This window comes from Asterias rubens, chromosome 13 (genome assembly GCF_902459465.1).
Source record: "Asterias rubens chromosome 13, eAstRub1.3, whole genome shotgun sequence".
NCBI classification, from domain to species: Eukaryota; Metazoa; Echinodermata; class Asteroidea; order Forcipulatida; family Asteriidae; genus Asterias; species Asterias rubens.
Window position 1 is genome coordinate 13,032,319 of NC_047074.1, and position 144,179 is coordinate 13,176,497.

Consider the following 144,179-nt stretch of genomic DNA (forward strand, 5'->3'; position numbering starts at 1 on the left):
TGACAAAGGTGCCATATCACAGGTTTGTTTGAAAACAAATTGTTTTGTATGCAGTGGATCTCTCAGTGGCCAATGCCTTTCAGTTTCATCTTACGGTGAGATTGCCCATGTGATTTTATACATCATTTTCTTTGAGAAAATAGTTTTTGAGAAAGAAGTAATTTTCCACGAACTTGATTTCGAGACCTCAAATTTAGAACTTGAGGTCTCGAAATCAACCATTTAAACGCACGCAACTTCGTGTGACAAGGGTTTTTTTTTTTTTCATTATTATCTCGCAACTTCGATGACCGATTGAGCTCCAATTTTCGCAGGTTGGTTGTTGTATGCATATGTTGAGATACACCAACTGTGAAGGCTGGTCTTTGACAATTACCAATAGTGTCCAATGCCTTTAAGAATCGGAGTCATTTAAAATGTATAGGGCGCCCTCTGCTGGACTTGCTTACTTTGAAAACGCTCTTATACACGACCACATTTTGAAGTGTCTTTACAAAATAATAGTTATATAGATTTATCAAACGCATTAGATTGGGTAAAATGAAATTCGTTCACTCATTTTTAGAATCAGTAACCCACAATAAAATGAAATCAAACTCTTGCTGCAACTATTGTTAGAGCGGTGGCATTTGGATCTTGAAACAAGACTAAGAAGTTTGCACCGACAACGTGGACCAATCAAAACGCTCGGTGTGTGATTTACACTTTCAAGATGGCGGCCTCCATAGATGTGAGTAAAATAATTAAAATCATCGTTTGTCAGTCGAAATCACAATTTTATATTGTGACCAGGGCTAGTTTTATCATTTATGATGACTTGATTTTAATTTTAGAAGCGTAGGGTTCCTATGGAATTTCGAAGAATAAAAATCCGAAGTGAATTGAGGGTTAATTCAGCTTTCTGAACCGGGAAAATTGCCCTGCCTGTCGCAAAAAGTGTCTGACTGAGTCTCATAATATGTCGATGTCTGTGAGTGTGAGTGTGACTGTGTCAGTGTTGGTTGGAAATGATCACCGTCGGTATGGTAAAATCCATGGTGAAGTCGGGCACTCTTACTTTTTTAGTCTTGCCCTCCGACTCCGATTGAAAAAAAAAATTCCCTCATAATTTTTCAGACCCAGAGATTGTACAGTACAACAAACAAGACTTGGTTTTTGGTTGCTGTTGGTTGTGTTTTGGCATGTTTGGACCCAGTAACTGGGCGCTGTATCCCTTTTTCAAAATTTTGACATTATCTGTCATCAAAAGTTTGAAAAAGGAATACAGTGCGCTATTTTGGGAACAAGTTTTACCCTTTAAAGAGACCATTCATTGGATAACTTTCCGTATGGCGCCACCACTTTTTCACTCATTTTTACAAAAAGGGATATATCAATCAGGTAAATTAGATACTATATTATTTTATTTCAAATGAAAAAGTGGTGGCGCCATACGGAAACTTTTCCCATTCATTTTTTGCAGAGTAAACATCAAGTAGAAACAACCCGTAAATTATTTGTTTAAAAAAAAAATACTTAATTTTTATTCTGTGCTGTTGACTAGTCGATTGTGCACGGTCGTGTGATAAGTAAATAAAAAAGTAACCAAAGTAATAACAATGAAATAAATGTAATTAAAAGGGCTTGGAATAATTTACATTACAAAGAGTGACTGCCCGACACATTTTTAAAGTAAAGTATTTTCTTGATGAGACCGTTAAAATACATCCCTTTTTTCCATTTACAAAAAAAAATCATTAAAAAAAAGGAGGAGGCGGATCCGGGCGGGGACACTAAACATGTTTCTTTTTTTACTTGGGCTACTTTCTGCGATAAAGACTAAAGTACCAGGATGTTAAAAGCTAATTTGTTTTTATTATAGCCACCATGATTTGATATTAATATTGTTTTGTTTTTGTACAGGGTATGGCCATTTTCAAAGCCTGCTCAGCTCTGTTGCTAGTCTTGCTGCAGCCGTCGTGTATCACGGCCATCAAGTCTAAGCCCATTACAGTGTCACTACAGGCTAAATGGCCAGCCACACCGCTGGTGTCGGAGGCTAGTGAGTTTCTGGCAGAGAAAGGGGAGAACAGCTTCTGGTCGTTTGTTGACTCACTGTCCGAGCTTAAGGCAGCCGATGTTGGGGGTAAGAAGAACATGAACTTTGACATCAAGGTCATTCTGTGACAAGTCACAATTCAACATGCTTTTGGACCTGAAAGTCACAGACTGAAATAAAAATCGGTGTGCTGATTGGACTCCCTGACCTTGAGAAACCCCCTGATCACAAATTTTCTTTATTTGGGTTCATTATTTTTGAGTTGGTCAAAACCCGCCCATACTGGATGAAACAAAAATATAAAACAACTAAACTACACAGATAAAAAAACACATAGAACTTTTCACTTGTGGGTACATTAAGATTAATAATAATAATATCAAAGTCTTATATTGCGCATGTTTCAACCAAACGATCACTCAAGGCGCTAAGTACATGTATAAACAAACTTTCAGAGAGATAGGTTATTGAAGTAATGAATTCTGAGACCTAATTATTTAGCACCCTATAAGGGTTTAGAAGGTGCTACGGCGCATACAGCAGCCTTAGCCAGGAACACCGGAGCGAACCCCCTCTCTTTTCGATGAGTGTGCTGGGTTCGTTTACATGCGTTAAACAACACATTGTGGTGAACACTTTGATTATGAGAAAATAGAATTGGCTGTTAGAAATGTTTACGCCCCTATGTTTTGACATTTCTATGTTTCGACATCCCTGTATTTCCTAACCCTTAGAAGGAGACATTCTATGTCTCATTCAAGAACAAATCCCATGTGCATTTATCAAAAAGAGAAGGGGTTCACCCCGGTGTTCCGGGTCTGATTGGCAACATATTGCACCACAGCACCTTGTCAACCATTACATGGTGTCATTATTCAACCTAGTCCCCATACCTTGCAGGAAAATACTGAATGTTTAAGCAACTTGAGCATCACTGAGCGTTGGATATGCGCGCTATATAAGAAGTCACTATTGTGAGTATTCCTATTGTTGTTATCATTTTACAGAGACAGACGAGAGTAACTATGCCTTTGTGTTGAAGTTTGCCGGTCGTCTCCTGAGTGACACCGAGACGGACCTACTCAAGCTGACGTTGTCCATTCACTCGCATTCACCAAGGATAGAAATGTTCAATCAGGTACGACATGAAGTTTGCAGCAAAACGGATTTACTTTTGGAGTTGTAACCTTACGTTTATGCTGTATAATAATTCAAAATAAAGAAATTTAAAATGTCATAATCAAATTGACATTACGCCTACATGTACAGATATATTTTACACATTGTTTGTACATGAACTTGTTAATATGCCTCTGAAGAAGGTCCGATTTGGATCGAAAGCTAAGGCCATCTACTCTACTCATTATGTATTTTTTTTACAAAAGTGATATAAAAGTGAACTTTAAACAAACAGCTTTTGTTCCCCTGCCTATGGACGGACATACAACAAAGACAGACAGTTATGAGAAGACACTTGGACATAAACAGGTGTTCGACAGAAAACAAGGCTGTTATTATCCCAATTATGTGGATAAAACAAAATCACATCAGTATCTGTGCACAGCCAAAATCATGGGAACACTTTTTGTTACAAAGACACCGAACGAACTACATATAAATATTAAGTAAGTCTTTGCGGATCTTGTAATCGTTAATCTCAAGCAATTTTTGTTTCGTCATTGATATATAAAATAACATTGATATATTTGCTACATCCAAGGTAATTTTTGGAGCTAGATCAATTTTAGTGGTGGGCTCTCAATCCAATTTAGTCCACCAAGGGCGGAGCGATTTAACAAAATAATTCATGTTTAGATATGGGGCCATCATTGCTGAAGTGCAATCTGTTGGAAATCTGTACGGGGCAGAACAGGGTGTATTTTACGTAGAGTGCTGGGCGAAATTTGTTAGTTCTTGGCACCATCCACTGTGGCTACTACATTGCCGAAGGTTTTATTTTCCTGAGCAGGTGTAAATAATCTTACAAAAGATCGTTTTCTTTATCGCTTATTCAGATTGCTCAAGACCTGCCGCCACCACAAGGATGTGATACATTTGTTGATGTCCATGGTGATATAACCTGTTCATTGAAGGAATTGGATAAACTTATTAGTTCGGCAAACGATAGGTAAGAATATTAGATTGCAAGTACCATGGCTCCAAATGGACCGATCCGGCCTATCAATCAAACTGTGCGCGTTCACCCATTTGACCAATCACAGCAATGATTGTGGTCGGACAAACTCGGTCATGCGTGCACGTATATTTGGCACGCGCGGCAGAATCGTGTAGAATGTCATTGGGAGTGTTCATACAGGTGTCTTGCTCACGTGCGCGGTGGGCGGAGCTTAGTGGAAAGCCGGAATGGTCCATTAACACTGGACTGCAGGCCATAGGCTTGGATTTGAGCGCCAGGCCAGTGAAGTTTCAGCCAGACAAGTAATTGGCATTTGTGGCTGGACTTTTCTTGTCACTTTGCCTCAGCTAAGGCATGTATGGAAGAAACTGCCCACTCCTGTTGGGAAATTAGCTGGTCTTACCCTTGCTAAAATGACCGTAAAGACCCAGCTTTTCTCTGTTTGCATGTAATGTTTCTTCTTTCTTCTGGTTTTTGCGTTTTTTGTTCTCTTTTGCTTTGCATCATCTGCACTTGTTTATTTATATATTTTTTTCCCGTCAGACCCAAGCCAAATGTTTACAAAGTGGATCACAGCTATCCTGGATCTGAAAACAACCCAGTCGTGGTGATTCTGTACGGACATATCGGCAACCTGGATTCGCAGATGAAACACTTTCACAAACAACTTAAGAAATCGGCCAATGCTGGAACTGTGCAATATGTCCTGAGACATTATGTAAAGGTGAAAAACCAAGTTAGATTTCTTATGTTGTCTACTTTAAAGGCACTGGACACTATTGGTAATTACTCAAAGTAATTATCAGCATAATCCCTCACACGGTAACGAGTAATGGGGAGAGGTTGATAGTATAAAAATTAAAATATTGTGAGAAACGGCTCCCTCTGAAGTGACGTAGTTTTCGAGAAAGAAGTAATTTTCCATGAATTTGATTTCGAGACCTCAAGTTTAGAATTTGAGGTCTCGAAATCAAGCATATGAAAGCACACAACATCATGTGACAAGTGTGTTTGTTTCTTTTATATTTATCTCAAAACTCCGATGACCAATCAAGCTCAAATTTTTACAGGTTTGTTCGTTTATGCATATGTTGAGACACACCAAGTGAGAAGACTGGTCTTTGACAATAATTACCGATAGTGTCCAGTGTCTTTAAAGGCACTGGACATTATTTGTAATTACCCAACATAATTGTTATCATAAAAACATACTTGGTAAGGAGTAATGGAGAGGTGTTTATAGTATAAAACATTATGAGAATTGGCCCCCTCTGAAGTAACATAGTTTTTGAAAAAGAGGTAATTTTGTCACTCAAATAATAAAACACTTCAGGTCTTTTTGTTTTTAGCTACGTCACGCATCTGGAACTCTCTAATACTTAGTCCTATCTTGTCTCTGTACCACGAAATTTAAAACTCTTCTCAAAACTTATCTTATGTCCCAGGTTTTCAAGGACAAATGTTGTTGCGTCTGTTTCCTTTCGTTTAGATTTTGGTTTTACTGCGCCTTGAACACCCAGCAGGGTGAATTTGTTCGCATTACAAGTCTTTATTATTATTACTCAACTTCACGTCTTGCAAATGCAGGACAAGTCTAAAAGGCAAGTTCGCCTGTCGGGCTACGGTGTAGAGCTAGCCATAAAGAGCACCGAGTACAAAGCTGTAGATGACACGGAGGTCAAAGAGGGAGGGAGCCAATCACACGACGAGGATGACAATGCTCCAGATGAAGTACAGGGGTTCGTCTTCTCAAAACTCAAGTGAGTAACTTTAAAAAACTCAACTTTAAAGCCATTGGAGACTTTCGGTACAGACAAAAAAATAAAAGTTCACAGATTTACAAATAACTTACAGGGTTTACAGAAGGTAATGGTGAAAGACTTCTCTTGAAATATTATTCCATGAAATGCTTTACTTTATGAGAAAACATTAAATCAATTATAAATTCTCGCTAACAAGAATTATAGATTTATTTTAAACACATGTCATGACACGGCAAAACATGCAGAAACAAGGTATGGGTTTTCCCGTTGTTTTCTCCTGACTCCGATGACCGATTTAGCCTAAATTTTCACAGGTTTGTTATTTTATACAGAAGTTGTGATATACGAAGGTGTGGGCCTTGGACAAAACTGTTTACTGAAAGTGTCCAATGGCTTTAAGAAAAAAGGAGATCGATCCGCCATTTAGGTCACGACAAAGAAGTGAAAAAAGGATTGCACATTTTGCATGACCAATGACCACGGCGAAGCGCATGCATTAGTGTAAAAAGCGCTTGATAGGAACTAGCTGTTGTTATTGTTATTACTACGATTCAAGACAGTCTGTGGAGCTTTAACAAAAATCTCAAGTCAAAATTTGTAGTGCCTCACACCTTGAATTGAGCAGGGTCTTTTACTACAGGCCGATGAGATGGACACTGCTAGTTTTCAAACGACAAAACATGAGGTCGTTAAAATTTAAGCAATAATTAATTTTTTTTGTTAGCATAAGGGTTGCACAACCAGTTGACAAAAGAGAAATATTCTCCATGAAGCGTGTGGATATGCAAGATTACTCCACATTTGTGTGAAGATTAAATTTTGTAATTTTTGTGTCATTCTTGTGTTCAGGGAGTTACACCCAGACTTAATGGATAACCTTAACAGTTTCCGTACCTCACTCTTGGAGAGCACCAGGAAAATGGTTCCACTAAAAGCATGGCAGCTACAAAGTAAGAGAAGGGTATTTGCTTATAAATATGTATGAGGGATAGCCCCAACAAATAAATTTATAATTCTTTATTTTTGTTGTGAAAATATAATTAACTGTTGCAAACTGCTTACCAACCAAAGGGACCTACGGTAAAGTTTTTGTGTGCAAAAAATAGTTAATGGCCTAACGATTTGACCCTTAGATCGGCTAATTTATTTCTCAAAAACTTGACTGCTTATGGAGCTGAAACTTCTACAGGTAAATCATATTACGTACATGTACATCTTCATTCACGGTGAGTAGGGATTTATGTCATCGCCAAAAACTTGATCTACAAAAGATATCAAAACCCTTTAAATTTTAATATTATTTAACAATTATTGATTTACGTTTCATCTGTGTTTGTTTTCAGCCATTTCATTCCAAGCGGCTCAACGAGTGTTGTCCACTCCGGTCGGTAACGCCCTCGGGGTTCTCAGGGACATCAGTCAGAACTTCCCGATACTCGCCAGCTCACTGGTCAAGACACAGGTCAAAGACGAGGTCAAGAGAGAGATCACAGAAAACCAAAAGGTCAATAGCTGGAAATTATCGGGGATAAAGAAGAATATTTTGGGGGGGTTTTACCAATGTAAACCAGTGTGAGTTAGCAATGTTTACTCAGTAATTTCTCGAGCTTAGTAAAATACTTGTTTGGCCAGCATGCCTTTGTTAAAGCCATTGGACCCTTTCGGTAAGCAGTATTGTCCAAGGCCCACACTTCGTGTATCACAACTTCTATATTAAATAACAAACCTGTGAAAATTTGGGCTTAAACGGTCATCGGAGTCGGGAGAAAATAACGGAAAAACCAACCCTTGTATCCGCGCGTTTCGCCGTGTCATGACATGTGTTTAAAATAAATCCGTAATTCTCGTTAACGAGAATTGATATTGTTTTACTGTTTTCTCAAAAAGTACAGCATTTCATGGAATAATATTTCAAGTGAAGTATTTCACCACTACCTTCTGTAAACCCTGTAAGTTATTTGTAAATCTGTGGGTTTTTTTTTCTGTACCGAAAGGGTCCAATGGCTTTAAGTAAACTGCTGACAATATCAAAGTGAAAAAAGTATTATGGTATAAGCGGGAATGTTTTTTTTCTTTTTATGAAACAAAACTTAAAAGAAGAGTTGTAGTTAATATAATAACTATTTTGTTTTTAAATCTAAAGGTGTTTGAAGTGAATTATGGAACTGCACCAGGAGATACGGTTATGATGCTGAATGGTCTCATCATTGATACTGATGTCGCAGAACCCTTCTTGTAAGTGAATCTTTTCAAGTCTTCTGTAAACAATTAGAAGGGTTTGTGTACTTTCTGTACAAGAAAAGAAACAAACGTCAACAGACTTACACTAAACTTACACAGTTTGAAGATAGTGATGGTAGAAAGTTTCCCTCAAAATATTACAAATATTATAGTGTGACGAAAATTCTTTCAGCATGTAAAACGTAATAACCAGTTATGGTGTTATACAAAAACGGAGACGTAACTTATTTCTGTGACTTGTTTTACTAATTTCTCAAAAACTACAGCACCTCTTAAGGGAAGCTTTCAACCATCATTATCTCCAAACTGTGTAAGTTTAATGTCAATCTGTGGGTAACAAGAAGAAAAAAAATACCCAAACCATGTGAAGGAAGATGAAAGCCAGGACGACCCATGCTCAGATAGTTGGATCAAGTGAAGACTGTAACTGGCAAAACAAGACGTTTCACGGCGTTCCATCATGCCAACCACGAAGCATCAGTTTTGATGCCATCAACGAAGATGAATATAAGACATATCGATCACAAAATTAATATTCTTTATCCCCGATGCAAATTTAACATCTCTTAATTTTGTTGCGGTACCCGCTGCCAAAACATAGGATTCGAACTGCCTCTAGCTACCGGGCAACCTCGGTAGTCTAGTTGGTAAGACACTTCTCTAGATTTGCAAGGGTCGTGGGTTCGAATCCCACCCGATTAACATGCCTGTGATATTTGTTCACAGGACTCGAGGGAAAGTACTGAGTATACAGTGCTAACACACATCGGTGTGTGGGTAAAGAAAACAGTATATATATATATATATATATTCTTTATCCCCGATGCAAATTTAACATCTCTTAAAATCGATCACTGTTGAAGGTCAAACAAACTGGTCAACAATCGTGACAGTGCCTAGTTAATGTGGTATCAAGAATGTTAACTTAATTTCTTTGTTTGCCTACCAGGCTGCTTGAACTCCTTCGTTCAGAGAGCCGCATGCTGGGCGGACTTCATTCCCTCGGAGCTAGCGGTGAAGCTGCTACCCAGCTGATGATGGTACAGGTCGCTTCTCAAGATAGTACGTACGCAGTGGACATCAGGGACAACGGCATCTTGGTAAGTCCAGCGATGTGATTTCTACGTGTTTAACATTTTAGAGACCATAGCGGCCTCAGGCGGCTGGTACCAAATTGCCAAAAGCAACCACAACGGCTGCAAGGTTTGAACTACTTCCGTTTACACAAAGAGGTCAGAGTACAGGTCATGTCCAGGTATGAAATTTGCCAATGTTTCCTATGGTAACATAGCACCTCTATTTTTAAAGTCAAGACAAATTTTCTCTTTCATTTGATTTTTGTTAACAATTTACCTCGCTGTGTAATAGTATTTAAAAAACATTTTTCAATTGTGTTATTGTATTGAAGCATACGTAATACATAAAAACGCTGACGACAATTAATAATAATGTGCTGTTGGCCCTGGTCAACGAGAGTTTTTTTTAAGACTTCCGTGAGCTCACTGCTTTATGCTTGTGGTGTCATATGCTCGGGGTATACAACCAGAGTGGTTAAAGTTAAACAGTCGAAAAGTAGGAGGGTTAAAAAGTTGCATTCGTTTTTTATATATAGTATATGAATGATCTGGAGAAGGATGATCGCTATTCTCACTGGCCGGGAAATATTCAGGAATTCCTCCGACCGATGTTCCCTGGAATGCTTCGTCAAATGCGCAAAAATGTCTTTCATTTGGTAAGTGGGACCTTGTTTTGTTTGCTGGGGTGTTTGTTGGGGTGTTTATTTTATTAATGTTTTTTTTTCTTTTTTGGGGGGGGGGTATTCTCAACTGGACTTACTATTTATTCGTGCAGCAGTTTCACATATATATTCTGGACACATCACCACGGCGACGTGAAACTGTCGTCACAAATAAATAGTCAAGTTGATTTGATTATACTGTTCAAGGGAACAAAGGCAATGACCAGGGGGCATGGAGGCAATTGCCTTCGTTGCCTCCATGAAGTATCATGCCTGTAAATTAATTTAAGCAGGGTTCACTTTCGCAAGCTTTTGTGCTCACACACTTTGCGTTCACAGTTCAGGTTTATTTTTTCAACAGCCTATCACATCCCTGTCTGTTATCAACATTTCTTTTTGAAACCCAACTATTCAGATCTTCATGTTCGACCCGACGCAGTCTAGTTCCCTACAGCTTCTCCAGCAGGTGGAAATGTTCGTTCACAACGATGTTCCGATTAGGGTGGGGCTGGTGTTTGTCGTTAACAACGATGACGATGTGGATGGGAGAGAAGACGTGGGCGTCGGCATTATGAGGGCGTTCAACTTTGCTACGATAGACAGAGGATCTGTTGGCGCATTGGATCTTCTCGTTAAGGTAGGGTATCGAACAATCAAAAATCAAACTTTTAGAAGTTGAAATTACACCAAATTTAAAGGCACTAGACACTATTGGCATCTTCAGAAACCTCTACAACGCTTGAAACCACAAACTAACTTGGTTCGACTTTCTCGTTCTCACGCTTGAAACCAAGAACTTACTAGGTTCGACTTTCGGTCTTGACACGTGTGTTCCTGAGTAAGACACTTAACTATAATTGCTTCTTTTCACCCCACGGTAAATGGGTACCTGTGAGGGTAGAGATGGTTCTTGTGATTGATTTAGGTTAATTGCGCATATTATTTGTTGCACAAGTTTTATATGAGGGGTAATCATGTTGGAAGCACTTTGAGACCCCATTCGGGTGTGAAAAGCGCTGTATAAAAACTGGTTATTATTATTTATTTTTGTTCATCTCTCTTGTTCTTATGCTTGAAACCAAGAACTTACTAGGTCTGACTTTCTGATTCTGTTTCTTCAGGTTCTAACCAAGGCTGATGAGGATGAGGTGACTATGGAGAATCTGATGACTGTCTTCAATAAGATGTTCCCTGGGGAAGATCTGGAGGACGTCTTCGGCCCAGGGGGCGACTACGATGATAGGCGACAGGTATTTAAAACCCTTTCAGTAAGAAATATCAAACCTTGGCATTTTTTTTGTAGAGTTTCTAAAAACTTTAATATTATAAGATCTGAAGCAATTCTTTACCATGCTGAGCACAAGTGGCTAAGCACAACAAAAGTATGCTTATCGGAATAAGGTTACCGATGAAGCTACCTAGTCACTTGTACAATTGGTGACTGGTATCCTTTTTGTTTCAGAAAATCATGGTAAACATTTCTTTTTCTGCTGTAGCAGGTCTATGAATTGGGGCACAATTTCGTAGAGCTACTGAAGCACAAAAAAATTGCTTAGCAAACCAAAGTTACACTTACAAGATTATGGTAACACGCCAAACTACCGTGGCACAAGTACAATTTGTGGCTGGTCATTTCTGCTAAGCAGAAATTTGTCTTTATAATTTTGTTCTGCTTTAGCAGCTCTATGATTCAGACTGAAAGATTTTGAAATTTTTTGAAATTGTTCTTGAAAAGCTTCCTCTTAAACTCAATTGTTGAAGTAAGCTTTATAATTTGTCTTTTACTGTTGGATTTGTAAAAAATATTATAACATTTTTTTTTGCAGGATGGAAAGACATATTTTGACAGGACTGGGCTTGGTTCCTTACCTCAGGTGATGATGAATGGAGTGCCTTACTCAAGTAAACAGGTGAGAGAAATATGGCAGAGCGGTCAAGAGCACCAGTCTCAAGCGATGGTGTTTCTGATGAGTTAACAGGCCTCGACCTCTGCAGCGGCCATTGCCGCGATGCCCCAACGAATTGCCGTGAAGCCCCTTTAAAAATTACGTACCTTACGGCCACTTGGCCGTCGTGGCCGTAGTGCCCTTTTCCGTTGATTCCATTACATTATCTATTCAAAAGTACATTGAACGTACGCTCCCACACACTAGTTCTCAACAAATACAAGTTTGAAAATGGCCTTGGTGCCCTTTCAGTTGGCCTTGGTGCCCCTTTCTTTTTTGGAGCCTTTGAGGCCAAGTGGCCTTGCCCCTCTGATGCTAAAGGTTGAGGCCTGTGAGTAGAGTGTGGGTTTGAGTCATGGGGTCAATTTCACAAAGAATTCCTAGCAGATACAAAAAACGTATGGCTAGTCCTAAGTTAGGGCGAGTCACTCGTCCTAACTCGAGATAAGACTAGTCTTAAAGACAGTGGACACTATTGGTCATTGCCAAAGACCGGTCTTCTCACTTGGTGTATCTGAACATATGCATAAAATAACAAATCTGTGAAAATTTGAGCTCGATTGGTCGTCGGAGTTGCGAGATAACTATGAAAGAAACAAACACCCTTGTCACACGAAGTTGTGTGCTTTCGGATGCTTGATTTCGAGACCTCAAATTCTGAACTTGAGGTCTCAAAATCAAATTCGTGGAAAATTACTTCTTTCTTGAAAACAACGACACTTCAGAGGGAGCCGTTTCTCACAATGTTTTATATTATCAACCTCTCCCCATTATTTTGGTACCAATAGTGTCCACTGCCTTTAACTCTTTGTGAAATCCACCCCTGGTCTTGACAATTGTGTCTTTTGTATGGCATATAAAGCCATTGGTCCTGTGTGTTGCATGTAAGAGATCCCAGTTAACCTATTGCTAAGAGAAGGGTTGAGCCCCAGTGTTTCTGGCAGTGGCTGCTGAATGAGCTACAGCACCTTGTAAACCCTTATTAGGTGCTACGTAAAGCGCCTGGAGTGCCTTACTTGCAGATATGTGTGCTACCTGCCTTTAAAGACCTAAAGGCAGTGGACACTATTGGTAATTACTAAAAATAATTATTACCATAAAAACTTACTTGATAATGAGTAATGGGGAGAGGTTGACAATATAAAACATTGTAAGAAACGGCTCCCTCTGAAGTGACGTAGTTATCGATAAGGAGTAATTTTCCACAAATTTATTTCCAGACCTCAGATTCAGAGTTTGAAGTCTTGAAATCAAGCATCTGACAGCGTGTCAAGGGTGTTTTTTCCTTCACTATTATCTCGCAACTATTTCATGCATAATGTTGAGATACACCAAGTGAGAAGACTGTTCTTTGACAATTACCAATAGTGTCCAGAGTCTTTAATATTGTCCTAACAGTTTCTTGTTTCTATTTTAACCCTAATAGTTGCAGCCTGAAGAGTTTGAAGAAAGCGTTGTGACTTCAGTGCTTACTGCCACACCTGACATACAGAGGGCGGTATACAGGGTAAGTTTTTGACTGTAGACCTTTTTGAAAATAGCCATTGCCCAAGCGCTACCTGTTGGATGAGGTGCATGCTGGTCTAGCGAGGGTTGAAGTTCTTTAATGATCGCTAGCTAGAAAAGAGCAGGATAACAGGCATATATGGTACTTTGGCTGTTAATCCAAGTAAGCATAATTTTGTTGTGCTTATCTGCTTTTCGTGCTTAGTGTCACAGTAATTCTTTGAGTATGTACCAATCTTTGACACAACCTTTTAACAGCTCTGTGAAATTAGGGGCAGAGACATTAAAGTATTGCTGGGTGTTCAAGGCGCAGTAAAACCAAAACAAGAAAAACAGACATAACTAAATTAGTCCTTGAAAACCTTTGACATAAGATAAGTTCTGAGAGGAGATTTGTATTTTGTGGTAAAAAAGACAAGGTCTAAGATTAAGTGGTGGAGAGTTCCAGATGCGAGGCGCAGCTGAAAAATATTTTTTTTTAACATCACCCTTTTTCTCCCCCCTGTCATACAGGGTAAGATAACTGATCGGACAGTAATGGTAGATTATTTGATGACGCAGGCGAATGTGATGCCACGCCTTAATCCACGAATCCTCTCTGCTGATACAAAGCTCTTGGATCTTACCGCAAAACCAGGTAAGTTGTCGTCTGATGGACAGACATATGAGTTTGTCAAGAAGAATTTCTTCACAAGTGATTTCGATTCGACCATTCAGTAACTTGCACTTCTAAGATGAACCCATATCCACCTGACCGGTTGCAGATTATTAACACTATTCTTGCCAAAGCCCTAGTCATGATCTTTGCCGTATTACAATAAAAATTCATTAATTACTGCCTTGCATAAAAAAGTCCCCCCAACAAATTCTAATTGAAAATAAAATTATAAATAATTAACAGCATTTTGGAGCACTATGATACAGCCAATGCTTGAAACGGAGGTTGGTGCTCCCCAATTGTAATGCCATTTATAAAATGTATCCTTGTTCAGGTCAAATAATTAAGAAGGCGACAGTGAAAATAATTTATTATCGGTTGAGCCACTGAATTAGATAATAAGTGTTGATTCTAATCGGTGTTCCAAATCGAGCATTTAATTTCTTGTAGTATTTTTCTTGCAAGTGTCTTAGGCAACATTTGTGATCTCTTTGTGTTAATTTTGTCATTTGATATTTTTGGTTTTTCCTGTTTCTAGTCGATACTTCAAGTCTGACTTTGACCACCTTTCAAAGTCTGAGTAGAAATGAAAAAGTGGCGTCCATCACCAACTCTATGAAGTATCTCACTAAGAGAGGTAGGAGTTTTGACCTAAAAATATTTATAAAAAAATCAGTTTATATTACCCAACATCAATCGCTTGAAAGACGTCTTCAGTTACTAAACTTTTCTCAACAAAGTTGTAACAATATTATATGTGTTTTGTTTTAAAAACCGATCCAAAGTTATGTGGAAAAAAATAGAACAAACATAACTCACTTGAAGGTAGCTTCCATTGCCTAGAATATTTTAAACAATTATGTGACACAAATGTATGTGTTTTTACCCAGAAACTGATCTGTGTTTTGAGCTTTTATAATCAGTACTTGTCTTACTGGCATAATACTCGAGTGGGGTTCGAACCCCTGATCTTTGTCATTCTAGAGTGGATCGGAGTCTGCCTAATAGCTAGAGGCAGTTAGTGCCACCAAAAAGAGTACCAGACAGGCCAGGAAAAAAAATTGGTTATGAGCCACTCTAAGTCGACCCAAATAAATTTGTTCGAACCCCTGATCTTTGTCATTCTAGAGTGGATCGGAGTCTGCCTAATAGCTAGAGGCAGTTAGTGCCACCAAAAAGAGTACCAGACAGGCCAGGAAAAAAAATAGGTTATGAGCCACTCTAAGTCGACCCAAATAAATTTTGGTTTGAGACAGGCAAACTTAACATAACAATACATTAGGTTCAGCTCATGACAAGATTGACATCTGAAACCAAGGTGCTCCAGAGTCGTTCCGAATGACTGCAACAGTCGATCTTTGACTTCTAGGGCATCCAGTCACTCCTAACTCTTTCAGACGTCAAATCTTTCATGCACTTAATTCATAATTTGGTTCGGCGCGACTCCGGAGAGCATGTCTGAAACAAGTGTTACACACATAGTGCCTGGGTGAAGAAAAAAAAGAATTTTCTGTCCCCCAAGGCAAATTTTAACATCTGTCAAAAATGGTATGCTTAAAGTTTGAAGGAAATCTTTTGAGTGGAATGTCTCGTACTCCTTCAGCAGACTTATTTTTGAATGATTCCTTTTTGTCCTTGTAGATGATGTTAGTCTGCGCCCTGTTAGCATGTGGATTGTATGTGACTTGGAAACCGCAGAAGGCAGGACCCTGTTCAGCAATGCCGTCAAATACATGGTGAAAATGATGTCTATACTTTATTGGTGAAACTAGTTTTGGGTTGAACAAAGAAATTTGTAATAAGTTTCCCTGGTGTTTCATTGCTCTATATTTTAGTTGAAAAGTCTCTGGTTGTTATCGTAAGCTTGTGTGTGATCGCTGGCTATAAAGTAGGGAGACCACCAAGGGCTAGGTAGCTCAGTTTGCAGAGCACCAGTCTTTCTCTGGTCACTTTATCTTTGTTCAACCCCAAATTAATTTAAATTTACCCAGTCAGTTTCCCTTGGGGTTAATGACTTGACTTCTTAAATAAACTGATTGCCATTGTTTCCAAGACGTTAATTGTTTATTTGTTTAAACAAAACAAAGTGTTTCTGGCAACAAGTTTAAGAAGTAGTGCATTCTGCCAACGAGCCAAGTGCATGATACCCAGTCATACATCCTTACTGACTGTTCAAGGGTAGGTGGATAACCCTCGCCTTTACCTAGCCCTCGCCTTTTTCCGTGGTCTTGTTTTTTTATGCGATCTTTCTTAAAAAAAAGTTTTAATTACGTACCCTTAATCATTTTATATTGTCTGCATTTTTTTAAGACTGGGAAAACTCTTTTTATGTTTTCATGATGAATAAATAAATCTGATTTGATCTAATCTACTCATTGGCTTCAAATTACATGATTCATTGACAGAAAACCTCCAACGCTGTCCGCATCGGGCTGATCTCTAACGCAGACACAACTGGTAAAGGCTCCCAGTGGCTCGCTAGAGCCGTCCAAGCGGCCCTTCAGACCCAGTCTCGGAATCACGCCAAGCTCTTCGTCCAGAAACTCATCAAAGAGGAGAACTATCTCAGTATGGACCGTGGAGACACTAAAGTCCAGGATTACGAAGTCAATGTAAGTCCGAGTATGAACACTAATTGAGGGATGAAACTACTCCGGTTTTTAAAACTTGTTTAAAGCCATTGGACACTTTCGGTAAACTGTATTGTCCAAGGCCCACACTTCGTGTATCACAACTTGTATATGAAATAACAAACCTGTGAACATTTAGGCTCAATCGGTCATCGGAGTCGGGAGAAAATAACGGGAAAACCCACCCTTGTATCCGCACGTTTCGCCGTGTTATGACAAGTGTTTAAAATAAATCCGTAATTCTCGCATATCGAGAATTTATATTGTTTTAATGTTTTCTCAAAAAGTAAAGCATTTCATGGAAGAATATTACAAGAGAAGTCTTTCACCATTACCTTCTGTAAACCCTGTAAGTTATTTGTTAATCTGTGAACTTTTAATGTTTTTTCTGTACCGAAAGTGTCCAATGGCCTCACACAAAAAGAATAAATGAAAAAAAAAAAATGTAAATGTTTTTTTTTTACTTTTGGTTTATTGTATTTTATAACTAGGATCAAATTCATAAGAAAATGAAGATAAAACCATATGGAACACCCCATATTGCTAAGTACATGTACATGTACATGTAGGGCTTTCAAAACCAAAGATAATGTATGGAAGCAGGCTTTGCACCCACAAGCTTTCACGCTTTGCGCTAGTAGTCCAGGTTTCTTTCAACATCCTATCACATCCCTGCAACTTCTTCCCATGTATACCCTGGGCTGAAAAGAAGCAATTTGCTCAAGGACACGATCGGGATTCGAACCCACACTCTGCTGACTTAACCACCAGAACTTGAATTTGATGCTCTTAAACCGCTTGGCCATGACACCCTACTAAAATTGTTGAATATTTCCTTGTACAGGGAATGAACATGGAAGACTTTTTGAAACAGTTTGAGGACAAGAAAGCCAACTTCCTGAAGATCCAGAGATCATTTTGTGAGAATGTTCTAAACTTGCTGCCTGGACAGAGGGCCATCATTGCTAATGGAAGGGTAAGTAGTACCTACAAAAGTAGCCAAAACTGAAATCAATGTGGTTTCTAACTTAAATTCTTTGTAAAAACTGGTTGACTTTGTTTCTTAGACCTGTTAATTCCAAAAAACAAATTAAAAGGAAGTTTTAATCATTATTTGCAGTAACCTCCATAATTGTTCAAAATATTTCTTGCACTTAAGTCGGAGATATAGTGCAAGCCAGGTTCCTTGTGGATGATACCTATGCCTACCATGCCTAAATCAATCCCTTACAGCCTGAAGTATCGATTATAAACCAGCCACATCTATAATCACTATTTCATGAGTTGTGGTAAGGCTGTTCTCAAATGAGTTTACACATTTTCCAATATTTGGCCTGTTCAACCAAAATCAGCTGTTGCGTTTTTGCAGGTTTTCAGAGACAGTTTTGTTGAAAATTAGTTCATTTCGGAGGGAAATATTTGCACAGGGGAAAAAATGGTTCTAGTGTGAACTTCATCATCGGTAAAGCTTTTATGCTCGTATTGAAACCATAATGATGAGCTCGTCATCTCTCGCAAATCAGTCTCCATATAAGATGATGAGTTTATTTGAAGAGTAAATGCAAATTAAAAAATCGTTTTAACTGACAGGTCTTTGGGCCATTATCTGAAGATGAGCATTTTAAAGAAGACGACTTTGTCCTTGCTGAGAAGTTAATTTTACAGACATCGGCAGCGAACATCAAATCCAAGATGGAGAAACTCTCGTCTCATTTCAGCACCTCAGGGGATTCCTTGAGTGATCTGACCCTTAAGGTCGATGCCCTTCTAGCCTCCAACTCTAGACAGGAAGGTCGTAAAGAGGTCGTCTTCTGGAAGGACAAACACAGGTAGAGAGACAAAGCAGTACAAATTATTTATTTTAATAATATTCAAAGAACACTTATACAATGGCTTCTTATATAGTGCTCAAACTTGTCACTTAGAGACGCTGAAGGCGCTTCAACATTCAGTATTTACTATAATATGGAAGTCTTATATAGCACACGTAACTACCAACCAAGGTACTCAATGCGCTGAGTATATTAAAATTTTCAGAAAGATTATTTAACAAGCTTTTACAAGATGCTACGGCGCATACAGCAGCCACAGCCAGGAACACCGAGCGAACTCCTTCTCTTTTCGATAAGTGCACTGGGTTCTTTTACATGCGTTACAAAACACACAGGACCTACGGCTTTATGTCCCATCCGAAGGAGGTAGCATTGTGGTTAAGTGTCTTGCTGAAGGACACGGGTGTCACGACTGGGACTCGCACCCACACTCTGCTGAACAGAAACACCAGCGTTTGAATCGGGTGCTAATAACCGCTAGGCCATGCCACGCCTAGTCACCCAGACAAACAAGCCCAGTTTTGAATCTTGTTTTAACAAGATTCAAAACAAGTTAAAACGTTTCCCCCCGCTGGCACCCAGACAAGCCCAATTTTGAATCTTGGTAATGTTACACTGTGATATACCCGCCGGCACCCAGACAAGCCCAGTTTTTAATCTCATTAACCTTTCCTGTCCACACAGTGTGGTAGATATTCCCCCTCGCCACCCAGACAAGCCCAGTTTTGACATTGTGGCCGTCATGGACCCGCTGAGTCCCCAGGCACAGAAGTGGAGTCACATCTTGATGGTCCTGACGCAGGTCATCAATGTCAAGGTCAAGGTCTTCATGAACCCTAAGGATATGCTCTCTGAGATGCCACTCAAGAGGTTAGTTTACTTCTTCAGGGATGTGATTTTATATATTTTTAACCGGAAATCAATTTTTTTTTCTGGGTTCACCTGCTCTTTGATTAACATCTCTGGTAATGAGAATTAGGCCTGGGTGACAAGTGAACTTCACTTATCAAATAGTCATGCCTCAAATACTGGCCACTCTGACACTAGTCGCGACTAATCTTTAAAATATCCAAGATCCAAGATGCATATTGTTTGTCGCAGGCGCAATATTGTGAAACTTATTTGCTGATAGGATTGATTTTTCGTAAGTAAATTATGTTTTCATAAAAAGTCTTGAGCAACACATGTGGTTCACCAAGCAGTTAGTAGCGACTATTTTGGTAGTAGTCAGGGTGGCAAGATTAACCGAGTAGTCGATAAACAGTAGCCACGCAGGCTTAATAAGAATAATTTTAACAGAAGCTCCTTAAAATCTTTAACTCAATGGGTTGTGGAAAGATGGCCATCGCTTCACCAGTTAAAAGTGTTTGTGTAGGTACGGACCTTTTGTTAGCAGTGAATAGTAATACTTTGTGAATGATGGTGTATTTTTGTTTATGTTACTTTTTTGTTTTCAGATTTTATCGCTATGTTCTTCAGCCGGAGTTGTCATTCAGGGTGGACAGTAGGTAAGGAAGAGTTTACTGATTTATTTGGTTTGTTATTTATGTTCGTAAATAGACCAGAGCAAATGCCATCATTTTAATGTGCCTCCTAAGATCCGGATCCCAGTTTTAGATTTGTTTTGTCAGTAATGACTCTCCCCCCCGATATTTACTATTTGTCTATTTATTAAGTTTGCTTAACCGCATTGAATTTTTCTTCTGTAATTTTATCTTATTTTAAAATGTTTCTCTTTTGTCTTGTAGTTTAACAGCGGGACCGTTTGCCAAGTTCACCGACATGCCCCCAGACACCCTCTTGACCCTTAACCTATTGACCCCTGAGAGCTGGTTGGTAGAGTCTGTTAAGACGGCTCATGACCTGGACAACATCAAACTCAGTGAGGTCAGTTCATTTGGTTATAACTCTGACATTGGACAAATTTCCAATATTTGTGCTAGTATTTACCAATGTGAATTAAATATAAAGGCTGCCCTTGAAGGTGAAGCAAGTTGTGACCTTAATCGCAAGGCCACGACCCTGCAAGATTTTGAACAACCATTTAAGACCGGAAAACTACTCTTTTATGCAGATTCATAAATGCCCTTTTGTTGAAAAATATTTTTTTTTTTAACACTTATAGTGAGTTTTCTTTAAGTGAATTTTTAAAGTTTGTACAATTTCTAAAAAAAAAAAAAAAAAAGTGTTTGGTGCTTGTAGGATGTGTATAAATAAGCTCATGTAAAAATATATAACGCACTGATACAAAAAGCTATATACTGGGTTCTGTGTTTACAAGTAAACTGGCGTGAATGAGCTGTTGCTCCAAACATTCGAAGCCAGCCAGTCTTAAACAGCTCCAGCTGTGTCTTTATCGGCTGTAACGTTTTTATCATGATGTGTTCTCCACCAACAAAAATAACTGTCTGGGGTATTTATGAATGGCCAATTTACATCACTCATTCATTCCCTTAGTTCAAGTAAACAGAAATTAGTATTTGAACAATCTGGATCTAACCGGATCATTCTTGGTTTCACTGGTACCCAGACGGAGACCGGTATCCATGGTGATTACGAGTTGGAGTACATCCTGGTGGAAGGACATTGTTTTGATCAACTCAGCGGCCAACCACCGAGGGGACTTCAGTTTACTCTCGGCAACAAGCAACGGCCAGTCACGCAAGATACTATCGTCATGGCGAACTTGGTAAGTAAGACTTTCGGTTGTGTTTAAAGGGTTTGGGTACTTTTTGTAGGACGCAAAAACACAATATCCACAGATTTACATTAAACTTACACGGTTTAATGGTAGAAAGCTTCCCTTAGAATATTTCTTGCTGAGGTGCTGTCGTGTTGAGCGAGTGTCTAGCCGATGCCATCTCAGGGAACTCTGATGGTCGCCTTCCACGCATCCCGGTCCAGCATCAGCACTCTAAGCTCTTGTTTTTGAGAAATGAGTGGAACAATGTCACCAAAATTATTTCTGACATGCAAGGTAACCAGTTTGATGAAGCTATTATTATTCTTTAATGAGGTGAGGTTTGAAGTAGCATCTTATGTTAATCTCTTTTGATTTGTGTTAGTTCTGAAAAGAACCGGCGGTTGACAACTCGAAGTGTTGATGGGTAAACTCTGATCATCTTCAGGAGATTGAGTTGAGTTATCAACCAACGGTTCTTCTCAGAACCAGGCAAAGTTTCAAATCCCACAAGTTTACTCTTGTTTTTTTTTTTTTTGCTTTTTTTTTTTCTGACAGGGTTATTTCCAGTTGAAGGCCAACCCTGGAGCCTGGATGCTCAGACTGAGACAGGGAAGATCAGCTGACATCTTCCAGGTCACAGGGTCAGTATGATGTACTCTGATTGGCTGACTGGCTGTATACACATTTGCATAAATGAATAAATTGAAAAAGATTTGAAATGGCTGAAGATAATGTTACGTCTTGTAGGAAAAGAGTCACTCTTTTGGTATACAGAAATGCCATGGTGGACAATTAAGATGCGGTGAAATGTTCTTATTGCAGAATAATATTTAAGAAAGATTTAAACTTTTCAGCTTTAGTTTTTTGCTGCACTACACCAAAACAGGAATTTTTATTGATTTTTTCACTGAACATATCAGTCTATTTTTAAGATGCATTGCCCGATTTTAAGATGCATTGCCCGATTTGTTACCAAGTTGATGGCGATATTTTGTTTTACTTTGGCATCCAAGTTTTCCTGGTGAATCCATAAACGGTGGAACTTAATCAATCCGCCTATGGATTAGATTCTTTTTAATCTTGTAACGCCTTTTTTTTTTTTTCAATTTCTTGATTGCAGTCATGAGGGACTGGATTCACAACCTGGTGACGATAACGCTATTGTCATTATGGACAGCTTCAAGAGTAAAATCATTAAAATTAAGGTATGTATTTATTGCAGAAAGAAGATATCAAATTTCCTTACCCAACCCCTACCCTTCTACAGTTTTAAATTTACCCATACACACCGATGGGCGTTAGCACTGTATACTCGGTACTTTTCCGAGTTCTGTGAAAAAAATCACAGTTACTCCGGTGGGATTCAAGCCCACGACCTTTGCATTTCAAGAACACTGTCTTACCAACAAGACCCCAAACATTGCCCAGTAGCTAGAGGCAGTTCGAATCCTATATTTAGCAGTGGGTACCACAACGATTTAGTAGACAGAAACTCGGATCGGGATATAAAATATTAATTTTGGTTTTTACCCATACATTGATGTGTGTTAGCACTGTATACTCAGTACTTTCCTGAGCTCTGTGAAAAAAATAATCTTTATCCCCGATGCAAGTTGCCATCTAATAAATTAACTTTCAACCAAAACTTCATTTTGTTTTAGCTTTTAGTATCCTTACTCATACCTTGAGTTATTTTTCCTTCTACCCTTCTAGGTGAGCAAGCAACCAGGTAAAGAGTCCGAGACTCTCTTATCGGACTCAGGAACTGAGAGAGTAGCTGGAGGGATATGGGACTCATTGTCAAGGTGAATGGACCTCCAAGCTTACCGTCATCATCCCCACTTGAAGAAAACTTACAGAAAACCCCTTAAAAAAACACAAATTATTGACAATTTTTGGGGGTTGAACAAAGAAATGACTAGAGTGGGATTAACATGCCAATAGCTTTTTATCTTAAGAGTGGTTAACAACAGGTTAGAGCGGGTTGGAGTAGTGGTGTCTTTTCTTGCCTACCACCCCTAGGACCCTGGTTCGAGTCACTTCAGGGGCACTGCGTGGATTGAGTTTAAAGTCCCTACCTGACTGCGTGGGTTTTCCTCCCACATCTATAACTAAAACTCTTTGTCTTATCTCCGTTGGTTTCTTGGCTAGTACAGTGATTAAATTTCCTTTTTTGAGAGTCCTTGACTTCGCAATCGGCACGATTGGTAAAAAATTAAATGAAAGTATGATACTATCCTTAAAGCATAAAATACCAGAATGGGTTGCTGAAATACTGTCAACCTGTCTGTATTTCTTGGCACATTCCTAAAAATGTCACAGTTTCTTTTCTAGTTTTACTGGTTCCGGCAGTAAGGACACTGAGACCGAACAAGACAAGACGTTGAACATCTTCTCCATTGCATCAGGACATCTTTACGAGCGCTTCCTAAGGTGAGTTTAGTGTCTACTAAGAGGCCGTTCACAAATATCAAGAGAGGGCGCTGTTAATCTAGCTGCCTGCATTTTTACTTCTTCTCTCAGATTCCAGTTTTAATACCTTTCGGTCTGCTTTTTATGTAACTGTCATTGTTTGTAATTTGCTGTTCGTAATTTAATGGAATTTGTTTTGTTGTTTGCGCCTTCACACATCTTCGAAGTGCAATAAATTATAAATTAAGGGGCCGTTCACAATTATTAAAATTTTCACAAGCGTGCAAATCGCATGCTGGGAGGGAGGGGGGTTAATGCCCGCCGTTCGCTTTAGTTTTCTGAAATAATATCAAACTAAAAAACATAGCTTCATGGCCTTTTTTGCACCGTCAGATTTGATGCTTTTTGTTTACTTTTCGAAATTCAGATAAGCAGTGTCTTTTACGCAGGAAATTACGGCATTTTATATCTGTAGCAACAAGTGTATGTTCTCTACGTATATATTTCTTTTATGAGTGTGCTTTATCCTTTTACCACTAAGCAAGCTTTCTGGTCTATTGGATAAAACATCTTGACTTCAATGTAAAAGGTCTTGGGTTCGAGTCCAATTCAGGGTCTTAATTTTCTTCTTTATTCTTTTGTCACTAAGCAAGCTTTGTGGTCTCTTAGATAAAACATCTTGACTTTAATGTAAAAGGTCTTGGGTTCGAGTCCAATTCAGGGTCTTAATTGTCTTCTTTATTATTTTGTCACTAAGCAAGCTTTGTGGTCTCTTAGATAAAACATCTTGTATGTTAAAGGTCTTGGGTCCGAGTCCAATTCAGGGTGCTAATTGTCTTCTTTATTCTTTTGCCACTAAGCAAGCTTTCTGGTCTATTGGATAAAACATCTTGACTTCAATGTAAAAGGTCTTGGGTTCGAGTCCAATTCAGGGTCTTAATTGTCTTCTGTATTCTTTTGTCACTGAGCAAGCTTTGTGGTCTCTTGGATAAAACATCTTGACTTCAAAAGGTCTTGGGTTCGAGCCCAATCCAGGGTGCTAATCGTTTCACTTTAGGACTCGAACATTCTGTGTTTAATAATGTATGATAATATTATCCTTTGTTTCAGGATCATGATGATGAGTGTTCTCAAACACACCAAGTCACCAGTCAAGTTCTGGTTCCTCAAAAACTATCTTTCTCCAACATTCAAGGTAAACAGTTCTCAATTTTTAATACTATCAACGGCAATTTTTTATATTACTCTGAAGCCAATTTATTTCTGTAATCAGGTTAGGTTTGTGGTAGCACCATGGAGGGATGTGATTCCTCCAATTTTCTTCCCCCCCCCCCTCCCCCCCAAAAAAAAAAACTTGTTTATTTTATTTATTTTTTATTTATTTATTTTTTTTGTTAGGGGGGGGGGTGGTGGTTAGATCAAATTCTAAGAGAAATGGAGGTATAACAAGGCCCCGGATTGCAGAGTAGGGCTTTTAAATCCAAAAGTAAATGTTAATATTTTGGCTTCATGCTCGCAAGTTTTTGAGCTCGCATGATACTTGTGCTTTGTGCTTAGAGTACATTTTTTTTCTCAGCCCTTTTTTATCACATCCTTGAGTGAAAAGTCCGGTTCATACTTCCTGTGAATGGGAATGCGATTTGAATGTTGATGTCACATATTCGCAACGAATAATTCGTAGCAGTTGAGTTGTGCTCAACTCTCTGCCCTGTCTGCGAAAACAGAGTTGTGACGCCAAATTCACATCAAATTCACATGATATTTGCAGGAAGTATGAACCGAGCTTAAGTGTGATTTTGCCAAAATTATTTTAGTATTTGTATCTAAAGTGACTTTTTGTTTGACTTTGTTATTCCTACAGGAGTTCATCCCAAGCATGGCAGCAGAGTACGGGTTTGAGTATGAACTGGTTCAGTACAAATGGCCTCGTTGGCTTCACCAGCAGACTGAGAAACAGCGTCTTATATGGGGGTAAGAATGCACTGCTGACATGGTGGGGGGGGGGAAAGTTTTTTCCCATCTTAGACAAATCAATGGTGCTTCAAGATGGCGTGTTGTCCCCAGGTGGTCAAACACACTGGACTCAAGATGTGGGTCCACTTGCATGGCTCTGCTTACCGTAAGCAAAGGGAATTCCACGCTTACATCAAGCGTATTTCATGGATTGGCCGGGAATTTTGGCTTGTACGTGGGCGTACTCCATGTTACTAGGCATTCTTTGCTTACACAGCTAGTACAGAAATTCTCTGTTTGCATGAAGGCAGAGAATGGTGATTGAAAGCACAGAATTGGGCGAAAGCAGAGCCATGAAAATGGGCCCTGTTCTGATCAGCAGAGTGTTGGTTCGAGGTCCGGTCTTGACACACGTTTCCATAAGCGAGACACTAAATCATTCTTATATTTACAAATCTATGACCCTATCTTTAAAAATAAGTTTTAAGACTAACTTTTTGTCTCCCAATATTTTTGTTTTTCATAAATCTGAAGTAATTCTCTTTCCATTAATTTCTACTTTTTGTCTTTATTGTGGATTTTTTTTCATCAATCAGTCATTCTATAATGAAATCTGTATATTCGCTTTCCATTATTTTCTACTTTTTTTGTGTGTTTTAGATTTGTTTTTTGATTTTTGATTTGTTTTTTTTTCTCTCAGGTACAAAATTTTGTTTCTAGACGTACTCTTCCCTCTCAACATCAAGAAGATCATATTTGTCGATGCCGATCAGATCGTACGGGCCGACCTTCAGGAGCTGGCTAACCTTAACCTCCAGGGGGCGCCCTACGGATACACGCCATTCTGCTCAAGCCGTAAGGAGATGGACGGGTTCAGGTTCTGGAAGTCGGGCTACTGGGCGAGCCATCTGGCTGGACGCAAATATCACATCAGGTTTGTGAATTGTTTTCTTCTTCAAACTTACAGGGTTTTAATACCTTTTGTAGGTAAATTGTTTGGGCATGACATGAATTCCTACTCACTGTGAATGAGGATGTGTGTTATAAAAAGTACCTACAGAAGTTTCAACTTCTGTAGTCGTTCAAAATTGCAATTATTTAAAATTTAAAGTTTACCAATAAAACTAAAGAAAATACAGAGTTAAGCCCGATTAATATTTCCTGTGAATGTGATATAAATGTTGACTCACAGGGCTCTTTTCGCTGCGAATGTTTTGCAGGAATACAGCACAAGTCTACTGATCAGAAATTATTTGCAGCGAATTTGTGTTGTCAAAATTTGTGTTTTCTCTCTTGTATAGTGCGTTGTACGTTGTTGACTTAGTGAAGTTCCGTAAGATCGCTGCTGGAGATCGATTGCGTGGACAATACCAAGCCCTGAGCCAAGATCCCAACAGTCTCTCCAATTTAGATCAGGTCAGTATTTTCATTATATGCAGGGATGTGATTTCTCTGTTTGTAACTGGTAATCAATTTTTTCATCTCCCCCCCCCCAAAAAAAACACCCTTGTTGCACTTATTTGTGTGTTTTAAGAAGCCTAAAAATTGCTACAGACCTGAAGTCTTTTAATAGTCAAGTGAGAAAATACCACTTTCTCCAAAACTACTTTACTTCAGAGTTAGCAGTTTCTCACAATTGTGTATGCTATCAACAGCTCTCCATTGATATAGAAAGGTTTGTGATTACACCATGTGTGATAATCTGTAAATGATTTCGGGTGGTTCTTAAAGGCAGTGGACACTATTGGTAATTGTCAAAGACTAGCCTTCACAGTTGGTGTATCTCAACATAAGCATAAAACAACAAACCTGTGGAAATTTGAGCTCAATCGGTCATCGAACTTGCGAGATGATAATGAAAGAAAAAACACCCCTGTCAGACGGAGTTGTGTGCGTTTAGATGGTTGATTTCGAGACCTCAAGTTCTAAATCTGAGGTCTCAAAATCAAATTCGTGCAAAATTACTTCTTTCTCGAAAACTATGGCACTTCAGAGGGAGCTGTTTCTCACAATGTTTAATACTATCAACCTCTCCCCATTACTCGTCACCAAGTAAGGTTTTATGCCAATAACTATTTTGAGTAAATACCAATAAAAGAACTATTGGCTTCAACTAAACGTTTTGATCACTATGCTCTGATCTCTGATCATCTTAGGGAGAAAAAGAAGGCTCTTTTCAGGACCACCCCAACTTCATTTAGACATCATTACATGGTGTTACCGCCAACCTTACTATATCGTATTTCCACCGTGCAAAGTTTCAAATCCTATTTAGCTCTCCATTGCTCGTTGCCAAGTAAGGGAGACAGCCAACATGGGGCTAGTGGCTCAGTTTGTAGAGCACCGGCACGTTACTAAGAGATCATTGGTTTAAAACCTGCTCTTTGTTCAATCCCGATACTTTTATTTAACTCAAGGTTTTGATGTTTTCCCCCTTTTTTTTTAAGGATTTGCCGAACAACATGATCCATCAAGTGGCAATCCATTCCTTGCCTCAGGAATGGTTATGGTGTGAGACATGGTGCAGCGACTCTGAAAAAACAACCGCTAAGACTATCGATTTGGTAAGTTTTGGAACCCCCCCCCCCCACCCCACCCAGAACATTCAATTCATTTCAGTAAAAATGTTCGTTCAACAAATTCCAATATGTGGATACAAAATTACGCACAAACTCAAACATTTCAGTAATGTTTCTCACTACACTAGTAAGTTCATTTGGAGTTTGTAAAATGAACATCTTTACTTAAGTTTTTTTTTAATGGACATCCTAATAAATCTATTTGAGAATTCATTTAATTTCATTCTAGTTATGAAGCCAAGTAATCCCAAAAAAGTGAACTCATCATTATACTAGCCAAGAACCCAATGGAGAAAAAACAAAAATGGAAGTTCTAGATGAGGGCGGAAAAGTGCAGAGAATTTTTCCAGAGAAAATCCATGCAGTTGGGTCGGAACTGAAAACCCAATCCATGCACTGCTGAAATAATATTCTTGAAATAAAATAAGAAAAACTATTATTTTGTTTCATCCCCTAGAAACAATTTCTATTTTATGGGAGTGACCCAAGAAACTTCCTTGAAAATATTTGTTTTCTTATTTCAAGAATACAATTATAAGCAGTGCGTTGTGTCCTGGCATGAGTGGCTGTAAAAAAATACAACCCAACCGCACCAGTGTCACCGTCGGGTTCTTAGTGACTTGAATTTTTTTATATTTTTTTATACAGTGCAACAATCCTCTAACCAAGGAACCCAAACTTCATAGTGCCGTACGAATCGTTCCTGAGTGGACCGATTATGATAATGAGATCAAAGCTCTACAAGAAAGGGTTGCTCAGAATTCATCAAACAAAAGCAAACAAAGTGATATTAAAACAGGTAAGATTCAAAGCCCTCTAGTGGTGAACAGAGGCCATGTTTAATAACAATGTAGAGCAAGTTTGGGTAGGTGACTAGAGACGACTAGACTTAAAGGGAAGGTACACGTTTGGTAATTACTCAAAACAAATATCAACTTTAATTACTCAAAACAAATATTAACTTAAAAACTGACTTGGTAACAAGCACTGGAGAGCTGCTGATAGTATAACACATTGTGGGAAACGACTCCCTCTGAAGTAGTGTAGTTTAACAAAAAAAGTGAATTTGATTTTGAGACATCAATATTAGATTTTTGAGGTCCCCAGACCAAGCATTTGAAAGCACACAACTTCTTGTGACAATTGTGTTTTTTCTTCCATTATTTTCTTGCAACTTCGACGACCAATTGAGTGCGATTTTCACATATTTGTTATTTTGTGCATATGTTGAGATATACCAAGTGAGAAGACTAGTCTTTGACAATTACCAAAGGTGTCCAGTGTCCTGAAACATCTGTTTTTTCTTTCATTTTGTTTCTGCAGACGAGCATAGCGAGTTATGATGATGGCTTCAGATTAGATGTACTATAATGATTGTTATCCGCTCCGTACGCAGCCAGCAGAGGGCGCTCTTGCAAGAAGACAGCAACTATCGTTTTAAACGCCAACTGCCAAACAACTGATACTAAGTCTCATTTTAGGTCGACACACACAATGAGCTGTTTCACACCTGTCCCTCGTCGGCCATCCCGGATACTGAGCTTTGACACACCCAAGGTCAAAGGTGAGGAAGAAAAAGCCTGACCTCTGAGGTTTTGTTTGAACATTTTTTTTTTCTGATATGTTAAATCATGTGTGAGTATTCCAAGTGTTGCATTTTTAAAGGTACTTTGTAGAAACGGGGAAATGTAGAACAAAAGTTAGAGGTTAGGAACAACAGTCCTTTATCATGCTGTCACCATCTTGGTCATGTTCCCTGTTTCCAATAACAGTAATGAATGGCAATATTCATTGCACAAACATGGCACCAGACTGTTTTTTCGTCCAGTCTCACTTTGGTTACAATGAGTAAGAAGGGAGTAAAGTCAAGATGGCCACATCGTGATAAAGATCTATTGGTTCCTGATCTGTGTATGTGGTTTACAAGACAAAATATATTATATAAATACTCAGGCAGTTTTGTAAACTTGGGTGTGGTCCATTGGTCTTACCCATCAGGCTACACATCAGTTAACCCTTTGGTGCACAAGGCGGTCGCTAGCTAGCGACCGCCGAAAACAAGTCAAATTGGACTTTGATAAATGGTCCTAACTTAAAATCTAAAACCCCCATTTATACCGCCTCATTAGGTTGTTTAGAGCGATTGTTGAGCTTTCGTTTGATGTGATGTTCAACAGGGGATGCTGTTGAAAAATGTTGAGGCCCCAAAGGGTTAACAGTCGTTTGGCTTCTGACTGGCACCCCATCAAAAATATTGACAAAATACGTGGACCGCCAACATGGGGCTAGATACATGTAGCTCAGTGGGTAGAGCGCCAGCACAGGTCATTGGTTCAAATCCTACCCAAGTCGATTTGGTTTTTATTTGATGTTTAAAAATAACAGTAAATTATCCCTTCTGTCCAGTAGCAACAGTTTAGCAGCCCTTGTGCAAAAAGCTGATATGGAGTCCACAAGCCACAAAGTCCGTCTTACATACAGTATTTATGTCTTTCATTGTAAACTTTCTTGACATTAATTTGCACATTTTGAATTCTTTGCACTCACCACGGATAAGAACATTTCAGAGGTTTATATGAAATCTGCCTTTTTCATGACAACCCGGTGGTAAAAAACAAACAAAAACATATGTCAAAACTCACTCTTTGTTCTACTTCTCGAAGTGCTGGGGAAACTGTTCCCAAAAGTTCCTTGAATTCTTAAGGTCCTGGAGTAGATTTCACAAAGAGTTAGGACTCGTCTTATCTCGAGTAAGAACGAGTAACTCATCCTAACTTAGGATTAATCTTGAGGTATGCATGCTACAGTGCAGGGTTGGGACTCGTCCTAAGTCCTAAGATTAGTCTTAAGTTCGGAAGAGTTCTGTGAAATCGACGGCAGGGGTCAACAAAAGGTGGAAGTGCCATTATTTTGGGGGTCAATGTATCTTTTAACGTTTAGATCCTAGATTCAGAATTGTTTGACTCCTCTATTTTGCTCTCTGTGGTATTGACATGGGAATGTACATATAGAATAATAGTAGTAATACTAATATAATAATAGTCAGCGTTTCAACTATTAAGGTGCTTGAACAAAGAGACAAATGAGCAAATAGCACCCTCGGATCCCGTCACAGCGTAGTTTTTTACTTAAACACTAAGGTCACTTTGCAAAACCAGTATTATGCTATTGGCAGGTTAAATCATAAATGTTTTTTATAATAGTATAACTTATATAGTATAAACCAATCTCAATGCTCGAAAGATTTCATCAGGTTCCTTATTTGTCGCTTTAAGTAAATGTTTATGTAAAGGCACTGGACACTATTGGAAATTACCCCAAATAATTATTAACTTAAAAACTGACGTGGTAACGAGCAATGGGGAGCTGTTAAAGTTACACGTGTAGGTAGTTTTTGAGAAAGGTGATTTCTAAATCAAATATTTGATTCTGATAAAAGACTTCAGGCCTGAAGCCTTTTTTAGGCATCTGGAAGCACACACATTGTTGCAACAAGGGTATTTTTTCTTTCATTATTCTCTTGCAACTTTGATGCAAGTTTTTGAGTCAGAACTTTCACAGGTTTGTTATTTTGTGCATATGTTGGGATACACAAAGTGAGAATACTGGTTTTTGACAGATACCAAAGGTGTCCAGTGCCTATAAGATGGTGCAAACTTGTGGTTTGGTATTTTACTACTATATTAATGAGAGAAAGTGGGTATTATTATATTGTAATAACATGAGTGTTTTCTTGTTTTCCTTTCTGTTCTTACTATTGTATACACATCTAGGGCAAGGTTATTCTAACATTAAATAGTGGTTGAAATCGAGAAATATTTCAGCCTTAATAAGTAATGATAAATACTTGCATCATGAGCTTGTTTTTTATTGCTGCTTTTATTTTCAAGTTCAAGATGGAAACACACTCATCGGTGATTTGAAGGGCATTGCATTCCAACAGTTTTTATTACATGTAATCCAAGTATCGTATCTTGAGTTATCTATCCCGTGGAACTGTGCTTTTTTGCAGCTGAGTTTTCAGAGTACGAGTTCGAATCCCGGCATTTCAGCCACATGTCTTGGCTGAGGTTTCCATATTCCTTGGAACTGTTTTTCTTTGCGGCTAAGCTGTCAGAGTGTGGGTTCGAATCCCGGTCAGGTTAAGACACACGAGATGTCCTGATCGGGATTAGACCCCACACTAACCACACCGGATTTGACACAACTAAGCCGAGGGACAGCTAACAGCTGGTACAAGCTCAAATAGATCGGCTCATTCAAAAGTTGATGTTTTTTCAATCATTAGGAATGATGTAGCATTTCTATCGTGTGTTGAAACAGTCACACGATTGACGCCTTTTACAGGAAAAATGCCAAGCCCTGATATTTGTTTTTTTATTATATGTGACAAATTTCCTGTCTTGCTAGTAACGCTGGTGTTGTGGAGACTGACAAAAAAAGTAATAGACAAACATAACCCACACTGTCCGGATGTCCACGTAGGCCCGGATGACTTCAAGAAAAATAAAATGGACAGCAGAATTTCAGAGTTGTTTACGGTTGGAAAAGGGCGAACGTTTTTAGATTTTGTTTGCAAAACAGAAACTGATTTAAGTTATTATCATTAACGTTCATCTGAATTGTTGGCAATCATGTATCCCCAAAAATATGTATATTTTTCTTACATATCATTTTAGTTAGTTACGTTTTACTCCTAAGCTAGGAGCTTCATCAGAAACTGAATTGATTGGTGACATCGTGCTGAGCTACATTTTGTGCCTAAGCAGCTCTGTGAAATTGGGACTAGGTCGCTCTAACTCAAGATTGGAACTTCCTGATTGGGGTTATTAATTTACCCAATTTGGAATAATTGTGTTAATAACTGGATCACCCCCTTTAAGTGAAATGAATCATCGATTTGAATGTTGTTCAACAGTAGTAACAAACTAAACTACCGGAAGTTATCAATGGTTTGACCACAGTTTGCCTCCATCCTATTCCGGATAATGACAATTCGCCCTTGACGTTTGGGGTTTTGGACAACCAGTGTCATATAGAGTGCAGTGAACACTGTGGAGAGTAAAACCCTAAAGCTTAACGATTTTTGCCTGTATGAAAAGTACCATCATAGAGACAAGCTAATACTGCACAATAAAAGTTTGGGAAGAGATCAACCAGTTTGTTGCAGGAACAGCCAAAAAGTGACTAGCGCGAGTGGATTTTAAGACGATGAAGTTCACCATCAAACTAAAAAGAAATTGCTGTTTGTTGGCAAAAATTGAGCAAATCACAAGGGGTAAGTCCAGCATTCTAATCAAATTTGGCCAAAAACTGAAAAAATCACAAGGGGTAAGTCCAGCATTCTAATCAAATTTAGGCCAAACACTGAAAAAAAAACAAGGGGTAAGTCCAGCATTTTTATCAAATTTAGTCCAGAAACTGAAAAAATCACAAGGGGGTAAGTCCAGCATTTTTATTAAATTTAGTCCAAAAACTGAAAAAATCACAAGGGGTAAGTCCAGCATTTTTATCAAACTTTGGCCAAAAAATGACAAGGGGTAAGTCCAGTATTTTTATCAAATTTAGGCCATTAAAAAAAATCACAAGGGGGTAAGTCCAGCATTTTTACCAAATTTAGTCCAAAAACTGAAAAAAAAACCAAGGAGTAAGTCTAGCATTTTTATCAAATTTAGGCCATAAAAAAAAATCACAAGGGGGTAAGTCCAGCATTTTTATCAAATTTAGGCCAGAAATTGAAACAATCGCAAGGGGTTAGTCCAGCATTTTTATCAAAGTTTGGCCAAAAACTGAAAAAATGACAAGGGGTAAGGCCAGTATTTTTTTACAAATTTGGCCAAAAACTGAAAAAATCACAAGGGGTTAATCCAGCATTTTCATCAATTTTAGGCCATAAACTAAAATAAATCACAAGGGGTAAGTCCAGCATTTCTATCAAATTTAGGCCAAAAACTGAAAAAATCACAAGGGGTAAGTCCAGCATTTTTATCAAATTAAGGCCATAAAAAAAAATCACAAGGGGTAAGTCAAGCATTTTCATACATTTTAGGCCATAAACTTAAAAAAATCACAAGGGGTAAGTCCAGCATTTTTTACCAAAATTTAGTTCAAAAACTGAAAAAAATCCCACGAGGTAAGTCCAGCAATTTTATCAAACTTTGGCCAAAAACTGAACAAATTACAAGGGGTAAGTCCAGCATTTTTATCAAATTTAGGCCATAAAAAAAATCACAAGGGGTAAGTCCAGCATTTTTATCAAACTTTGGCCAAAAAATGACAAGGGGTAAGTCCAGTATTTTTATCAAATTTAGGCCATTAAAAAAAATCACAAGGGGGTAAGTCCAGCATTTTCATCAATTTTAGGCCGTACACTAAAAAAAATCACAAGGGGGTAAGTCCAGCATTTTTACCAAATTTAGTCGAAAAACTGAAAAAATCACAGCATTTTTATCAAATTTAGGCCAAAAATTGAAACAATCGCAAGGGGTTAGTCCAGCATTTTTACCAAATTTAGTCCAAAAACTGAAAAAAATCCCAAGAGGTAAGTCCAGCATTTTTATCAAACTTTGGCCAAAAAATGACAAGGGGTAAGTCCAGTATTTTTATCAAATTTAGGCCATTAAAAAAAATCACAAGGGGGTAAGTCCAGCATTTTCATCAATTTTAGGCCGTACACTAAAGAAAATCACAAGGGGTAAGTACAGCATTTCTATCAAATTTAGGCCAAAAACTGAAAAAATCACAAGGGGTAAGTCCAGCATTTTTATCAAATTTGGCCAAAAACTGAAAAAATCACAAGGGGTATGTCCAGCATTTTTATCAATTTGCGTCCATTTACTAACAAATCACAAAGGGCAAGTCCAACATTTTTATCAAATTTAGGCCAAAAATTGAAACAATCGCAAGGGGTAAGTCCAGCATTTTTACAAAATTTAGTCCAAAACCTGAAAAAAATCCCAAGAGGTAAGTCCAGCAATTTTATCAAACTTTGGCCAAAAACTTAAAAAATTACAAGGGGTAAGTCCAGCATTTTTATCAAATTTAGGCCACAAATTGAAACAATCGCAAGGGGTAAGTCCAGCATTTTTACCAAATTTAGTCCAAAAACTGAAAAAAATCCCAAGAGGTAAGTCCAGCATTTTTATCAAACTTTGGCCAAAAACTGAAAAAATCACAAGGGGTAAGTCCAGTATTTTTTATCAAATTTGGCCAAAAACTGAAAAAATCACAAGGGGTAAATCCAGCATTTTCATCAATTTTAGGCTGGCCATAAACTACAATAAATTACAAGGGGTAAGTCCAGCATTTCTATCAAATTTAGGCCAAAAACTGAAAAAATCACAAGGGGTAAGTCCAGCATTTTTATCAATTTGCGTCCATTTACTTAACAAATCACAAGGGGCAAGTCCAACATTTTTATCAAATTTAGGCAAAAAATGAAAAAAAAAACACAAGGGGTAAGTCCAGCATTTTCATCAATTTTAGGCTGGCCATAAACTACAATAAATCACAAGGAGGTAAGTCCAGCATTTTTATCAATTTTAGGCCAAAAAATGAAAAAAAAAACACAAGGGGTAAGTCCAGCATTTTTATCAAATTTAGGCCAGAAATTGAAACAATCGCAAGGGGTTAGTCCAGCATTTTTACCAAATTTAGTCGAAAAACTGAAAAAATCACAAGGGGTAAGTCCAGCATTTTTATCAAATTTAGGCCAAAAATTGAAACAATCGCAAGGGGTTAGTCCAGCATTTTTACCAAATTTAGTTCAAAAACTGAAAAAAATCCCAAGAGGTAAGTCCAGCATTTTTATCAAACTTTGGCCAAAAACTGAAAAAATGACAAGGGGTAAGTCCAGTATTTTTTATCAAATTTGGCCAAAAACTGAAAAAATCACAAGGGGTAAATCCAGCATTTTCATAAATTTTAGGCCATAAACTTAAATAAATCACAAGGGGTAAGTCCAGCATTTCTATCAAATTTAGGCCAAAAACTGAAAAAATCACAAGGGGTAAGTCCAGCATTTTTATCAAATTTGGCCAAAAACTGAAAAAATCACACAAGGGTAAGTCCAGCATTTTTATCAAACTTAGTCCAAAAACTGAAAAAATCACAAGGGGTAAGTGCAGCATTTTCGTAAATTTTTGGCCATAAAGAAAAAATCACAAGGGGTAAGTAAATCCAGCATTTTCATCAATTTTAGGCCGTACACTAAAGAAAATCACAAGGGGTAAGTACAGCATTTCTATCAAATTTAGGCCAAAAACTGAAAAAATCACAAGGGGTAAGTCCAGCATTTTTATCAAATTTGGCCAAAAACTGAAAAAATCACAAGGGGTAAGTCCAGCATTTTTATCAACTTTAGGACAAAAACTAAAAAAAAATCACAAAGGGTAAGTCCAGCATTTTCGTAAATTTTAGGCCATAAACTAAAACAAATCACAAGGGGTAAGTCCAGCATTTTTATCAATTTTAGGACAAAAACTAAAAAAAAATCACAAGGGGTAAGTCCAGCATTTTTATCAAACTTAGTCCAAAAACTGAAAAAATCACAAGGGTTAAGTTTGGTAAATAATTGTTAAAGATAAATCAAGTTAAAGTAAATTTGTGCAAAGAGTTAGTCAGAGTGACGACCAGGCGTTCAGGGGACTCAAAGTCTAGCCGAAACCAGCGTGGTGATCACCCATTAGAACCCTTAAGGGACTTGCAGTCCCGGTCCCTCCTTTACTCTCCCACACGGTAAATCATCCACACCTAATTTGGGGATAGACATGACGGACCCCAATCCATTACTGGTGCTAACAGTAAAAGTCATGTCCCTCTTGGTACGGGTAGGATTCGAACCGGTGTCCCAGCTCTGGATTGCACGCACAATGGAACTATCCAGTACACCGTGTCGCCACAGTGCCCGCTGGTGTTTGAGCTGGCTTTTAATACTACTTATGTTATTCACTCACTACGTCAAAGCAAAATAGAAAAAGAGACAGCAGCTGCGGGACTTGAACTCGGGTCTCGTGGCTCTCAGCCAATTCGTTATTCGTGTAGCTACAGGGTAAGCCTTGAAGAATTTTGGCTTTGGTGCGTCTTGTTATTTAGCTAACATGGGGGTAAGCCTTGCGACTCATTCCTTTACGTGTTTCATGTAAATTCAGCTAAAATTACAAGGGGTAAGCCTTGCTGCTCATTCATTTTGATAATCCATGTCATTTGGACTAAAATTACAAGGGGGCAAGCCTTGCTGTTCATTCCTTTTGATGATGTAATGTTCTTTACACTCAAACCGCGATTTTCGATTTAAATATTCCACAAACACATGAGAGACAGACCTTTTATAAAATCATCATTTCAGTTGAATATTAACAAACACATGAGAGACAGACCTTTTATAAAATCATCATTTCAGTTGAATATTAAGAACTTCGTGTACTAAATTATAGTTCCTTCATACAGAGACCTGGTTTGTATAAAATTTGAGCCCAAAACTGATAAAATCGCAACGGGTAAGTCCAGCATTTTTATCCAATTTGGCCCCAAAACAAACATAAATCGCAAGGAGTAAGTCCAGCATTTTTATCAAATTTAGGCCAAAAATTGAAACAATCACAAGGGGTAAGTCCAGCATTTTTATCAAATTTAGGCCAAAATTTAAACAATCACAAGGGTTAAGTCTAGCATTTTTATCAAATTTAGGCCAAAAATTGAAACAATCACAAGGGGTAAGTCCAGCATTCTAATCAAATTTAGGCCAAAAATTGAAACAATCACAAGGGGCAAGTCCAGCGATTTTATCAAATTTAGGCCAAAAATTGAAACAATCTCTAATGCTGGACTTGGTCCCTGGAATAATACTTTTGGGCCTAAGTTGGATAAAAGTGCTTTTGAATTTTTAACTTTTTGGACCAAATTTAATTAAGTGCATCATATACTGCATCATGAGCATAACATTCCAACTACAGACTTTGATAAGATTGATGGACTTACCCCTTGTGATTTGTTTAAAATGTGTTGACAAATTTTTCAAAACGTCAATTAATGTGTTCCGCAAATTTTGTTTAAATCATTGGGTCAAGTTGATTAGAAAGGCATCAGTAAGACATACTAAATTATATATATCAGACCATATAACTAGAAAAAAAAAATTCCCAAATTTTTTAACAAATGAGGGTTCTATTTTTTCCATTTATAACTGTTAATTATCACACCATCACGCTAATCTTAATAACCACTAAAGTTTTAAGCCTAACTACATCAAAGTTATAACCGCGGCCATTCTACAACTATTACCCTATCCAAAATGTAACCATAGCTCAAGCTTAAAGGCACTGGACACTATTGGTAATTGCTCAAAATAATTGTTGACACAAAAACTTACTTGTTAGTGATCAATGGAGATGTTGATAGTATAAAGCATTGTGAGAAACGGCTCCGTCTGAGGTAACTTTGGTAAAGAAGTTATTTCTCACTTAAATATTTGACTCTAATTTCGAGACCTCAGAAATAGATCTTGAGGTCTGGAATTCAAGCAACTGAAAAGTGTTTTTTCGACCAATTGAGATCAAATTGTTACATGTTTGTTATTTTGTGCATATGTTGAGATACACCAAGTGAGAAGACTTGACTTTGACAACTACTGGGTGTCCAGTGTCTTTAAAGCTAGGCTCATCATCAACATAATCCTAGCCTAAAAGCCAAAGCCATCAAAACAAATTAACATGCCAGTAGGCCTACTGTAAATTCATAGCTGACAGTTATAAACTTCTCATTATGTAACACCCTTCAAATTAAATGAGACCATTACGTGACCAAGATGCTCACTAATAAGGCCTAACGAGATTTTAATTGACAAAAGTAATTATCAACTTGCACACATTATGGGGACATCTTTATACGTAGGCCTACAGTCCTTTTCAAAAGGGTGTGAGCCTCGGACTCTAGGCATAAAATAAAATGATTGCGTTTGTTTGGGAAAAGCTTCAATACAAAAAGAAGAAGATGAAATAGACCTAGCTGTTTGCCAACCACAGGGATTTAATGATATGAATGCAAATAAACAGCGGCCTGTTGTTTCAGCCCAGCAGAGTCTTTCTCGAATATAATGCCAACAGAACAAACATGAACATGTATTATAAGTGTAACAGGAGCAGGCAAGTATGTTTGAAGCTTTGCATGGTGTGGAGAAATAAGAAGAAACTATAAATAAATAGTAAACTTGGCGGGAACAACCATGTGTAAATCTTATATGAGTGAGTTTTGGCTCTGAAATAAGACGGTTTGGTCTCTGAATCAGCCAAGTGAAAATAAAAGAAAAAGAAAATATACAAACTAAAGAATAATAAAGATATTCGCCTCATAATGAAATAACTACTAATCAAAGACGCTAGGGTAAAACAGATTGTTACATCGTACTAGTGAGAATGATCATCACAAAAATGTCTGGTAATAAAATTAAATGACTTGGCCAAAGGAAATTGGGAAAGGTCTTTGTAAGAGGTGGAGATTTTAGGCTTTGCTTGGTGGGAATAGATTTGCTTATTGAATTCGTGTTATATTCTGCGTCACCGGAAATAATAAGTAGTCTATAACGTTGAACCTTTTATCCCTTTTGAAATTCACGTAATGAATGTATGGAATGTAAGTTACTTTTAATATTAAAATTGCCGTCTTTTTTGTTTCTGTAAAATAACCTCTTTGTGTAATTCGGTTCTGGGAAAACAAACGGTGGGTTAACAAGTCAACCTTTTCATTGTTAAAAATCATAAATTGAGCCATTATTAATTAAAGAAATAAGCATCTGCAAAATCTGTTTTTTTTTTTTTTTTTCAAATAATAATTATAAAATGTCCTACTCGAAGACAGTGTGACCAACGCTTCAATTAAATTCTAACACAAACGTTACTCAATACTATCATTAAAAAATGAACGACCAACACGAAACGTAATTCAATTACGTCCGCAATTGTAAATTGGTGGGTTTAATATTTTCAATTGTTTTACTGTTAAAACAAGCATTTAATCATAAATGGAAGTAGTTTTCTTCAAAATATTAAAATTGATTCTACAATATGACAGTGTGGCCCAATACTTAACTTGAATTCTAAATGCACATGCTACGCATAAACTCTCATTAATATTCAGAAAAAAATAAATGAACGACCAACACGAAAACGTAATTCAATTTCCATTGATTGTCCGCAACTGTAAATATTCACCGCACACCATTGCGATGGTCACGCCGGGTAAATACTCAACGCACACATCATGGTCTCCCCGCTCCGTGCCGCGCAGGCCCCGTGTAGTGTCGCGACACGTGCTGGTAAAAATGCCCGCGATGCTCGTGGAGAGAACAGCTGGGTATGTGACCAATGCGAAATTCCAGCTCAGCGCTTCAGCAAAGAGTGAATGATAATTACGCAGACGGAGATACAAATATAGAGACGATTATCTTGGCTGGGGTTTCTTGATATTGGGGTTATCATCCTTGACGAAGACATATTTAAGTAGATTTACATGTTAAAGATAGTAAACTTAGTTTTCCGTGTAGTCTTTTCTTTTACACAGATTTACACAGACTGGGTAAAAATAGACGAAGATACAAATATAGAGACGATTATCTTGGCTGGGGTTTCTTGACATTGAGGTTATCATCCATGACAAAGACATATTTATTTAGATTTGCATATTAAGAAGACAGTTATTTAAATATACGTTTTTTTAGCTTTAACAATTTTGTGTTAAAATAAATTTCCATCTTTGAACAGTTATAACAATGAAAGTATTGCAGAATTTGTATGGACTTTTATTTTGGTTAGGGACAAAAGTTTACGGTTAAGGCATTTTAAACTAGATTTCCATTATTGCATTATTTGTCCTTGTATTTGTTTTACTTCAATTATTTATTGTACTTCTGTTTATAAATAAATTACGTCTTTTAAACGGTTTAATTAATAAAAGTATTGCAGAATTATTATTGCCTAATAAGATGACTCGCCTCTACAGACATTACTCTACGAGTCAAGGACCAGATGGTTGACTTTTTAAGTTGAAGAGAATTTTAGAATTATTCAATCAAGTCGACAGAAAATAACCTTTGGAATGTACATAAAGTCACCATGTAATTGTTCAGTTTACAATCCTACTGGTTCAAACAATTATGTCTCTATGACTTATTCAAAAAGTACACCTTTTTCAAAAAATTATGATTTCAGGGGAAAAGAGGACGATAATTAAATACAAAAATTACATAAGTGACGTCATGATGAGTCACACCACTATGTTCAGCTTTCGCAGAAGATAATAGAATGTTTAAATATTCTTATCGTCGGCTCGGTGAAGGAAGGTCATCGACTACAATTTGACATTAGTAGTGATCAGAAGGTCTTTTAGTGACAAATGTGAAGACATTTGAAGAACAAAAATAATACTTTAAAAACCACTCTCGATCAATACATTTTATTTGCAAGGTCTAAAATACGCAAAAGCAATTTTACGAAATCCGTAAAAACTTCAATAAGGCATTTGGACACGTTTGGTGATTACTCAAAAGATATGTCAGCGTTAAAACTCTCTTAAAACAAGCAATGGAGAGCAGTTAAACAAACTGTTAGAAACAATTACCGCCTCTGAAGTAACGTCTTTGTAGAAAGATGTAATTTCTCACTCAAATATTTAAATCTGAGAAAGACTTTCTGAGGCATCTGAAAAGTGAAAACACATAAATTTGTACAAGGGTGTTTTTCTCACATTATTTTTGAGCAACTTCGATGACCTACTGAGCAAAAATTTTCAAAGGTTTGTAATTTTATGCATATGTTGGGAAACACCAAGTGAGAATACTGGTCTTTGACATTTACCAAACGTATCCAGTGCCTTTAGTTTAATTACATCACAGTCCAACACAGACATTACTTTGTCGTTGTGGACATCTTCCTAACATCCTTGCGTGGGTCCCTTACATGTGCTGCCAGCAGATGTCTAAGAATATCTGTTTGATAATATTTACAGAGTGGTATGTAAACGTGAAGTGGAATAAGTGAGATAGGGGGTTGCAGCATCCGCACTGACTGTGGGGAAAGAGACAACGTTCAAGAGTTCACGGTCATGACGGGAAACAGATGTGAACTGTCATCATGTTCGAGAATTCTCGCAAATGTTTTTTATGAACGTCTGATCATGTGAATTGAACATTCATCTGGTTCCTTTGGTTAAACATCAATAATTAGCATTGATTGTTGCTCTATAGACAGATGTATCAGACTGATTAGTACACACGCCTCGGTTTGGTTTTAGTGACCAGAATTTTTCTTTCTTTTTTCTTTTGAGTGGAGCTCTAAGACTCCGTTTATTCATTCATTACTAGTGAAAACAAAGTACAAACATCTTCAATGGAACATTAACACATACTGTTAGATCAATACATTAAGGATACAAGAGGTTAGTTAAAAGACAATGAACAAAGGTGATATTACATATCAAACAACAAGGACATCAAAACATGATAAAAAGCAAATTTTTGCAAGAAAAACGTTAAACTTAAAACGAACGTAGAGGACAGTAACTGGAAAGGTGAAATTGGATTTAAATCAAAACGTACATTTTGGAGTCTGGTCTTCATTGAGGACACACAGAGATTTGTACAATTTGCTAAAACTACTTGTTTATAGAAAATTAAAAGTGTATTATATTGACTAAAATTAGCCCTTTTAGCCTTCGCGAAATTACAAATGGTTATCATAATCGTGATGCATAATCTATAATGTCATCATCCCTTTTCAATAAAATCTTCATTCCATTTATTATTTTAAGTTTATTGTTGTCGTATGCCTTAGAAATCGCTGAACCTTATTTAAATTTCAAATCTTTATTCCAGAATTGCAGAAAATGCGTTTCTAATTGTTTATTTCGTGTCTGGAAAAAAAAAATGAATACCAAGTCCAAAGGGATGTTTTCACGAGAATAATTTCGTTTTCCCATTACAAGTTAAATCTGCGTTCCAGGTCGAAGGTTCCTTTGTACTGTGATTGCAAACAGTTGAAGCCTGTAATGAGCCAAGACTCATACCAAATTCTTTTAACTAAAAATGTTTTGTGAATACCATTCAATACCCACATTGATCTTATTTTTCATGTTTACATTTCTAATTCTTTTGCAAAATGTAAGGGCTTTGTGCTTGTGTTTTAATTTAGAAAAATGAAGAGTATGTTCTATGAACATTATACATTTAAACAGCTACAACAAACTTGTTTGTAAATAAATCAGCCAGCAATGTTTGCGTTCTCTAATTCCATGATAAGTTTATTTAAAAGTAATGGAGAAATAAAACTGAACAACTGTCCAAGCGGCTTTCAACTGCAAATGAACGATTGTTTTCGGTCTACAATTTCTTGTTGTATACAACTATTTTCAATCACAGAAACAGCACAACATTTCCCTACGGAGAGAGCATATTAATATCGGCAGGATGGCTACGAAAATACAAGCAATTTGTCTGCTATATTATAGCAAAGATGACTCAAATATAAAGTGAAATTCGAAACCGCTCGGTCGATCAATCTTAGAAGGTAGAGACCCTAGGTAACTTTACTTATGCAGGTTACTGCCAGCACCGAGTGCATGGGCCAATCGAAATTGGTTGGAGTTTGTGGCATTGCATTGCTTACATTTAATTATAATAGACTCCCCTAAAGCTAGTATCCTCGGTCAACTGAAACGGAAACGCATCTGCATTGTGTTGTTCAGTCTATTTTCTTTGGCTAGCCTTGTTGAAACAAAAATCCGAAAATCTCTGCTGAATGTTTGTATGTTCCAGTGCCTCATTGATTATGCATTAAATATATTCATTAAATAAAACAATTACCATGTTTTGTTTTTATCCATTTTGGTAAAGAGAGCTGAACGGATTGCTCATAAAGATATTTGAAATTCCTAAAACAACTTGCACCAGGAGAACAAAAATTCAAACAGTAAATTTCATATCCATTTCTGATAACTCTGTATATTTAATAGCATCAATGTGTAGTAATGTAATTCCAGCATGGACACTTAAACCAGCACAGCGTATGTATTCCCTCAAGACCATTTAGTTGAATTTCAACCCCAACCTTTTTTACAACCCGGGGGCCCGATACTTCCAAGCAGTTAAACCCCTGGACTGTGAGTAATTACAATTCAGCATAACTTAGTGAGATAGTAAAAAGTGCGCAGTGCATTGAAACAAAATTGAATTACTTGTGTTGTGGAAAAGGAAATGCATTAAAGGTACTGGACGCTATTGGTAATTAATCAAAATAATTGTATCATAAAAACGTCCTTGGTATAGCGAGTAATGGAGAGCTGTTGGTAGTATAAAACATTGTGAGAAATGGCTCCCTCTGAAGTAACGTAGTTTATGAAACGGAGGATATTTCTCACTCAAATTCTTAAAAGACTTCAGCTGAGGCCTTTTGTTAGACATTATAAACAACACAAAGTTGTGCAAAAAAAGGTGTTTTTCTCTTATTTATTCTCTTACAACTTCGACGACCAATTGAGTCCAAATTTTCACAGGTTTGTTATTTTTTGCATATGTTGAAATACACCAACTACACCAACTGAGAATACTGGACTTTGACAATTGCCAAAAGTTGTCAAGTGCCTTTAAAATTCCGGCCTGCTAGTTAATGAGGGTGAACGATTAATGACCACTTTCATTGACTGGTAGGAATAGTATGATGAAGATATCAAAAGCTGGTGACATGACTGCTCTTCACAGATCATTAAATTTGGACACTGTTTACGCATAGACTATGCATAACCTTTTTTCCGTTTTGTCAAATAGGACATAACCTTATAGTCAAGATGGGTTAACCCTTCTGGTTTGTTATAAATTGTTTATTAGAAACATCCAAAACACAATTTACATTCTTTTTTTTCAAGGGGGAAGTAAAGTATATGTAATTGTGTGTGTTTTTTAATTTCTTTTTGGGGCCCTTCTGGGGCTGCTGAGGTTATTGTGGTTGTTGTTCCTCAATTTCAGTACAAGTTTGAGACCAAAGCCTTTTTTTTTAAATAATTTTAAATTATTCCATTTTCCTTTTTTTGTTCCGAATGACTGCATTTCTCACTTTTAAAAGAAAGCATTGCAATTACATCTGTGTTTAAACATTCCCCGATTAAGTTCTAATGAGCTGTTAAATTAAACAGACAGGAAACAAAGCTTTGTCTCTTTTACTTATTTCATGTTTTTGAAGTGGTCGCAAAACATTCAGATTTCGACCTCCAAAATGGACGATGTCGATGTAAACGAACGATGTCTGAGTATTGAAAAAAATCAATCACCCTAAACCATAGTATTGTCTAAAAAAATCTGCATATTTACAGTTAATATTTACAAATGTCTCCATTTAAATGTTCCTTTAAGAAATATATACACAAGGGTCAAGACACACGAGTGATCTGACCCCGGAACTGTCCTGGCCGACTCTTGCTTCAGACGATTGGAAAAGCTTAACCATTTTATGGTCACGAAGTTTAGGTCACTGACTCTAAACGAGTCAGTGTCACTCACAAGCCATTTTTTGTTGATGCCCAAAAACATCGTTGGATTCAAAAAGTTTGTTTTCATGAGAAGAAAGTACTAACTCCAGTTAGCTTTTAATGTCACCCTGATTTCGCTGTCCAGTTCATACGGTCGTTCAGCTCCGATGAACGGCAGGGCTCCGGAAAGAATCACGCCTCCACAAGGTCGGCCGTCATGCAAGTCAGTGCCCCTTTTTATCTGTGTGCAGCAATTGAAGAAAAACAAACAGGAAAAATTTTAATAGTCTCACACACATGGTAAACAATTTCATGCATGACCTACCTATTTAGATTATATGATACGGATGTAGCCTTTCCATTATTGAACAACAAAATCATTTGCAATAGTAGAAGTAGTTTTTCATGAATAACAAAATATTCAAAATGCTACATATTCAGCGATGGAATTATTTCGAATGATCCCACCAACGCTATGCTATAATATACAAATACTAAACCCGAATGATAGAAACAGAGCAACAATAAGATACTGACTGCAAGGTGTTTAGATTTGGTATTTGTTGAAATCAGTTATTATTTTTTAAGCGGGAACATTTCCGAAATATTCTATTTGTAATTGTATCAATATGTATACAATCAGACACCTGTAATCTTGTGATTATTTTGTTGCCTATCATTTCTTTAAAATGTCTCTGCTTGGCAGAAATGAACAGGATACCAGTCACAAATTGTACATGTGAGACAGTACTTTGGTTTGTAACCTTATTCTGGTGAGTATAATTTTGTTGTGCTTAGCTATTTGTGGTGCTTAAGCAGCTCTACGAAATTGGGCCGTGGTTAGGAGGATTTGGGTTTTGTACATGGCTAAGGAAAGTGAATGATTTCCTTCACCACTATACATGTTTCAACAGTAAACAGCGATCATGCCATAAAACACGACACGAACCAAAGAGGTCCAAATTTCATAGAGCTGCTAAGCATGAAAATTTGCTTGGCACAAAATTTCTTCCTTGACAAAAACAGGATAACCAGCCAGTTTCCATTTGTTGCATATTGCTTGTTACTGGTATTCAGCTGTTGTTTGCTTATCCTGAAAATTACTTGGAAACTTGGTAGGCGATCCTGTTGTTACCATGGAAGAAATGTTATGCTAAGCAGATTTTGTGCTTAGCAGCTATATGAAATTAGACCCAGAAGCTAACACACATGAGGTCGTGAACTTATAAGCACTGGACACCTTGGTAATTGTCAAAGACCAGTTGTATTATCACTTGGTGTATGCAAACAAATAACAAACCTGGGGAAATTTGGGCTTAATTGGTCATCGAATTTGCAAGAGAATAATGAATGAAAAAACACCCTTGTTGCACAACTTTGTGTGCCTTCAGATGCATAATAAAAGGCTTATAAATTATTATTTGGGTGAGAAATAACCTCTTTTAAATGATACGTTACTTCACCAGGAGCCGTTTCTCACAATGTATTGTACTATGAACAGCTCTCAATTGCTCGTGACCAAGTAAATTTTTATGCTACCAATTAATATTTTGAATAATTACTATTAGCGTCCAGTGCCTTGAACTGCTTTGTCGTTTACATTTAATGGTAACTGGATCGGTTTTAGTAAATAGAGAATGGAGACAACCAAATACATATAAATATTGATCCGAAAGAAATAAATGAAATATAGCATTTCAATTACTTATCAATACAAAATCGATTATGGCCACAACTACTTCATTAGATGCAAAGAAGTAGGCCAAGTTGTTGCCATAAAACCCAATGCAGATTTATTAGTTTCTCGGTAAAGTGCTCCATTTTATTTTATTTGCAATTATAATGAGTGAGATATAATTTGTCTTCAATATGTGCACCTTGTCAAATGTTTCACTTTCTATCATAACAAGCACCAGTAGTATATACATGAATATGGATTAGGAATTTACTGATTCGGTAAACCTGCGGGTACAAAACCATGTAAATCTCTTTTTGAAAGAGTTTTGCAAAACTATTTTTTTTTTAAAGAGAAGAAAAACAAAAGTGAACCAACATACCTTATTTAGTCGGTTTTCTACTTCTCTTGGGTTCATTGCAGCAGACGGGCGTTAACACCTGAGGAACCATAGCTTCCTTGTCTATCCCTGTGATCGAACTCTTTTGTGAATCTTTGGATGAGAGTTGCTGCTGGGTCGACGATTTGTTGTTGGCCACATTTTTCTTGACATCCATTATGACGTTCTTCTCACTGCACTGAAACATACAGAACGAACTTATTCAGAAATACTGGACCAAATAGACGTCGTTTCCTTTGCGAGTGTGAAGAGCCGCCGAGCCGCGTGTATAGGGCATCCACTCCCGTGAACGTCCGGGGATAAAATACAGAATTCACCCGTGCGATGTGGTGTTGAGCAGCGCGCCCACACACACAGTGGCGTACACCACATCCCGGACAGCTACACACAAAATGGGTAGCTAATTATGGCGCCATTTTTATCCTTAGCTCTATCCCGTTAAACCAGTCGCCATGTTAGGGCGGTGTTGGATGCTGATTTGTGCGGTTAATATCAACAATCTACATCGTTTAATTAAAGCACATTATTTACGTTTGGGTCCCGATGAGTCTGTCTGTTTTTACTCGAGGATTTATGGGGTATTTCCATGGGTATTTCTACAAAAGACAATACTATTTCGGGTGACTTTTCAGGAAGTAGTGCATTTCGAATGACGCTTCGTCATACAACGTTTTTATCGTGTTTTGTTAGTAGTTTTAAATAACGTAGTGTATAACATTATTTTTGTAACAGATTAGAAACACCTACATTACATGTGCACAAGCGTTTACTTTGGATAAAATAATCACAGTTTCCGGGTGTTGATACTTTAACATGTGAATGCTAACCCATGTATTTGTGTGTAAGTTATCGATGTGAACGAAGTGGTGATTGTGTTTTGGCCTCTGTATAAAACTGCAACGTGAGATATATTTAACGAATTTACACGGACCCCAGCGCAGGATAACTTCATGTATATGTTTTTCAAACTAAAAGATAAACAAATTATTTCTTTTGTTCGAAATCAAGTGACCATATCTGGTATAGAAATTGAACCGTGGGAAGAAAAAAAATTCAACGAGCGAGAAAGGCAAACATAATGGCGGACACCATAAAGTTTTGGATTATGATTATAAACGAATTTGTAAAAGAATGAAGTACGTTCAAATAAGTGTTTGTTTAGAACTTTATGATTGAAATATTATGTTTGTCAACAAATTATTAGTAGTAACGGTTTCTTACCTTGGCTTGAATGTGTACGTTGAGCTAAGTTGTTTGCTTTCAAATGAAATTTGCTGATTGTTGTGTTTTTGATGACGTTTGCCAAATATCGGCATATCGCGTGACGGGAACCACTAGGTGTGATGAGACAATCCCTAAATGTCAATAGTTATCAGTAGACGTGGAATAATAAATGAGCGCCAAAATACGACAAAAGTGGAGCTCTTCCTGTGCTCGGACTTACTCCCTTTGGATTCATGCTCGGGCTTGCCGAAACTATGAGGGCGCGCGGGGGGAGGACCGGCGCAGTATTAAACGTGTCGAGGATGAGAAATAATCAAACCGTGCCGTCCGGGTCAGCCGATTTAACCTTATATTATAATATCAATGGCCGTTACCATACCGACGAACCCACTTATTTTTAGACGAACTTTTTTCCTTATTGTTTGTAATATAAAAAAAAAGTATTGCTCAATACCGGGGTTTTCCGTAAAACTTGCATTATGATAATATAAGGGACATTATAGGTACATTGGTGGTATAGCGAGTTGTCTGTATGCATTAGGATAACGCGTTATGTTGTCTGGCTATGTGAACTTGGGAGCTCTGAAACGAATGCGGCGCTATGCATAGCCCACCGTAAATTATAAATGTTGCTGTTAACGAATTATCCACCATCAATGGTTGTTTAGGTGGGGTTCTCTACTGGAAAGCAATATTTATATATGATGTTTTTTCAGGAAGTGGTTATTTATTCGATTTGGTTCATAAACAATACATTGCGAATAAGTAATGAATATCGGCACATTTTACGAATTATTACGAAGAGACACCTAAAAACCTGGAAATAATTTTGTTCATACATTTTGCCCATTCCTTTCTTTGAATAGCCCAAACTGTATCTTGACAATGTGTTTACCCTGTGTAAGATGTGTAAAAATGTTCACACAAATCTATATGCATGTATTCATGTTCATTTCCGTGTCTGTCTTTCTCTGTTCGTTTTTTTTTCAACCTGTGTTTTTGAGGGCGGTATGAAAGGGGGCCTCGTAAAAATGAGGTTGAATATATCTCTGCTCTGAGAGGGTTGATTCGTTCGGAGTATTAAGTGAAACAAAGATGAATTTGATGTTTGATTCTAGTAATTTTCACCGAACAAGGGTGATGAAAGAAGGGCTATTGGGGGAGAATGGATGTACGTTGCCATTTTTCGGCGTTTTTACTGATTTTTGCAAGTATTTGAATGGCAACCAGGGCCCAATTATATAAAACTGCTTAAGCAGAAAGAAAAAAATGGTACATGTGACATGGTAGCTTGACTGGTAACCTTGTTCTGATAAGCATAACTTTTGTGTGCTTAGCATGTTTTTCTGTATAAGCAGATGTATGAAATTGGGCGCTGTTAATTTCGGCATGGTTTTTTGTTTTTCTTCACAAAGTAGAGGTCAATGGCAGGTGGTGGTGGCGCCTTTATGTGGTACCATACTTGGCGGGCTGTGATTGGATAAACTGCATGATCTGAGCGCGTGATATTTACTATAGTCAGCAGTTACCTCATGAGGAATGCACCCTCTGGGAAAGGTGATGTTCTGCTGGAAATCAGAGGGGGTACCGCGGTTTTCAAAGTAACTGCAGATATTCATGAAAGGGATATCCAAAACACTATTCAAAACCTGTTATTGCAAAGGTTGGTTTTCCCCATGATATGAAAGAGGCATTGCGAAAGATTTTTGGGGAAAACCAAAAGATGTTTACAACAAGCCTAGCATGTCGTGTATTGAACATTTCTGAAGAGTTGTTTTTTTTTTGGGGGGGGGGGGCAATTTAAAAAAAGACCATGACGTTAACCGAAATTTCTAGTAAGATTGCAACATCAATAGGGGAAAAACCGATAATGAGATTTAGGGCAACAATTATTGAATGAAATGCAAGTGTTTGATTTGATTTTTAATGTTGGAAACTTAACACCATCTGGGTTTTTTTGTGTGAAATATTGTGAACGAACTTTCGTAAATTCCCTCAGAATAAATAACTGGATTGATGCCTTATATTTAGATATCAATATGTTTGTAATTACACGATGTAAATTATTTAAAAACAAAACTTTTTAAATTGAATCAAAAAATTATTTTTTCTAGCATTCTCAACGAATTTTGTTTAACTACTCAAGATATATTTAACAAATTTGACATGTTATTTTTTCATATACAGTTCCCTAAACGAATGCCAAATTGTTTTTAGTTGACAAAGTAAATTGGGGACCCTCCAGTTTGGCTGCACCCAGGGGGACCACTTGTAACATTGCAAACTTGACGAAGCCTTTGGCTGGTAGCCACTTTCTGATAAGCAGTATATTCTGTGCTAAGCAATTTGTTTATGCTTACGAGCTTTATTAAATTGAGCCCCGTGTGTTAAGACATTTGAAAACGTGCTAGCACGTGTAGTTCTCACTAAAGGGTTAAGTTTAATTGAGTGAGGACCTCTTCCGTAATTCAATTTGTCCAAATAACTAAATAAGGAAATAGTTAATTCATCAAACAATTATGACGCCCTCGCCAAAGTCACACTGGGAACTACTGCAATGAAAACATGCGTTATTATATCATTGTGAAAAGAAATTACTTCATAATATTTTATTGGGTAGTTGAGTTCTCCCCTGCGAAATTGCAAGAGCAAAAAATAGGTAGTGTTTCAAATATTGTTCTCCTTACACATACGTGTATTAAACACTGCCTGTTACTCTGTGCGTTTTAAATTGTATTATAACTGATTGACTGAAATAAAACATTGAGTGGGGCACCAGTTGTAATAAGAACTTTTGTATGGACCTTTTGGCTGGTATCCAGTTTCTGGTGTCATGGGTTAACATATTAACCAATAATTACAAACAAATTAGCACATCTCAAAACTATTTTATTTTGTTTAAGTACTCCCTAAATCTATGTTTGAAATATTAATAAGGATCTGAATTTTCCCTGGCAAAATTGCAAGAGCAAAACTAGGTAAAGTTTTACCAATGTAATATTTGAGGCTGACCCCCCCCCCCAAAAAAAAAAAAATAAATAAAAATAAATAAATAAATTAATAAAATCAGCCCCTGCCCCCCAAAAAAAGACTTTCTATTAAACAAAACAACCTTATAAGTAAAAACAATTGTAGATCCACAGAAGAGTAATTAAGCCATGAGAGTAAATGCCTACCATATTTTATTCTTAATAAGGCTGTGTTTTAATAAATCTTATGGGCATTGGATCAAGATTTCTATTTATTTATGTTTATTTATCCCAGATATCGGGTTGACCTGACAAACAAAAGGAAACACCCCAACAATGCTGAATATGTTTAACCTTTGAGTCACTAGATACTATACACAAATGTAACCCCTTGCCATGACAAATTAGCATATTTCACTAAGTTTGTTCACTAAAATTAGTTAGACTTGCTTGTTTTGAGCAGAACAATTAAAAAGTTACAAACGTTTTGTTAAACAAATTTGTGGTAATTTGTTATCAGCAATTTAAAGGTTCAAATTTTCTTTAAATTCTTGAGCAGTAAACAGGGAGTTTAATTCATTTATTTTTTTATTTTAAATCTTTAGAAAGGGGACATGGTCTAAAGTTATTTGGTATTTTTTCGGAGGATCTGATAAAACATGTCAGAGGACACCATGAAGAACTCTGAACTAAAAATGGTACCAGCTCGACATGTTCTCAAAAACCTGTGTATAACCGAATAGCACAATTAGTACCAATAATAGTATTATTTGCATTGTATTATTTAATCTAAATAAAAACAATCAAAAGGTTGACAACATTCAATTTTTTTTTAAGAAAACAAAAATCAGGCAAAAACTGATTTGGGGGGGGGGGGGTGGAGAATGATTGTTCAGTTTTTGATGACGGATGAAAAATCCCAATGGAGAAAACCCCCGACGTAATAAGCTAAGAACTGAAGACCCCATCCCCATGCAATACTCCAAATCTGAGGTGGGATTCCTAAAGAGGTCAATAGAGGTCAAATTATCCACTCAGCTAACCTGTTTCTAAATTAATCCTAAACTAAACAGCGGCTTGTTCCACGCATAATGTTTTGAAACATTAAAAACATCAATTTCAATGTATGATGAGGTGAACATTATTTGCAGATTTTTCAAAGTGAAACTTAAAACAAACCAAATATCTTCTGATTACAAAGATTGAAATAATAATGGATATTTATAGATGGTATTTTTGCATTGGGTTAAATATTATATCTAGTTGATACCCTTACACATATGTGTATTTAGTACTGTATACCCAGTATATGGGTCTTATGGGTCAATATCGAATTTATAAACATTTGTTGTTTGGTGAAGCACTTTATAAGTCTATGTTGAAAATAACATCCCAAAATTAAAAACATCCTCTACATCACATTTTTGTATTTCGCCTGTCAGGAAAGCCCTTGAACTACTTCCAGTCATGCATTACTGTTTTTAAACTGTGGGTACAATACGGACATGGGTGACTCATTGGAAAAACATTCAGTCGTGGTGTGTAGTAGCCTAGCCGACGCATAAGCAATGCATTGTGTAACTGATTGTAGTCTCAAAGGAAAATTATTTGAAACAAATAAATAAAGATGTTCCCCCATGCAAGAATATAGGGTGGTTTCAATTCTGCTGTTTGAAAATTGAAGATATTGTATAAAATGGGTAGTGCTGACAAAATAGTCACAGAGAATTTTCATATTTTGTGGTCAACCATATACATAAAACAACAAACGTTCGAAGATTTGTGCTTAAAGGTTTTTGGAGTTGTTCGAAAATTTCAGTTCAAAAGGTGGCCTTGATTTTGTGATATCGCCTAAACTAAGGGGCGAATATTTCCACACCTGAAGAATAATTCTTCAAGAGGTATACAGTCTGAGAAGCGTTCCTGTGGTAACGCTTCTCACCTTTAATTTGGGGATTGAAAATGATATATATATATATATATATAAAAAGTGCATATTTTCCAGTGGTAGCCCTTTCCGAGACAATTCACTGTACTATCCAAAGCTGATGTACTTCTCACCCCGTAAGTTTGTAATACCATTAATTATCAGATTCAAGATTCATACAAACTTAAACGGTAGACCCTTTAGTCCAGGTTGTGAGTAAGGAGACAACAATAGTGACAACTAGGTACAATTTGCAGCATGTGAATACATTGTGGTGGTTATCACATTCAGTTTTCTCGAATATGACTTTCTGTGAAGAGGGAATTATTTTACAGAAAGAAAATGGTTAAAGTATGAACTTAATGAACGGTAAACTTTCAGACTAAAATCAGACCTTTTAAGGATGAAACAAACTATGGTTGAATCGCTTCCATCTTTTGTTAGGACTTTACACAAAGGATCAAAGATCTTTTACTTAGTTTGTTTTATTCAGTTTACTCCACACAGAAGAATTCTTTAGAGAAGGGAATTATAAAACAACCATACAAAACCACTGTGTGTGCAAACTACCGCAGTTTGAAACTTTTTGTTTGGTATATATATTATTAATTTGAATGTAAATCTAATACAATAAACAGAAACAGCAACGTCAAATTTGTCTTTTTGTGTTTAAAACAATCATGTTTGTGTTGTCAGCTTACTGGTTGGTTCTGTAGCAAAACCAGAGTGTGTGTAAAACACACAACGGCTTTATTACAGATCCAGCCATATTCATGTTATTGTCTTATTCATTTGTAATTTTCATAACCAGGTATTTAAAGCAAAACATAACTAAACGGTACCACCATTTTGGCTTTGCAGAAGACGTGGACACATAATGTACGTCATGCACGGGTTCAAAATTAGTTACACCAATGCAAAGAGCCCACTACGGATCATGTGCCGAAAATTGACGCAGGCTGCGTCTTTTTTCGGCAGGCTGCCCTTGGCTCTATTGTTGTTGCGTCCAGACAAAGAAGCACCTATTATACGTTGTATGGTAACATTTCCATACTGACCAATAGTGACCTTACTACAATGCAGACAAATTTCGTCGTGTACCCTGGGTGTACGTGCGGTACAGCAACTTTAAATACACGCGTAGATAGGGGACCAGGCTACACGCTTTCGCGTGTGTGTTTTGATGTTGTAGTGCAAAGTAAGTACATGAACAATGAGCGCGTCAGAGGGTTGGGTGGTAGCATTACCTCAAGAAGCAGGTGGCGGTTTTTTTTTTTAAATAGAAATGGGTGGTTGATAGCATGAAATGTGTGCATTTGTTTTTTAAACAAAATCCTTGGATGTGTTAGAGAATTGGTATTAGATACTTAACAGTTCATACTAAATAGAGTTACGGTACGACCATCACAAATTCAAAGTTATTTTGAAGTATTGGCAAATAAAAAGTATAAAATCATTGAATAACTTACTGCTTCTGAAATTCAGACTAGAACCATTTTTGTTAAAGTGCCTCTCACATTGATTGTTCGTGGCCCTTTTTTTGCCTTGCGTACGGACACCAACTATAAAAGCAAATATCTCTTTCTTTTCTTAGGCTAATTCTCATGTCCCTAATTCTGACTTTAATTTACAAAGATGCCTTGAAAGCATGACATTTTGTTGCACAATCTTGACTGAAACCTACAACGTGCTCAACACTGGAGGGCTTAATGTGGTAGACTGTATGCATGTGTAGATAACGGATCCGTTAGTTTCAGCCATATTATAATGCATTGTTCATGCGCAAATCATGTTATGTAAATTAAACGGCCTCTAGTAATCCATTTGATCAAACCAGGCTCTATTGAAGGGATCTAACTCAACCACATCTCGGAAAACACAGTCGCCATTTTGTCTATGGCAGCATACGACGAAATATTTTTCTGAAAAGATTGTAGAACTTGACTATTTAAAATGAATGATACAAATGGGAGTTTTTATCGATTTGACGCGGACACAAATGCAGCAATTAATGATCCGAGGCGAAGTAGACGAGTAAGTAGAAAAACATTTTCAAACTAGATTTTATTAATTAAGCTGAAATTTCCAATTGCAAAGTTTCTTTGTACTAATTAACAAAAAACCATACAAACATCCTGGTGATTGTGCTATGAATTCTCGTACATCTCCTTCCAAAAACAGCTAGATAAATTGTTGTGTGTTCATGCAAAACAACCTCACAGATTAGCCTTTTGATTTTTTTTATAGGTTTACCCGGTAGAGAACGGTTTTTATTAAGAGTCGGTTCGTAAGCATGGAGTGTACTTTTATGTTGTTACTCCAAATTTCCAAATAGTGTGTTGGTTTTTAGGCACTGGACACTACTGGTAATTTCTAGTATAAAACTTACTTGGTAACGAGCAATGGAGATCTGTTGATGAAAAACACATTGTGAGAAACGGCTCTCTCTGGAATAACATAGTTTTTGAGACAGTGACCATTCCTCACTCAAATAATTACAAAACAATTCAGCTGAAGCCTTTTGTTATGCATCTGAAAGCACACAAAGAAACGCCCAAAGAGTATTTGTTTTCTTGCATTATTCTTTTGCGAATTCGATGACCAATTGAGCTCAAATTCTGACAGGTTTGTTATTTTATGCATATGTTGGGATACATCAAGTGAGATTACTAGTCTTTGATAGCATTACCAAACGTGTCCAATTCTTTGAAAGCTAAAAAACTGAAATGATTAAGTTTCATTCTAATTGTTATTTTGACTTTTAAGACCGTGTGGTTGTGCAGATGCTGCGAACTGTTCGACAAGTACCAACATTTACATCTGCGCTGGTTCGAGTCAAGATGGGAAAGGAACAACCATGAAGAATTGCATTATAGCTTTGAAGTCCGACGTGAGTTACCTAACCATGGCAAGGGTGAGTTTCATGCGTATTTCTCTTCGTTTTTGTTATGGCCACTTCAATGTGTCGGCTACAAATCAACGTTTTTTTTTCCAGGGCCTAGAACAGGGTTATCCCCTTTACAGTCCATACAGATGTAGGCGTGGGTATCAACGTGTCTTTAGATTATACCGCCTTACTCCGGCTCACGTTTTTGTTTACCACAATGGCATTCTAGATACTAGATTGTAAAAAGCTTAAACCTCTGCTGTGTTTTTCAAAGACAAATACATACATACCATAATTTGTGTCAATAAATTAGCTTTAAATGACGTAATCGTCAAAATGGCTCATTCAGTCTCCTCAAATATATATCAAACATGGCGGATATTATAAACTGACACGGACCCCACCCATAAAACTTGTACAATTTTCGTTGGCAAACCTATGGTAAAGTGTCGCTGCATTAGAAACCACCTAAGATAATGACCATTACAAACAGTATTTCCCGGCTCTTTCTAAATTGCTTGCAATCAATTAACTTACAGCAAATTTGTTATAAAAAGAACCTCAACTATTCATTATTTAGCCACAACCCTATTTAGCAGCAAAGATACACCATAAGTAACCTGTCGGCCAGAATAAAACAGAATGGCCTCCCAAGCTAACTACTGTTTTTTTACCCCCACACCAATTTGTGTAAGCACTGTATACTCGGTACTTTTCCGGGTACTACGTATACAGTACTTTACACACATCGGTGTAGGATAAAAACCAAAATTTTAATTCTTTTTCCTACGATGCAAATTTGATATCTATTATATTGTTTTTAGTTGTCTTTGTTATTGCCCCCAAACAGCCACATTGTAGAACTACAACACCCGTTGGCAAAACCACGCAGTCGGTTTCCTGCGACTTCTAGGGAGGCAGATGCGAAATATGGACGAAGCTGATAAACTACCACTCAGGATAAAGTCTACCGGTTGATTCTCAATAGCACATCTTCCTACTACAGGAGCTGCAAATTAATCGGTCACCCTTTTCCCACCAATAAAAATCTTAAAACCATTCAAATTTTTGGTTCGTTACTTTAGTATTATTTTTTTTACGAATAAGCACATATAACGAAATGCGCTATTTTTAATGTCCTTGTAGAAACATGTGTCAATCAAGCGAATGTCACTAAATCAAACAGCCTTCCTGTTAAAAGTCCTCACTTTTTATGTGTAGTCATTTAAAATACTAACATACTGTACACACCCTTTAACATGTTGTTGTTGTTGTTGTTGTTGTTGTTTGTAATGGTGTACTTGTATCAATGTGTAAATAAAGAATGATAATTTGTTTTTTTCTGACTTCAAGTCTAAATTAAAAAACATCACATGAAATTGACTCTGCTGGTATTCTATGTGTCTGTCAAGATGAACTAAATTGGGAAATATATTGCTTTTTAAAAGAGAACTGAATAAAAGGAAAAATTTTGTGCAAAACTGAAGGCAAAACTTTACAGTGTTTTTCCCTCGTCATACCAAACCATAGACTCATGTCGGCTCTTTTGTTTGGACACCTGCAGCTATTGTGAGGTTGTTGAATTGAAAGTATTGTTCGTTTTTGTTATGAAGTCATGTGAAACTAACAATATCTTTTACCTTATGTCGCAGCAGCATTAACATAATATGCTAAAGTTCAGAGTTGTTGAGTTATTACAATTTTAAGCTTTCACATATTTTGGCAATTTCGTTCATCTGAAGGTAAAATCATAGATTGGCAAGTACTTCTAACATTAATATTATCATAGTGTGAAGCTTATCAGATGTTGATAGTATAAATATGTTGAGGAAATGTCCTTGGTTTGGATAAAATTCCACCCAAAACCAATTTTCAATCATGAATCAGTACAAACAGGTAAAAGAATATGTTCTTTCAAATAAGTAATTATCATTTTCGGTGACAATGCGGCTTAAATTTTTAGTTTTGCCGAAAAAAGGGCACACGCTTTATTTTACATAAAATGTAATAAATCTTTGCAAATGATGAAGGCAATAAATTGTTCTTTCATTCGGATACATTTTCTGGGTCTACAAATTTTGCTGTAAGTGTTTATCATGAGACACGTGGTATTTACTTTCTGTGGACACGATTTATTAACAGCATAATTAAACGGTACAACCACAAACGGAGTTAACGAAGATTGCAACATAAACAACTGATAATGTCAAAAGATTGTTTGTGTTGATAATGTCGACTTTAACGATCACCACATCTAAAAATTTTATACAAACAAAATAAATTGTGATCGATTTAAGACTAATACTGTGAGCTTCAAATAACATTATTGCCTCTAGACAGCATGGATAACTGTGTATCAAATTAGAATAAATGGCTGATCAAGCCGTTCAGTACAAACGAAGTGTCTATACATGTCGTATGTGGTAATAATTGATTTGTCTGGGGTATTTTTTTTTCTCACAAAATAACCCTCTGGTCATAAAATAAACATAACGTAAAGCCATTTATTTATCTCATTTTAGGATTTACAAGATATGGGTAATATTAGTAAAAAATATCGAAGTCTTATATAGGGCACGTATCTACCAACAAGGTACTCAATGCGCTGAATATATACAAACTTACAGATTCTGAGAACAAATTATGTACCACCTTAAGGGTTTACAAGGTGCTACGGCGTATTAAGCAGCCACAGCCAGGAACACCGGGGCGAACCCTATCTCTTTTCGATAAGTACACTGGGTTCTTTTACATGCGTTACACAACACATGTGAGCAACGGCATTACGTCCCATCCGAGGGACGAAGCAATGGTTAAGTGTCTTGCTTAAGGACACAAGTGTCACGGCTGGGGATTCGAACCAACACTCTGCTGATCAGAAACACCAGAGTTTGAATTCGGTGCTCTTAACCGCTCGGTCACGATACTTCCATCAACCTCCAGTTTGGCTTTGCAGCAAACTTGTAACTCATAGGGTTACACGCCCTGCTCAAATTCAAATACATTCCCGCCAAAAAAGCAGATGCCGAAAAATGGCCCGGTTTGTGATATTGCAGGATGACATTGTGTGTGCTGTCTTGACGTAAACTCGTAGCTATCATTATAACTGGGTGGTTTCACAAGAGTTAAGACTAGTCCCATCTTGAGTTAGGACGAGTTACTCGTCCTTATTTAGGACTAGCATTGAGTTTTGATTATCTCCGAGGACTAGTCCTATGTTAGGATGAGTCCTTACTCTTTGTGAAACATTTGTATCTTGGTATATTGTTTTCTGTATACCATGCAACTTATCGCCATCGGATCCCGGCTGGAATAAGAACATTATAGACCCAAAACTACATGGGAGATCAGACAACACATTTTGGCGTGTTTGTTCAAATTATGAGTGAGTAAAATCATCACTAGCTGATTTTATTCGGATATTTCCTAGTCAACCTTGTGTGTATTATTTCTAAAAGAATATCTGTTTTCAAATCGTACTTAGCCTAATCATTGCCTCCCTAAATTATGCCTCTGTTTTTACAAACTGTTTTAGTCATTCCGAGAAAAAAAAATTGTTATGAAAAACTGGATGTTCTGTTCGCATAGACATCAATAATCGACCATGGGGCCTGTGCGAAGATAACGTCGCTGGAGTAAGGCTCCCTCTCATTTTTTTCATCACAAGTCAGCACGTCCACTGCGCAACGCGCAAAGTTCTTCAAATTGGGGGAAAACCCAATATATGCAAACAGTATGACCAATAACGTACCCGTAAGGTACTTGGTCAAACAGGTTATAATACAAACTACAACCGCATGAGAGAGACAGTCTCAATATTGTCTCCGAATGCAACAGCAGACCACGAACAAAAATATATATTCTTGCTAGGATTTTGTTATATCTTTCAACAATGAATGATACAAAGGGAACATTTGGTTACTTTACTTTAGGTTCTAATTCGTCTGTAAGCGATCCGAGACGATCAAGAGTAAGTACTCATTCTCGATCTAGCTTACTACAAAACGATTTGTTTTCATTTACCATGGACGACTAATAATACTTGATTAAATAGCCACACCTTATGCAGGCTAACCCATTATGTCACCACTACTGCCCTAGTGACAATGTTGTAAGTGCTCTCGAAAACAAATTTTGAAATATGGGCTAAATTTGCTTATAAATATCAAACTGTCTAGGTCGTGTGGTTGTGTAGATACTGCGGAAAGTGTGACGATCCTTACAGAATGTATCTCCGCTATTTACCCGAAAGATCTGAGAGGAACATCCACGAACAGAAACATTATTCACCCGAAAGTCGACATGATCTTCCATACGATGGCAAAGGTGAGTTTGTCGATTATACATCATGTAAAATTATTAGTTACTTGTTTACTTTGTTTTATCTAAACAAAAGTTTGTTGTGGTTTTTGTTGTATATTTTTTATATGTGTTTGGCAAAACGTGTGTTACCTAACGATGGTAGGGTTGAGTTTCATAGTTACACTTCATGCAGCTTTTCTCTTCGTGTCTTTAACGCCATTCCCCGGTTTAAGTTTATTTTACCATTTTTAAGTGTCATTGTATAAACTTTGTAAAAAACTCAAACCTCAACGATGCTTTTAAACAAAATACATACTTAGCATAATGTTTCTCATTAAATTAGCTGAACAAGTATAGATTTAATGACGCAATCGTCAAAATGGCTCCTTCGGTCACCCCAAATGCATCCGCCAACCGGTGTCACCTCCCGGTCACAGTAACAAACATGGCGGATATAATAAGTTGACACGGACTCCACCCATAAGACTTGTACAATTATCTTCAGCAAACCTATGTAAAATTGTCGCTGAATTGGAAAACGACATCAGTTAATAACCATTCCAAACAATAGTTCCAAGCTCTTATAAAATTGCAACCAGTTAACGGTCCCAAGTTTGTTTTAAAAAACACCTTAACTAATCATTATTAAGCCACAACCCTTTTTAACAGCAAAGATCCACCATCAGTAACCTATCGGCCAGAATAAAAACAAGAAGTCCTCCCATGTCAACTATTGTACCCTCACACCAATGTGTGCAACTACAGTATACTCAGTACTGTGCCTACACACAACGGTGTAGGATACAAACCAAAATTAAACTTATCTTTTCCCCAATGGAAATTTAACATCTGTTAATTTGTTTTGTCTTTTTACCCTAAACAGCCACATTGTAGAGCTACACCACCCGTTGGAAAACCACACACTCGGTTTCCTGCGACTTCTGGACAGGCAGATGCGAAATATGGACGAAGCTAATAATTTACCACTGAGGATAAAGTCTACCGGTTGCATCTCAATAACAAATCTTTCTACTACAGGAGCTGCAATGTGTTCGGTCGCCTTTTTTACCAAATTAAATGAACTGAATTAAAAGTCCTCACTTTATATGGGTAGTCATTAAAGCTACCAACATACTGTATACACCCTTTAACATGTTGTTGTTGTTGTTGTTGTTGTTGTTTGTAATAGTGTGCTTGTATCAATGTGTAAATAAAGAATGATAATTTTGTTTTACTTCATGTCTAGAGTAAAAATCATAACATGAAATTGACTCTGCTGGTATTCTATGTGTAATATATAGTAAGAACGAGTCCGTCAAAGATGAACTAAATTGGGATATATTGTTTTTTAAAAGATAACCGAATAAAAGGAAAAACTTGGTGCAAAACGGAAAGCAAAACTTTACAGTGTTTTTCCCTCGTCATACGAAACCATAGACTCATGTCGGCACTTTTGTTTGGACACCTGCAGTTATTGTGAGGTTGTTGAATTGAAAGTATTGTTCGTTTTTGTTATGAAGTCATGTGAAACTAACAATAACTTTTACCTCATGTCGCAGCAGCATTAACATAATATGCTAAAGTTCAAAGTTGTTGAGTTATTACAATTTTAAGCTTTTACATGATTGGCAATTTCGTTCATCTGAAGGTACAATCATAGATTGGCAAGTACTTCTAATATTAATATTATCATGGTGTGAAGCTTATCAGATGTTGATAGTATAAACTATGTTGAGGAAACGTCTCTGGTTTGGATAAATTTCCAGCCAAAACCAAATAAGTAATTATCATTTTCGGTGACAATGCGGCTTTAATTTTTAGTTTTGCCGAAAAAAAGGCACATGCTTTATTTTACTATAAAATGTAATTCATTTTTGCAAATTATGAAGGCAATAAATTGTTCTTTCATTCGGATACATTTTCTGGGTCTACAAACTTTGCTGTAAGTGTATTTCATGAGACACGTGGTATTTACTTTCTGTGGACACGATTTATTAACAGCATAATTAAACGGTACAACCACAAACGGAGTTAACGAAGATTGCAACATAAACAACTGATAGTGTCAAAAGATTGTTTGTGTTGATAATGTCGACTTTAACGATCACCACATCTAAAAATGTTATACAAACAAAATAAACTGTAATCGATTTAAGACTAATACTGTGAGCTTCAAATAACATTATTGCCTCTAGACAGCATGGAATAAAACATTGTGAGAAACCGCTACCTCTGAAATAACATGGGTTTTTTGAGAAAGAGGCAACATCTCAATCAAATAATAAAATACTGTAGGAGAATTAGGCATTTGAAAGCGCACAATTTTTTTTTCCTTTCATAATTCTCTTGCAAAAACAATCACAAATTGAGCTCAAATGTGCACAGGTTTGTTATGTTTTGCATAATGTTTGAATACACCGAGTGAGAAGACAACGTGTTCAGTACCCTTAATATAGAAGAGCTCCCTCTATTATTAGTAACAGCTCGAGATCACGTAGGCAATGTGCCATTTGACATGCGCAGACGATTTTATGAATAGCACAACAGTATTTTCTCCAATCGGATTCTGACAAAAAATCGCGCGCGAAAACGCAATCATCATTTCTTCTCTTCAACCTTTGGTGGGAATTGTGTTCAAACTAAAATGGAGGACCCGAGAGGAAAATGGAAATTATTTCAGGTTGGGTCAAATTCGTCCGTGTGCGAGCCGAGAAGATCTCGAAAAGTAAGTGGACAAATATACTATAATTTATCATTTAATTTCTCAAAAATAACGATTGACTAAAATAAAAACTGTACAACATAACATGCTGAAACCACTGTAGGTACATTCTTTAATTCACCGCAATTGCGGTTATTACCAACAGTGTATTTGCTGTTTAATATTGCTCCTTTCTGTGATATTCCTTTTTTTAGACGGTGTGGCTGTGCCGGTACTGTGGAAACGCCGACAATCAACAATACATGCATCTCTTCTATTTTGAAAAGAAGGAAGTAAGGAATGTACATGAGCAGCAGTATCACGATAAATACAATGAACTGCGTCACAAGTTATATGCCGATGGAGAGGGTGAGTGTTCTGATTACTCTACATTTGTTTTCTTTTGGGGTGTTTTTTATTCATCATTTTTTCAGGGTTTCAAAAGAATTTCGGGGCATAGACAAAAGCCCGTTTCACACGAGGTTTCTAAACGATGGTCGGTCGTGGGGAATGAAATCGCGATTGTGTATTAAAATCTCAAATTTGCGTCATGTGAAATGAATCCGTGCGATGAAATCAACATGGACCCGTGTTATAAACAACCGGTATCATAACCTCCTCCAAAAATCGCAGCCCTGTTTAGAATTGCCGAGATCAGTTGTACGAAATGACACACGGCTGTGAAAAGGGCTTAAGTTACAAATGTGCTTAAGGCCTTAACCAAGTTAAAGGCCTTATCCAATTTAAAATGTGTAAAGGATTTCGCCATTTAAAAGTAACAAATGTGATCAATTGTAAACAAAGTTACTCACATTTTAAACTTCGGGTTCTAACCACGTTGCAAACGTTACAGATATTTTGGCCTAAACAAAGTTACAAACCTGTAATAAACTTTTGATATTAAAACATTCTTTAATGAAAATCTCAAAAGGAATACTGTATGGTAAAAATATTTATTTTCATGCAAACATTCCTTGTACAGTGAAAAGCTGGCTGTAAAGGAGCTGTTGCAAGGATAGACCTGGTGGTCTTACACTTTCGTAATGTTCTTAATATTTCTCTCTTTTTTTTCCAATCAGCATGGATACATTAACCAAAGACTGGGATCTCGAGATGTTAGAGGGTGAACTTCGTTGTATCCATACAGTCGTTACTAAAATCATCGGACACCGAGCTTCTCCGCATTCCACGTACACGCCATTCATGGGAAACTCCATCCTTCGCACACTGGTCCATCACTATGGAACGAACTCCCCCCCCCCCACCCACCCACAAATCTCTGACCAACCACTACTTATACTCATTTGATTAAACAGAAAATGGCCCCCTTTGGAAAATTTGATCGGAAGAATTGTACATTTTGGTTTATTGCTCTTATGCACTGGTAACAGTAATTAATTTTGTTAACATATTTGCAGATTTATAACAAAAACGTGCCTGTTGTTATTAGCAATTGCGGTGATCTGGAGAAAATAAAGTGGCAGTAACGTATTCAATAACAGTTTAAACATGTTGAATTTATTTTAAAAATATATCTGCTGGAAATTTTTAGTTTTTCAGTAGCTCTCCATGATATGTTGTATCTATAACTGGTCCACAGGCTGAAAACCATTTTGATTGCACTGTGACCCTATTTTTGAAGTTGTGCCGAAAAATAACGTTAAAATTCGCTTCGCATTCGCATTCACATTTGCCGGAAGAATGACAGAAAAGAAGATGACAAGAAATTCATCATTTAAGTAACCTCAAGTTTGGCTTTGCAGTTAACTTGTAACATATAGGGTTACACTTCCTGCCCAAAATCAAATACATTTCCGCCCAAAAAATACAGATGCCGAAAAATGGCGCGGTTTGTGATACTGCAGGATGACACTGTGTGTCATCGGCTCCTGAGTGCGATACGAAAGCTATGGACCCCAAACTAGATAGGAGGTCAGGCCAGGCATTTTGGCATGGTCGTTTTAGTTAGGATTAAATAAAACCAATATTCAAACTGCTTGAATGCCGGTAGTCCCCAGTAAACAGGTGCTCAAGCACATTTTAAAAATTATTTCCAATAGATTACATCAATAGTTATTATAAAGAGTATTTATAGGGCGCCAAAACTCACAAAAATAAGGTACTCAAGGAGCACATGGAGGGGGGGACCACACATAGAAAAGGAAAAGTAGACATTGAGCAATTACATATAAGAGACATGGTGGTTTTCAACTTAAAAACAAAAAGATGGCAATCACTTTAATATAAGAGCTCCTCTGGATTTCTTCTCTATAAAACGAATATATAACTTGGATCTGTGATACAACTAGTTTAGCCTTTCAGAAAAAAGTGTATTCAATGAATGATAATATGCAAAGATCACGGCGCTAAGGTTTAACTCCCTCTCGTGATATTCAATAGAAACCAGCCCGTTCTATGCGCAACGCGTCCACAGATTGCGGTACCCATGCGCACATCAAGTTTGTGAATCAACTACCTTCTCTCACAGTGACATGGTGGAAAAATCACAAATGCCATATTGGATTTGATACTATCAGTAGCACTCTACCTCGAAAGTTTTTGGTTTATTATTTATACAACGGAAGTATTTTTTTAACCATGGATGACCCAAATGGTAAGTTTGTGCAGCTCGCCAGTTCAAATGCGTCGGCAGCTGATCCGAGAAGAAGCAGGGTGAGTGACATCAAGGTTCTTACATCTAAAAATTAAGCATTTAATGGACAACAAAGTATCCCAAACTGATGTAGATTAACTCTATAAGGTCACCACCACTGCCAATAATGACACTGGTGTACATTCTCTCTGAAGCAAAGATTTGAAAATGGGCTAATTTTGTTTTTTAAATCATGTTCTAGGAGATCTGGTTTTGCAGATTTTGCCAAAGAGTTGACGATATAGGAACTCGGTTTTACCAAATCTTTTACGTAAAACAATTTAGGAACCAACACGAAACAAGGCATCAAGAAGATGAACAGCCGCTAGATTTTTTATCGAGCAACGATGGAAAAGGTGAGTATTTAGATAAAAGACACTGGACACTATCGGTAATTGTCAAATACCAGTATTCTCACTTAGTGTATCTCAATATATGCACAAAATGACAAAACCTGCGGAAATTTAACCCGATTGGTCGTCGAAGTTGCAAGAAAATAATGGAACGACCTTGTGTCCTTTCAGTTGCTTGATTTCGAGTCCTCGGATGTGGTCTCGAAATCAAATCAATGTTTTACTGTGAAATTACCTATTTCTCAAAAACTACTTAACTTCAGGGGGAGCCGTTTCTCACAATGTTTTTTACTATCAACGCTCTCCATTGCTCGCTACCAAGTAAATTTTTATGATATACAATTATTTTGACAAATTACCAATAGTGTCCACTGCCTTTAGATACTTCATGTAAACAAAAATTATATTTTGTTTGTGTATGTGTGTTATAACAAACTTTTAAAGGAAATAAAACTTCCTGTCACTAAAAATGGGAATAAGTAACCACAGAAAACTCCCCAAAAGAGCGATTTAATAGTGTAGAAAATCATTGCTGTGACAATTGGGTTGTATTTTAAGTGTTCAATCGCCAACCGATCAAGTTATCAAAAAAATTGCAGTTAATACTGTTCTACTTGTCATTTTTCATGCCAGCTCATTTCTTGTCTGTTCAATTATTCAAAAAGCAGAAGTGACAAAAAATAGCAATACATCTTAGTTATGTTAATTATTGATGTGAGTCCTTTATTATTTCTACCCAAATAGGAACTCAGTGGTAAACGTGACATACACCAGCCACTGTGGAGTCGACAACATCTCCTAACCTGAATCAAACCGGATCTCTTCAACCTCAGGTACATCTCAAGACACTTTATATCTCCACACCTGCTCTCGAGTCCATCACAGAACCATTACAACAGAACTTCCAGCACATGAGAAATAACTTAATTTTCCTGAGACTAGTGATCCAGCTTAAAGACAATTCATATCCAGTCGACTTCCTACCAACTCGGCCTCGGCAAGAACACCAGGTCGACCCATCGTGGTCGTTCGAAATATAAACATTAGTTTGGATGGAGCAATTTTGTCAGTCATGTTTGCAGGACAAAAAACACAATGTCCACAGATTTACATTAAACTTACACCGTTTACTCCATTCCATCTCAGTGTAACCAAACTGAGGCTGGACGAAATAACAGTCTGGTGCCTTGTTTGCGCAATGAATGTTAGCATTCATTACTGTAATGTAAACAGGGAAACTGACCAAGATGGTGACAGCGTGATAAAGGTATAGTGCGTACACAATTGACGTCTTTTTATACCATCATCTCATATGCCTACAAGCCTTCAATTTTAGCTGACATGGGTCATGATACAACATGACCGCAGACTAAAAACTAACGTCAATGATTGTCAAACTACCGACACAGTCAAGATGTGTATGTTTGATTAAGTCACATGCATGATTTATTTTGTCATGATATTATTATTAGGTAAGTTATAGAACTCGTTACTATTTAATACACTATTAGATTTGGGCAGATCAGATGCTAACCCAAACCAAACAGTGCAATACTATATTGCCCACCATTTTACAAAAAGACTAATGACAGGCCTTGTCCCTTTTTTCAAATTTGTCTGTAGTATCCCCTTTGTAGATGGAAACCATTGGACTTTTCTGTTTTGATTTTGTTTTGAGTTAATTGCAAGGTTTTAAGAACATCCCAATACAAGTGCAAATGTACACCTACTTTTGATTCATCAGTTTTATAACAACATCTTGAGGTTGGAATTTTGTATTTTAGTCTAAATGTATATTTACCAGGCTTATGCAAATGTGGTGATTCTGAACATGTTTTGAACTATAAACGAAGCATTAAAATGTTGGTTGAACCCTTTTTAAAAAAATCAAAACAATGCCTCTGTTGACATTCCTTAATTTTGATAATGTTTTGCTTATGCTCGTGAGGATGAAGGAAACAATGATTTGTTATACATAATATTTGATGAGGTTAAGAGGTTAAGAAAGCTAAAATGTCATTTTAGTGGCACTGTGACCCTATTTTTGCAGTTGTGCCGAAAAAAGACGTATGCTTAATTTTGCATAGATTCTTATAACGCTTATCAAAAGATGAAAACAACTAATTGTTTCCTTCATTCAGATATATCATATCAAAATATAAGATGTCTACATAGATTTAAACATGAGCCACGTAAAATGAGCTCCATTATGTAACAAACAAGCTTCATAAAAAAGAACATAATATAATCATGGTTAATCAACCTTGTATATCGACGAAAGGGGGGGGGGGCACATCTTACCAGTCTCTTGGCTGTTTTCAATTTGAGTTGAAGGAGCGATACACACATGTAACGTCCTTTATTGGCAGTGTTTTTATGAGCATTTTGCCTGCACGATTATTACATGGATTGCACATAGTTATGCGATCTTGCTACAAAGTTGACTTAACCTAGAGCAAGGAAACTAAGATAAAAAATATAAAGGACATACATTGAGACGGGCAGGACACTTATCAAAAGACATGACGACAGGTGGACCACCACGGGGTGCATTCTCACGGTAGTAACCAACAACTGTTTTGATCAATGGCCAGTGAACAACCTATGGCAAGTTTAACCGGAATAGTGAAGTAAGACTCATACTTCATTCAAATGCGAAGCGAATTTTGACGTCACATGGCAGTTTTTGCAGTGATTTTTTTGCAGGAGTTGTGACTAATTTGTCGAGAATTCGTGACGTCGAAACTTGCTGCGCATTCGCATTCACATTTGCCGGAAGTATGAAACTGGCGTTGTTACGGCCGCGAAAACACACCGTTAGAAATTTGAAGAAAAAAGGGAGACACAAAAGAAGATGACGAGACAAAACCCAACCCCAAACACAACAACTTGGACTAGAAAAGCAGGAAGAAGATAAACATGGATATTGCAAGGGAGGGGGCTTTATCCAAAATGAGAAGAACACTGCCTGATTGTGATTATGGTGGTGATGATACTCCTTAAAAACAATATGTGAATAAAAAGTTAGTCACATTTTTTTTTAGAAATCCCCAAACTACTACTCTCTGCTGATTATTCAAGTTGGTGTGGTGCATTCAATGTTGTCTTTAAAATCCGCTTGCATTTCATAGGAAACCAGACGACGTTGTCTCCTTGGCAACTCATTATCTACTACGCAAGAGCCGGTAACCGTCATTTTTAGATGGGGGGTGTATTGCTACCACTTGTTAACGGTAAAAACTAAAAATATTGCTTTAACAACTATGTTTTTAAATTAAGCTAATGAATTGAATGCAACTATTGAATTGATGTCTTATATTTTAGTAATAAAGTACACAAACAAAGTAAAAGGCCCAGATTGAGATCATTTCCAAGTAATGTTGTTAAGATGGAATGATCCAATGACCTCACATAATGAGGGAGTTTTGCTCCTCCCGACGAAAAATATAGAGATGCGTCATAAGTACATAGAACATTCGTTTGTTCACAACCACAGAGCAAAACAAAGGATTAACAACCAGGCACTTTGTAATTTTAGTCACTATGGTCACTACATACGGTGAAAATGGTCACGTGCCGAAAAATGGCACAGTCCGCCATTTTGTTGTTTTCACGTTACTGCAAAGGCAGGCAAAGACACTAAGATCAAATACATTATGGAAAATAAAAAGCAAATGAATTGGAGATGGGCAAGACACTTATATTAAGACAAGACAATAGGTGGACTAACCGAATGGCAACAAGAGTTGCATTTTAACGATCGTAACCAATAACTGTTTCGGCCAATGGCAAGTTCAACCGCAACAGTTCATACTTACTTCGAATCCGATTGCGATACGAACACAATTCAACCCTTGTGGCTTATTTGTTGAGAATTTGTGACGTCAAAATTCGCTTCGCATTCGCAGGAAGTATGAAACTGGCGTTTGTCATGACTGCGAAAACGCACCCTTAGAAATACGAAGAAGAAACAACTTGGGCTAGAATAGCAAGAATGAGAAGGGAATTGGCCTTTTTGAGGCATGGTGGACACTATAGGAGTGTACTGTTTGGTTAGGGTGCATACAGTCAAAACCAAATAGTGCAGAAGTGATGTGTCCAACATACCTCAAAATGGCTCATGTATGTTGCACAAGGAGGGCTCAATCCACCAATGGAATAACACAGCCCGATGGTGATGATGGTGATGATACTCCTTTTGTATCGAAAAATTGTCACATTTGTTGAGATATCCCCAAATTCCCACTTGTTGATAATTCATTCAAGTTGGTGTGGTGCATTTAATGGTGTTCTTTAAAATCAGCTTGCGATGCATAGGAAACCAGACGACGTTGCAACAGACAATTCATCATCTACTGCGCAGGAGCCGGCAACTGCACTTTTAGATGGGGGTGTATTGGTACTACTGTAAAATTATTTGTAATGTTTGTTATAAAAGTAATGTTTTTTAAGTGATAAGCGCAGATTGAGATCAATGCAAAGTAGTTTTGTTAAGATGGAATGATCCAATGACCTCTCATATTAAATGAGGGAGTTTTGCTTCTCCCGACAAAAAACAGACAGATTGGTTAAAAAATAATAGAACACTCGTTCGTTCACAACCACACAGCAAAAGCACAGCAGTAACAATCAGGTACTTTGCAATTAAGGAAAGTTAGAGATTCAAAATGCCGAATAACGAGACAACAGTAAAAAGGAACATCACCGACGCGGTGACAAACACATCGGTAGGAGATCCAAGGAGGGTAATTTTTTTTTATTTATTTATTATTAGTGTTTAACATTTTGCGAACTAACACGGTCGGCAAACTTTGTGGTGCCAAAATTGTGACTCCACAAAATGGCGTGCAGTGTTAGTTCACGACGTACGAAGGAAAATCGTGCACCTTTGAGGCATAATTGTGTGGATCATTATATTCTACTTTTAAAACTTCTTTTTAAATATACACTATAACAAACGGCTTCAAACGCTTTTCATAGACCAACTCGCCCGATCCAAGGCAGCGTATTCCATTTAATAAATTATTTCTGTCAACAGGGTCGTCCTTCACCTGGCGAAGATGTGGGTCTGGCTGCGGGTCTAGTTGCGGGTGGAGTTGTGGGTGGAGCTGTAGCTTTAGCAGCAGCACCGATACTAGTGGTCGTTGGAGCTGCACTTGGTGCTGGTAGTGCTGTCGCTTTTGGTGTTTCTTTGTTATTTGGAGGTAAAAGATAATCGCCCAGAAGAGAAACCCATACCTGTTGGAGTCTGGACACTGGCCATTATGAAAAACAACGGCATCTCAAAATTCTGACTCAATCGGAACTCTCCAATCTTAAAAGACAGTTCCAAACATTTTATAACTCACTACCTGCTGTCAAGCCTATCCTAGAACCATTTCAACAGAACTACACAAGAGCTAAGACAAAACTAAAAGAAACTAGTAAACTGAAGAGCACAACCAAGTGTAAACCTCCTTTGAGTGAGTTCTGGCTCTAAAAAGAGCCGGTGGGGTCTCGACGTTTCGAAGAGTATACCCTACTGGTCTTCACAAGAAGTAATGATCCAAGAGTAATAAATACTTCCAGCCAAAGACTTATGATCTAGCTAAGAGACAACTCATATCCAGTCGATTTCCTGTCAACTCGGCCTCGGCAAGACACCAGGTCGACACGTCATGATCGTTCTAATTGTAAACAATTGTTCGCTGTAAAAGTTTTTCAGTCATTTTTGTAATCAGCTGAGGTAGTTCTTAATTTCGTTACCTCATGTACTCAGAATTTTTGTTTACTGATTATGAAGTTCGTACTAGAATAATTGTTATCTGCTTCTGTGAAACACTACCCACTGAAATGAAATAAAGTCATCATCACTAGAGAAATCTACAAAAACAAAACAAAAAAAAACCCTGCTAGTTTATGTTGTTGCAACCAAATATTAGGATAACTGAGCCCAAGTTTTCACATATTTGTAATTTCATGTAAATGGTTGGTCACACACAAGACATGAATACTGTCTGCTACTGATTTTTCAGTGTTACCAGTCCTGTATTATACCTTTAAAGACACTGGGCATTATTGGTAATTGTCAAAGACCAGTCAAAGACCAGGCTGCTCTATATATGCATAAAATAACAAACCTGTGAAAATTAGAGCTCATTTGGTCGGTGAAGTTTCGAGATAATAATCAAAGAAAAAACACCATTGTCACACGAAGTTGTATGCCTTTAGATACTTGATTTTGGGAGACCTCAAAGTCCTATTCTGAGGTCTCGAAGTCAAATTTGTTGAAAATTACTTGTTCTCGAAAACTACGTTACTTCAGAGGGAGCTGTTTCTCACAATGTTTTATACTATCCCCAGTAGTTTCACCAAGTAAGGTTTTATGCTAATAACTTTTTTGAGTAGTTACCAAATGTGTCCACTATTATATCTTTTGTTGATCAAGCACTACTGGTTTCTTAGAGAGAGAAAAAAAAATCGTGAACTAGAAACCTAGCGCTTCTATCCGTAAGCACTTGAAAATGGCTGCTTACCTTCCGGTGCTAACTGTGCAAGCCTACCGCTTATTTTCTTGCTAACCTGTGAAATAGGCCTACGCTTAAGCAATGTTTTTTTCTCAACGGTTAGTCTGGGTTAATTTCAAATGATTTTCGGTGTTGAAAGAGACAAATTTAGAGCAGGATTGGAATTAGATGGGTTTTTTTCATAATAATTTTGTCGAGTGCCTTAATCCCTTTATTAATTTCTTAGTGTTTAAAAATGCCGCTGTCTTTGTTTGGAGCTTAAGTGCATATTAGACACACAAATGTTCCTCTTTTTGACTCTTTAATAAAGTGTGAAAGAGATAATTATGCTGATATGTGTTATAACTCGTTGTTTTTTGTTTACTAAAACAGCCTTGGTGGGAAAACAAGTTTTCTTTACATAATAAGAAACTATTTTATGTAAAAAAACATACAAAATAGTCATTACATGCGGTGAGAATGGTCACGTGCCGAAAAATGGCACAGACCGTAATTTTGTTGTTTTTACCACGTTCCTGCAGTTTTGTAGTTTTGTAAAACATACCAGATAATAAAAGGTTAGAAAATTGCATGGAATGGATTAGATGGTCACAACTAGCAATGGTTTACCAAGAACTAAGAATGTACTGGTCTATATACGATATTGTCAAATTTTGCTTTGCAAAACCATCGTTTTTTTTTTTTTTTTTTTGCAACGAGTTTTACCTCTGATCAATAAAGCTCATTGTGAAGTCAGTGTTTTTCCGAAATATAACAGTCTGATGTTTGGCGCTCCTCCAAAAAAAAAAACAGCAACTGGTAGTGCTTGTTGTTGTTCATAACAAGGTTAGTTGAATGTCATGTTTGCATCTAACAAAACACGGAAGGGACATAGTTCAGTTTGCAGCTCGATAATGCAGAACCTTGGCACTCACGTGCGGTTACCATTTTATGCAAATGTACACTCTCGGGCTTCCTATTGGATGATACGGATTTGCGCGGGCTTACGAAATAGACTGGTATTAAATTATATTTATTAACCGGGTAGAATTTAGAAGCGCCATAAGGATTCTATCGGGAACAGAAACACCAGTGACACCAGAATTGTGCACTCTCTCGACTTAGGACACAAACATCACGTGAAATGGCAGATCCCAAGCCAAAATATTACAAAAATTATTCATTCACGACTAATCTAAACATAAATGACACCAGACGAAGGCAACCTACGGTAAGTTGGACAGAATATCAGAGTAGCAGTAGTCAATTGAGCTAAACTTTAGGTTAAGGGAACATTACAGTTTTGGTTTCGCTAGCTAAACAGCTGCTGCCAGTGTATTAAGAACTTTATGTAACCCACCCTACACATAAACTGACAAACCTGTAGACGTTTGAGGTCGATCGGCCACTTGGGTTACAAGAACATAGTTTAAAAAACGATTACACATTTTGCCTGTCATCGATTTTAAAATAAATTGATAAAACGGTCACTGAGCGATAAACTTCAAACGGGAGATAATTTTTATTTATTTCCCATCAAATATAACATTTACGACTGAAAAATGTCAATGGATTTTTTCAACTAGAATATTTCTTAAACCGTGTTTTACGTAAATCTGCGATCTTATACGAGTTTTTTTCTTACAAACTCTGCAATGTTTCATTTATGAACGTTTTAATAACAATTAATGGCTTTAATTTGTAGATGCAAGTTATGTATTAAAACACACCCTCAAGTTTTTAAGTCATTAGCTCTTTTTTCTTGAAGCTATTTTTTTGTATAAAGCAAACTGTAAGCTTGTTTCTGATTACTTCTAATTGACTCTAAAGTTCTGGTGCAAAAGGTGCCCTCCACGGACCGTTTACAGAGGACCGTTTAGATTGCCTATCACCGAAAGGGTTGGGTTCAACTACTTCATCGCCTGGTGGAACCACGACCAATCTCACAACAACCGCTAATTGCTGGCCGAGGTAAGCCAAACGAATGTTTTTATATTGTACAAAAAATATTAGATATGATTTGAGAACTAAACAAGATTAGTTTTGATTGAAAGCCAAATTATTAAAAGGAACATTTCAAAATTAGTTTTTTGCTAGCAAAAAAATTGCTGGCAATGTAAGCATTTTATGTAATCCACCATATACATAGAATTGCAAGAATGAGAAGGGAGTTGTTCTTTTTTAGGTATGGTGTCACTATAAGAGTGTACCGTTTGGATTGGGTGCAACAGACAAATATACCCACAACCAACTAGTGCAGCATTGATGGGTCCATCATACCTCAAAATGGCTTATATATGTCGCATAAGCAGGGCTACATCCAACAACGGAATTACACAGCCTGATTATGATGATGATGATGATACTCCTTTAAAAAAGGGGGTAAATCAACTAAATATAAATTTTTGTTGAGCTATCCCCAAACCCCCACTCTCTGCTGATTACTTAATTTGGTGTGGTGCATTGTATTGGTTCCCTAAAATCCCTTGCATTGCATAGGGAACCAGACGATGCTGTCTCCCTGCTATTGCGCAACAGCCGCGAATCGTCACTTTTAGATGAATGTGTATTGCTACCACTTGTTCTTGAATTACTATACAAAACTGGCTTTTAAAGATTTGTTTTTAAAACCCACCTGGAAAAAGTGAAGGCAAACATTAAAATTAATTTTACCATTTACAAGATGTTGTGATAAAGTAACACTTTTTTTTAGGATATGCGCGAAGATTGGGATCCCTGCCCAAAAAAAATGTTTACCGATGGATTGAGCTATGACGTCATAATAAGAATTCTTTGCTCCTCCCAACGAAAACTATACATATCGGTTTTGGGTACATGCGAATCATTCATTCGCATCCACAAAACGAAAACCGCACATAAAAGAGGTTTTGCAGTTTTCGGTGTATGGGAAATCTCTGAGAAAGACAAAAATCAAAACGCCGAATGACCCGATTGCCCAGGTAGCAGATGGTATTACCGACGTGGTGATAAACTCATCAGTAGCGGACCCAAAGAGGGTAGGACTGGGGTTTTCGTCTTGTTTCATTTAAAACAAATAATAATATCGGGTGACAAGCATGCAATTTGTTAGTCTGTATATTTGTAAATTATATCCTTTTGTAAAGTGAATCGAGGGATCTGTGGTCCAGAATTCGCTGTGTAATTGCTGTTTTGTAGCTATTATTATTAGTAGTAGTACTATCATTAATATTATTGCATTCTAACTATTTTCTGTCAACAGCTTGCTCTTGCGGCTGTGCCAAGCGTAGTTACGTAGTAGCGCCTGTAGCAGTTGCTTGTGGTGTTGCCTACGGCTGTTCTCTAGTAGCGAAGGGAATAAGCTTGATATCTAAACGTAAGTAGCCATCAACGAGATCATATTGTACCTGTATAAGTTTACACACAAGGAAAACAACGGCATCTCAAAATCTGATTCAAACGGAAAACCTGCAGTCGCCAGACACTTTTTAACTTTTTAACTCCGCACCTGCTGTCGAACCAATCTCCAAACCATTTTAACCGAACTGCAAGTTTAACACAAGAACTAATGTTGCACCACAAGAAGACAAGAAGACAACTTATGATCTAGCAAAAAGAGACAATTCATATCCAGTCGAATTTTCCGTCAACTCGGCCTCGGCGATAGCACCAGGGCGACACATCACTCGACTGCTCTAAGTGTAAACATTGGTCTCGATGTAAAAGTTTCAGCTGAGGTAACTCTCAATTTGGATAGAGCAAGAGCTTACATTAAAAAAAATCTCTTGCCGGACCTAAACTCTATTAAAGAAAACTCTAGAAGAAAAAAACATGAATTTATATTGAGGCGGTGTGTTAAGACAATTTTGCCGACCTGTCTTTAACTTCGTTGGTTTTTGTTTACCTAAGCAGCCAAGGAATAAGAAAGTTTTCTTTTCATTTCACAAACTAAACAACAAGCAAATTGATGTAAGATAAACCATAGACAATCACTAAATGCTCTAGAACAACAAAGTGCCGAAAAATGGCACATTACGTCATTTTGCTGTTTCCCGACGTTACATAAGGTTTACATAAGGTTTGTAGTTTTGTAAAACCTGCGAGATGACTTAAGTTCCGAAAAAAAACGATTGAAATGGAAAAGATATTGACATTTTGCTATCGACTTACCAAGGACCAAGAAGGCATTGTAACCAATTTTACTGGGAACCTGTATAGAGTCTTATGTGTGTAATTGATTTTTTTTTTTAGCGAATCTATGATTTATCTCGTATTAACATAAAAAACATTGTGAGGTTTAAGTTTTTTCAAACTTGGTAATCAGAAATTATCTCGCTTGTTCCTCCCTCAAATAAATACAGATTTTGATTGTTTAAGTACAAATATTACATTTTGATCATCACATTTACATACTAACTAACATAAAACCTCGGAGGGGTGTAGCATAATTCACAGCGCATGATTGCTGAACTATGACTTTAACACTTTAACATGCGAAGGCCATTTTATGCAAATATCATCCGGGTACATTGTTCCGTATTGTACTCAATCGATACACTATAGGCCTTCAGGTTAGAGTTCATTAAAGGGTCTGGTTTCTGTCAAATAATGTAATGAAAACAATTTTCGTCTCAGTGATCATGAGACGAAAATTATTTTACCATGTAAAAACGTATTTTCATGACATTGTTTTACTCATTTCTCAAAAACTACAGCACCTCAGCAACTAATATTTTAAGGTACGCTTTCTACTATCAGGATCTTCAAACGGTGTTAGTTTAATGTAAATCTGTGGACATTGTGTTTTGTGTTACAAAAAGTACCCAAATCCTTTAAAACAAAAACAAAAGACAATGAGAACAACAAAATACGTCAAATAATGTCAAAATGCAATTAGACCGGCCATGTGCCGAAAAATGACACACACCGTCATTTCTATTAACATTTCAACAAACATGGTCATTTTTAAAGTGTGTATAAGTACAAAGCTGTAAATTGCATAAAAATTGATAACGAGCTGTTATTTACACAAGCAACTATAATATATAAGGCAGTTTGAGTATAACGATGTACATACATGTTAGCAACATGTATCACTTCAGCCTCGATCAAATACTACTAATAGTCAAATCAAACTGAGTTATACCAAATTACATTCTCTAAACAAAAAAGCTTTTGTATAAAATGTTCAGTGTTAGACCTGTTTATTGTATGCATCCCCACAATGTATTGTTTTAAAGAGAGTAATAGGACACTTTTGTGAAACAACAAGTACCGTTTCATTTTTGCATATAAACAAATCGTGTGTCAAAAACCATTGGGTTCACGGAGTCTACATGAGAGTATATGCAATGTGTGCTTTGTATGACATGGCATGCATGAACACTATCCCGTTAGCTTTGTGTACATTCAGGGACACTCTCAGAAAATGCTGGTGGCCGCTACAGTTCGGCACAACGATACTATGTTCCTAAAGAGAAAACATATCAGGCATGTCCAAACTCTGGTAAAATGTAAACTTAAACAAGCACACACAAATAGTAAAGAGGAAACGATTAAAAACATGAAGAAGTGTAGTAGTACAGAAGTTGGTTGGTTTTGGTTAAGGCATTGTATACTTTGGGTAAGTAACAAAGACCAGTTTTCTCGCTTGGTGTATCCTAGCATATGCAAACAAATATCTAACCTGTGAACAATTTTGAAAGGATTGCATTACATTTAAAACCACAAAATAAGAGAAAATTACCCTCGTCGCATGGAATTGTGAGTTTGCAGAAGCCTAAGAAAGCCTTTCTCAGATTCAAATTGTTGGTGAAAATGACCTCTTTCTCTAAAATTACATGACTCCAAAGGGTATTATTCCTAACAATGTTCAATAGTATCAACGGTTCTCCAGAGCTCTTTACCAAGCAAGTTTTTGATTAATGTTTAGAGTAATAACTGAATGTATACCCTGTTATGCTTATTAATCTTCATAGGGTTTCTTTATAAGGTTTCTTTGTACACAAATTTCGGTAAAATGCAATAAAAAGTTATGTGTAGTAAAAGGAAAAATGCCTATGGGTATTACTGCATGATTTGTCAAGGTATCCCTGAATAGTGACGAGGCTCGTTGAATTATTAAAATTATTAGCAAAGGTGTAGCCTATACTCTTTACAAACTGCCTACGCCGTCCAATGCTGATTGGGCTATGTATTCTATGGGGTCACTCAAAAAATAAATGTTGTTTGTTGAGATTTGTTTTGGTGTTTTGAACTAGATTGAGAACTTTTTTATCCTGTTGTGAGAAGTCAGTGGATTGTGGATTAAGAAAGGGTGTGGAGACTAATTAAAACAATCAAAATGACATTCCATGACAACTTTTGCAATGTTTCTAAAATTGTTAAATTTGTTAGTTGAAGTTAGTGTTACTGTGAGTGTTGGTACTGCCAGTGCTTTTGTTCGTGTTGTTTAGTTTGCAATGGTATATGATCTAGTACATGTCAGTCTGAACTCTACTACAGAAAACCATCCAAAAGTCACTATCTGAAAAAGAAGCGTCGATATATCATTTTGCTACCCTCAAAGTCGCCATATATTGTGCCGCAGTTTATGTAGCAAGCATTAGTCAAATAGTATTTTTGCTGTTTGGTTTGGGTGCATGTTTGTTAAAAACTGAAGCAGTTGATAAATTAACTTTTCTAATTGTGTGAAATAACATGGAAACTACAAGACCCCCTTTCGTCACTATCAGAGTGTCGAAGAAATTTCAAGAGCCCAGTTTATTTTGTTCAAGTACCAACGGTATTGCGAAATCCTGTCCCAAGTTATTTTTTTGCGCGCTGTCAGCCGAAACTCGGGAATTCCACTATTTTAGGCTACGTGGACGTTCGGGATTGCTCACTCGACTGATGATGTCACTAACTTGCTGAGCCAAACCAACGATATAAAAAGGACCGTGCGGTTTACATCTGCCTCATAAGAAGAGGACATACAATACAAATACCTAGCTTCGGCAAAAACGCTTCAATAGCAGACCCAGCACGAGTCAAAAACGTAAGTAGATTGTGTTTTCCTCAACTTTATAAACTATAGCGAGAGATGAACCTTAAACAATATTTGATAACAACAAAATGTTTTGTTACCGAATTAGTTGATGAGCAACATTGCTTTTCAATCTGTGCGGTTTACTTGAAATGGAACAAAACTTGGCATAGATAGAAACTGGCCTGACATTTCAACCCTAGCTATTTTATTTATTTCTCGACTAAGACTCTGCTAGGGTAGATCTGTTTTTTGTACTTATACAACAGATCCTTTTGGGTTTATGCAGTATGCAACACCTCATTCTATTTCCCCAGGTTGATAGTTTTGCTGGTCATCTTTTTCTCGGTGGTCTAGTTGGTAAGACACCGCTCTAAAACTGCAAGGGTTGTGGGTTTGAGTCCCATTTGATGAACATGCCTGTGACTTTTTCAAAGGATTCGGGAAAGTACTGAGTAGGCAGTGCCAACACACTTCGGTGTGAGGTTAAAACCAAAATTAATAACTGTTTTTTAGTTAAATTATGTTACTTCACATGTATTTTCTTTTTATAACAGCAAGCAAATAATTGTGCTTAAAAATAGTTTTTATGTCTTTTAACTACAGGTTTGTTCTTAGTTGTTTAACTGTGCGTCGTCAAGTTTACGAACAATCTTCCGAAAAATCTCGCGGTGGTTTCGGTGGCAGAGAAACTGATTCATAGTAGAAAGCTTACAATCAACAAATCCAACACTGTACCGAGCAGTTCCGTAAACTGGAACACCAGCCATCAGCCTGTGATTTCGACCGTTTTCTTCGACTTTAAGTCGTACAACAACAGTGACTTCTGTTCACCTATCATAATCTTCAGAACATCGTCAACATGGGAGACACTGGAAGCAAGCACCACTCTGAGTACGGGTACAACTCGTCTGGATGCGACCCAACACAGTCAGGGGTAAGTTGACTAGCCTTATTCATCAATGCACTGGACACAATTTTTAGCATAAAAACTTAGTCTTGGTAACGAGCAATGGAGAGCTGTTCAGAGTGTACATTTTGTAGAAAACGGCTCCCTCTCAAATAACATAGTTTTTCAGAAAGAGGTAATTTCTTACTCAAACGATAGAATGACTTCAGCTGAAGCCCTTTATTGTGCATCTTTCACAATTCTCTTGCAACCTCGATGACCAAATTGAGCCCAAGCTTTCACAGGTTTATTATACTTCATGTATATTTTGGCATATACCAAGTGAGAATACTGTTCTTTGACGTGTCCAGTACTGACACTAAAAACATGTTCGATAAGAAGCATTACAAATGGTGACGGTATAAACTTCTTTGGAAAAGAGTTTCTTTCGAAGTAATAGGAATTGGACAAATTTACCGCAAAATAATTTGAGTCCGAGAAACGATTCAAGCATGAATCAATTTTCAGATGTGAGATGGCTGGTATTTGTTGGCAAATGCCAAGGAAAGAAATTTGTTTGGCACCCGCTTTCACTTTGATAAAGCGGATGAATTCGACCATATAGATTCCATGCAGTTGCTCCTTTTTTTCCAGCGAGTAGGCACTGCATTCAAATGAGTTTAAACCCCTCGAATCCATCAAAGACTTCCAAAATATACGACGTAGTCAAACTGAAACTTTAAACTGGGTTCAACTTGTGCCCACCCCCCCCCCCCCCCCACAAAAAGATGAAAACAATATTTAACTTCGATTGCTAAGATTTTTACAAACCAACAGAATGTGTGTTTTTTACGTGACTTTTTGACATATATTTGTTTGAATTTATCATTTATCTTCTAGGATTTGGGAAAATGTTGCCGTTGCTTGATGATGGCAATCGTTGTAGCGCTTGTTGTTTTGGGCATTGTAGCTGTCATTGTTCTTTTTGCGACTGGAACAATTCCTTAAGATTCAACAATGAAGGCAGATTCGACGCTTCTGTATCCATGACGTAGCCAAGACCATCCACTTCGAACTTGGGAATGATCACAATTTAAAACAACCCCTGATGATGTGATTGAAAACGTCGAACTTTGACTTTGAAACAAGCAAGTTGAATGAAACTGTAATGTACCATCTATAAGAATGGGAAATGGAGATCAGGAGTGCGTTTTGGCGGCCCCAATCCAAGCCCTACTGAGTCAAAAGTCGGTTACTGATTGGTGTAAACAGCATCGTCGCCGCGGTTCAACCAAACACCGATGACCAAAGATCAAACATGATTCTGGTAAGGGTCGCCAAAACACACTCTTGATGTTGCCTAAACAAAGACAGTCAAATAGGGTCTCACACTTAAGCCGTTTGGGTCCATCTTAATAAAGCTGTTAACCAGAAATTTCCTTCTCAGCGATTTGTTTTCCTAAACTAAGCAACAACTTTGTGGGACACCAGTCACCACAATGTAAACTGAATGTTAATTTGGATTGTTACTATTTTATTATAAGCCATTTTCTTAGCTTGGCAACTGTTTGTTCTTACAGGCATATGAAATGGGGCCTTTTATTGACTTTAGCTATGGAGTTCAAAGTTCATGGAAGCTGTGGGGCATGCGGGACATGCAGTGTTCTTGTTTCACTTTGTATTGTACTTATTTTGACTGAGAAATATGTTAATACATGTTGTTAAAATGTTAATGTTTACCATTATGTCACTAAATGGTCACAATCAGCACTCTGTAATCGATAGTACTGTTAAAATACCTTTTTTCAAAGTGAGTGCCGAAAAAAGACGCTGTGCGTAATATCTCAACGAAAAGTGGTATGTTCATCGGTACTGGTTATAGAAACACACCTCACATGTAGTTAAAGCATTTCAACTTGAAAACAAACAATTAGGAAAAATATTTGTAATATTAATTGTTTTAGTTATTATTATCTATTCCTGTTATTGTTTAAAATGAGTGTTAATTACTACTAGTTCCACCAAAAAACACCCCGTGAAAACACAACAATTTTTGACAGCATCTTAGATTTTGGTTAAGAATTCTGATTTATAAGAACGAGGTTTGGGGAAATGTAATGATTGTATTTATACCAATTACTTAATTACATGTACTATTCATTACGTTGATTGCAGATTATAAAGTTGTTGATTCATTTTGCGTGACAATTTTAGAGGGAAAAATCTATTATTTTCGAGCAGCACAAATTACTTAAAGGAAGTGAACACTATTGGTAATTACTCAAAATAATTATTAGCATAAAACCGTACTTGGTAACGAGTAATGGGGAGCTGTTGATAGTATAAAACATTGTGAGAAACGCCTCCCTCTGAAGTGACATAGTTTTTGAGAAAGAAGTAATTTTCCACGAAATTGAGACCTCAGATTTAGAATTTGAGGTCTCGAAATCAACCATCTTTCATTATTATCTACCAACTTCGACGACCAATTGAGCTCAAATTTTCACATGTTTGTTATTTTATGCATATGTTGAGATAAAAAAAGTGAGAAGACTGGTCTTTGACAATTACCAATAGTGTCCAGTGTCTTTAAAATAAGTTTCAGCATTTCTGGGTCTTGTATATGTTTCAAAGCATTTTGTAGTTGTACTTTAGGAGTGTGTGGTTTATGTTTCTTAGAAGGAACACAAGTTGGAACCCTTTTTAATTGACTTGTAGTAGATTAAATATGTATTAAAAGAATAGACCTCCTTTTGAAAGCTATTGTTGTTGATTTTTGCCTAATAGAATGAGTTCTTGTGTTCACATTTTTTTTTAAGACACTTGTTTAAATTCTGGCACTGCAATTTAGCAGTGCCACAAAATTATTATGAACAGCTGCACTCACACCAGATTATGTTTTCAGCGTACAAAACATGTTACTGACTAGGGTGATCCTAGACTTGATTCAAGACCCGTTCACGTGCGGAACGTTTTGGCAATGCAGAGCATCACAAAGCATTAGTTTTCTGAGAATGGCACGGGATTGGGACTTGTGTCAAGTCTGGGGTGATTCTGAAGCACAGGCGAGCTGAACAATGTCTGTTATTGTTGTCAATGACGACCGCAATAATGTCACGGTTCATATGCAAATCAGGCCGAACGCTGGCACAGTGCCAAATCAAACCACGAATTGCAGACTGAATTTTCATAGCTTAGCTTGAAAAATTTTGTTTTCGGGGAGTTACTCCTTATACTTTTAAGAGTTGTTCGTATACTGAATTACCTACAATGTATTAGAACAAACATTTATTTGCCACTGAGTAAATTACCAGCAGACTATATAGTCTGTCAGTTTGTAGAGCTAAACACTCGGTTCTACCAATTAAACAACGACCACATTATGTCAGAAAAGCACATTTTCTAGCCTAAAGCGCCAAACCTAATGCATTGTGTCCCTTTAATGCAAAACTGATAAGGATAGATACAAGTTGACTCTATTTTATCATGTACTTAATGTAAATTTAAAGCTATGCAATCTACCTACTGCCTACTGTCTTTTGCTTTGTAGTTTGTAGTTCAATTGTTTAAATTTTTTAAATGTAAGTTGAGGTGTACTTCCTTTTGTTATATTTTCAGGGTGTATTTGTTTTTTTTTTAGGTGTGTAAATTCAAGAGTGACAAATAAAAGTGTTAAAGAAAAAAAATACCTTTAAGTATTATGAAATCATTTGTTTGGAGAACTGGTTACGATTAACCGTGGATTTGGGGCCTTAAAGTTACTATAGACGAAACAAGACAGCTAAGCAGACAAGATATTGAGCTGCACAACATTAGATTGGCATAAAGCAATTTGTGACCAGTCAAAACTCCATGCCACGTGTATTATTTGTAACTGGTTTCCTGCTTAATCCTAGTCAGCGAAACATGTTAATCATAGACTGTGCCGAAAAATGACACATACCATCTTTTTGTAGATTTAATGTTCTTTATGGAAAATTAGTTATTTAAAGAGAAGAACAACATTCAGAAAAACAGACACACATAATTTAAAAGATATTTTACACAGACCACTTATTGTTGATATAATACATTGTTGTATTTGTTTATGCTAAAACTCGATTCATTGGTGATGACGAAAGACTCTTTTTTTAAGTTAGGAAGGTAGTAACCTGCATTCTGCTCTATGAACCACAATTATAATGGGTGATACCTATGCCTACATCCTTAAGGACTGTGAGGGGGCAGGGTTACCCTGGTGTAAACGTGCCCCTGGTGGCAGTTGGTCCAGCCTAAATCAGTTATTCCAGTCCGGCCTTCTGTGGATTTGTGCGCTTTATAAGTTTTAACTATTATTATTAATATTATTAGTATTAGTATGTAGGCGATTTCCCATTACCTTTTTTACAAAATACCCTTGTATCTATTGCTTTGATGTGATCATCAAATTATTACTCGATTGATTTATTAAGCCTATCGACAAAGCGACCAAGACATTGTAAACAAAAAGGGAGGGGCACTTTTTAATCAAACTGAAGTAATGAGGTCATTATCTGATTGAGAAATCATCTAAACCGCAGCCGGGGAATTCCAATATTCAGGGTCTATGTGGATGGTGTAGAACGACGCTTAGACTCTGACGTCATAAATTTATGAGCCAAGCTACAGTATAAAAGCTTCGGCAGTGAACTGGCCTTAGTGAGATAGGGATGCCGACGAGCTGAACAATAAAAGAAAGGGAGACCCAAAGTGAGTAACAAGCTATTGTTTTCTGTTTGTCTTACTTAAAGATGTGTTTCAGGCTACCCATACGTCCCCAATTCTCACAATGACTAATAGTACTACAAAAATCATGCTTGAAAGAGGAGCAATATTGAATTCGTGAAAATATAGTTATCTGTTGAAAAATGCCTAAAACTTAAAAGATCTATTGTCTATACGCAAAACAATTTGTTGTTGGCTGAAGTGTCGACCCTTGCAGAGTCTTTCTCGAAGGCCAAACAAATGTTGTTTTTTATTAAGCTAATGGTTATGAAGCAAAATCAAATTCATATTTATTACACCAGCATAAGACCCTCACAGTGCTGATATATTTAAATTACAGATTTCAAAGGGTGCTGAAACTGGAGTGGTGGTCGCAGGTTCATTGATAGGAGGACTCGACGTTATATGAAAACTCCACACACAAACAAACATTTCGTAAATAAAATTCGCCTCGGAGGATTTCTGGCCGTTTTGAGAGGGGGACTTTCAGCTGAGCATCTCCAGGAAAAATCTGCCAAATTTGTCTGCCACTTGAAACCTCCCAACGTCGGTGACTATACTGTCAGAATGAGCGACACTATGTGCTCAATGGGCTGCGACATTGGCCCATGTGCATCAGGATGTGACCCGAGCCGAGGCGTAAGTCAAAAATCTGTCTATATTTTTAACAGTTCTACAATTGTTAAATATCTTCTTCCTTTTTTTGTTTTATTTCGGTTTTAAACTAAAATGTTGTCTCTGAAAGGTTTTGTGTGAGAGAAGAAAAAGCGATAATTAAAAAAAATACATGAACTAATTATGTTTTAAAAGTGAACATATCAGTACGGCGATACCTCATTCACAAATTGAAACGTTTCATTTAATAATTCATAAAATGCTTGGCTTTCGACAAAATTTGCTATTTTGAATGAGAATCCGTCAAAAGTTTTAGTACCTAATAAATCAAAAATCATATTAATGACTAAAGAACTTTGCATCTGTGTTACTCACACCTGTACATGGAGGTTGATATGATTGTTTGGTCTAGAGAAGTATTTTGCATTTGATTTTGATTTTATTTCTTTGATTTATTTACCCAGGGTGGCGGTTGCGGTTGCTGCTGCTGTATCCTGTGTGTGATCGTGGTTCTCGGTGTTATAGCCGGATTGATTGTACTAATACTTTCGCTTACACAAACCATTTAACTCAAACTTCACCATGAAAAATCAAGTTCCAGTGATTCAAAGACTGCAGTCATAAATTAGAACTTTATTTCTCACGAAACTGCTTAGCATATTACATCTATGAGTAACGACACGGGGTATAACATCCAGCATAACGTACAGACAGACATGAATTGTACACACGGCCTATCTGACCACGGCCCAATTTTATAGAGCCTATAAGCAAAACAACTTGCTAGGCAAAGTCAAAATACTGCTTAACAGAAACTGGTTATCTATCAGCCGAAAGTCCATAAGGTTTACACAATTGTGACTGGTGCCCCACTCATTTTTGTTAAGCATAGACATTAAGCGTTATTTTCTGCTTAACAGCTAAAGGAAATTGGGCCCATGTCAAGTGCAAACAAAGCTTTTATCGTCTCAAATCAAACTGTAATCATAAAACTACTTTTCACGAACACTTTTGATCACAACATCCATAATACTTTGAACTCCGTGACCAAGTAAAAGGTATATTATTGGAATTGAAAACAAATAATAATAATCACTACCCTATGCTTTAATGTGCCTTTGATGTGATCAATTTGCATCCGTGGAATGTTTGTTAATATTGTTGTTATAGTGGTTGTTTTGTTATATTTTCTTTTACTGAGTTAGACAATGGCATTGCCCATCCACGGGACAGGGTTTATAAACAAATTTGTTAAAATATCTTTTAAGTAATTGCTCTCCAAATCGTTGTTATTTGTATTTATATTAGCTTAGCTAGATCAAAGTAAAAATCAAAAATGAAACAGAGCGTGTGAAAACAACTGTATGGATTTCTGCAAACTGGTCAAGAGTTGTTTGTTGTTCTGTGTTATGTAATTTAGAAGTTTAATTGATTGTACTATCGTGTTGCTTTTTTTTTGCCGAAAAAGACTCTATGCGTCCATTTAATCCAAAAAGTACAAATATTCAAAACCAAGTATAGAATAACCACTTACAAATAGATCAAGACATAATTTGCAACAATGTTGAACAGCTTCAACAAAATGGTTAACCAAAGCTATTAAACAAATGTATAGTACCATAATGACGTCCCAAAGTGGACCAGAGCAAACAATGTGGCTTCTTTTACAGACAGTTTGAAATATTATTGGGCACTGCTGTGGTAGACAAGGGACCTTTTTTAAAAGTATGTTTCATACAACTGAAATTAATATTCACATTATTTAAACCTTTTAAATTATTTTTTGAAAACTTGTTGTAGGGATGTACTTTGATGTACCTAGCAACTATTTATTGGCGGCCCCAACCAAGCCCTACTGAGTCAAAAGTCGGTTACTGGTTGGTGTAAACAGCATCGTCACCGCGGTTCAACCAAACACCGATGACCAAAGATCAAACATGATTCTGGTAAGGGTCGCCAAAACGCACATTGATGTTGCCTGAACAAAGACAGTCAAATAGGGTCTCACACTTAAGCCCCTCCCCGTTTGGGCCCAACTTAATAAAGCTATTAACCAGAAATTTCCTTCGCAGCGAATTGTTTTCCTCAGCTAAGCAACAACTTTGTGGGACACCAGTCACCACAATGTAAACTGAATGTTAATTTGGATTGTTAGTATTTTTTGTAAGCCATTCTTTTTCTTTGCTTGGCAATTTTTTGTTCTTACAGGCATATGAAATGGGGCCTTTTATTGACTTTAGCTATGGAGTTCAAGGTCCATGGAAGCTGTGGGGCATGCGTGACATGCAGCGTTCTTGTATCACTTTGTATTTTACTTATTTTATGTTAATACATGTTGTTAAAATGTTAATTTTTACCATTATGTCACTAAATGGTCACAATCAGCACTCTGAAATCGACAGTACTGTTAAAATACCTTTTTTCAAAGTGAGTGCCGAAAAAAGACGCTGTGCGTAATATCTCAACGAAAAGTGGTATGTTCATCGGTACTGGTTATAGAAACACACCCCACATGTAGATAAAGCACAATTTCAACTTGAAAACAAACAATTAGGAAAAATATTTGTAATATTAATTGTTTTAGTTATTATTATCTATTCCTGTTATTGTTTAAAATGAGTGTTAATTACTACTAGTTCCACAAAAAACACCCCTCGAAAACACAACAATTTTTGACAGAAGCTTAGAATTTGGTTATTGATTCTGATTTATAAGAACGAGGTTTGGGGAAATGTAATGATTGTATTTATACCAATTGCTTAATTAAATGCACTATTCATTACGTTGATTGTTGATTAAGCTTCATAAAGTTGTTGATTCATTTTGCGTGACAATTTTAGGGGGGAAAATCAATTATTCTCGCGCAGCACAAATTACTTAAAGGCGGTGAACACTATTGTTAGCATAAAACCTTACTTGGTAACGAGTTATGGGGAGAGGTTGATGGTATAAAACATTGTGAGAAACGCCTCCCTCTGAAGTGACATAGTTTTTGAGAAAGAAGTAATTTTCCACGAATTTGAGACCAACAGATTTATAATTTGAGGTCTCGAAATCGACCATCTGTCATTATTATCTACCAACTTCGACGACCAATTGAGCTCAAAGTTTCACATGTTTGTTATTTTATGCATAATTCTGAGATACACCAAGTGAGAAGACTGGTCTTTGACAAACGAGACAGGTGAGCTTTAAAAAAAAAAACAGTGAGCTGCACAACATGAGCTAACAATTGGTTACCAGCCAAATTTCTATGCCACATGTACCAATTCTTACTGGTGTCCTGCTTTATCCCAGTAAGCGGAACAGACTTCAGACTGAATGTCATAAAATGGTTCGAGTCATATGATGTGCCGAAAAATGACATATACCGCCTTGTTTTAGATTTTACGTATTTAAAATAGATTTAACGTATTTAAAAAAAAATCTTAGTATAAAGAGAAAGAACGAGGTTCAATTTCACAATGCTCGGGTAGTTCAACGAGAGCTAGCAATTTTCAGTTACGGGGCGGGGCCCAACAGCACGCATGCGCTTTGCTTTATTTACTTAATATGTCAAATATATATATGTAAGTGAGCCCGAAACTCATAAAGAGTTTGTACATGATACGTGCAGGTGCTTATCCAAAAAGTTGAAAGTCATCATGGACGATCCAAAACCGACACCACCACCGGGTCCCTCTCCGAATCCGGAGGGGGACGATCCTAGAGTAAGTTTTTGTTTTGAATTATTTGTTGGTATAGGTTTTCACGGTCAATTTCGTTAAAAGTACAGCCAATTTAATATATCCGTTTAGTGTCATTCGAATTCCTTTTGCAATGTGTTAAATTTAGCGTAACACTCAATTTAGCAAAACTGGTTGGGCTAGAAAAGCCCCTGTGAATTTGAATGCTGTTTTGTTGAATGTTTAGTTGGCTGTTTATTTTGATAAATCGAATGACGCAACATTACTTTTGCCCAGGCTCAAAACGAAATTGAATGACCAATCTAAGCAGCATTCAATATCGCACGAAATAAAATGGTTTGGTGGTCAAATTGGCTTCTCATTTGCCGAAATTGAGCGAAAAAAACTATAACATATTGTACAGAAGAAAGTATTTTTTTCTCTTGTCTGTTTTGAAACGTATAGGGTTGTCCAAGCCTTTCAAATCAATTTAATTCATTTTATTTTCCATTGTTCTTTATTTCCAAACCAAAGCCTTTTCGCTTTTATCCCAACATCGTTGGCGAGTTTGGATCACGAGACCCTATCAGGCAACATGAACACAAAAAGGGCGATGTCGGATTCCGATTGTCGAAACTGTTGCAGTAGTTTCAGTATTTTTCAGTTGTTTGGTGATAGTTTTGCTGAGAGAACGAGTATTTGAAAAGTTTGTCATTTTTAACTCAGACTACTTATTACATTGTGAGTACACTTACGAGTTTGTCAGTGACAGAAAAGAAGGGGATTCTTTGGGGAAACCGATAGCGATACAAAACTGCATGAAAACCGAACATTATCAAAAACCGTTTTTTTATTATTTAGTTTTTGTTTACGAATTAATGTTCAACGAAACTACCTTTCCAAATAAGGAGGGATTACGTAAAGCTAAACTGATTAACCCTGCGTTTCATTTGCTTAATAAAACGTAGGAAATCTTTAAACTGTCGAACACATTATTGTGTAAAAAAACATTGAGCACTTTAAACATTTGTTTGTGCGACATGGACAAATTCCATGTACTTGTCCTTTCCATTTCATGTCTTTGTCAAGTCCAAGTCTTGTCTGTCATTTCCCCTACATATAAGTAATTACGTTAAGATTCTAAGTAGCTTAAATTTTGAACAATGCTGCTTCAATCGTTTTTCGTAAGCTGTATGTAATGCTTAATTTATATTTCATACAGTATGTTGTTACCAATATTGGAATGAATGTATTAACTACTAAGTTGCTAAATTTGTTTTCCATTTGTGGGTCTGTTTTGTTACAGCGTCAACGTGCATGATGTTCCCTATATCAAATAACAATTTAAATTTACTAGCAAATGTTAACATCCTTCCTACAAAATGGACATAGACTATTCATCCGTCTTCCAACTTACATACCTTTCCATTGTTTTCAATAGATGTTAAATTTGCTTCCGTAATAAAGAATTTTCATTTTGGATTTTACCCATATCCACCGATGTGTGTACAAAGGCATAGACTGCTGAATGCTAGTAAAACACTCAATCGTGTTAATAACAAGAATCAGATTCGTAAAGCCTATAAGCACAGAAAATTATTGCTTAACAGACACAGGTTACCAGCCAAAACTACATTGAGTTTGTGACTAGTGCCCCACCATTTGTCAGGCAGTATTTTTTGCTAAGCAGCTGAAGTTGGGCCCAGATATTTAAACACAAATATGTTTTCCCTGCAAACTTTAAATTAAATAAAACAACTCCCATGATTGGTTGCCTTGTTTCCCACAAACTCAACACAATGCTTGAATAATTTGTAACATTGTTGCAAGTAGCTCTCTGTTTGGATTTTGCAATAAAAAGCTTTTTATAGTCATTCAACCCAGGATAGTAGAAACTTGGGCTGCGATCGAAAGGTCTACAATTAATTTAATCGGAAGAAAATCAAGATACCCTCATCATGATATAGAACGATTGCGTACTAAACAAAAGCATTTTTGATCATTTTTAGTTTGTATGTCAAAAACAAAACTATTTAGAAATATGTGTTTAGTTGGCGTTATTGCTTTCATAGTCTGTTACATTTGTATTGATATTTAGCCAGACCATAGAAAATGCCGAAAAAGGGCACAGTGCAGAAATTCATAAAATTACTGCATGGGAGGTTTTCAAAATGAATGCCGAAAAAGACCATTATTTTTAGCCCGACTATAGAAATGCCGAAAATTGGCACAGTGCAGAATCTTATAAAACTTCTGAATTTGAGGTTTTCAAAATGATTGCCAAAAAAAAGACGAAATGCGTCAACTTTAGCCAAACGGGGTAAAACCATCCCAACTGATATAGAGAATAGACCCAAAGAAATAGAGAAACACAAAAATTATCTCCATAGGTAAACAAACATTCGTCACATTCGTTAAATGAACGAAAATAGAGGGATAACTGAGGGAAGCCATTTGGTAGTTTATTATCACACGTTACCAACTAAAAGCAGGCCATACAGTCTGGAACATTAACATACAATTCCAACCAGTAGTGATCTACACTGTGAGAGACAGGGGACATGTCAAAATGGTGTGTTTGACACAACTGAAAGTTAATCCACATTTTCTTAATCTTGTCAGCTAGTTCGAATCTGTATACTTGCTCCAGTGTTACAAAGTTTCAACTGCATTTTAAATGCCGAGTGAACATTAAAATCAGTAATTCGATGTAGCTTGCAGCTATTTATGAAAAGGAGTAATTATCAAGTATGCTAAAGTCTAGTTATCCCATCAAAACTTAATATTATACAAGTTACTGTTATACCTTGTCATTTTGCTGAAACAACTTAATAAACGGTAGATTTAAATAAATATTCATAGTTTTGATTGAGGAGTTGCTCATTCATATTGTGTGTATCTATACAAAATCAGAATATCCTTGGAAAACTAAATTGTGATGAAAACATGCCCTGAGAAATACAATTAGCTGCTGCAAACAGCCTTTGAGAAAGACCCTGTTTTTAGGGTGAAACTGTCGGGCCACTGAATAATTTCCGCAAAAAATTAATATGCCTTGTTAAAAAATATCTTGAAAAATGTGCAGGAATAGGACACGACACGCATAATTAAATTCATGTTCAGTCCCTTGTCTCCAGTACCTACAACCCCGTCCACGCTCGCGTAGTCCAGTGGTGTTTTAACCTCAACCTACAGCGCAGACTGCATAATGAATAGGTCAACACGCATGCTCCTTGCTTTTGTTTCATGACGTAGAAATATGTAAATGATGTCGCACGATTGTCAATCAAAATGAGCCAGACTCGTATAAAAGGCCTTGCGTGTTAAGTCGTCACAAACCATTCGATCTCGGAATATTATTTGCAGAGAGCTATAGGTTGTTTTCGGCTACTCTGATCCTTATAGACATCATAATGAACGACGGTAGACCAAAACGGAGCCCGAATCCAAGCCCTAATCCCAACGGGAATGATCCCAGAGTAAGTTATTTTCAAATTTGTTTTTAATATAGCTTTTCTCTGTCAATTTCGGCAAATGCGCAGACATATTATAACCACTTCACTAATCCATTTTCCGCGAAATCGATTGCTACTGAAAACGGGTCATTCGAATTTGTTTTCTGACCAGTCGAATCGGCTGCTCTTTTGCCGAAATTGACCGAGATAATCTAAAGCATAGTATATTTAAAACAGTGGAAAATATTCACCCAATCTGTCTCTTCGGATACTTTCGGTGTTAGTTAGCATTTTGCTTAGATTTTACGTTAAGGCCACTCAATGAAGTGTTCCCGTTCTCAAGATACATAAATATCCTAATAAAGGTGTAAAACGGGCTTTTCTTGTTGTAATAAAACAATTTGAACTGACTAAGATTTGCAAGAACCATTTTCCGCGTGTTCTAAGTGTTCCGATGAGTCGGGACATTTTTAATCCAACGAAACATTTGAAGAAAATACCATCTATAACGAGACCTGTTTTAGAATTTCAAAAATATCGCCAATTGATCCAACATCTTTCTTCTCAAAAAAAGCAAAGAACAAGTCCTTTCTCGCAAAAAGAATTATGCAAAATGTTCTAGGGTGGAACATAAGCAGATTTTAATTTGTTGTCTCTCTTTGTTCTGTCTTCTTTTTGTGTTGCAGCCAAAACCGTTATGGTTCGGAGTATGTCCAATCATCGTAGTTGGCATAGGCGCAGCCATGGCGCTGTTTATGGGGTTCCTGTTCTACTCCAACTAGCATTCTGTCCAGACAGCATGCGCAGCAGGAGAATCAATGTATACGGAAAAGCAAATATTTGACTTCATACCAAACACAGCCCACCCTCATAAACTCAAACTACAGCTGAGTCCTCAAATGGACTTTAACAAGGACAATCAGAAATCAAGAAAGCACGAACACATCACCCCTAACATAAGAGAGCTCCACTGGCTACCGGTGCCGTAAACGAATTGAATATAAGGTCTTCAGACATCACAAAAGCAATCCACCACTTTGCACCCACCTGCATCAAAGATCGTCTTCAAAAAGGCACTGTCATTACCCCCTCCATTTTGCCTCGAACCGACTCACCGAACTTAAACCGTACACCACCCACCGTCCAGTATTGTCGCGCACTGCATCACATCCATTCTGCTGCCTCAACCCAAGTGTGCCCAATTTCATAAAGCATGTAAGCACAAAAACCTGCTAAGCACAGGAAAGTCTTACTAATAGCAAAAGTTTGTTACCGGCCAAGACTCCTTAAAGTTTACACTGTTGCGACTGGTGCTCCACTCATTTTGTGCTTAGCAGAGGAATTTGTCTAGCAGTATTTTCTGCTACAAACAGCTTTTTTGAAATTGGGCCCGTGTTGTATATAATTCTCGTACAACCCACTATGGCGACCAAGCACCGTCTCTCATTGCACCCAGCTTTGTGGAACGATCTACCCAGCGACATCATCAACATTGACTCTTCAAAACATTTCAAACTCATTCTACGTAACTTCATTTTACCGCAAGTTATTAACATTCATGTTTTGTGTTGTAATTGTATGTAGAAAGCTTGCTACTTTGTGGAATCTTTCATATACCGCCTTCAGTAAATTTGTAGCATAAAGATTGATATATCGGCTTGTATTTATGTTATTAAGTAAAGGCATTGTCACACACACAGGGCAATTTAACAGCCAACTTGGAGTCAGCTACTAGCACTGAATGCATATGGAACACTCCAACAGAACACTTTAGCTGTAATCACTTTACGTGAAAAATAATGAAAACGTTAATTATGAATGAATTTCCTTATTGGACATTGCATGTAGCTTGTTGCCTGTAATTTGCCTGGACTTTAAAACTACAACATCGCGACAAAAGTCGACCTGGAAAGCAAAGCACATTGACAAATTTGCGGAAGCCATGTGGAAGATGGACATAATTTAAGAGAAGAAAAAAAAAAGAATTCCAGTATGTTGAACTGTTCATACTGCTTTTAGATTACATTGCACATCTCTCACCTTTTCTATTATCTACCCATATTTATTGAGTGTAAAAATTGGTTAAGTTTCCGTCCCCAACTCTCTCAGGCCTTCCCATTATTTTATTCCCATTCTTTAGTTAACAAGCAAATATTGACAATAACATAATTGCAACACCTACCACTAAAGACGTTTGAGATCCCATCATGTAAAAACAAGAGTAATTTTTAACAAGGAAGTAAAAGTCCTTTAAAATGCTGTATAGTCAATGTCCCTGCCCATATACCTGCAGCAACTTTGTACTTACGTCGCACCAGGGCGTTGTCAGGGAAGACGACACCACTGTGGCCCTATTCGAAACCACGGCTTCGGCTTTGGATTCTTGTTCAGGCTCCTTCATTCGGCTGACGCCTTTAGCACGTACGCAAAGAACGCGCAATTGTCAAATCAGTCGCGGGGTCAAGTTACCCTGAGCCGAATCTGGAGCCGAAACAGTGGTTTTGAAAAGGGCCTGTAATAATTAACATTACAACAAAAATGCAGACGACTGTTCTCTGGCTTATTGCTCGTACATTACTAGCTACTGTTTTGCTTTGTAGTCCACACATTTGTAGCATTTTCCCCAAAGTATCATCAGCCTGTTAATGCAAAGTATACGTTTTTATAACCAGTACATTTCAAGGTTTTGTTTTTATAAATTTGTATAGTTTAGTCAGAGCAGATAAAGTCGATTCTACGCGTCATGGTTTATGAAAAAATGAGTTTTTCAAAACGAGTGCCGAAAAAAGACGCCGTGCGTCATTTTCAAACAAAGGTGGAATGTTCAGCAATACTGGTTAAAGTTACAACGCTCATACAAATAACAACTAAAAAGAATACATTTTAAATGCCGGGTAGACGCTAATCAGTACTTATATGTTGCAAAGTTGAATTTTCCCTTCCAAATGTCGTCCATGATTAATGCTTTACCTGTACTTTTTTGTTTTAATATTAAGCATTCGTGCAAAAAGTTGCTCATTCACGTTACGTTTTGTATTATTTTAACAGAAACGAAATAAAAATGCGTTGCCGTCAATGACAATTCTTGTCGTTATCTTCGTCTAATTATGTAAGGTGTCCAGTAACACCCTGGCCATAAAATCTATATTGCGAGTTGGGATGGTGCCGAAAAGAACAGTGCCAAAGAGCTGTCTGAGTAAGCACCCAAAAAAAATTAACACTGCTGTTTAGCAAATGTAGGGAGAATACCAACCACAGATAGTACGTGCGATATGGCAATTTGGACGGTAGCCTTATTCTGATAAACATCAGATTTGTTGTTGTCAGCTCTATGAATTTGGGGACTTGGTGATGACCCAGCACAACCCATGTGAGATAAATACATAAACCGTGTTACAGAAAAAGCTTTAAAAAAAATGTCCACGAATTCGAAGTGCTCGCCAAATATAAGGCCTTTATTAAAAATGTGTAGAATTGGGACATGGCACGCAGAGTAAATTTCATTTTCAGTCCTTTCTTCTCATGTGACCACTTTGGCGCCCTCAACGCTCTCTCAGAGAGCCAGTATTGATAGTTCAGGGAGGCGGGCCCAACCACACCTTTTGTTTGGTGATGCAGACAGAACAAATAGTGTCAAATTATGATAATGAGCCAGAATCTTATACAAATTGTCTGCATTTTACGGAGGCAGTACTAGTTGGATAGATATTGCGGATACTTGCAAAGAGCTCTAGGATTGTTAGAAAGTTATTCCTCAATGGCAGACCCTGGCAAGCGGAAGAATGGGAAGAAAGGTACAAACCCGGATGTAAATGATCCAAGTGTAAGTTCTTTCAATTTAGTAGGCACTGGACACCTTTGGTAATAATTATCAAAGACCAGTATTCTCACTTGGTGTATCCCAACGGAATTGCATCAAAGAAAATACTTGTGAAAATTGGAGCTCAACAGGTTGCCGAAATTGCGAGATAATAATGAAAGAAAAAAACAGCCTTGTTACACAAAGTATTGGGCTTTCAGATGCTTGATTTCGAGACCTCAAATTCTAAATCTGAGGTCTCGAAATCAAATTCTCGGAAAATTACTTCTTTCTCGAAAACTACGTTACTTCTGAGGTAGCCGTTTCTCACAATGTTTTATACTATCAACCTCTTCCCATTACTGTTTACCAAGTAAGGTTTTATGCTAATAACTGTTTGAGTAAGTACCAATAGTGTACACCGCCTTTAAAGTCACTTGGCATGTTCGGTTATTGTCAAAGACCAGCATTCTCACTTAGTGTATCTCAACATGTGCATCGAAGAACAAACCTGTAAAAATTTGGGCTCAATTACATGAAGATAACGAAGAAATTAACACCCTTGTGGCATTACTTCCAGATGCAAGGCTTTATAGCTGACGTATTCTATTGTTGAGTGAAAAATTTCCTCTTTCTCAAAAACTGCGTTACTTCAGAGGGAGCCAATTCTCACAATGTTTTATACTATATAGATCTCCATTGCTCATTTCCAAGTATGTTTTCATGCCAACAGTTATTTTGAGTAATTACCAATAGTGCCCAGTGTATTTTGAGTAATTAAATATATTTTACAATGGGATGTATTCCCTCCCTTATGCTGTACGTTGTCATGATTTCCTGCTATATTATGATCTGATTAAGACAACTTTGTCATCATCCGAAACACCCGTGTATTATCTGGTGAAACGGTGAAACAGGTTGCCTTATAAAATTGTCCATGCTCCATCGCAAGCAACCTCTTGGACCTTTCCTAAAAATCCTCCACTTGACTCCTCTTATTATTTTGTTCTTTAAATGTTGTTATTTTAAAAAGTGTTTGAAACTTTGCATTGTGTAGAGAATAATTTGATAGGACTTCTTGCTTATGGCTGTGATACAACCTTTTTGAAGAGCGCTTCGTGTAAATGATTCGTTTATTTTTTATTGAAATGCGTGTAAAACAAAAGTACACTACGGACTAAAACTTGCAACCCCCCCCCCCTTCCCTAGAAAACAAAAAGCCGAAAAGACTTCAGAATTCGAGACTGCAAAAACGGGAATGTTAAATTGATTCTCTTGGTGTCTATTTGTGGCAACACCGACACGGTGTTAATTTCACCAATGTTATAGTTATGGAGATAAACAACACCATGTTGGTGTTGTCACATATAGATACCAGAAAGAACCAATTTAACACCACAATTTTTGCAGTGCAGTTCTGAAAAAAAACCTGTCCTCCGTATTAAGAAGTAGGCCCACGATTGAACTTACATAACAAGTTGGTGTTCTTCTGTGTATTTTGTACACGATATTTTCCCATAGAAACCACTTGTTTACGGATGCCCTTAATTTTTATTCTACCATACAGAGGTGTCGCAAAAAGTGCTGCTGTTACTGTACAGCTTGCTGTGTGGGCGTAGCCGTGATGATTGTTTTCATTTACGGAATGCAATCTTTTGAGGCTTCATCTGGGGTCTAAAACAACGAGGACACGCACCTCTAGCCACCCCCCCACCCCCCACAACCATGCAGCACTTCTTCGTCTACAAAAGCAGTCTTATCCAGCTCAAGCAAGGGAAATCGACAGCGAACAACCCCCTCAAGACAGAACTTCACATCCACGGCAGAGGGAAAGGAGACCGGTAGAACCATGCTAACTCCTGCAGATATGAACACGGACTATTCTGTGAGATACCCATGAATTTCACGGAAACTACCCAGCAATTACCCAGGACTTGCAGGAATTGTACAACATTTTCCACCAGTCATAAACACTTCTGAAACACATTCATCTTTAAAAACACATTTTCCATCGGAAACAAAATTATATTATATCTTGAATGAGATAACAATGTTGCGAAAACAAATTCATAACCGTTACTGAGTGTATGTTTCATAATTGAGACATTCTTAAAGGCAGTGGACGCTATTGGTAATTGTCAAAGACTAGTCTTCACAGTTGGTGTATCTCAACATACGCTTAAACATACGCAAGTGCAATAGAAAGTTGGGTATGATTAAACGCACTATTGGTTACGACGCTCCTAGCAGAGTTTCTAAATCTCTCTATACTGCATTAATTAGAAGTGACCTAGAATACTGTAGTTCAATTTGGAGTGGAACTTCAAAACGTAATATAAAACTTGTTGAAGGTGTCCAGAGACGAGCCACCAAATTCATTTTGCATCGTCCTCAAGATGACTATAAGACCCGGTTAGAACAGCTTTCAATTTTACCTCTCTCTTTTAGAAGGGAAATTTGTGATCTTATTTTGTTTTTTAAATGTAAATACGGTCAAATTGACATAAATGTTAATAGATATGTAAGTTTTAATGTTACACAGGGCCGTCCTGCCACTAGACTGTCTTCTGATCCCTTCAAATTATCAGTTCCTCGTTGTAAAACAGAGTCCCATAAGTCGTTTTATTTTCAGCGGATTGCCCCCATGTGGAACCAGCTTCCGCTGTCGGTCAGATCTAGCGTGTCCTTGTCAGCATTTAGGACTCTTCTTCTCCAATTTTACAGGGACAAGTTTGCATCTGACTTTTCAGCGGATGATGTCTGCACTTGGGTGTCGCACTGCCATTGCTCTTCTTGTCGTCTGTAATTGTCAGTCCCGCCTTAAAGCGCTCCCTCTTTTTTGTGGGTTGGGTGGTTTTTTGCTATGGGGTTGGTTTCAGGGGACATTTCTTGTGACAGGACGGCTTTGTAGAGGTGCTGGTCACCTGTTCCTCCTCGTCACTCACTGGCTTGGTATTTTTTATAGCTAATTTGATTCTTTATTTCTTTATGTATCGATTTGTATTTCTATATTTTTATGCCAGTGTGAAGTCTAATAAAACTAAAACTAAAACTAAAATAACTAACCTGTGAAAATTTGAGTTCAATCGGTCATCGAAGTTGAGAGATAATAATGAAAGAAAAAACACTCATGTCACACGAAGTTGTGTGCGTTTAGATGGTTGATTTCGAGACCTCAAGTTCTAAATCTGAGGTCTCGAAATCAAATTTGTGGAAAATTACTTCTTTTTCGAAAACTACTCCACTTCAGAGGGAGCTGTTTATCACAATGTTTTATACAACCAACCTCTCCCCATTACTTGATACCAAGTAAGGTTTTGTGCTAATAATTATTTTGAGTAATTACCAATAGTGTCCACTGCCTTAAATAAACAATCCTATACGAAGAGATTCATAACTTACTTTGGTGGGTATAAGAGTAGTCCTTGGTGTGAAAAATCAACATGTGTTAAAAGTTTATGGAACAAACAATGGAAATGTGTGAGAGTTCCTGACTAGTAACTACACATAAAAACACTATTGATATTTTCCAAAGCAGCCTGCTGTGAAGTTTAAAGATTTTAAGAGGCCGTGCCGTAATTACATTGCAACTGAAATATGATCTTAGATAAATAAGAATAGTTGAATTTGTTATACCACGCTCAATTTATTTTATTGTTTCTTTTTGGGGTGGTTTTGTGCACAAGAAATTCAAGAGAAAGGATGTAGTGCGTCCGTAGATGCAGTGTCGAACGAGCCAACTTACAGGCAACCAAATCCAGCCTATCTCGATTAAGAAAAGTCATTCACATTTCAGTGTACTCATTATTTCCTTGGAGATAGCGAGTTAAATTGGAAGAAAGCATCTTGTGTTGCCGAAGTACCCACTTTTCCTGCACAGCAGTTGGTTACCTCAAATTTGCCTGAAAAATTGCCCCGTGTGACAAGGCCTTCAAATAATTTATTCAACCCTTTTCCCTGTAAAACGCTATGTCCTGAGGACTGAGTTTTTTTTAGGCTGGATTATGCATTCAAATCTTATCATATTCTAAACACTTTAGAGCGACACGAGGGAGAATGATCATGGGGACTGAGGTCGCCTTTAGGCAAACAAACCGGGATGCAACGTTCATTAGCAACTAACGGTTTCCTTTTTATCTGTTTTGTTTGATCATTAGAATGTTTTGGTAGCTTTTAATCATTTCTTATTATAACGTATATCAGCAGTTATTTGTCCAAAATTATGTATTCGAACAAATAATTAATCCAGTTATTTCTTTCTGTGCTTACTGTTTCTGCTTATTTATCAAATTCATAATTTATTGGTTTATAATCCTTCGAACAAATTCAAGTACAATATTGAATACATGTTTCATGTTTGACCAAACAAAATGATCAAAAGTTTCCATTGGTTGGCCTAAAAATCGACCGTGGTGCTACAAAACAACATCTGTGCTCAAAGTTCCAAACAATGGAAACAGTGTTTGGGTTATCTGGTGTTATCAGTGATGGTATCCAGTATATCCCAGTGCGTTTGTGACATTGGAGAATAGGTATAAACTGTCTCATGGCAATTAATAACAGTAAATAAAAACGAATGCCGAAAAAAGGCACAAGGGTCCTCGTTTTCAATTAAAAACTGTAGACTAAGAAAATCAACGTTGAGTCGGTGGCATGATTTTGTTTTAATATTGTTTCCTAGGAAATGTGGCTCTAATTTTCAAAAAACCAATGCTGCTTATCATAGCTCGGGTTGCCTTAAAATCAAATCACGTGGTCGCAAACATGACGTATTTAATGCATATTCATGTTTAAATGTAGTTACGGGAACCGTCTAGTGCAGTGCCAAACTGAATTTAAATATCAGCGGCATAAGAAAGTGACAATGTAGTTGAAAATGGGCCGCCAGTTGACTCAAAGTTTACAAACTCGGCGCCGCATCACTCATAGTTTGGTTTGCGGTTAAGTCACATCACCTGATAACAGACATGACGTCATTCATGAATATTCAAAATGGGAACACGGTGAAACCTTCTAGCAATATTTTTGAATCGATCATAACATACAGAGGTAACGGAAACTTTGCCGACAGAAAAATGAACCCTTCGCAGAGTGGTTCAAGAGGCTCAGCTTCGGGAAATAATTTATTGACTAAGTCATCGGTTATACAACATAGTATATCGGTAAGTAATTCTCAAAGTTAAACCGACGCCATTTTGGAAACTTCATCCTAGATTTGAAATAAATCAAAAATAATTCCGGTGGCATATAAACAAACGCTTACCAAACTTGAACACTCATGTTTTTCCAGGGTTTGAAGAAGTTTGATCATTTTGCAAGCTTCCGCTTTTGTCATAAACCATCGTTTTGTGTCCAAAGAGCATGGACACATTTTAATTTCGTTTGCAAATTTCTACCAACAGGGTGTAGTTTTTTTAGTGGGTGAAATTGTTTTACTTCAATAAAACTGGTTTTAAGAGTGCTTCATTCATATTTATTGCTTCTATTTTACCCAATTCTATTCAAAAGAGACTTTTGTATCTGCTTAAGAGTTCTCTGGCCAGATAAAGATTTCATAAAATTTGTGGGTTTTTATTTGAGTAGGTCTTATGGTTCATATTGCAGCACAAACGTCCAACTTTCTTCATGTGTCGCAAATGTGGAAAGAAGTACGTTTACAAAATCTGGCTCGTTCGACATGAGAGATCATGCAGGGTCTATTTTTAGCAGCTTCGCCATGTTGCCACTATCAACGATCTTCAACACAACGTCAGGCAAGAGGTAATAGCTGAAACTTTAAAGGCAGGGTACAATTTTGATAATTGTCAAAGAATAGTACCCACACTTGGTGTATCCCAACAAAAGCATAAATAAAAAAGTTGTGAAAGTTCGGGCCTGATTGATCATCGAGGTTGAGACATGAGACTGGTGAGGGGGGAAACCATGTGTGCACAAAATTGTTTTCAGATGCGTAAGAAATGCCTCAAATTTATATTATTGATACAGATAACCTCTTTGCCGAAAATTACTTTATTTACACCTTGGGTTCTGACAATGTTTTAGAATATCTCTCCAGGGATCTGTACAAAGTAAGTTTGTATGGTAAATTAGGGTATATTTAACAAAGTATCCACTTCCTTCATTCTAGAGGTACAGTACATTGTAACTAAATCGGATTTATTAGAATTTATGTGTTTATTACAATTCTTGTTTAGAAGGAAGCGGTCTATACCTAAATCATTTGTAACGTACACATGAAAGTAACTTACCAACATTGGAGTTCCCATCAAAACATTTATTCAGCTTAGAGAGTTGTCAAGTGTGTTACTTACAAGGCCCTCGTTAACTAAGTTTTAGTTTTTTGTTTTTCTGACAAACTATACTTTATTCTGGGGTTTTTATGTCATGGCGCCAGACTACAATGGCAAGAAATGCGGGAAAACTATAATCACCAAAGTGGGCGGGAAACCCTCACGCTGGACCTGTCGATTAATCCGGAGGGGAATTCACTGGTAAACTTTGATAGGTCGCAAGCTTGTCCTATCTCAGCCTTAAATTGCAGGACCCGTGTACAAAATCGAATAACCCTTTTAGCTGTGGCCATGTCGTCACAGACCTACCAGCGTTTTTTACCATAGAGTTTATATAAGGACTGTTTTTCGGTAACAGGCACACATTTGATAAAAGGTTATCACATCGTTCAACGGCTTAGACGAGTTGTTGGAAAATTAGGGGAGTACTTTGACATTTTTCGAAAGAAATATCACTTTCCAACAGTCCTTAAAGATGGCTAACAATCCTGGAACTGCACGTAAAGGACAAAAGAGGCAAACAAATCAATCCAAAGCGGATCCGAGACGAGTAAAGGTCTGTATTGGTTGTTTAAAGACACTGCACACTATTGGTAACTACTCAAATTAGTTTTTGGCATAAAAAGAACTTTCTTGGTAAGGAGCAATGCGGGCTGTTGATAGTATAAAACATTGTTACAAACAGCTCCCTCTGAGGTAACACAGTTTCAGGAGAGAGGTAATTTCGCGCTCAAATAACAAAGTTGTGAAAACAAGGATGATTTTCTTTCATTATTCTCTTGCAATTTCGATGACCAATTGAGGAATACTTCCCAAGAATTTTTATCTTATGCATATAGATACATCAGTGGGAATACTGGTCTTTGACAGTTACCAAAGGGTCCAGTGCCTTTAAACTTTCATCAACGGCATATATTTTACGTCAACATTTAATATCTTTTGTGAGCAATAATATACGAACAAAATATATAGTACATTATTTCTTTTAGTTGCAGGGCCTACGTTATCCGTGCCCCAAACCCAACTGCGAGAAGGTCTACAAGAGCAAAACCTGGTTTATCAAACACAAAAAGATATGTAAGAAGAAATAACGCTCCAAAAACAAACAAGGCAAGAATTATAAACACAATCTTCCTGTCCGTTTTCCTTTGACGAAAACAAATTAAATTAATTGATCACAATCAAACAGCCCACCTTTATGTTCATTTTTAAAAACAAATGCTTGTCCATTCATAAAATGATACTTTTTTTCAAGTAATGGATTTGGGGTTAAACAACGAGTAACTAGGGTGAGATTTGAGCGACGCTCTACTAAAACAGTGAAATTGCTTAAAAACTTTAATGAAAATAGGAGCTTACAAAATTCAACAAGTTTTGGTATATTCTTATGATTTTTTTCAGAAGAAGCGTTGTTACTGCAGGTTCTGCAAGAGAAGATTCACATATGAAGCCTGTCGTAACACACATGCAGCCACCTGCATAATGCGCTATTTCAAGTGATAAGTTTCTTCCGAATTATTTAATGGTGAATGTCGACATTTGATTAATTAATAGCCCTGGCTTTGACGTTTCAAATCAACTATTTCCAAAACCCATGAGCATAATCTTTTTGAACAGTAAGGTTGGCGATGAGTTTCTTCTGTCAACTTCTGCATTCAAGGAGTAGATTTAGCAGTTACACATGTCGCCTAGGCCCAAACAATCAAAAATATCGATGGTTAAAAATGGCGGGAATTGTACCATCGTGGAACTACATTTGTTGAACCTAACCTGTTAACACAAACCGGGAATGAGACTAACGACTGCTCGGGCAATGTTCAAGAATTGTCAGACGACTTCACCCAGTCTCAGCAAGAGCCATTGATGTTACCATAGCCGTAGCCGTAGTATGACAAACTAGTGAACTATAATATACTCCGTGGAAAAGAATCTGTTTTTTTTTTTTTTTTAATAATAGTAATAATGTTATAATTTTTGTTAATTTTGGTGTTACTCTTACACCAATGTGTTTTACCAATGTACCCCTCGTTCTGTGAAAACAAAGTGGAATTATAACCCAAGACCTTTGAAATTCTAGAGCAATGTCTTACCAACTAGGCAACGAAGATTACCCGTTAGCTCGGAGGCACTTAAAATCCTGTATTTTTGCAGCGGGTACCGCAAACTGGCATCGGTGACACCGATGCAAATTTAACATCAAATAATTAGGTTAATAAATATGACATGGTTTTGTGAGGGGCAATTTCAGAAGGAAGTGGTCTCCCTTAATTATCTATTACGTACACATGAAAGTAACTTACCCACATTTGAATTCCAATAAAAACATTTAATCAGCTTATAGAGTTGTCAAGTGTGTTTCTTACAAGGCCCTCGTGTACTTAGTTTTAGTGGGGTTTTTTTTTAATACAAACTAGACTTTATTTTGGGGGGTTTTATGTCATGGCGCCACACTACAATGGCAAGAAACGCGGGAAAAATATAATCACCAAAGTGGGTGGGAAACCCTCACTCTTGACCTGTTGATTAATCCGGAGGGGGATTCAGTGGTGAACTTTGATAAGTCGCAAGCTTGTACTATCTCAGCCTTAAAATGAAGGACCCTTCTACAAAATCGAATAACCCTTTTAGTTGTGGTCATGTCGCAGACCCACCAGCGTTGTTACTCTAGGGTTTATATGAGGGGTGTGTTTTTTAACCGACACACATTTGATAAAAAGTTACCCTATCGTTCAACGGCTTAGACGAATTGTTGGAAAAAATTGGGAGAGTAAATTGACGTTTTCAAAAGAAATACAACTTTCCAGCAGTCCTTAAGATGCCTAACGTTCCTAGATCTTCACGGAAACGACAGAAGGGCTGGACATATGCATTCGGTGCGGACACCAGACGAGTAAGTGTCTTTATTGGTTGTTTAAAGGAACTCGACACTGTTGGTACATCTGCAAGCACACAAAGTTGTACACAATTGGTTTTTTTTCATTAATTTCTTGCAACTTCGATGACCAGGCGGGTCCAAACTTCCATATACTTGTTTTTGTGTGTGCATATTTTGGAACACACCAAGTTACCAAACGTGTGTCCACTGTCTTTAGACTGTCATCAACGGCATATTCATGTCAACATTAAATAGTTTTTTTGTAACAAAATACATATCTTCGATTTCGTTTTAGGGCCCGCATCGGTGTCCCTACTGCAAAAAGCTTTACACGAGCCTTTGCTGGTTTATCAAGCACAAGAGATACGTTATAAATATTGCTCCAGAAACAAAACAAGGCAAAATTGTAACACATTCTTCCTGTCCGTTTTCCTCTGACTAAAACAAATTAAATTCTGACTTTTTACAATCAAACAGCCCGCATTTTTGTTCAATTTCAAAACGAGTGCCTGTTCATTCATTAAATGGTACAATTTTTTAAGTAACTAATTTGGGGTTAAACAACGTGTAACTAGGGTGAGATTTGAGCCAACGAGCGACGCTCATATTAAAAAAGTGAAAATGATTAAAAACTTAAATGAAAATAGAAGCTTACAAAATTCAACAAGTTTTGGTGTATTCTTGTGATTTTTTTCAGAGCAAGCGATATTACTGCATGTTCTGCAAGAAAAGATACACGAATGAAGTATGTCGTAACACACATGAAGCCACCTGTGTAATTCACTATCTCGTGAGATGAGTTCCTTCAAAATTCTTTTATTGCGAATGTCTTTTTTTCTAAATATGATTATTTAATGGTGCTGGATTTGACGTTTAAAAATCAACTATTTCCAGAACCCATGAACACATATATTTTTGTCGACGAGTTTCTTCTGTCCGCATTCAAGAAGTAGATTTAACAATTACACATGTTGCCAATGCCCAAACAATCACACATCTGGATGGTTAAGAATGGCGGGAATTGTACCATCGTGAAACTACATTTGTTGCACCTAAACTTTTACCACACACCGGAAATGGGACTAACGACTGCACGGGCAATGTTCAAGAATCGTCAGACGACTTCACCCAGTCTCAGCCAGAGTCATTGCTGTCGCCATAGCCGTAGCCGCAGTATGATAAACTAGTGAACTACAATATACTCCGTGGAAAAAGAATCTCTGTGGTTTTTTTTTCAATAATAGTAATAATGTTATAATTTTGGTAAATTTTGGTGTTACTCTTACACCGATGTGTGTCACCACTGTATACTCATTAGTACTTTCCCCCTCGTTCTGTGAAAACAAAGTGGAATTATAACCCAACATCTCTGAAATTCTAGACCACGAAGATGACCCGTCAGCTCGGAGGAACTTAAAATCCTATATTTTAGCAGCGGGTACCGCAAACTGGCACCGGTGACACTGATGCAAATTTAACATCAAATAATTAGGTTAATAAATGTGACATGGTTTTGTGAGGGGCAATTTCAGAAGGAAGTGGTCTCCCTTAGTTATCTATTACGTACACATGAAAGTAACTTACCCACATTTGAGTTCCAATAAAAACATTTAATCAGCTTATAGGGTTGTCAAGTGTGTTTCTTACAAGGCCCTCGTGAACTAAGTTTTAGTGGTTTTTTTTAATACAAACTAGACTTTATTTTGGGGGGTTTTATGTCATGGCGCCGGACTACAATGGCAAGATACGCGGGAAAAAGTACAATCATCAATGTGGGCGGGAAACCCTCACGCTGGACCTGTCGATTAATCCGGAGGGGAATTCAGTGGTGAACTTTGATAAGTCGCAAGCTTGTCCTATCTCAGCCTTAAAATGCAGGACCTTTTTACAAAATCGAATAACCCTTTTAGCTGTGGCCTTGTCGTCACAGACCTACCACCGTTTTTACCATAGAGTTTACAAAAGGAGTGTTTTTCGGTAACAGACACACTTTTGATAAAAGTTTATCACACGTTCAACGGCTTAGACGAATTGTTGGAAAATTAGGGGAGTACTTCGACATTTTTAAAAGAAATATCACCTTCCAGCAGTACTTAAAGATGCCTAACAATCCTGGAGCTGCACGGAAAGGACTACAGGGTACAACTAATCCAGCCGTTGCGGACCCGAGACGAGTAAAGGTCTGTATTGGTTGTTTAAAGACACTGCACACTATTGGTAATTACTCAAAATAGTTGTTGGATAATAACTTACTTGGTAAGGAGCAATGGAGATATGTTGATAGTAAAATATATTGCGAGAAACGGCTCCCTCTGTAAAAGAGGTTATTTTTCACTCAAATAATAAAAGCCTTCAACTTAAACCTTTTATTATGCTTATGAAAAAACACAAAGTAATGCAACAGCAGTGTTTTTTCTTTCATTATTCTCTTGCAACTTCGACGACCAATTGAGTCCAAACTTTCACAGATTTGTTATTAATAATAATAATAACAATAATAACAACTGTATTTCTATTTTATGTATATGTCGGGATACACCAAGTTACCAAACGAGTCTTTAAACTGTCATCAATGACATATTCATGTCAATATTAAATTGTTTTGTTAACAAAATACATATCTTTGATTTCGTTTCAGGGCCAATATCAGTGCGAATTTTGCGGGAAGTTCTACACGTCCGAATGGTGGTTTAACAACCACTTAGAGAAAGAAGTAAGAATTAAGGGTCCAGAAACAAGTCAAGGCAAGAAATACAACACACGTTTTTCCTGTCCTTTTTCCTCAAATTAAATTGAGTTTTGCAATCAAACAGCCCGCCTTTTTTTATTTTAAAAACGATTGCCATTAAACAATTTTTGTAAGCAAATGATTTCGAGTTAAACATAGTTGCTATATGGTGGGGTTTGAGTCAAGGAGCAACGCTCTCCTAAACCCAAATTGCTTCAAAACTTTAAAAATGTAAACATGAGCTTATAAACTTCCACAAGTTTGAGTATTTTAATATGATTTTGTTTCAGAAAAAGCCCCATTCCTGCAAAATCTGCAAGAAAAGGTATACATATAAGGCTTGTCGTGACACCCATCAAGCCAACTGCAAATAATGCGTCATGTGTGATTCCTACCAAGATCTTTCGTGATGAAAATTGCTTTTCGGCATTGTATTAATCAATTGTGTTGGCTTTGACGTTTCAAAATCAACTATTCCAGAACCCATGAACATAATATTTTTGAACAGTAAGTTTGGCGACGAGAATCATCTATACACTTCCTTATTCAAGGAGTAGATTTGACAGTTACACATGTTGCCACCGCCCAAACAATTACAAATCTGGATGATTCAAAATGGTGGGAACCCTACCACCGTGTCACTACATTTTTTGCACCTAAACTGTTACCACAGACCGGGAATGAGACTAACGACTGCACGGGCAATGTTCAAGAGTTTACAGACTACTTCATTCACCCAGTATTTAGCCAGAGCCGTTGCTGTCACCGTAGTCGTAGCCATAGTCAACGTATGATACACTAGTGAATTATACTCCGGGTAGGGGCTTTTCAATAATAATAATGTTACAATTCTGGTTGATTTTGGTTTTCCCATACACATATGTCGGTTAGCACTGTATACTCTTAATACTTTCCCCCTCGTTCTGTGAAAATATCACAGGCATATAGCTCGGTTTGGGTTCGAACCCACGACCTTTGAAACTCTAGAGCAGTGTCTTACCAACTAGACCACCAAAATTACCCGTTACCTATAGAGGCAGTTCAAATCCTATATTTTAGCAGCGGGTACCTCAACGATTTATTGACATATCGCCGAAAATCTGGAGCGAAAAGTTATGACCACACAAGAGTATATCTCTACTTGGAATACACAATTTGAGAAGAGTAATGACAGTAACGCTTTTCAGATTCAAATTCTATGGCATAAAAAAACTTATATTATTGTCTACATGACCACTTTACTTCGAAGTGATATTATTCTCAATGTGGTTTATTCTATCTAAAGGTTGCGAAGGCTTCTAAGCAAACGTGTATAAGACCATTAATTATTAGAGTGCTTATTAAAGGTAAAACCCAGAAGGTTAAAACATTATCAAATTGTTTTGAAATTAAGCATGAACAATGAGGTTTTAAGTTTCTGTTCGAATATAACCATTGTGTGCATTTTGTCTATGGTCCTCAGAAAGTAGAAACCAAAGTTTTGGTGTCATGTTTGAAAAGGTCAAGATGAAAGTAGTGTGACCTTACCTTTTACAAACATTGTAATTAAAAAAAAAGAAATTCTCAAATGCCGAAAAAAGACGCAGAGCGTCATTTTAAGGCGTTATTGGTAAAGTACGTTTTTACATTACGAACCCATTTGTCACTGACCTTTGACGTTAACGTTAATACTTGCCGAAAAATGAAAACCTTATTTCCTTGGAAAGAAATTTATTACAATTAGTCTAATTTATAGAGTTCTCGTTTAAAGCTCACTAGTTCCAGCGGGCTTACTTAATATGCATCTGTGCCTCAGAGCCTTAGAGCAAACCTTTGACTTTAGTGTCGCCCTCTAAATGATTGTTGATTGACTGGTTGATTGATTTGGGGAAAGTGGGTTTGTGTGATAGCCACTTTAATAAATTCAGTAGTTAACTTGTTTGAACTTAAAAGTAACATTCTTTCGACCATAGTTAAACATTGTTCTCATTCTGAAAGGTATTTAGAAAAACTCAGTAAAACAGAAATTCTGACAAATTTACATGTCTGACTTTTTTTTCACCCTTTCGCCTCTGTAAGTGTGTTGTGGCAATACGGTGAACGAACTTACTATTCTCGAATGCTCCTGAATACATTAACGAAACCGCCAATCACCGTGTTGCATGTCTCCCTTGGAACATTCCATTGATACCCGGGGTAGGCCTAACACAACTATTTTGTAAATACGCAATTCGCTGCGTTTCGTTTATTTCCCCTCAGTTGAACTACGATATGTTGTATTGTATTATTGTGGCGTGTCACGGCATGTCAAGTTCTGGTGTTGCGGATCAGCAGAGTGTGGGTTTGAGTCCCGGTCGTAACACTTGGTGTCCTTTAGCAAGACACTTGATCATGATTGCTTCGTAAATTTTGGGAGCTACTTTCCACTTGACCATTCAGGCTTCTGATAGATATTGCCCAATCGTTTCAGCCGGCGTATGGACACAATTATCACGACCGGGACCCGCACCCGCAAACTGTTTTTTTTTTTTTCAACGTAATGTTTTTTTTTTACGTGTGAAAATATAGATTAAGATACAGTTATAAAAGTCACATGTGACAGTTTTCCTTTTAGCTACTAGTTTTATTTATTTATTTATTTTTTTTTTTTTTTTTATTGACATCCAACAGCGGAAAGCCGCCACTTACAGGAATCGTTAAAAACTATGTAAAAATATAAATTTAAATATGAATATAAATATAACAATATATAACATTAAAAATTAAACAGTAATGACAAAAACATTATTATAAACATTATTTATTTCGTTTACATCCACACATGGTTTCTTTTGTGTCGTTTTGGGTTTGTTTATCGAAAGTTATTTCATCTAAAGTCATTTCAGATTATATGTTCAACATACTTCGGTTGAATTTCCACTACATAATCACAACACGGATGACATTAAATGGTTGGCCAACATCTTTTTCTGTAACCGAATAATCTCTGTGAACTGACAAGTTTGAATGATCTTTATGGACCAATGAATTTAATTACTCCCTACTACTGTTGAATGCTGATTTCATTTTCAAACCGAACTGAAAGAGTCAGATTACCAAAAATTACGATTTTTTTTTTTACATGGGATGGACTGGGAAAGCAGATAAAATCTCATAGCCGTTGTCCCTCCCAATTTGTACTTCTTTCACCAACAAACGATGTTTAAAAGATTTGGGGTTCTTTTTGTTAACACTAAACAGAATAAGTAGGATTTGAAACTTTGCATGGTGTTACCGCAAACTTTTCTATAACTAAACAGAATGTCCACAGATTTACATTAAACTTACACAATTTAAAGATGGTAATATAAGAAGGTTTCCCTTAAAATAATACTAAGTTTGAGGTGCTTTAGTTTTAGAGAAATGAAACTTCGGGGTAAATACCAAAGTATACCCTTACTGTATAAGAAAGTTATAGTACATAAATTGATACTACAATGAGTAGGTCGATTGTGTTTTTTCTTAATTTTTTTGAAAAGCGGCTTGCGTTAATTATCTTTAGGCCTAACGTACACATGAAAGTAACTCTTGCCCGCTTTTGAGCTTACATCTAAACATTTGACCAGCTTGGAGAGTTGTCAAATGTGTTACATACAAGTGTAATTATTTTTCCGGGTGTGGTGTTTTACAAACTAGACTTTATTTGGGGATTTTTATGTCATGACGCCAGACTAAAATGGCCAGAAAGGCGGGAAAAATCTAATCAGAAAAATGGGCGGGAAACCCTCACGCTGGACCTGTCGACTTATCTCGAGGGGGATACAGTGATGAACTTTGATAAGTCGCAAGCTTGTCCTATCTCAGCCTTAAAATGCCGGACCCTTTTACAAAATCGAATAACCCTTTTAGCTGTGGTCATGTCGCCACAGACCTTCCAGCGTTTTTATCATAGGGTTTATATGACGGTTGTTGTTTTTTTAGCAGACGCACATTTGATAAAAGACTATCACATCGTTCGACGATTAGACGAATTGTTGAAGAAGTTTGGGAGGATCGAAATTGTTCAAAAGAATTTTCACTTTCCAGCAGTCCCTACGATGCCTAACGATCCTGGACATTCACAGACCAAACAATACGGTCATACAAATTCATCCAATGCGGATACAAAACGAGTAAGTGTATTTATTGCTTGTATAAAGACACTGTACACTATTGGTAATTACTCAAAATAGCTGTTGGCATACAAATTTACTCGGTAACGAGCAATGGAGAGCTGTTGATAGTCCAAAAGTCTGTTATAAACGGCTCCCTCTGAAGTAAAGTAGTTCTTGAGAAGGAGGTGATTTTTCACTCAAATAAAGAAGCTTTTAATTATGCAAAGTTGTAAAAAAAAATGTGTTTTGGTTCTTTCGTTAATATCTTGCAACTTCGATGACCAATTGGGTTCAAACTTTCATAGATTTGTTTTTTTGTGTATATTTTAGAATACACCAAGTAACCAAACGTGTCAAGTGTCTTTAAACTGTCATCAGAGGCATATTCATATCAACATTGAATTGTTTTTAAACAAAATACATATATTCGATTTCGTTTCAGGGCCCGTATGTGTGCCCCAAGTGCGGCAAGGACTACGTGGTCGCACGCTGCTTTATCAAGCACTTTCATAAATGTACGGCATATTACGCTCCAGAAACAAAATAAGGCAAGAATTATAACACAATATTTTCCTGTCCGTTTCACTCTGACGAAAACAAATTAAATTAATTGATCACAATCAAACAGCCCACCTTTATGTTCATTTTTAAAAACAAATGCTTGTCCATTCATAAAATGATACAGTTTTTTAAGTAATAGTTTTGGGGTTAAACAACGAGTAACTAGGGTGAGATTTGAGCGACGCTCTACTAAAACAGTGAAATTGCTTAAAACCTTTAATGAAAATAGGAGCTTACAAAATTCAACAAGTTATGGTTCAAAATGGCGGGAACTCTACCACCATAAAACTATATTAGTTGAACCTAAACTGTTACCACAGACAGGGAATGGGACTAACGACTGCACGGGCAATGTTCAAGAATCGTCAGACGACTTCACCCAGTCTCAGCCAGAGTCATTGCTGTTACCATAGCCATAGCCGTAGTATGACAAACTAATGAACTATAATATACTCCGTGGAAAAAAATCTCTGTTTTTTTATTTAATAGTAGTAATAATGTAATAATTTGGGTTAATTATTGGTCAAGGCAGTTCAAATCCTATATTTTAGCAGCGAGTACCGCAAACTGGCATCGGTGACACCGATGCCGATTTAACATCAAATAATTAGGTTGACAAATATGACATGGTTTGTGTGGCACACTTTTCTGTGAAACATTTAAAGGCATTCAAAAGAAAAGTATAATTTTGTTGTTTGGAACCGTTAGATTATTTGAAACCTCTTCAAATGTAGATGTCTACAATAAAACTTACATGTGAAAATTTCGTTCCATTATCTGGTCGTGTTTTGAGATATAGCCGAAAATACGGAGCGAATAATTATGACCACACATGAAGAATGATTCCTAATTGGAATACATCATTTGAGAAGAGTACTGACAGTAACGCTTCTCAGCTTCTCAGCTGGTGTAGGCTTTAAACCAAACGTTTATATGGCCATTAATTTTAAAAGTGATTACCTAAGGTAAAACCCCGAAGGTTAAAACATTATCAAATTGTTTTGAAATTAAGCAAGAACGAGTGTGCCTAAAATTTCTGTTCGATGATAACGATGTTGCCACTTGTCTATGGTCCTCAGAAAGTGAAAACCACAACTTTGGTGTCATGTTTCAAGAGGTCAAGATAAACATAATGTGCCCTTGCCTTTTACAAACCCTCGTAATTTAACAAAAATATACGAATGCCGAAAAAAGACGATACTGGTAAAGTACGTTTTACATTACAAACATATTTGTCACTGGCCTTTGACGTTAACGTTTAATACTTGCCTGAAAATGACAACTTCTTTATGTCACACAAGCTTCCCTTGTACATGTCAACCTAATCTCTTTAAAAGTTATCACAAAATATTGCAATAAGACTTACTTCTTGATTTATTATTAAAGCTCACCTGTTCCAGCAGGCTAACTAAATATGCATATTTGGCCCAAAGCCTTAGAGCAAACCTTTGACTATGATGCTTTTTAAGTGATTGTTGATCGCATCAAAATTAAGCTGTGATTCTCACCTTATTTTCGACCATAAATAAAAACATTTTTCATTGGAAAGGTACTTAGAGGAACTCAATAAAAAAACACATTCTGACGAATTTACGTGTCTGATCTTTTTTTTCCCTTTCGCCTCTGTGAGTGTGTTGTGGCAATACGGTGAACGAACTTACTATTCCCGATTATTCCTGAAAAAAATGAATATTTCTTAATATTCATGAGCTAACCAGGTACCATCCAACCAACAAATAGCACTTATAGGTGACGCGCTGGTATCTTGATCATCAGTATACCGTTTTCTAAATAAGTCAGAGTTTGGTCGAAAAGATAAGGCAGTCACGTGAAATGCATACCATTGTGTTATATGTACTTGTGTTAATTAGCTCCTATCAACAATTGTGGACAGAATATGATGAGGCACCAGTCGCAACAGTTTATCGAGTTGTTATAATTCTACCCAAAACACACTATTTAGAATTTGTAACCATTCTTGGAAATTAAGGAGCTCACACCAAGGTTACCTAACCATGTCAGACGATACTAAGATAACCCAGGTCGACACTATTGATTCGGAAACTACGAACTCGGATATCGATGATCCCGTACGAGTAAGTGTTGGCTTATAATTCTTTAGAAGCTAAGTTCGATTTTAATCGAAACACTTCTTAAAGTTGCTTCAAGAAAGGATAGCATTTTGTGTGATCAAATGCCCTTTTTCAATTTTGAACGGTGTGATTAAGCCACATGTTTAAAATTTTTAATTATCACCTCGGATTACAGATTGTACAAGCCAAGCCGGGAAGCAAACGCAAGGCGCTTTTTAACTGCGTCACAGTTTCCCGATCGCATTTAAGTGTTAGATACTTTTTACACAGCAAGTTTTTGGCCATGACATGACTCCTTTTAATACTCACTTTGAATGAAGATGTATGTAATATAATAACCTGTAGAAGTTTTCGAGAAAAAAATAGAAATAACAGAACATTATTTTCAGGAGAGTCGCGTAAATCCGTTATACGTGCTAAAAATAATAATGTCCGCTGAGACGAATAATTTGTTAAATTGTTTTACTAATTTCTCAAAGAAACTAAAGCACCACGGCAAATAGTGTTTTAATGTAAGTTCTCAACCATCATTATAATCTTTAAACCATAACTTTATTATCAATCTGTGTACGTATTGTGTTTTGTGTCAAAAACGAACCTCAGCCCATAAACAAGAAATCACAACTGGGCTGGTGAAATTCATGGGTGTTATTTATTTATTTATTTTTTTTTTTTTTACAGTCCAAAAGACGATGGCGTCCGAAATCTTCGTCATTCGGTGGTTTGGTCATCCTGGCAACCCTCGTCATCGGAAGCATATTTGTCTCACTGGCTGATGTGAAAATTTAAATTTACTCCGACGTGATCATCCAGCAATGATCCGTATCGATAAAGACATGTTGAAAGAAAAATATGTTTGTTTACATATTTTAGTAAGGATTATGTTCTTTACAGTTGTCATAAATCCGATTGCATCTTACAAATTACATTCTGTATTACACTAATGCAAGTCAAATACAAACCTCAATTGTGTCATATTATCTTATCCTGCATTAACTATTGAGTTTGATCGTTTAACTTTGAATCATGCAAACAAATATTTAGTGATGACCTGAAGTTTAGACCCTAGCAAAAGTCAGGCCACTTACTACTTGTTTACATTTAAAAGCATTATGTTCCGAAACTGTTTAAGAAAACCTTTTAAAATACATTCCAGTGAAATTATAAGTTCCTAACATCAAAGATACCAGAGGTAAATCAAACGGATTAAATAAAGAGTTTGTTTTGAGCAAAGACAGTTCTTTGTTTATACTTTTCTCCGAATGCTTCAATCTAGCTTCTGTTTAATGTTTTGAATATTAAAACATGAATATATTTTATTATTAGGTAGTTGCTTTCCCACACCATATTTTTTTTTCTTTTACTGACAAACATAGTACTTACAAATATACACACTTGGGTAAAAATCTACATTCATCATTACATTATAATCTGTATGGGTATACATATTAACATACGCAAGTGGAGTAATCTAAGTTGAAGAGACGCATAGGTGCACAACCCATTGGGACAAGGAGGCAAGGCAATTACCAATTGTTCTATAGAATGTTCATGTAAAACATTACCAAATAATCTTACTTGTGATTAAGGAACATTATTAAGCTTTCCTAAAACAGCAATTGAAATGGTGATTCATGGTGATGTAATGTTGCTACTGCACCTGTGATTACATCTTTATAGCTGCTATTCTATGTTTATCTAATTATAGCTAATGTATATTTTAGATAGCTTCAATTATGTTGTTTAAAAATGTCTGGAGTGAAATTGCCATCAGTAAATTTCAGTTTTCCTTTCGCAACATTTTTGTTTTGTCATGAGCATTAGATATAATGCATTCCGGGGTTACGGTACGGCGCTTAAAAACAGCGGCCGTCTGTCAGTGTGTGTACCGTGAGAAGGCGCTCCGACCCCCGATACCGTGCTCCCTCTGCACGGTGTTTGTTTGCAGGTCTGGCTGCGTTTCAAATTCACGGTTTGTTTCACTATAAAACAGACTACCTGAACTGTCGATTATTTTTCTGGTGAAATATTGTGCCATTGACGATTCAAGTTGTGTAATTTTAGGGAATAAATTCCATTCTAGTTTAGACCTATATCACACAAAAAAGACGTTTTTCTCAGAACAAACGATTATTACACCAACAAATACATGTGTATTTATTGTTGTTAATGGGAGAAATGATTCCTTTTAATCGTCAAACAAAATGTATTCCAAATGGGGGAAAAAAATTAGCACTTTCATCACAGTTATGAGCTGAGATTCTGTATTAATACACGCTAGACTTTCTAGTATGCAAACTACGGGTTGGCTTCAAAATGGCAGCGATCGTTCCGACTTCTATGCCGTGTAAACGCAGTTTCAGACCCGATGCAGAATGTGCCCGTCACGCTACATTGTTGACAGTTTAAATTCCTACGTGATGTCCTTGTAATGTACTTGTTCGTACTTTATAGTTAGCGGATGCATGGTGATATTGTATGCAGTTTGCGTTTGAATATCCCAATAATTAACAATATTTAAGTAACCATTGCTGAAGAATGTCTTATGGCAAAATTTCACTGGTCGGAGCAGAAAATACTGCTCAGCAAGTTTCTTTGCGTTACTAAAACTGAAAGGGCACCAGTTGAAACAATGCAAACTTTAAGTAATTTTAACTGGTAACCTGTCTCTGTGATAAGTTGTTTTGCTTACAGGCTCTTTGAAATTACATTAGCATTACGTTACAAAGTACTAAAAACATTACCTGTGTAAATGTTCATCAAGTAACATTACTTCTTCAACCTTGGTAGATTTTCTTTTAATGGAACCCGACATTGAATGCGGGGTAATGAAGCAAATTAAAATAGTTCTATGTATGTTAAATTGCAGATCTTTGTCTAAACTCTTGTGTGTGTTTTGGGTTGTTTAGGGTGTTTTGTATGTTGTTTTGCTTCTATTTTGCTCTTAGGGGTAATTGTTTAGTTTTTACCTATTGACGGTTGACAACCTTTGAGAGAGTAAATGAAAATAAAATAAGTTCCTTAAATCTTGTTGGTTTCGTTTTCAACCTCAAAATGAAACTGGTCCAATTTACTAATGTATCAAACCCCCATCCACGCCCCTTCCAAACCCAAGGCCGTCATGGCCAATACCTGTTCTTATCTCCATACACAGTAAGTGACAGAGAGAATCACAATAAAAAAACATCCAAAGAGGCTACATGTCACCTTTTTATTGGTTAATGAGTTACTGTGGTAGTGAGAGGGGGGTGGAGTCAGAAGAAAGACTTACCTCGATTGCTGGACTTGGTTTTCCCCTCAGAGATTGCGACAGACTAATAGAGGAGCCAAATATTGCGACACACCAAAAGTTCCACAGATAATAATGACGTCACATACACACACACGGTATAATCCCTGACAATTAAAAACCGAAGAAATAAAATCGATTATTAAAATACGATTTTTATATTTTAAACTTGTTTATTTGGAAGTGATCAAAAAGATAGACTTGCTCTGATGGGGTACAGAGTTTGTGTGGCGACGATAGTCTATAATAACTACAGCGAGTGAGTTGGCGTGCATAAGGAAGGGACCGTCTGCAAAAATTCAGAACTACTCATCCGGCTCTTATGCCGCAGTGTAAAAACAACACAAGCTGAGAGGAAAACAGTTTTTTATAGCTGTAATTCTCTCTACTATGACTCAATAACTGCTGTTTTACTTTTAAAATACTTAATCGGTTAATTATCTTGTAATTTACACAATGACTTTCTAATTACGGGTTTCTAAATAATTATCTGACAAAAGTATACTTAAAAGTGGAAGGTTATTTGGAGTTATAAATTCAAGTAGCCCTTGCTGATCAAATTTTAAGAGAGAAAAAACAGTTAATTTGTGATTAAAATTGAAGTAAACAAATAGTTGTTTTAATAAGCAAAATGTGGATAATTTTATCATCAAGTCTTGATAATCAATCTGCCTTTTTTCAAAATAATGCATTATGGTCACATAATTTTTAGTATGGCCTTGTTGGTGGTTGTTGTTTTTGCACACTGCACGAACGCACAGCCGCCATGTTTGTTTGTTTCCTTTGTTTGTATTGAGGCGGCAACGCCCCAAAGGTCAAAGTGAAATTACTTGAGGGCGCACTCTCTGAAAAACGGTTTAAGACCAAAATGCAGAATAATCGTGCCTCGAAGCGACCCCATTTAAAATATTGATCAACAATAGACCGATGTAAAAATCTTAATTCAGAAATTATGTTTACTGTTCCAGTTTTTCATAAGGCTTGTTTCATGAACTGCGTCGCTTTCTTTGTGGACAGTCATGAAGGTTCAACGGACGGGAGTGTGCACACACAGTCGCTTTGCGCGTGAGCAAGCATTGTGCAGCATGGTCACACGGTGGCGCTGTTGGTCTTTTACGGTCATCGCTATATTCACTCAGAGTGGTGCGGTATTGGTGCGGGTAGTGTATATTTCACTGCGTTCCGTGTGATATAGGTTCTCGCGGAGTATTTATAGCGTACTTATTGTTGACTCCTTAATGTCACAGATAGGAGTAGACATTTACAGTGTGCCTATCATTGTTTGCACACTATGGGGACTACGCCAGGCCGGTCAACAGGATAAAGAGGTACCGATCCTTATTTTCTGTCGTCAAAATAATTAAATAAATTATTTTTTGCGGAGTCTTACTGAAATGTACCAGGGGTTGTACTTTTTCAGTCACGCTTGTACTTGTATTTGTGAATCTAAAAGGTATTGAGTCTAATACATCAGAAGCCTGTATTGTTTATACCATGCAGACAAGGAAAAGGACACTCATAAAAATCACAATTTCTAAAATAATCGCCCAACTTACTCAGTTCAATGGAGACATCAGCTTCCAGCATAAAATTCAGCTCATTTTGTTCCAAAGGTGTCTCACAACTGTCTGTGCACAGATTCCAGTGTAGACTTCGCATGGGAGATCCATATGCTTCTGTATCGAGGCGTTTTTCCACAATACTATAAAAATCCTTTCTTTTAAAGTATGTCTGCTTGAACTAAAACGATGCTTTCCTCTTTGTCTCCATTTCTAAGCTGCTTTGAACCGATTTTTTGTATTACGTAACCATCTGACAATAACTTGCATTATGGATATTCTACCAGCTCTGATTATCTTTAGCATTCCAACAAAACAAAGGAACTGCAGACGGGTTCATGTGTGGGTTTTTTACCATACAATCGATAACGATTTGATGAATCAAAGGTTTATGCCTTGATGTTTTGTTTTCAATGAAGGGGTTTTTAAGTTTAGAAATCTCAAAGTCATACAGAGATTGTAGGGGCGGGATATAAATAATTATTTTGGTCCTTGCGGGGGAAAAAGTGGCAACATTTTATCGAGTATAAAGGTTGACAAATATAATTGACGAACAAATTCCTGATTTTTCTAAGGGCAAAAAATAAGACAAACGTAGGAGGCATAACTTTTGATTTGTTTTCTTTTGCTTTAGGACCTTTCTATTTCATACGAAAATCATGTGAGAAACCTCCCAACGGAAAAGTTTCCGTATGGCGCCACCACTTTTTCATTCGAAATAAAATAATATAGTATCTAATTTACCTGATTGATATATCCCTTTTTGTAAAAATGAGTGAAAAAGTGGTGGCGCCATACGGAAAGTTATCCCTCCAAACTACAGTGAAGTGATGTCTGAAGCTTCGCATAGTGAGAGAAACAAATTAATAAGAAGCTAGACCGACTTGAGGGCACAACAACGTGTAAATCTCTAGGCCTATGGACAGGACGGCATTTGCTCTCGAAAGAGACAATGTGGTCTCGACGCTTCAAAACAGTATCATCTGCTTGTCTTAAGGAGCAAGAAATGTTCAAGAAAAAAATGTTGACACATTGGTTAATTTCAAATGTAGTGTTTATTACGATATCGATGATACTCATGTACATACAATTATATACATTAAAAGTCGCATATTATGCATACACTATCCAACGCTATTTGAAGACTATGTCCGCCACCAACGAAGAAAATACTAAAACATTAATGAGTTATTTTAGGCTTTCAATTTTAAGGGGACGAGTTTTAAGAAGAAAGCAATTAGGCAAATTGTCAGTATTTGAGATGACTTCACAAGTCTCTTTAGTTAAGGTGTTTTATTTCACTTTACATTGGAACAGCTTGAGTTTGGACTTCTTTGTTCCATCTTCTGTACGTGCCTCATATAAATGCTGATATGTATGTATGTATGTATGAAAACAAACTGGGAACAAACCGCACACAAAATGAATTGTTTTTCTTTTTTATAGCTGGTAAACAAGAATGACGTATGACGTCAAAAGCTCTCAGACAGCGCCCTTAATGGGGTCAAAGGAAGACCAATTTTAACTGATAGTGTGTGTCACGCGAACACATGTGGGCTCAATTTCATAAAACCTGTAAGCACAACAACTTGCTTAGCAAAGAAATAACAGAAACATTACATTTAGTTAACATTGTTTTGACCGGTGTCCCACTAAATTGGTTTCCCAACAGATTTATGAAACTGGGCCCTGGACTTTTTTTTATTATTTTTTTTTTTTACATTTTTTGTTTACCTCAGCAATGGCGGACAATGTGCGTAATCATTATCCTTTCAGCTTGATAATTGTTTGGGGAAGAACACGAAGTTAGTTTCTAATAAGCATTTCATTGAAATTAAATACAAACATTCCATAAATAAACTATAATGAAAAAGCACGTCTTCATCATACTTCAAATGACAAATTAAGCTACAGTTTTCAAGGGAAAATTGCGTAAAAATGTTGGAAAATTCTGTTCATGAATTAGTGGCGCTTGATTTGCTAAGCAATCCAAACCAATGTTTTCATTGTCAGGAATTTCATGATTTAATTCGTTAAGGCATTGGAAAAGGAAAACACATCTGACGAGGTCTGTGCCACAATCTAATGGTTTTTAGTGATAAGTAAAATGATAGTAACTTCACAGCTTTCAAAATATGGACAATGCAACCTCGCTCCCAAAAATGTAGTATCAACCAAGCCGGTCATGCTGTTTTGCAGGCCTCCACTACACAAGGTGACCGATACATGTACATAAAAACGAGGTTGGGGAAAACACAACTGAAGCTTGTAGAGGAGTTATTATGATAAAAATACATAATTCTTAATCTAAGTCATATGCCTGTAAAGTACACAATATTGCGGAGACACTAAACAAGCCAAATGTGAAGTAACACGTCTCTATCGCACATACAGTGAAAGACATTTTTTTTGTTATCTATAAAACTAAATAGGAGAAGCTGATAATGGGGTGTGCCACTTCATTCAAATTCGGTAGAATCTGTAAGACCGATATGGGAAAGAAGATAAACTCCATCAAAAAAACTAACATGGATTTGAAGCTTCTGGTGGGGAGACCTTTTCCATGATCAGCCATCTTGATTTTTTGTCATTACTGTTACTGTAACCAAACTGAGACTGGAAGGTACAATAATCATTATGAGTCTGGTGCATAACAACGTAACTGTATCGTTATCACTGAGGTTAACAGGGCACCTGACAATGACAACTGAGAGCATCTGGCGATACAATTAGATTCGACTAGAAGAAAGAGGACTATCTGCACCATGTGGCAACTAAATCTCAGACAGACTGCCCAACAAACTATTCAACCGAGTTATAATTACATTCTTCACAATGGACTCCTGATTGGAGAAACAAAGCCAATCTCATACAACAATATAAGTAGATTATGAGCAAGGTAAGAATGATCTTCATGTCGATCAATGTTAGTTTAGAGATGATATGAAGTCAAAAGAGTACATTGAATATTTTGTTTTAGTCGTTTACCCTTTGAAGACCAACAAGTTTAACCTAGTACATGTAGGTACAACACGAAACATTAACAAAAACACATTGAATGGCAAAAGTTAAAGAAACATTTTTAATTGACCCTGTGCAGGCTGTGGGACATTGCATGCTGGCAAAGATTATCTATCATTCACTACCAAAGTGCCCTGGTTTCTTTTTCTTGCATGACACAACACGCTGGACTAACAGCTATACGTCCCATCTGCAGTAGCAGTACCAATGGTAACATGCCTTGCTTAAGGAAACAAGTGTTCCTACCAGGACTCGATCCCACACTCTTCTGGACAGAAACACCAGAGCTTAAGTCCCTTTCCTCTTATCCCCTCGATCATGACACGCCACCAGAACAAACAAAAATATTAAAAATAAAAAATTAAATGATGCTGATATCTGGTGCTGATATTTCAATTGATACCATTTGTTGTACATTTTTAATATTTTTCGAAAACTCACCGATAGTAGGGAAGTCACACCACAATAATCCTTAACCCATAAAGACAATAAATAAACACAACTGGGACATAATGTCATAATTTGGAGGGGAAAAAACACATTTGTTTTGAAAAAGCACCCTTCACTGTAAAGACTTATACAAGAATAAACAAACACTTTTAACGAAACACAAAACAAAGCAGTCACCCATTGAACATAAACAACAAATACAAATTTCACGGCCAAGAGGTAAAAAAATTTCTACATCTACAAATTTTACATTACAATTTTAGAATTGACCTTTACCAACTTTTGGTTATCCTGTAATCGTTTAATGTACTTTTAGCACTATTAACAAACAGGGCCAGACTATGTCAGCATCCAGCCTTACTTTGGCTGTAATCATTTTTAATAGAAAACAAACAATAAGACGGCTTCATTATGATAAAGGTTTGAGGCTATTTAAATATAGACACTGTGCAAATCTAAAATGTATCCTCTCATAATGTACAGTCTCAAATCTAAGCGATAAAAATTGTTGCAACGCAGCAGGAACGATTGCTCAAACATCCTGAGTGACGTATTCTACCAGATCCATCACCCCCAACAAATCGTCCTCATCCTCACCTGTAGTAGTACCCCCTCCAGCGCTGCTGGAGGGCGGTGTCCCGTTGACGATAGCCCCGCTACCATTCACGGTGCCCCCGTTACTGACCGGAGGTGAAACGGAGGACTTCGTTGCATAATCCTTCACAGAATCCTTGGCTTTTAAGTCCCTCATGGAAGGCTGTGGCGCTTGCTCGTTTTCTTTATTCGAGTCCTGCTCAGTGTCTGGGTAACTAGGCTTCTTCTCCGTCCCCGAACTGTCGTCTTTCTTCATTTCTTTTTGCAGTTCGTCGCTCTGCTTCTCATCCCCGTCTTCCTTGTCTTCTTTCCTATTTTCCTTTTTGTCGTCCTTCTCGTCGCCCATCTCCTCCTCTTCTTCTTCCTCCTCCTCCTCCTCTTCAGATTCCTCAGAGTTACTCTCAGCGGCCATTTTCCTGTAATCAACTCGTTTAGTTGACACCCTTGTGGTTTTCGGTCGTTCATCCGGACTATAATCACTGTCCTCTAGTACCTTTTTTGGCTTACGTCGCACCACCACCGGCGTCGTTTTCTTACGTACGACCGGTCCGCTTTCATCTTCAGAGGTAGTGTTTTTCCTATTCACATGTTTCTCCCGATTATCTTCCTCCTCATCGTCTTCGCTCTCCAATCGAAATTTCCGTTTGCGCACATATCCAGTTTCCTCTGAAGAATCCGAATCAGACATGACTTTGCCCCGGTGTTTTGGCTTACGCTTTGCTTCCCCTGATTCGTCCGATTGATTGCTGCCCTCTGATTGTTCGTCAGAAGAATAACGCTTGCGATGCTTTGATGTTTTCTGTCTTTTCGTCCGTGGTTCACTGTCATCGCTGTATTCACTGTACTGTTCACTTTCTGGAAATTTAAAGAGTTACAAAGAAATGGTAGAACATTGATTAACAATAGGATTTCAATTCATGGCTTAATGCCCAACATACTACCCTCAATAATATAGGTTTTCTCGGTCAATTTCGGCAAATGAGCAGCTAATTTAACCACTAAGCTATTCTATTTCGCGCGAAATCGAATGCTTCTGAAAAGGGTCATTCGATTTCTTTTTATTATTAGTCAAATGTAATGTTGCGTCATTCGATTAAACAAAATAATCATTCAACTTAACAATTCATCTAAGCAGCATTCAATTTCGCAACGCTTCTTGAGGCGTGTGTGCCACAAAAAAGAATGACGATACGCTAATTTCAATAGAGTGCTAAAGGAATTTGAATCGACTTAAAACGAAATTGAATGGCCGAATTCTGAATTTGAAACGCAGTAACAACTGGAGAGGCAAAACAGCTTTTACTCGAACGCATGCAAATGGAATTGGCTGCCCATTTTCTGAATCTGACCGAGAAAACCTATAGTTCAAATGAAAATGTTTTTATTACATTTGATCAGCCAGTCAACTAGGTGCATTGGGATAGGGCATGTGTGCCTTTCAGCGAGTAAAACCATATCTCTGATTTAAGAAATAACAGTTTGACAGAAATCCAACAAATTTTGACATCGCAGAATTGTTATCCGACTACCAAGGGTCAATTTCACAAAGATAGGTTTAGTCTTAGGACTCTTCATAGTTTCACATAATTTTTAAATCTTATCTGAAAACTAACTTTTTTAAGAATTACTTTTCATAACATATTTGGTGGATGTAATGTTTTATATTTGTATAAGCTGTTGTTCTGTAATAACAATTGTTTCTTCTGTTTTTACAAAATTGTCTGTATTTTTAATGGTTTTAATTGTACAGCGCTTTGTGATGTCTGTGACATGGAAGGCGTTAAAAAAAAAAAAAAAATATTATTGTTATACAAAACTTAAGGCTTATCCCAAGATAGGACGAGTAACTCTCGAGATAAGACTTGTCTTATAAAACTCTTTGTGAAACCCACCCCTGTCCTGGATTGACTTTGAAAAGACCCCTCATCAATTACCTGAATCAAATTCCTCGTCATCTGATATGTCTCGATAGCGTACACGTTTCCGCTGACGTCTCTCGCTCCGTCGTTTGGGTAGACTGTTCCACTTGGAGTAGCGTTTAGATTTCTTCCTCCTTGGTCCGTCTGACTCGCTGTCTTCACTGACGTAGCTGTCATCCTCAACCTCTTCATCTCCTTCTATATTCTCGTAGTCTTGGTCGCTCCCCAACTCACTGAGCAAATAATTATTTTAGAAACAATTTTAGTAATTATTTATTTTAGGTATACATTTGACTCTCGTTAATAAGATCTTGGAAGATACGATAAACCAACTTATACAAGGTTTTCTTAGCGGTACTGAACTGTCCCATGCAAAATCTAACAAACCTTTCCACGTTGTAATCCTCACTCTTCTCGTCCTCTTCCTCCTCGCTGGTTGTATCGAGATCGCCGAGGCGTCTCTGTTTCTTGCGTTTCTTCTTCTCTTCCTTGTTCTCATCCTCGCTACTCTCCTTCATCCCCTCGATGGTGGAGATGTCTTTTCCCCGACTGATCGGCCGAGACACTTGATATTCCTTGTAGGCTGAAACAACAAAGATCGTTGATATAAATTATCTCACCTAAAAACAAAGCATTTCTGTAGATGAGTTTTCAGTACAAGATACTGTCTATCATTTTTTTTTTTTTTTTTTTTAATCTATCTTTTTAATTTGGTTGTTTAACATATTAACTTTTTGCCAGCTTTCTGTATCTAGGTTCCTTAAATTATTTTTCTGTGTAATACTTTGCTTTGTATACATTTTGTCTGGTCCAGACCTTTTTTGTTGTTCTTTTCCAGCGCCTTGAGGCGGATTCTTGCTGCTATTGTTTTTGCGCTTTATAAATTTCTCTTTATTATTATTATTATCATCACAACTTGGTATTCTATGTAGGCTGAAACAACAAACAATGAAATTAAACAAATTGTCTCCCCCCAAAAAAAATGTCTGTAGATGAGTTTTCAGAGGAAGGTTACGCCTATCATCTCACACATCAAAACTTGGTATGCCTTGTAGGCTGAAACAACAAAGAACAACAATAAAACATATCGTCTCCCCTCAATAAAATAATTCTGTTGACAAGTTCTCAGTGGAAGATTACATCAACCAAATCACACATCAAAACTTGGAATTCCTTGTAGGCTGAATAACAAAGAACAACAGTGAAACACATCGTCTGTCAATGAGTTCTCGGTGAAACATTACGTCTGTTGAATCATACATTAAAACTTTGACTATCCTCAAACTTTCCTTGAATATTTGACTGTAGCCAACTGTAGTTTTCCTTTCTTCTTACACTGCTATATAATTGCAAAATTCATTGGTTCGAATCCTACCCGAGTAATATGCATGTGATTTTTTCACAGAACTCGGGAACACACATCTTTGTTTATGGGTAAAACCAAAATTAATATTCTTAATCCCTGATGCAAAGTACAATCTGTAAATACCTTTCTTGTGTTCCACAACTTCTTCTTGGATGGCAGAGTTTATGGCCGAATCGAAATCTTCAAACTTGTAATTAATCTCTTTCCTGCTCCTCCTTGACCGTCTCTGGACCATCTCAAACGCTCCCTCGTCCTCTTCCTCATCTTCTTCATCTTCCCCGTCGTTGATGAACCTCCTCTCTCGTAGTCCCTTCAGTCGACGCCTTTCGCTCTCCCTCTCGGCGTCTCGGCGGGACTGCTGGCGGTGCTGGCGGTGTCGTCGACGATGTCTTGAGTGGGCGTCATCATCACGGTGGTGGGAGGACCTCTTCTTTTGTCGGAAGCCTGAGGAATGACAGACTGCTACGGCTCGCCGGTCCTTCTTCACTTTCACCATCTCCTGATTTAGATAAAATTATGTTGACAAATAACCGAGTCAAAATTTTCGCAGAGTTGTTATTTTATTCATATGTTGGGATACACCAAGTGAGAATACTGGTCTTTGACATTTACCAAAGGTGTCAAGTTCCTTTAAAGGCACTGAACACGTTTGGTAATTGTCAAAGACCAGTCTTCTCACTTGGTGTAACCCAACATAAGCTTAAAATAACAAGCCTGGGAAAATTTGAGCTCAATTGGTCATCGAAGTTGCAGGAAAATAAATGAAAGAAAAAACACCTTTGTAGGACGAATTTGTGTGCTTTCAGATAGGAATAAAAGACTTCTGGCTAGTTATAACTTTAGTGAGAAATTACCTCTTTCTCAAAATCTATGCTACTTCAAAGGGAGCCGTTTCTCACAATGTTTCATACTATCAACAGCACTCCAATGCTTGTTACCAAGTCCGTTTTTAAGTTAAAATTTGTTTTGAAAAATTACCAAACGTGTACCTTCCCTTTAAAGGCAGTGGACACTATTGGTAATTGTCAAAGACTAGTCTTCACAGTTGGTGTATCTCAACATACGCTTAAAATAACAAACCTGTGAAAATTTGAGCTCAATCGGTCATCGAAGTTGCGAGATAATAATGAAAGAAAAAAACACTCATGTCACACGAAGTTGTGTGCGTTTAGATGGTTGATTTCGAGACCTCAAGTTCTAAATCTGAGGTCTCGAAATCAAATTCGTGGAAAATTACTTCTTTCTCAAAAACTATGGCACTTCAGATGGAGCCGTTTCTCACAATGTTTTATACCATCTACCTCTCCCCATTACTCGTCACCAAGAAAGGTTTTAGGATAATAAATATTTTGAGTAATCACAAATAGTGTCCACTGCCTTTAACCCTGGAATTAGACTACTTACCCCAGGTAGAATGTTATTCATACTAATATCAGTCAGCTCCCACAGGCCTATTCTGTGTTTATGTTTGCGTTTACGTTCTTTCTTCCTCAAGTCAACATCAATTTCTTCAAGTGTGTCCACCAGCCTGCCTATGAGTTTCTCCTGAGAGAAGGAAAAAAAAAAATTAAAAATTTAGAATCTTGCGACAAACTTTCCCTGTCAGTGCATTACTAGTACAGGGCCCAATTTGAAAGAGCTATAAAAGCACAAAAATAATTAAGCACAATACAATAGACCGATCCATTAAGCTCCGCCCCATTGCGTATTGACCAATCACAATGCAACAAAGGTCCGACACTAAGGTCCAACATGCGTGCGCGTATCTTGGTGCGCGCGGCAGAGTTGTGCAGAAAGGCAATGGAGAGCCCCACGTGTTCTTGCCCACACGTGCGTCGTGGGCGGAGCCTACTGGATCGGTCTATTAGCTAACCAGAAAAAGCTAAACTAAAACTTGTAACTTGTTCCTGCAAATTTCCACTCAGCAGAAAACAGTTAAGACATGCTTTTCGCTTCAGCACCTCTATAAAGTCAGGCCCTGATACTTCACAGAAGCACATTGACTCCATTGCCCCATGTCATTGCCTTGTTGCCCCTTGAAAAGTTCCACTAGAAATTAACACTTTCCTCATAGAGGTGCCCTTTGCCAGAGAGAAAATACCTTGCCCTTTTCAGGCTTTTAGTACATGAAAGCAATATCATGGCTCAAAATAACGACTAGCCCACTAGCCACTGTCAAGTCATTTAGCACTGACTGGGCCCGAACCCAACAAATTAAACAAGTAGGGTTCAAATTTTACATTGGCGTGTAGCTCAAGTGTTTTGTGCAGGTTTTCTTAAGATTCAAGCTCTGAAGTTGGTGCTCTAAATTCTGAGACCAAGTGTCGTCAGATATTTTGTATCTAAAGAAGGATTTGCTAACAACAATAATAATAATAGGCTCTTGTGTATTCCTTTATCACACCCCCCTTGGGACGTATCTATGCGCTCAGTATTTTGTCCTGCAAGGTCTTGTGTAGCTACCATTTTGTAGTACCATGTACATGTAATGGTTTACAAGGTGCAGTGGTGCAATATGCTGATCAGACCAGGAACACTTGGGTGAACCCCCTTCTCTTTACGATAATCACACTGGGTTCTTTTTTATGCTTGTAAGTTGCACATGTGACATAGTACTTTGGCTGGTAAGTCCAGTGTTCTTATCAAACCACGACACGCCACAATTGTTAAGATTGAGGCTCAGCCCGGTGGGTAACTTACGTGTTCACAGCTCGGACAGTACCAGTTGCCATCAGGGATGATCATGAGCGGAGGACGTAGACACGCTGTATGGTAACCCGAGTCACACTTGTCACAAAGTAAAATCTGCGGTGAGAATCAAACAAAAAACGGCATTACTCAAAGTTTACTCACATCCTTAGAACTCTTTTAACAGTAGCTAGTTTTTATAAAGCGATTTTTGTAATGGCATCTCAATGGGCTATTTGTTATTATTCCGAAATGTTTTGAAGTTTGGGACCCATATATTACTTTTATTAACGGTACAGTGGCATATTTAGCAGCCACTGGCATACCAGGGGAAACAAACAAGACACAAGACCAACAGCTTTGGTGTACACGTCTGTCCCCTCCGAAGAACAAAACGATAATGGTCAAGTGTTTTTCTCATGAGGTCACAAGTGTCAAGACAGTGACTCAAACCCACACTTTTATCTTTATGCTGTTATGAATGGAATGTTAATTATAAACAATTTAAAAATTAAATAACGCTTTTTTTTAAGGAGTTAAAAAAGAAGCGGATTTCCAGTTGACAGAAAAGAAATCACGTTCCTGTAAAAAAATATTTGCTTTAACAAAAAGAAGAATTTACCCATTCTGGATGGTTGTACATTCCACATTTGCAGCATGGGCTGTCATCATCCCCTTGAGGCTGAGTGCCATCTTCCTCCTCCGCCTCAACCTTTGCCTCCCCATCTTCATCTTCTTCATCCTTCATCTCTTCCTCTATCTTGGCGGCGGCTTTTCTCGAGGCGTTCCTCCTCGGGGTGAAGCGGCTCTTGCCCTTTTTTTTTCTTCTTTTCTTTGTGATCTTCTTGGTTTTGACTTGTGGCTCATTTTCTTCCTCCTCCTCCTCCTCATCCTCATCTTTTTCCTCCTCTTCTGCATCCCCGTCTTTGGAGGATGGTTTCTTTTTGACGTCAGGATCAACAGCTATTTCTTCTTTCATTTTCTTTTGCTTTTGATCGTCTTGGGAATCCTTCTCATCAGTCTTACTTTCGGCATCACCCCCTCCACGCTTCTTCTTCTTCTCACTGTCATTAGTTTCCTTCATCTCATCTTTCATCGTCTTATCACTCTCGGTTTCAGTCGTCTGTTCTTTTGTTTTCTTATCGTCAACCTTCACCTCATCCTTTGATGAGCTTTCCTTCAGATTTTTATCATCATCCCCAACGACTTCATCTTTCACTTGAGTCTTCAACTCTTTGTCATCATTGTTCAGGCTGCCATCTTCTTTGTCATTGCTTTCGGATGTCTCGTCATTTGGCACCAGTTCTTTCTTGATGTTACACTTCTCCTCAATTTCAGTTTTGGTACTAGGCCCATCTTTCTCATCACTACTGTCTTTCTTATTAACCTCGTCCTTCACTTCATCTTCTTTGTCTGAAATACGCTTCTCGCCATTCTCCTCATGTTGAGTCTCCGAGACTGCCGTCTTTTCATCTTCTGTCTTGATCTCTGCATCTAACTCTCCTTTGCACTCCTTTCCTGATGTTTCTGGGCTGGGTACACCACTTGACTCTGTTAAAGAAAGACAAGAAAGGATAATTATCTTAGATAATGTTCACAACATTAAAAACAAACTCTGAGAGATCGCCTAACATCACAAGGCTGAACGGCAACTTCAAGGTGCGGGCTACACTAAATTGATTTTGGCTATTGACCTAATCAACTGCCACCAGAGGCACGTTGCCACCTACTCCTGGGGCTGAAACATGGTTACCCCTTCACAGTCTGCAAGGATGAAGGCATGGGTATCATCCACTAGGAGCCACCTACTCCTGGGGCTGAAACATGGTTACCCCTTCACAGTCTGCAAGGATGAAGGCATGGGTATCATCCACTAGGAGCCTGGCAGGTAGATTGGATGAAATACCTTCCCAACCCTTTTATGAAGCAACTATGGTTAAATGCCTTGCTCAAGGGCACAAGTTTCATGACCGATATTGAACACTCTGCTGCTGACCACCGGAGCTTGGGTTTAGTGAAATAGATTGCTCTACTATGACACGCCACAAATACTCCTAAGATATATTTCTATTGCTTATGCAAACCCCCCCCCCAACAAAAAAAACTTTTAAAATGAAATTTACCTTTGTTGTTGTCCTGCTGTTCATTCCCGCCAGTCTTGTTGGAGCTGTTACCCGAGCTGGTTGATTCTGCATCTTCATCTTTGCCCTGCCCAGCCACAACGTTAGTCCCACTCTTTAGCGCTGTGATCAGGTTTTCCATTTGATCACGATCACTGCAAGAAATGACAATCAAATAAACGTAACTCAGTAAACGCTCAAGGAGCTTTAACATTAAGTATTTCCCTGCAAGGCCTGTCGGAGGGACTACATCTGAATTATGAGACCTACTCCTTTCACAAAGGTGCTGTGGCGCAATATGCTGCCAATCAAACCAGTAACACTGGGGTGAACCCCTTCTCTTTATGATAAGTGCACTGGGCTCTTTCATGTGCTTTACACAACACACAAAACCCGAGGCTTTACGCCTATTCCAAAGGACGAAGCACCCTAGTATTAGGCATGAGAATGGGTGATGATAAAAAAAAACAGGAAAAAAATAAGTTTACTGCAAATGTTAATATTCCAACGTTTGTGTGAGAAGCACACAACATGAGCACGCAGCGTGAAGTCCCTTACGGCCGGTGTCCAGGGCCCAGCCTAAGGGCCCTGGAAGCTCTGGGTATTTTAGAAGCTCTGTGGTGGTCTCTGATGCATTTGTGACACCTATTTTACCAGGTAGAAGTGAGCTAATGGAAAATACGGAATGTGAAGCTCAAACAATTCAAACAATTTTGGGGTCACCTGCGATTTTGTTACAATTCCAGAAACAGAAAAAAATCCCTTATTTCTGCCCTTGAAAATGCTTTTTTTCACCAACCCCCACTGTTTTTATAGGTTCTTGATTTGAAGTTTGGTTGTATACAAAAATTATTTTCCGTACCGCTATTAAACAAAGCGAGGAATGAGACAAGTTTATACATCTGTGCCAGGAAGACCACAAGCCGTATATTGGGCCAGCTGCTGGACGGCAATTTATTGTTTAGGTGCCTCTTGTTTCATGTGGATCCGCGATAATATACGATTATAAAGGTAAACTTACATTGTCTGATTAGAGAAGAGGGATTAGAGAAATCCAAATGTATACCCCAAAAACCCTACCCCCCCCCCTCCCCAGTTTTATATCAAATTTACATCGACCTCGGAGACCACAATTTTGAAAGGAAATAAAACGGAATTCCAGCTTAAACCGGAAGATTCTCATGCCTGTAGTGTCTTTCTTAAGGACACAGGAGTCACGACTGGGAACCGAACTCACACTCTTCTGATAAGAAACACCAACGCTTGAGTCCGGTGCTCTAAATCACTAGGCCATGACACAACAGTTTCTTTAAATAAGCCAGTGAGATTTTACTAACCAGGAGATCACCTCCCATGTTGAGCTGTCTTGGTCGTCTTGCTCCTCTCGATATATCCGGATATTCGTGTCTTCATCCTGAAAGAGATCAACAGAAGAAGCAGCCGTTAACAAGCCTTTGGTTCTTAATAAGAAAGTTGCAAAAAAATTGCAAGAAAACACACCCTTGTTGCACACATTTGTAATTTTTGTGGGCTTTCAGATGCCCGAGAAAGGCTTCAAGCCTAAGAGTCTTTTCTCAGATTCAAATAATTTATAGATAAATTACTTCTTTCTCAAAAACTAAGTTACTTCAGAGGGAGCCATTTCTCATGTTTTATACTATCAACAGCTGTCCGATATAATGCTTGTTACTAAGTAGGCCTGGGCGAATTATTCGAATATCCGGTTAATGGCGAATAGGTTTTCCTATCCGTAACCGCGAATGCCTTTTTTTTCTTAACCGGATATCCGCATAGGGCGCGAATACCTATTTATAAACCGGATAGTTCTGTAATTACAACCTAGTAACCGGATATTCTTTTAATATCCGAATAACTGCGGACGTCGGAATACAACTGATAGGAATGTTTTGTCTGAACCCTTATGAAACTTCTTTTAAGACAGCATAAAACAGCATAAATTAAGTATTTAACTATGCTCACCTCCGTGTAGAGTTACACAATGACATTTCTGACGTAATTTGTTCAAAGGTTCTGAAAGTTTTCCTTCACGTAGAGTCAATCACAATCAAAAGAAAAAGCTAATCGCCATCTTTAAATTAGATCCGATTATTTTTATGAATGACCCGAGTGACACTGTCTAAAACTAATATCAATCCGCCCATACAATCTCATTCACAAACGAACAGCGCCCTCTAGCGGCGAAAAAAAACTATTCGAATATCCGGTTAATTTCGGATAGTTGGCCAGCGGTATCCGAATATCAAAATTTCACTATTCGCCCAGCACTATTACTAAGTAAGTTTTTATGCTAATTATTTTGGATTTAATTACCAAACGTGTCCTGTGCCTTAAAGCAGGCCAACCAATGATCAAAAACAACAAGATTGGACATACCTTCTGGAACCAGTAGACAAGACCCATCTTGTCTCGACCTAAGGGTTCCTGTCTCATCTTCTCAGGGTCCTCATCGTTAACGATGGCTTTGAACTTTAAGTTCTCATCAAATTGGTTGTCACAGAGGAACTGAAGAACAGAAAGGTACACAGATAAGTAAGTTAGAAATACAGTTCATCCAAGGTAAGTAGTTAGTAGCGCACACTTGCTTAAAGGAACATTACAGAATTGGTTTTTCTTGCAAAAAAGTTGCTGGTAGTGTAAGCACTTTATTTAATTCACCATATACACAAACTGACAAACCTGTAGAAGTTTGAGATTGATCGACCATCTGGGTCACGACACGAGAGAATAACGAAAAGTCAATTACAAATTTTGCATTGCATCAATGCCATAACAAAAATGAATAAACCCTAACCAATTCTGTAACGTTCCTTTAAAGGCAGTGGACACTATTGGTAATTGTCAAAGACCAGCCTTCTCACTTGGTGTATCTCAACATATGCATAAAATAACTTACCTGTGAAAATTTGAGCTCAATCGGTCATCGATGTTGCGAGATAATAATGAAAGAAAAAAACATTCTTGTCATACGAAGTTGTGTGCGTTTAGATGGTTGAATTCGAGACCTCAAGTTCTAAATCTGAGGTCTCGAAATCAAATTCGTGAAAAATTACTTCTTTCCCGAAAACTATGGCACTTCAGAGGGAGCCGTTTCTCACAATGTTTTTACCATCAACCTCTCCCCATTACACGTCGCCAAGTAAGGTTTTATGCTAATAATTATTTTGAGTAATTATTACCAATAGTGTCTACTGCCTTTAAGGGTTTTCATAGCTTTAGTTTCAGTACTTACCCTGATGACTGAGATTTTGATTTCTCTCTTACTAGCTGCGAAGCCAAATCGCTCTATTTCCCATGCAGCTACCTCTGAGAACCGATCTCGGCACATCTACAAAAAGAAACCAAAGTACGAAAAATTAACATCTGTCCCCCTGAAGAAATTAACATGGAGGAGGACGATTGAAAAAAAGGTCCCTATCAGAAGAATTACAGGCACATTTTGCTTTATGGGGAGGACTGAATCTCTGGGGGGACAGAATGTCCTGCCTTGCCAGCACTTCACAACTGACCTACATGTATCTATGATCTACAATGCCGGCCAAAATGCTTTGACCACCCATTCGCAATATGATTATAAACTTTCTCCCCCTGCTTCCCACAATGAGAGCCAACATTGAAAGGGCACAGGGGCCGTGGTGTGTTGGCAGTCTCCCTATTTAGGGGGGCCATTTGGAAGTTTTTTTTCTTTATACAACCAAATTGCAAGTGTTGGCGATAATTGTTTTAATTTGTTTTACCTTTGCAAGATATTTCTGCCATTTCTCCAGATGAAAAGACTTCCTGGTTTTTCTCATCAATTTGATGATAAGATCCTTCAACAGAGGAGGGACTGAAAAAATCGGGAAAATTGAATTTTTCTGCTATCAATATTAAACACTAGAAAAGATGAGTAAACATACAACTATATTATTATTTACATGTTAATTTTCTTTGAAACCAACGCAGGGTTCTGCCCACAGTGGGCAATGCCTCATTGTTGACCTCTTCTCAAGTTTCTCTTGAAATAGAAATAGAATAGGGCTCGCCGTTAGTGGTCACAGTCGCCTAGTGGTTAGGCTGCAGTTGCACTTGCAGGGTTTCAATGATTGTACAAAAGACGATGAAGCTCCCTTTTATAGCTCCATGAAAAGATCGATCCTAGGATGCGTCCTAAAAAACTCCCAAGTTCGAGATAGGCAAGTCCTACTTCTTTGTGGGATAACTTTCCGTATGGCGCCACCACTTTTTCACTAATTTTTACAAAAAGGGATATATCAATCAGGTAAATAAGTTCCTATATTATTTTATATCGAATGAAAAAGTGGTGGCGCCATACGGAAACTTTTCCATTTGTGAAGTCGACCGCTATAGTACTAGTGCTACTGCAAAGTCAACAATAGTTTTTGTCTACATCAATTACAAGCAAACAAAACGTGCCAGAATTAAATTGGATCATCATACTCATTAGTTGCAATAACGTAACCCTCCTCCAGACGTCAAAGCCAGCGGGAGGAGGGTTACATACAGATTACAGTAGTAAGTATTGCAACTAGTCCCCCATTCATTAATCATTGCATTATCAAATGATTATGTGAACAGAAAAGAAATCTTGCATTTTCCTTTTCATTCAAAGAACATGATTCCCATGAAGAAACACACTCAATAATTATTAGGACCTACAACACGTGAACTAAAGAAAGACTTATTTTCAGAGACTGGGCACACACGCATTTGAAACGCCGTGTGAAACTCAATAACAAGAAGTGAAAACAGTACAAAAATACATTACAACCCACACACGGCGGACGGCGGGACTAACTAAACAATAAAAACGGTCACATGTAAATCATAATTCCTCGCCAAAAAACACACAAATATCTCTTACCACAATGGGCATAGCTAATAGCAGTTTCGAAGTCAGTTATGGTGATCTCAGGCAGCTGCAAATGTTCGCCATATCGCTCTAAAAACGAGCAAACAATGGCGAAATCGGGACATGTATTTACGGACGCCATTTTCTCTTTATAATGAACTTAATGGCTAAAATTATCCAACTCTGTCGATGAGGGCGCTATTCAAAGGCAATGTTAATAATGCGACATGACATTTTTTTTTTTTTTTTTCATGTGTGCAAGTTTTTTTTTTCGTTTTTTTTTTCTTCTCCAAAATTGAAAAGTTAAGCAATGCCAGGCTGGGCTCTTTTGAGGAACTTTGACAAAACTTTCCTACGATGGTGGATGATCATCCCAGCAAGCTAAGAGTCCATCCCGCCCCTTCCAACTTCACAAGACTATCACAACAAACAACATTATTGTTATTTTTGGCAGTGAAATAATGGTGTTTACACAGTACACATCGATACATTAGATTCATGGGCGCGGCCGGCCGTCAGATCATTTTTTGGGGGGGTGGGGGGGGGGGCAGACACAAGCCCGACAAAATAAAACCGCATCCCAACATAAGAATCAAACAACTTTTTTTCTGTGATTTTCTATGGTCAACGCCGTCTCGCGTGTGTAATACGAATAAAAGGTATAAAAGGGTTGGTAATCTTGGACTTACCTCTCGCTCCTGGCGCGCGCAGCGCGCATCCCTGGTTTGAAAAGGAAAAAAATTGAATCGGATCTTCAGTGGCTGGCGTTGTCGTCCTACCCACAAAAGATCATGCTGACAAAATTAACAGGGAGTCGATTCTTTGGCAATACCGGTGTGGCGGTTTCAGTCTTCCGCCGTGTTCATTTTTCCGGGTGACGTAGCCGGACATTTCAACACGTTGTTCGAACGGTTTTAGCTTTCCGGCGTGTTCAGTTTTCCGGGTGACGTAGCCAGCTCAGACAAAAATACCGCCGCGAGTACCCTGGCAAGTACTGTAGTTCAGTGATATAAAACAAATAACTAAACAAATAAAATAAAATAAAAAACGGTAATAAATAAATTTAATAAACTAAACCAGAATAATAAAAAATTCTTCTGATTCTCTGACGCTCGTTCGGTATAAACACCAATTCTCTCAAACGATCCACGCGTTCGCCGCTAGTTGTACTCGTGGACGCCGCCATGACAGCTACCGGAGAGTAGCACGGATGACTCAATACGGCACTAAAAATTGACTACTTTCGCTTGCTGTGCGCAGGCATCGCATGACGTAATGTTACCGTATTTTGGTCATTCGGAAAACTGAACACGGCGGAAAGTTGAAACCGCCACACCGGGCTAGATATAGCTCGATAGAGCTGATACAATAATGGCACAAATCCAGAGGTCGCATGTTCAAATCCCGCTCTAGTCACTCAAGTTAATTGAATCGGAGTTTTAGGCACTTTTGGGCACCCTTCGATCCTCCTCAGGAAATTGCACTGGGGCGATTGAGAAGTTCTTGCGACTCGGAGAACCCCATCTGTGTCGTCGGGTCTCACGGATTTCCGTCCGCGCCGCCGCCGCCCGAGATTCTATCCCGATATTAGCAACCAATGGGCTGGCCTTGATGCCTTGATGGTACTTCTAGAAACTATAAGGCTCCCCCGTGAGCAGGGGGCTCACGGGGGAGCCTTATAGTTTCTGAAGTACCTTGATGGATCATCACACAGAGCAAGTCCTTGCTATGGATGGATCATGGATGGATGGAGGAGGATTAAAAAATAAGGCGCTATCAGAATAAGTTTGTATATAGTTCGCCATTATTGGGGAGGGGGGGGGGCTGCCATTATCTCCAGTGGGGGGGGGGGGGGGGGAGACAGATCTCCCCCTGCTAAACCAACCCCATGCGAAAAGAGTGTCGCGGCAACCTTGTTCGTGTGGCAATCATCACTTTTTTGTATCGAGCGCCCTCTTGTGACCACATTCAACGATGGCGGCCAACAGCACACACGAAGGGACGTTTCCCTGGCTTGTCATGCTCCTGTTACCAGAAGAATGCTACGTGGAATTCTTCGAAAAGTTCAACTTTTTGGATGGTAAGGAACCGAAGCATATACTATGACCTCTAGCAGAAAGATTGTTAATAATCTAGTATCAAACACTTGTTGTTGTTGGACTATCAAGTACTGAGTGTTATGACTGTCATGCCATACCCTGCACGGCTGAAGCCAGGGGTCCGTCCCCCATTATTGCCCAAATCAGCTGATTGGCCTACATGTAAGAAAGATGATGAAATTTCTCAATATAAATGAAGGATACATTTGAAATAGCTATCAATTATCAATAATATTATGTATTACTATTATTAAATATTAGATTGTAAATTGATTTCAAAGATTTTTGTCTTGTTTTTTTTAATAACAAAAAAAATTGGTGCGGCCGCCAAAATCGAGGCGGCCGGGGACGAGCAACATGTTATTTATTTTACTTAGCCTTATTAAAATTAATTATTACTATTATTATTATGCGAACTTAAGTGACATCAGTGGGATGAAAACTACATTTGATAATTTGGATAACTTTCCGTATGGCGCCACCAGTCCACCACTTTTTCACTAATTTTTACAAAAAGGGAGATCTCATTGAGGTAAATTAGATACTATATTATTTCAACGTATGAAAAAGTGGTGGCGCCATACGGAAACTTTTCCGATAATTTCCTTTTATCTTGACCTACGTAAAAAAAAAATTATTTAAGAAGAACACTAACGAAACCCATTGTGATTGTGGACTACAGCATTACTTAAGGAAAAGTTTCTGTATGGCGCCACCACTTTTTCACGCGATATGAAATAATATAGTATCTTATTTACCTCAATGAGATATCCCTTTTTGTAAAAATGAGTGAAAAAGTGGTGGAGCCATACGGAAAGTTATCCTTACTTAATGCCAGAACTTTACCACCAATCACCTAAAAAAAGTAATACATTTTTTAACAAAGAAGAATTGACTCTTGAGACATACAAGAGAGGGATTTTAACCTTGGACATCTGGATTAACGGGCCATCGCTCTATCAACTGAGCTATTTAGTGGTAATTATTGTTTCAAGCAACAAAAACAGGCAGAACAAAAATTAATATAAGTCTGCCTTATTTGTTTTTCTCCCAATCAACAGCTCCATGAAGGTCAAATGTCTGATGGATAACAAAAGAAGGTTGAACATAATATTTAAAATTAAATTTCAATAAATAATAATTTAAGTTTCTTTGATTTACAGGACCATGCCTGAAGATTGCACTGAGCAAAGGTTTGGGCGTTGGCATCATTGTTGGATCGGTCATGGGTAAGTTTGTGTTTAGTTTCAATGGTGATGCTTTTCAGTTGTATGTACTTGTATTTTGTAAAGAAATAAGGCTCATCTTCAAGGCATGATACACTTTCTTTTGTTGTTGTAAAAGACAAGATCCTCCTTTGGTGTACCCCAACTTTTATGCATAAGAACTACAAATCTGTGGAAATTTCTGCTGAATTTATCATCAAAATTGCAACAAAATAATGAAAGATAAAAGTTAAAACACCCTCTTTGCGTGTTTTCATGCATGAGAAAGGCCTTCCTCAGATTTATTTTTTTGGGTGAAAATTGCATCTTTCTCTAGAGTAACACCATTCCAAAGGGAAGCGTTTCTCACAATGTCACAATGTCTCTCTTTAAAATACTAAAGTCTGGTACCTTGCCTACTCCTACAGTGAAACTACCACAGATCATCAAGATACTGATGTCTAAGAGTGGTGCTGGCATCAATGTGCCTGCAGTGACCGTTGAGCTGATGGCAATCTCATTCACCTGGGCCTATGCTGTAGCCAACTCCTTTCCCTTCTCGTAAGTTGCCCCCGGCCTGATACTTCATGGAGGCAAGAAGGTGATTGCGGCCTCCATGCCCCCCCTTGTCAATGCCTTGGTGCCCTTGATATGCACAAGTAGAAGTTCACAATTTCCTCATATTTTTAGACCTTATGCATTGACGTCATTCAGCGCCATTTTAGTGGGAAAACGGTGACGAAACGCACAGATTTGTACGCGCGGCGGACAGGATTGGCCAATGAACAACCTCCTTTTGACCTCTAGGTGAGGGCGCCCTACTGAAATGACGTCATGTGCATAGGGTCTATAGGGTGCCCTTTACAAAGGAGAAAATGTCTTGGTGCCCTTTCAAAAACAAAGCATACAGGCACGTTGCCCCCAACAGGGATCAATTGTTACGCTGGGCTGCAGGTCAGTGATTTTATTGTTAGGCCAGTAAACATGACTGGATAATTCCGGCGGCCTTGTGTTATTCAATCAATTGAATAATGATACCTCGCTGTGTAAATATGTGGAACAGAAACAAGAGTTATGTTCAAATGTTGATATTGGGGTTTATATGCTTTTCAATTTTGCTGAGTAATGAAGTATAGTCCACAGTTGAGATAAAAAGCTACCTGGGTGAATCTTTCCTGGGCTGTTTGCACTGGACATGAAATGGTCAAGTTAACCCAGTTGCTCAGTTACTTTACCCCCTCCCCCCTAAAAAAGTCCAATGTGAACAGGTCTAACTTTCCTTTGATATCAAAATTTGCTTTGTGTGAACCGACCTTACACTCTCATTTTTCCAACTCCGTTCTTTTTCTTCTAATAGATAGTACCCAAGGCTGACCTTCTTGAGAATCAATCGTCTCTATCTAATTTCAATTTCCTTTTCTACACAGAGCTTGGGGCGAGGCCTTGTTTCTTGCCGTTCAGACGTCCTGTATCGCCGCTCTCTGCTTCTACTTCAAGGAACAGATGCTTCAGACAATCTTATACGTTGTAGGTTATATCTCAATCATGTGGGCTCTACTGTCGGGGTTGGTTCCTCTCCACATACTTGCCATGTTGCAGGGTACCAACATAGCATCCACAATTCTCAGTAAGGTAGGTTTTTGGAGCGGCCATTCGTTGATCCGGGGCGAGGTACACTAAATCTGAATTATATGCATCATAATGGGAACATCACGCCAACTTTTAGTTTTAAAGGGTTTCGGGACAATCACAGTAAGTAGGGATTTATGTCATGGCCAAAATCTTGATCTGCAAAAAAGTATCTTAAAAGAATTGACGATAGAGACATTTCAGATTTAGATGGAGGAAACCCTCAAAAGCAAGTAGTACCATAACCAGTTGCCTGACGATACCTGTGTAGAGAAGATGATGAGAAATGTCAGTTTAAGATGTAGGAGGGAAACCCTTAAATAAGGAAAATCGAGTCGGTGAGGTTAGAACTGACATGCAGTGCTCCTGTCCGGGAGTCGGACCGGGGTCCACCATGGTGAAAGGCAGGCAGGGAGGGAATCACTAAGCCAGCCTGAATGCCTAGACAGTTTGCATGCTTCACCTGATTGCCTTCAAGATTTGTCTAAACTTGAGAATACATAAGTTGAAGTTCAGAAGATTGGGGACTGTGAACACATTGACTTTTCTATGAAGTATTGACATTTTGATTTTTTGTACCAAATTTGATAATGAGAAATTTTAATTAGCTGAGTGTTGTAAACAATCGACCAACCAAAAGGACCCAAGGTATAAATGCAAAAAATATATAATGGCCTGACGTTTTGAACCTAGTAGGGTGTTTCTCGAGGGCTAATTGACAACACAAAAAACATGAACAGGTAACTAAGTGTAGCAACAGCAGTAAAGTGGAAATACATGAACTGAGAGAGAGTCAGAAAAAAAAAAACCCAAAGGGAGACAAATTTGATCATGTCTTTAAAATGACCCTTCTTGTTGTTTCCCTTGTACTAGTTGATGCAAGCCACGACAAACTTCAACAACGGTCACACTGGTCAGCTTTCAGCAGTCACTGTCTTCCTTTTGTTCCTTGGTAGTATTGCAAGGATCTTTACCACGATACAAGAGACTGGTGACACCATGATGACGTTGAGCTATGTGGCTGCCACAGCGGGGAATGGTCTTGTGGCTGCTCAGGTGCTCTGGTACTGGAAACGAACCGAGGAATTTGTCCGACTCCAAGGGAAGAAGAAAGAATAGATTTATTATGTTTCATAAATTTAGGCCAACAATTTCATCTTTATTAATAGATGGGAATTCATTCAGGATAAAGAATATTAATTTTGGTTTACCCATAAACACGAACGTGTTAGGATTCGAACTGCCTCTAGCCACTGAGCGGGCAATCTCTGTGGTCTAGTTGGTAAGACACTGCTCTACAATTGCAAAGGTCTTGAGTTTGAATCCCACTCGAGTAATAATG

At 37.5% G+C, this 144,179-nt stretch overlaps 4 protein-coding genes and 9 long non-coding RNA genes across 14 annotated transcripts; 11 read left to right on the plus strand and 2 right to left on the minus strand.

Annotated features, from left to right (window-relative positions):
- Positions 1 to 712: 712 nt before the first annotated feature.
- LOC117298748 (UDP-glucose:glycoprotein glucosyltransferase 1-like) lies at positions 713 to 30,174 on the plus strand. The gene is made up of 36 exons (XM_033782068.1): positions 713 to 730; positions 1,903 to 2,125; positions 3,046 to 3,176; positions 4,054 to 4,166; positions 4,719 to 4,899; positions 5,763 to 5,935; positions 6,788 to 6,888; positions 7,282 to 7,442; positions 8,082 to 8,173; positions 9,129 to 9,279; positions 9,792 to 9,911; positions 10,333 to 10,554; positions 11,039 to 11,167; positions 11,744 to 11,827; positions 13,290 to 13,370; positions 13,883 to 14,006; positions 14,566 to 14,664; positions 15,669 to 15,763; positions 16,433 to 16,639; positions 17,502 to 17,633; positions 18,248 to 18,486; positions 19,174 to 19,359; positions 19,947 to 19,997; positions 20,238 to 20,376; positions 21,020 to 21,178; positions 21,728 to 21,813; positions 22,293 to 22,377; positions 22,886 to 22,977; positions 23,495 to 23,605; positions 24,695 to 24,779; positions 25,446 to 25,555; positions 26,238 to 26,471; positions 26,839 to 26,953; positions 27,985 to 28,101; positions 28,765 to 28,915; positions 29,440 to 30,174. Exons 1-36 carry the CDS (start codon positions 713 to 715, stop codon positions 29,457 to 29,459), a joined length of 4,617 nt encoding a protein of 1,538 aa, XP_033637959.1. The 3' UTR covers positions 29,460 to 30,174.
- A 17,507-nt stretch (positions 30,175 to 47,681) lies between these two features.
- Positions 47,682 to 48,386, minus strand: LOC117298407. The gene is made up of 2 exons (XM_033781661.1): positions 48,231 to 48,386; positions 47,682 to 47,877 (listed from the first exon to the last, which is right to left on the minus strand). The coding sequence occupies exons 1-2, from the start codon at positions 48,285 to 48,287 to the stop codon at positions 47,683 to 47,685; spliced, it is 252 nt and encodes an 83-aa protein (XP_033637552.1). The 5' UTR covers positions 48,288 to 48,386; the 3' UTR covers position 47,682.
- Positions 48,387 to 65,433: 17,047 nt separating this feature from the next.
- Positions 65,434 to 67,870, plus strand: LOC117298302. The gene is made up of 3 exons (XR_004519961.1): positions 65,434 to 66,382; positions 66,565 to 66,718; positions 67,460 to 67,870. It is a non-coding gene; the product is annotated as an uncharacterized LOC117298302 (long non-coding RNA).
- Positions 67,871 to 70,151: 2,281 nt separating this feature from the next.
- LOC117298303 lies at positions 70,152 to 72,774 on the plus strand. The gene is made up of 2 exons (XR_004519962.1): positions 70,152 to 71,460; positions 71,754 to 72,774. It is a non-coding gene; the product is annotated as an uncharacterized LOC117298303 (long non-coding RNA).
- Positions 72,775 to 74,073: 1,299 nt separating this feature from the next.
- Positions 74,074 to 77,865, plus strand: LOC117298304. Its single transcript, XR_004519963.1, has 3 exons — positions 74,074 to 74,431; positions 75,031 to 75,171; positions 76,442 to 77,865. It is a non-coding gene; the product is annotated as an uncharacterized LOC117298304 (long non-coding RNA).
- Positions 77,866 to 80,112: 2,247 nt separating this feature from the next.
- LOC117298411 lies at positions 80,113 to 83,292 on the plus strand. The gene is made up of 3 exons (XR_004519968.1): positions 80,113 to 80,215; positions 80,810 to 81,140; positions 81,993 to 83,292. It is a non-coding gene; the product is annotated as an uncharacterized LOC117298411 (long non-coding RNA).
- A 2,135-nt stretch (positions 83,293 to 85,427) lies between these two features.
- On the plus strand, positions 85,428 to 88,798 carry LOC117298414. The gene is made up of 3 exons (XR_004519971.1): positions 85,428 to 85,820; positions 86,176 to 86,474; positions 86,915 to 88,798. It is a non-coding gene; the product is annotated as an uncharacterized LOC117298414 (long non-coding RNA).
- Positions 88,799 to 93,442: 4,644 nt separating this feature from the next.
- Positions 93,443 to 96,652, plus strand: LOC117298412. The gene is made up of 2 exons (XR_004519969.1): positions 93,443 to 93,594; positions 94,257 to 96,652. It is a non-coding gene; the product is annotated as an uncharacterized LOC117298412 (long non-coding RNA).
- Positions 96,653 to 103,895: 7,243 nt separating this feature from the next.
- Positions 103,896 to 105,997, plus strand: LOC117298413. Its single transcript, XR_004519970.1, has 3 exons — positions 103,896 to 104,215; positions 104,649 to 104,736; positions 105,061 to 105,997. It is a non-coding gene; the product is annotated as an uncharacterized LOC117298413 (long non-coding RNA).
- A 2,456-nt stretch (positions 105,998 to 108,453) lies between these two features.
- LOC117298555 lies at positions 108,454 to 109,807 on the plus strand. The gene is made up of 3 exons (XR_004519976.1): positions 108,454 to 108,714; positions 109,173 to 109,247; positions 109,553 to 109,807. It is a non-coding gene; the product is annotated as an uncharacterized LOC117298555 (long non-coding RNA).
- Positions 109,808 to 113,929: 4,122 nt separating this feature from the next.
- On the plus strand, positions 113,930 to 118,896 carry LOC117298949. The gene is made up of 2 exons (XR_004520017.1): positions 113,930 to 116,031; positions 116,710 to 118,896. It is a non-coding gene; the product is annotated as an uncharacterized LOC117298949 (long non-coding RNA).
- A 3,016-nt stretch (positions 118,897 to 121,912) lies between these two features.
- On the minus strand, positions 121,913 to 138,267 carry LOC117298950 (remodeling and spacing factor 1-like). 2 transcript variants are annotated; one of them, XM_033782337.1, is made up of 13 exons: positions 137,917 to 138,267; positions 136,790 to 136,881; positions 136,285 to 136,380; positions 135,429 to 135,557; positions 134,372 to 134,448; positions 133,038 to 133,189; positions 131,537 to 132,465; positions 130,927 to 131,031; positions 129,631 to 129,771; positions 128,350 to 128,722; positions 127,248 to 127,443; positions 126,876 to 127,093; positions 121,913 to 125,796 (listed from the first exon to the last, which is right to left on the minus strand). In XM_033782337.1, the coding sequence occupies exons 1-13, from the start codon at positions 138,044 to 138,046 to the stop codon at positions 124,880 to 124,882; spliced, it is 3,555 nt and encodes a 1,184-aa protein (XP_033638228.1). In that variant the 5' UTR covers positions 138,047 to 138,267; the 3' UTR covers positions 121,913 to 124,879. The 2 variants fall into 2 exon arrangements, with proteins under 2 accessions (XP_033638228.1, XP_033638227.1); XM_033782336.1 differs by having other exon boundaries at positions 128,350 to 128,725; positions 137,917 to 138,266.
- A 1,606-nt stretch (positions 138,268 to 139,873) lies between these two features.
- Positions 139,874 to 144,094, plus strand: LOC117298792 (mannose-P-dolichol utilization defect 1 protein-like). Its single transcript, XM_033782123.1, has 5 exons — positions 139,874 to 139,984; positions 141,167 to 141,232; positions 141,637 to 141,769; positions 142,636 to 142,840; positions 143,711 to 144,094. Exons 1-5 carry the CDS (start codon positions 139,879 to 139,881, stop codon positions 143,954 to 143,956), a joined length of 756 nt encoding a protein of 251 aa, XP_033638014.1. The 5' UTR covers positions 139,874 to 139,878; the 3' UTR covers positions 143,957 to 144,094.
- Positions 144,095 to 144,179: the final 85 nt, after the last annotated feature.

Coding starts and splice junctions, on each gene's coding strand:
- LOC117298748 (XM_033782068.1), top strand. Junction 14,665..15,668: donor GAAGTATCTCACTAAGAGAG/GTAGGAGTTTTG, acceptor TTGTCCTTGTAG/ATGATGTTAGTCTGCGCCCT. Junction 16,640..17,501: donor TCCAGGATTACGAAGTCAAT/GTAAGTCCGAGT, acceptor TTCCTTGTACAG/GGAATGAACATGGAAGACTT.
- LOC117298407 (XM_033781661.1), bottom strand. CDS start 48,287: ATGGAAATACCCCATAAATCCTCGAGTAAAAACAGACAGACTCATCGG. Junction 47,878..48,230: donor AGACTCATCGGGACCCAAAC/GTAAATAATGTG, acceptor TGTATGTTTCAG/TGCAGTGAGAAGAACGTCAT.
- LOC117298950 (XM_033782336.1), bottom strand. CDS start 138,046: ATGGCGTCCGTAAATACATGTCCCGATTTCGCCATTGTTTGCTCGTTT. Junction 129,772..130,926: donor ACTGTCCGAGCTGTGAACAC/GTAAGTTACCCA, acceptor TCCTTCTCTCAG/GAGAAACTCATAGGCAGGCT. Junction 127,444..128,349: donor AGTTGTGGAACACAAGAAAG/GTATTTACAGAT, acceptor TTGTTGTTTCAG/CCTACAAGGAATATCAAGTG.
- LOC117298792 (XM_033782123.1), top strand. CDS start 139,879: ATGGCGGCCAACAGCACACACGAAGGGACGTTTCCCTGGCTTGTCATG. Junction 139,985..141,166: donor AAAGTTCAACTTTTTGGATG/GTAAGGAACCGA, acceptor TTTGATTTACAG/GACCATGCCTGAAGATTGCA. Junction 141,233..141,636: donor CATTGTTGGATCGGTCATGG/GTAAGTTTGTGT, acceptor CTACTCCTACAG/TGAAACTACCACAGATCATC.